This window comes from Artemia sp. Qi Xiang Cuo, chromosome 6 (genome assembly GCF_049724085.1).
Source record: "Artemia sp. Qi Xiang Cuo chromosome 6, ASM4972408v1, whole genome shotgun sequence".
NCBI classification, from domain to species: Eukaryota; Metazoa; Arthropoda; class Branchiopoda; order Anostraca; family Artemiidae; genus Artemia; species Artemia sp. Qi Xiang Cuo.
Window position 1 is genome coordinate 69,454,887 of NC_142799.1, and position 114,890 is coordinate 69,569,776.

General features: G+C 36.4%; 1 protein-coding gene across 1 annotated transcript; it reads right to left on the reverse strand.

Annotated features, from left to right (window-relative positions):
* Positions 1-11,770: 11,770 nt before the first annotated feature.
* Positions 11,771-82,542, reverse strand: LOC148951553 (uncharacterized). Its single transcript, XM_089090327.1, has 12 exons — positions 82,313-82,542; positions 71,742-71,788; positions 62,674-62,840; positions 57,919-58,002; positions 56,468-56,839; positions 49,325-49,971; positions 44,065-44,145; positions 34,888-34,984; positions 27,070-27,164; positions 23,586-23,777; positions 19,479-19,619; positions 11,771-11,997 (listed from the first exon to the last, which is right to left on the reverse strand). The coding sequence occupies exons 1-12, from the start codon at positions 82,433-82,435 to the stop codon at positions 11,857-11,859; spliced, it is 2,187 nt and encodes a 728-aa protein (XP_088946453.1). The 5' UTR covers positions 82,436-82,542; the 3' UTR covers positions 11,771-11,856.
* Positions 82,543-114,890: the final 32,348 nt, after the last annotated feature.

Here is a 114,890-nt window from a genome sequence, read left to right on the forward strand (position 1 = left end):
GGCCTTTGTGGTTCAGGGATTTGTGATTCGAAGGTTCGAATAAAATTTGAACTTAAGCGTAAAGAGCGAGGTATTGACTAGGGGCAAACTCCCTCATATACGTAATAATTTCTGTTTGTTTTAAGTTTTAATATTGATCCTTACTTTCAGTTGAAATTTTTTTTTATTTAATATATATTAGGGCCCGACCGATATTGATATTTTTCGAGCCTGATAACAATACCGATATATCGGTATCATACCGATACGGTACCGTTATAATTTTCCGATAAATTCCCTTCTGGAGAAAATTCTAAACCCCCCATTCTCTGCCCATATTCTAACTCAGATTTTCCTCCCTGGTCTATTACACACCAATGAACAGCCTCAATAATTCACTGTGGATTCCAAAAATTAGGCGATTTACAAGATTTGATTTTCATGACCTTTTCTGATCAGCAGCTTTTGAGCACATAAATGAAACGGCGAATATTTGCGGAAGTGACAAATAAGAAAAAAACTTCATCAAAGAAGGTGGTTTCGTTACGGAAGCATACATACGGGAAGATCTGATTGAAAGATTAAAAGATGTTTATTGAAATTGATTATCGAATACCAAAATTTCAATGGCTTGACTTTAAGTTTTAATCATTCACATATCAATGTGAAAACTTTACTTTACATTTATATGCTATGGTCTCTTACTAATGAATCCTTGATAGACACACTGGATACAGGGGGAAGTTAGAGTTTTAAATTTGGAGGAGGAATTCAAGGAATCTGGAAACAAAATCGTCCAGTATGCTGACAAAGCGGACACACAAGCTGAATTTTCCATGTAAATAGGTAAATTTTCAAGGTGTTGACATGCGGCGGCGACACATTGGAATTTCCCCTTTCCCTCCTTACAATAACCCCTCTCCCCTTAGCTGCGCCCCTGACTGGATATCATGGTTTTAGCAAACTGAATCTTGGATGTTTCACCCACGCAAAGTAACATTCATCGAACAGAAATGTATGGTTTATTGCATTCTTTTTAGTTGTTTTGTTAGAAGACGTACATTCTTGAAGTCACCATATCACCAAACATGTAGAACATTGCTGCACCAGGTGTGTATTGACAATTATTGACAACAAATATTCTTTGACTTCATTTGACTCACCTCTTCTGCCCTCTCTACCATTGTCAGACTTAGCTGGTGGCTCTGCCTCCAAGGTTTGGAGAAGCAAAAATTATCAAAGGAAATCTGGTGCCATCTTCTGGACAAGTTGCGCATTAAAAAAAATATATCGGCCAATAACGGATATTTTTTTTCCGATATCCGATAATGACATCGAGTCTCATATCGGCCCGATAATATCGGTCGACCGATATATCGGTCGCGCCCTAACACATATTTATCTATTGGCATATAATATTCCAATTTCTGTTAAACTTTTATATATAGCCCACTAATCTCTATTATCTTGGCACACTGCAAAAATCACACATCTTCTAAAGCAATAGCCGACAATCTACCACAATTCGTTCCATTTTCTACTTGGATAGCCGAAAGAAGAATATCCTTTCCTTGCTTTAATATTTTGCTTCATAGGCCACAATTCAAAACATATTTATTCAATCCCTATAGATTAGAAAATGCTATTTCTAGGGAACGAAGAGATGAAAAATCGCAAAGCTCTAGAGGTATCTCGATGGTTAAGCCACAATGCTTAAGCGGTATTAACTGAGTAAAGGGAACATAAATATGGCAAACTGAGGTGGATATTAAACATAAAAACAAGTTTTTGATAAATGAAAATAAAGAGCGACATAGAAACTTACAACAAACAGAAGTTATTTCGAGTATGAAGGGACTGCTGCCCCCCTCATCTCCCCGCTTAAAACTGCATATAAATTATTCTTCCTACGAGGGAGGCTAACACTCCCCTCTTAAAACTGTTTCGTACGCTAAGTTTAATTTTTTGCCCGCAGTAGTTTAAGAACATTTTAAACAACGGTAATTGAAATGGAGTAAAAAGCATTTTTTTTTTCAACAACAAGGATCAAAATGAATTAAAAACCAAAGTGAAAAAGAAGGAATTGTGGGGCTAGCAAAAAGAGTTTTGTGGTTTGAAAGTGGGGAGCTTTTAAGTTCGCTGGACTTACTGCAATCTGAAGCAGAAGACTCCCGCACTATGCGTAAAATGAGACATAAAAAACGGCGGCGTGGATGTAGAGCAGGCGTTAAAGCCAGAAGGTGAAGACCCTTTGATTGTCTACCAATATCTGTTATTATGACTGAGAGACACTCGCGCACAAACATCCGGTGCCCTTCGACCTACCGGAGCATTCTCTCGATTCGACTCACGGAGCTCCCACCTTTACTCCTTCCGGCAGCTGCTAGTTCACCTACCAACTGTACCTATTGACCACCTACAGTACTAAGACCTCAACCACCTTGTCTGAAGAGAGTAACGTCCAATATGTTACTCTGTAACACCCGATCCCTCTCTAACAAAATGGATGAACTTGAAACTGTCCTGCGGCAAAATAACATAGCTACTGCTGCAATTACCGAATGCTGGAATGTGACTGAACAAATTACTCTGTCGCTGGCGTAGCCACAAGTTTTGTAACAAGAGAAAACAGAGACATAAACCGCAACGGTGGAGACGTTGGTATTTTCTGCAGGAACGATATTCCCTATCGGTTCTTCGACATTCCACAAGATTCAGACAATAAGTCTCTATGGATTTACGCAAAGCCCAAGTCACTACCTTGCCATTTCTCTTGCATTATTTTAGTGGCAGTTTACTACCCTGAGAGCACCAGAAATCGTAAAGAACTGATTTTGCACCTCCAGAAAGGAGTAAACTATTGCCGCACAAACTTCAGTTGTCTGACCATCGTTGTGTGTGGCGATTTTAACCAAACTAACAAACAGTACTTGACTCACAGCCTCGGACTTAGACAAGTCGTAAAATCTCCAACCCCTATAGCCCGTGGAACATTGGACCTGATTCTAACTAATTCCGATGAGTTTTATAACGACCCGGTCTGTTTGAGTACACTAGGAAAATCTGATCACTTTACTGTTCTTTGGAAAGCAATAGCTCCGACAAAAAAACCGGAACGAACACAGTTTGTCGTGCGTCCCACCACTGAGTCAAATATTTGTTCTTTCGGACGCTGGATCAGCCAACATGATTTCTCAGAAATCATAAATGAGCAGAATCTTGACAAGAAGACTCAGTTTTTCAACTCCGTCTTGTACGAAAAATACAAGGAGCACTTTCCAACAAAAACAGTCTATAGATCTTATACTGACCGACCGTGGAACCCACCTGAGATTAAAGCCCTTATCAAACAGCGGGGCCAGTCGCATGATGCTCGATTGCGCAACAAAGTCGTTGCTCTTTGTCGCTAAGCCAAAAGAACTTACGCATCTAACCATGTTGATCCTACCCTATTCAGTAACAGCAAAAAATGGCATGATTCAGTGAGAAGGTTAACAGGTAAAATCCGTGATCCTCACTTAAAAATCCTGAAAGAAGACGACACTTACGTAACAGCAACTGTGGTTAATGGTTTTTTTGCTGGTATCTGCACCACTTACCCGAGTTTTGCACAAGAGGAACTAGCTGCAGTCCTTGACACTAGTGCACCTTGTGAACTTTCACAGCCGTCAGTTGAGCCCCATGAAGTTTGTACAGAACTACTAAAGCTCAAACCTCGTAGCTTCTCATGTCTTGGAGAAATCCCAGTGCGTCTCCTTCGTGAATTTGCGCCCTTCCTTGCTACCCCTCTCGCTAGTTTCATCAACCTTTGCATAACACTCGGAAAATTTCCCAACCCCTGGAAAAAATCCTGGAAAAATCATGATATGACTTAAGGCCTATCTCGCTGACTCCCTGCATGGCCAAAGTAACAGAGATCTTCGTTGCAAGACTGCTGATGAGTGATATAGAACCAAATATAGACCCTTTCCAGTATGGATACCTCAGTGGCTCCAACACGTCAGTGTACATAGTGCGTCTGTATGACGACTTTCTATCGTGGCTCGAGAAAGGGAAAAGCTTCGTAGACTTGGCCCTCGCTGATAACAGAAAAGCCTTCGATCTAATCAAACACATTATCGCTCTCAATAACCTAAGTGAAATGGGCGCCAAAAGTGGCTTGCTGCGTCTAGTCCCTGATTTTTTTTCCCAGCGGGAGCAGTTCGTTTTCGCTCTTAGCGAAGACGATTCAAATTCTACATTTCTCCCAATCACTTGCGGTGCCCCTCAGGGCACTAAACTAGCCGGAATTATTTTCCTCGATGTGATTAACTTCATCCTGCGTACTTTCAAGGACAAATATAAATTCGTTGATGATCCGTCATTCTTACTCAAATACCTAAATAGGGGATCAGCGAACCCCCTTTTTGATCCTAGTCTACACACGGTTTTTCAGAATGAATACGAGCGAGCTAGCCTTACCCTCAATGAGCAGAAGTGTAAGGTGTTGCGTCTCAAACCTCTCAAATCAGACTTTCAGGAGCCCCCTACCTTGTTTAAAACAGTTGGCAGTGAGAAAATTCTGGGAGTAACTTTCTCCGTTGATTGCAAGTTCAACAACCACGTAAGTGGCCTTATGCGAAAACGGCACGCAGCGCTGCAGTCACTGATTACCATGAAGCGGTTCGGGTTCAGTGTGAATTCCATGAAGCTTGCCTTCAAGACTTATATCCTACCCATCATCGAATATGCGTGCTCAGTTTGGGGCCCTAGTGTACAGTTGAGTGCTGGGATGTGTTAAGATATGAAAGCTATCCAAATACGGGCTTGTAAGATTATGCTGGGCCAGGCCTTCACTACTTATGACAGTGTACTTAAGGTTCTTGGCCTCGAGTCGCTTTTTAGCCGCCGTCAGACTTATTTGGCAGTTCGGCCATTTCCTGTTCCGTAGCAGCAAACACAGGACGATACTGCCCCCGTTAGCCCCCGTTACGTCCGTACCCGGAGACAATACAAGCTCAACCCAGTGACATGCCGTACGACTCGCTACCAACATTCCTTTGCCCCCTTTTTTACAGACATGGTCAACAAATCCTAAGAAAAGTAACATGGTTTTATTCATTTTTTGTTGTCGTATTTGTTATTTAACTTTGTCGTATTTGTAAAAACCCTTGGTATTAGTGTTTTTAGCGCTAAAAAGAGTAAGTTTAATAAAATATGTCTAAGTCTATGTCTAAAACCCACAAAGATGCCGTAAACTACGTAAGTGTTAATCATAAGTCATTGGGACCCTTCAACATAGCATATATTCATTATGGAACCTCTATTTTGCCGAGCAAAGAGTAGAAAGCAAAAGTAATTCATTTGAAAATCGCTGCTTCCATGGTCGAGTTGCATTGCCACCTTCACAATTTCCAAATGAATTGGTTTGCCTTTTTTAGGACGTCACTTGCTCTCTAAAGAGTTATACTAACCAATCTGACTTTTGAACTTATGTTTCAGTCCTGCTTCATTCAACGTATGCTATGATAGAGCCATTAATAGTCGTAATGGTTTTAGATTTGAAGTAGCTGGCCAAATTTATCACAAAATCAATTTAGCGGAACATCAATCACAAGCCACTGAATTGATTCTGAACCACCTTCATATGGCCAGATGTACTCTTGAGATCTAGATGAAGCTGCTGAAGAACGCCTCGCACATCCTTTAAATTATGGGATCCCTCGTAACCTAATGGATCTTTTGGAAGGAATATTGCGAGACACAAATAACTATTCTAAAGTTTAAGAGAAAATGCGAGAAATGGAGGATGATGTAAATCGACTTGCTGCTTCACTGGGACAATAGCCTTTAAACGTGCAGCTCATTTTCACTAGGCCAGATGGTGTCAATTATAGGCAATTCAACCCCCCTGCATGTAATGAAGTATACGTTGCGCTTACTCTTAATGCTGACCATAGTTTTCCGTCAATTGAAGTTGTTGTAAAACAGGTTGGCAATAATCTTCTCAATTAAAAAAAATACCGACCATCGTGTGGAGCCCTTTAACTACCTATTATTTTATCCAGCGGGAACGTCAGGATTGACAGTGGATATGCTAATTCAAATACCTTGTGCAAGTTGTCCCCATCTAACATGGCTTGTATTAGTGAGGTATCGTATCGCTTTTTGAAACGAATGGTCTTGAAACGAATGAAAAACCAGGAATTTCTCTATTGTTGGGAAATGCCTGAAGTGACATGAGAACCACGAATCCGTCGATTGCGTGTCATTGGTCAAATTCACAATGTAAATTTTGTAGCTCATCCCGAGTGCTTCATACGACCTTTGGCTTCAAAGTTCCGCTTTCCTTGGATTCTATTTCCGGCATAAAACCTGGTGGTAAATTTTTCACAGTTCATATTATTGACTTACGAACAAAGTGAACATACCGTTCGATGCCTTTTTATGCTCTTTACGAATATAATAATCACTTCTATCGGAAATTCAAATTTACCCACCCCAACCTCCCTAATATGCAAATATATACCCTGAATTGTAACCACACAAAGAAGTTATTAACACCAGTTAAGCTATTGACATGTGGTTAAAAGCATATAACTAGTTTATAAAGTGATTCAAAAGTAATTTATTCCAAAAATACTCATTTATAGCATTTGAAACATCATTTGTTGAACAACCGTCATATGCTAGGTTTTACAACTATTTTAAGTTTTTTAATAGCTATCGACAAAAATAGCGCTGAATTTTGTTATTCGAAACTTTGCCATCGACAATTCATGGTATATTCCAATTCAGAGCATATATTTGCATATTAGGGGATTGGGGGTGAGTAAATTTATATTTGCAATAGAAGTGATTATTATATTCGTAAAGAGCATAAAAAAGGCATCGAGTGGTATGTTCACTTTGTTCGTAAGTCAATAATATGAACTGCGAAAAATTTACCGACCTGGTTTTAGAATTAGACAAAGCTTTAGAATTAGCTCAAGTAGAACTTTTTCTACTCGATGAAGCACCGATATTACCCAAGTATGGCTTACAAATTATGGATCAGTTGCTACGATCCATTGCGAACCCAAACTGGCCATTTGGAGGAAAATTCTAGCACCAGGAGCCCATCGGATAATCCCCTGGGCCCCGTCGAGGCTACACGGCAGGCTTGTATATATTGATCATCATTGTCGATTGTCGTGACAATTCTTGATGTCATGGCGTCACCATAGGTTCAATACAACCTCCATGGGAAAAATAAAAATTCCTCCTTAAAGCTGTGACCTATTTAGATCGTTTGTGGCCAGAAATGTCAATACGCCAGTTAAAAAAAAACGACTATGTAGCCAATTTCGAGACCTGGCCCGGGACGGCTAAGCGGCAGGATTGTATATATTGATTTTCATTGTCGCTTGTCTTCTAACCGCAGACAATGTAAGCCTCTTCTTGATGTCACGGGCTGGGCCTCGGCACGACAGGCTTATATATATATTGATTCTCCTTGTCGCATGTTTTGCCTCTTCTTGAAGTCATAGGTTCACCATAAGTTCGATACAACCACCCTGGGACACATACATATTCTTTCTTAAAGTTCTAACCTATTTAGATCGTTTGTGGCCAGAAGTGTCAATATGGCAGTTTTAAGAAAAAAAAACAAAAACAACTATGTATCTGATTTCGAGGATGGGCCCAGCAATGCTACGCAGCAATCTTGTATGTATAGATTCTGATTTTTGCTTACCTTTTAGCCACAAACACTGTGAGCCTCTTCTTGATGTCATGGACTGGGTCCTGGTACGACTATGAGGCAGGCTTGTATATATACATCGATTCTCATTGTCGCTTCTCTTCTAACCTCAGACAATGTGAGCCTCTTCTTGATGTCATGGGCTGGACCAAGTGTATGCGTTTTTTGAGTTTTTTTTTGTGTAAAACCCCCCCGAAAATTTTTTCTGAGTAAAACCCCCTCCGAAAAAAAATACTGGGTACGGCTTGACGTTCTGCTACCACCTAAAAGCCCTCAAATTCTGCTACCATCTGAAACCCCTAACAACTGCCAACTAAACTTCTTATTGTTAGGATTATACATCTTTTTTAAAGTTAGTTAAAAGATTTATAATATTATATAATATATACATATGTATAATATATATATATATATATATATATATATATATATATATATATATAATAACATATTGAATACGGCAGGAATGTATATATAGATTATCCTTGTCACTTGTCTTGACTCTTCTTGATGCCATAGGGTCACCATAGGTTCGACACAACCACCCTCGGAGAAATACAAAGTCGTCCATAAAGTTGTGACCTATTTAGTTCGTTTGTGGACAAAAACGTTAATTTGCCAGTTTTAAGAGAAAAACTATGTAGCCGATTTCAAGGCTGGGCCACGGCACTCGGCATGAGGCAGGCTTGTGTATATTAACTCTCGTTGTAATTAACAACCTCCAAATGAATCACCTTTGTTTGCTAATCTTTCATCGGGAAAATGGTTCTCCACAAGGAATACATATAACGTTGAAGGGTTCCAATGACTTGTCACTTTCATTTTGACACGTTTTGATTCTCGCTGTGGTATATCTTTTAACCGCATATTTCTTTGTTCTACTCTTTCATTTTCAATTCGTTCTGCTTCTCGTTGTCGCATGTCTTGTACCCTCATATTTCATTCTTCTTCACTTTTATTTTTGACTCGTTTTAATTCGGCACTTCTCTTCTAACCGGGTGTTTATTTCTTCTTCACTTTTGTTTTCGAATCGTTGCAATTGTCGTTGACGCAAGTATTCTAGTTGCATATTTCTTTTTTCTTCATATTTCTTTTTGTTTAGCGTTACTTCAGACATTTTTTCAATTCCTGAAAGTTCCAACTAAATACTCTAAGTCATTCCCAACATACGCCCTTTTGACAACCCGCATGCACAAAGTGTTTTAATTTAGTTCAACACTCTGCTCAACATTCTCTGAAAGTTTCACCTAAATGTCCTTGGCCTATTTGGACACAAAAGGTCAAACATGCCCACCCTTTCCCGACAACAAATACTATGTGCAAATAACGAGCGAATTGTATAACTTACAGCCCATTGCCCTAAGGACTTTGGGGCGAAGGTTCTCATCCTCAGAGGCAAAGTTATTGGACCTCTCAACTATACTGAACAAAATGGTTATCTCAAAATTTTGATCAGATGACTTTGGGGGAAAAAGGTGCGTAGGAAGGGGACTGGTTGCCCATCGATCATTCTTGACTCTTATAAAGGGCACTAGAACTTCCAATATCAAATCGAATAAGCCCCTTCCGAAGTTTCTGCAACAAATCCTTCCATACGAAGTACCTCGGTGAAAAAAAATATATATCGTGCCCACTTCGCTCTTTACTTATGCAGCGCTATTAGACTGCTTATGACTCAGGGTCAAATATGTTCTTTTTTCCCAATAACCAACGTTATATATATAAAAACAACGGAAACTTGTACAGCTTACAATCCTTGTCCCAGGGGATGTGGGGGTATCTGTCATACCCACAGACATAGTTATTCGACCTTTAGACTATGTTGAACAGACGGCTGTTCCAAAATTTTGACTGGATGTCTTTGGGGGGAGAACAGCTAAACAAGGTACGGGAGGGGACTGGCAGCCCTCCGACCTTTTTCAACGTCCCCTCAACATGTCTTAAAAGTTTCAACTTGATACCCTCAGCCGTTCTCAAAATTTTTCAGATCCACCTTTTTGATAAACTGGACGCAAATAGTGTTCTCTGATTTAGTTTCACATACCCCTCAACATTCCCCAAAGTTTCACCTTAATACCCTTGGCCTTTTTGGTAACACCCAGAATCAAACATTTCTCCTTTTCCTAAAGATAAGTTCTGCATGCAAACAATGAGCAAATTGCGTGATTTACAATCCTTGCCCAGGACAAGGATTGTGGAGGATTGCAAAGTCTCTTTTTGACTAGTTTGAACTAGTTTTGAATCGTTATTTCAAAATTTTGATAAATGTTGAGGAGAGGGAGAACATAAAAAGAGCGAGGAGATGGGAGAGGGGCTGGTTGCCCTCCGATCACTCAACATCTTCCTTAACATACCCTTAAGTTTCAACTTAATATCTTCAACCGCTCCTTAGATATTGCTGATGCGCCCTTTGTACTGCCAGAATGCGCTTAGTGTAACCTTAATACCTAAGCCTTCTTGGTGTCCCAGGATCAAGCATGCCCCCCCGTCTAAACATGGAACCTTACATGTTAAAATTGGGCAACTTACCTAATTTACAGATCTTGCCCCGGGGGGCTGTGGGGGTTATGTCAGCCCCGAAGGTATAGTTATTTGGCATTTAGACTATTTTGGACAAAATGACTATCTTAAAATTTGATCAGATGTATTTGGGGTAAAAGGGCATGGGAGGGGGGCTGGTGGCCCTCCGATGACTTATGAATCTTATAAAAGCACTAGAACTTTCGATCTCCAATCGACTGAGCCCCCTCCGAAGTTCACACGACTGCCCCTTCCATATGAAGTGGCACTGGGAAAAAAAATTTAGTAAAACATGGCAGCCTCATAACTCTACTACAGGCAACGGTAGAGCGTTGCCTCTGATTTGCGCTAAACAATAGAACTTTCAGATCAAGTGTCTTGAAACACAACCGATAAATTACTCTTTTGGAAGTACTAGCATACCATACACGTTGCACTCTAAAATGCTTTCAATAAAGGAACCAATCAAACTATAACGGGAAGAGCGAGGGATTGTGTGAGGTGGCGTTAAGAGCTAGGGGTTGTGTGAGGCGGCGTGAAGAGCAAGGGGTTGTGTGAGGCGGTGTGAAGAGCGAGGGGTTGTATGAGGCGGCGTGAAGAGCAAGGGGTTGTGTGAGACGGCGTGAAGAGCGAGGGGCTGTGTGAGGCAGCGTGAAGAGCGAGGGATTGTGTGAGGCGGCGCGAAGAGCGAGGGGTTGTGTGAGGCGGCGTGAAGAGCAAGGGGTTGTGTGAGGTGGCGTGAAGAGCGAGGGGTTGTGTGAGGCGGCGCGAACAGCAAGTGGTTGTGTGAGACAGCGCGAACAGCAAGGGGTTGTGTGAGGCGGCGTGAAGAGCGAGGGGTTGTGTGAGGCCGCGTGAAGAGCGAGGGGTTGTGTGAGGCGGCATGAAGAGCGAGGGGTTGTGTGAGCCGGCGTGAAGAGCGAGGGGTTGTGTGAGGCGGCGTGAAGAGCGAGGGGTTGTGTGAGGCGGCGTGAAGAGCGAAGGGTTGTGTGAGGCGGCAGCCCACCTCATTAACAGGATAAACAGCTCAAGAATAGAGTGTGTTATTGATGCGCGTTTGTTCTAATCAATAGAATTCTCAGTTCAAATTCTTTTGAAGATATTCGGTGAATGAAACGCTTACCATTTGGCTATATTTGTTGTATTCTAATATGCTTTCAGTACAACAGGTATTGAGGCACTGTGAAAAAACCACAAGCTTTATTCGTTCATTCATTCTTGAAGCATTAAGGACAAATGCAAACTTTGGGGTAAAGAGCGCTGGTTCAAAGGGAGGGGTCTACCCTAATATAAACAACAATTTTTATCCGTTTTAGCTTTTAAGACACTCTTTACTTTCATTTAAAAACTCTAGACTATTTACTCCAATTCTGTAAAAATCAAAATGCAGCTTATTAAATAGGGCAAAAGATATCCCTCGTAACCTAATAAAGTGCAAATTTCTTACTAAACAACAGTGCAAACCCCTCAGTAGCGAACAGTAAATAACAGCGAACAGTAAATAAAATTCCTACCCCCTAGCTTTAATTGTAAGGAAGCAAACAATGATGAAAAGAAATATTTAATGCGAAGCCACAATATTTAAACAATCAGATATTAAAATGTCGACACAATATGCCTATGATCTACGCGTATTTTTACTTGAAACGAACAGTTACAATATGTCGGTCCAGCTTTTTGTTATTGAAGTTCGTCAGAAATCTAGAAGCACTTTCTTCATTTTCAAAAGTGACATCCGCTTCTACTGGACGACCAGGCTCTCGAAATATTAAACATGCCTAAAATTACAAATAGAACATATGAATAGAAGTGGAAAAGCATCAAAAAGTGTATCAAAATAAAGCTTCTGCAAAAAAAAAAAACATCATTGGCGATCAAACCCTAAAGCTGTGAATGCTCGGTTAATGTTTATTACCAGAAAAGTGTGTATACAACTGAATATGAGGACCACGCAATCAGGTCTTCAGGAGAAATGAACCACCGGCGAGGAGAACCCTCCAGGGCTTAGCCCCTCCCCCTTGCCTCCTTCCAAAAAATCCCGATATTTTCATAGCATTTCCTATTATTCTATACAAGAGCTCGTTTTTGCACTGGTTTATGACTAAACTCGTTCCGGAAGGAGTAAAAAACTTTGCTAGTGTTTATACTGAGATTGAAAATCTCATAATCTCAATCTCATATGATTAAATTAAAAAAAAACTGAAAGTGACTGAAGTTTTTTTTAACTGAAAGTGAGGAGCGACATTGAAACTTCAAACGAACAGAAATTATTCCGTATATGAAAGGGGCTGTCCCCTCCTCAACGCCTCGCTCTTTACGCTATTTTTATTGTTTTATCAAATAGAGTTTGTGAGAAAGTCAAACTTTAGCGTAAAGAGCGAGGCGTTGAGGAGGGGACAGCCCCTTTCATATACGGAATAATTTCGGTTCGTTTTAAGTTTTAACGTCGTTCCTTTCTTTCAGTTAAAAAACTTGTTCATTGTTTTATTTAATTTCTAGAGCGTTTTTGAATTAATACAGGTTTTTATTTTGGCTCACCGTATATGAATAATTAAAACGAAATTTGCATATTAATTTTACTTTTTCTTGGCTAAATGACTTTCTCGAAAGTTGTTTAATTTTATTTACGAACGTTTTTATTAATAGTAAATATACGTAACTTGCAAATCAACTTACGTTAGGAACTTCTATATTCGTATATTTTTATTATCTATATTAGGGGGTTCGCCCCCTAGTCAATACCTCACCCTATACGCTAAAGTTCGAATTATTTGCAAATTCTTTAAGAACGATCCCTTAATCACAAAGGTCGTTAATTAGAATAAATAGCTGTTATGAAAGTACTAAAAAAAACTTTAGCGTAAAGAGCGAGGTATTGACTAGGGGGCGAACCCAATCATATACGTAATATTTTCTGTTCGTTTTAAGTTATGATGTTGAAAAGTTTTTCAGTCGGAAACTTGTTTTTTTATTTAATTTCTGATCGTTTTTTTAAATAATGCTGGGAAATCCGGCGCTCCCTTCATAGCAATGTCCCTTTCCCCCTGGAAACTTCCTCCGTGGAAAGATCCTCCCACGTAACCCCCGACACCCCCCGTACCAGCAGAAAAAATCCACCCCCTGAAAACGTCTGTATACTTCCCAATAACCAATTCTATATGTAAACATCGGGCAAAGTTCATAACTTGCAGCCCTTCCCCGGGGACTTTGGGGGATTAATCATCCTCAAAGACATAGTTATTATATTTTTCGACCATGCCGAGCAAAATGGCTATCTCAAAATTTGGATCGGGTGACTTTGGGAAAAAAATTAGCGTGGGAGGGGGCCTATTTGCCCTCCATTTTTTTTGGTCGCTTAAAAAGGCCACTAAAACTTTTAATTTCCGTTCGATTGAGCCCTCCTGCGATTTTCTAGGACCACTGGGTCCATACGATCATCCCTGGAAAAAAAAAACAACAAAAAACAAATAAACACGCATTAATGATCTTTCTTCTGGCAAAAAATACAGAATTCCACATCTTTGCAGAATGGTATTTGACGCCAGCTTTTTGAGACTCTCCAATGCCCTAAAATTGATAGTGTGATTTTCATTAAGGTTCTGTGACTTATAGGGAATGTTACCCCTTTTTTCAAAAATAAGGCAAATTTTCTCTGGTGCATAACTTTTGATTGGTAAGATTAAACTTGATGGAACTTGCATATTTGAAATCAACATAAAAATCTGATTCTTTTGATGTATGTATTGGTATCAAAATTCCGTCTTTTAGTGTTTCGGTTACTATTGAGCCAGTTCGGTCCTTACTTACAGTTCGTTACCAAGAACTGTTTGATTTCGGTTCAAACAAGATCCAAAATGTCTACCTTTCTGCTGAAAACCTGACGGGGGGAGGGAGATTAGTGACCCATTGTACTTAAATCGTACAGATTTTAATTACTTGTATGATTCTGGGTTTAACGAGGTAAAACAAGACCACCTTATCTACAGATATGTATTTATAAAGAATGGGCCAATTGCATAGATTGCAACCCCTTATCCTTTGTGTTACGTGGTTTATGTTCCCCCTAAAATCCTTAAGTTAGAACTTAGTTCCTCCTGCGCCGGCGGAACCCCCCAAGGCCGTCAAGAAAAGAGCTGCCAGCCATCCCTCTTATATGCTGCTGTCCAAATGTCTTCTCATGGGTTGTACTACCATGTGGACGTAGCTCTACTCGGGTAGTACTGGGGTTGTACTACCAAGCTCTACTCGTCGGTGCAACGAGGTGGATTTTTTCAGTCTTCCTCTACTTTGGGTTCCCCTCAATACAATTTGCTTTTTTAATCTTCGATTATTCGGAACAGAATGGGCATCTAACTTTTTTTTCCGATGCTGTGGTAAGTTACCGGGTGCCCAGGGAGTTAAAAAAGTGCATTAGAGGAGGAATGGCTGCCATCCAACTACTTTGACCCCCACCACAAGGAAACCGAAAGTTTCAATTTAAAATAAGACGAGCCCTCTCCCAACCTTCCCAGCCACTATACGGAATGGTCGGAAAAATGCATGGAAGGTATATTGCTCTTTACTTAGTCAACGCTATTCCGTTCATTTTTATTTAGTTAGAGAAAACGAGGCGAGTCTTTTGAATAAACTATAGCTAATATGAAGAAAAGTTGATTAGTAATACCAAAATATCTAATTTATGAACAAAAAAATTTAATTTTTAGTTCAGAAGGCAGATATAGCATTCCTGCTTTCTTAGTCTCAAATCCAGTCAAATCCATAAAAAACATGAAATTGAAATGCGCGTAAAAATAGGCACGATTTACTCAAGTTGAAGTTAATAACCTTATATATATATCGATATATATATTATACATAGCGAACTACACACGATTTTTCCTCAACTAGAAGGACATAGTAGTTATACGATTATTTTAACAGTCGACTAAGCACGCTTGCCCCATTTCGCGTCCGTGCCATTTAAAATGATAGAATATTAAAAATAGGGGTTTAAAAATTTTCAAGGTTCTAATTTCATTACTCACAGAATACATATTAATTTAGCTTCACATGAATTCTTTAGAAACGAGAATTCTTTTTGAAATTCTTTTTAAAAGCACCATGGACAGTGACAGTGAAATCTGATTGTTTGAATTGATTAAGAGGAAAGTTACCGGATCATATCTTACAGAATTAGAAAAACTCAACATTTCAATTCTTAATAAAAGAAGGCCTCCATTTACAGCTTCTGGTAGTAGCAAGAACCCATTAAAAAAAAAAAAAAAAAAAAAAAAAAAAAAAAAAAAAGGTATCAATCAGCTTAAGAAGATATGGCTTTCTTCTGAAGACAGTTACCTTCGGGACCAACCAATTGTCCATGTTTGAATTCTTACAGACTGAAAATATCAAATTCATGTAATTAGTTTTGTTGATGTAGACCTGCTAAGGCTATTACAAAGCAAAGGATTTTTGCTTAATCATGTTGTTAAATTCTTTTTCATTGATTCCTACCTGGTTTTTATTTAGTGTCTGTTCTGTCGTTGTCGGGTAAACTTCGAAAGGTTAAGATTTTTTTTTTTTTTTTTTGCACTGAGAACGACTTGGTGGAGGTCCTTGTCGAAATATTTGCTTGTTCTTCGTCTTCATGTTTTGCCACTGGTTGACAAAATCCTCGTTTTCTCACCTTTTTTTATTTTATTTTTCATTTATTATTTTCTTTCCTCTCTTAGTTTCATGGCATGTATAGCCAGTGTGGTCTTAGAATATTTTTTTTGTTGCTCTTGTAATTTTTTATACTTCAGTTGAATAAAAGCTTTACAGCACATAGTTTTGTGCTGCAACAGAGCAACCCTACTCTGTTGCAGCAAAATACTACAACGACTAACTACTTAAAACAGCAACCTGCTATCTGAGGCCGACATAACTACGCACGATTCACGTCCATCCCCATATATTCAGAGCCTCCCTTTTTAGACCTTTCCACGAATGTCTCCTGTCCTGTAAATATTTGGTTATAACGTCTTACCACGCCAGACGGGGAAGACCTGGTTTCCGTTTAGCCCTAGATGGTTGGCGGAAAAGAACATTTTTTGGTAATTTGTCATTCTTCATCCGCACAACATGCCCTAACCACCTCAACCTTTCTTTCATTATAGCCCTAGAGAGCGGTATTGAACCACATTTTATGTATAGCTTACTGTTTGAAATACGGTCAGTCAGCCGGGTACCCAGAACAATCCTTAAGCAATTTCTCTGGAAAATATCTAGCAAATCTTCATCCGCTTTTCGGAGCGTCCATACTTCAGAGCCATATTTGACCACTGTTATCACTGTAGCTTCTAATATTCTAATCTTGGTTTGCAGACTTATCTTCCTATTTTTCCAGACCTTTTCTAACTGTGAAAAAACACCCTAAGCCTTGGCTATTCTACTTTTAATATCTTCACTGCTCCCACAATCTTTACTAATAATACTACCAAGGCAAGTGAAGCTGCACACCTGATCAATCTTTTCATTACCCAACGTGACCTTTTCATCTTCACTTATTCCTAGCCTTACTGACTTAGTCTTCTTAACATTAATTTTCAAACCAATTCTAGCACCCTGAACTCGCAAAACCTCTAAAAATTCATTCATTTTGCTCACACTTTCATCTAGGATGCTTAAATCATCAGCATAATCAAGTCCATGAGACTTTTTTTTCCCCATTTGATTCTGTGGTCTCCCATTGCCTTTCCTGTGCTCCTTAAAACAAAGTCCACCAAAATAATCCATACAAAGGGGGATAGAACAAAACCCTGCTTAACTCCTGATTTAATACAAAACGAGCTGCTAACCTCATTTCATACCTTAACCGCAGCAGTCTTATTTTCGTGTATTGCACAAATCACCTTAATGTCTTTGTTTGGTATACTATACAAGAATAAAACTTTTATGATAGGTCTTATATCAACAGAATCAAACGCTTGCTCATTATCTATAAAACTGAGGATCAAAGGTGTTTGACAACTCAGGCACTTCTCAATTATTAGCCTAAGAGTAAAAATTTGGTCGACACATCCTCTACCTTTTCTAAAACCGCACTGTTCTTTTCTTAAAACTTTGTCTACGGCATCTCTCAGTCTAAAAAGTATCATATTACTAAGTAATTTGCCACCTACAGAGACCAGACTAATGCCTCGATAACTACCACACTCACTTTTATCACCTTTCTTATAAAGTGGCTTAATTAAGGTTTTCATAAAATCATTAGGTACTTCCCCTTTTTCAAAAAATCATATTCATAATCTTCAATAACTTATTTCAAACCTCAGAGCCACCATATTTAAGAAACTCATTTACCACCCTATCAGCACCTGGAGCCTTATTATTCTTTAATCCTTTTAGTACTGTTGCTAATTCCTCCTCACAAAACAAATCTTCCTTCACATACAAAGTATCACAAAGTTTTTCATTTTCCTCTATATTTTTTCCTGCAATTCTATCTCGGTTAAGCAAGTTCTCAAAATGTTCGGCCCATCCCTCTTTAGTTTTTTCCTTATCGCTAACTGCGACCCCATTCCTATCTTTAACTGGGACAAGTCCGGATTGACTACTCCCTCTCAATTTGTTAACATGCCAGTACAATATTTTACTATTATGCCGTCTAGCTATAGAATCCTTCAGTTACAGTGGCAAGTATGGATTTTGGCCCAAAGTAAGTTCCAACGTGTTGCTAATGTAATTTTCTATGCGGTTGAAACTACAACCACAATTTTACTATTAGCCAGAGTTTTGTACTGTAATTTTTAATTTTTTTTTTTTATTTCGAGCATTCTTACTTCCAAAAAGAAAAGTATTCATCTTGCAATTTTTTTCGATTAATTTAGAAAAGTAATGAGATTTTTCATTTGCTATCAATTTTGATTGATAAACTATTGTTTTCCCTGTAAACAAAAAGAAAAAAAAGGAACAACCACAGTGCTAGAAAAAAAATCAAGCAAATTCAGCATAAAATGTTGCCTTTACACGTTTGAAGTTTCCATGAAATTGGTACGTAGACTAAACCACAACCATTCTACAGCCCTTGGTCTAGTACTATCTACCCCAGTGAAAAAAAAGACGCCTCAATTACTTCTCAGAGAATTACAAAAATTTCGTATTTTCGCAGACAAGGACTCAAAAGCTCCACTCTAGAGTTCTCAGTAATGTTGAATCTGATTGTGAAATTTCCACCAAGATACCCCCCCCCCCCCAGCACACCGCTATTTTTACTTTTGCTGATAACTTTCATCAGTATTTTTTACTCACTATTTCCTTTTTTTGTACTGATGACGCTTGAGCAGAGGTCTCGACCGTAATATATACATACTATTCTTCCTTTTTTAACTGGCTGGAATTATCCTCGTTTATTCTTTTTTACAATTTTCTTTTTCATTTTGTCATGCTTAGCCAGTGTCGTCTTAGAAATTATTTACAGATTCTCTAATGCCAATAAATATTATTGATAATTTTTGAAATAATTAATTTTACATATTTGGAATAAGCGTAAAAAACGGATTCTTTTGATGTAAACATTATTATTAAAATCTGATTTTTGATTTTTTTTTTTTTAGAGTTTCAGTTTCTGTAAAAAGAGGTTTTACCTTATCGTTCACTACCAAGGACGGGTTTCTTTAGAGGCTCAACCTTCTTTTGTTTGCTTTATGAGTATTTCAGTGCTTGTTTTTTTTATCGACTCTTACCTTGCTTATGTAATTTCACAGTTATTATTATCATTTATTATTTTTATTATTGCATTATTTATTATTACAGTCAGGGACGTACGCAGGAGGGAGGCCTCCGGGCCCGGCCCCCCCACCGAAATCTCACGATTTTTTTCATTTTCCCATAATTTTCAGATTTTTCTCACAGAATAATGGGTTTGAAGGATTTGGCGCCCCCCGAAGCAAATTGGGCCTCCCCCCCCCGAAACAAATTCCTGCGTACGTGCCTGATTACAGTTATTATCATTATTACGCCTATGTCATTATCTAAAAAAAAATTAAACTAAGACCTTTATTTTAAAGTTTGTTTTAAGTTTGTTAAAGGTCCTTTGCCTTCGCATATGTAGAGTTAATTTCCTATTATTTTTGTTAAAATATTCTACATCCATGTCAGTATCTAAAAATAAAGATTTTCAACTAAGATATTTCTAATAAGCACCCTTTCTATGAATGAGGTTACATCCAACTTTAATAACTGACAAAACACAAATAAACACATATAAACATATAAACACAAATCCTAGAGGGAAACTTACTCTAACTTTTCCAAAATGGCTGCAGGCATCTTCAATAATATCATCGGGAGTTGAAGAGCTGATTCCCGATATGACTATCTTTTTAGTGGCAATTGTTGAGCCTTCGATGGGCACAGGCGGTTGCGGTTCTCCATTGACAAACTAAAAGGAGAGTTGATACCCTTACACATCAAGCTACTCAGCCTCAGCCCTTTTTTTGGGAAAAATTCAAGAAAACGAAAAAAAAGTTGGAGAAGTTATGCATGGAAAAGCTTGGTGACGAGACAAGCACATGGATGACTTTTTCGATGTGACTATTTAGATTTTTCGCAAGGTAGTATTGGGATACAACGCTTCAGCCAATTTTTTCACTATTTTTCAGTTTCATTATTATTGTGCCACTATTTATTTGCTAAATATTTTTTTTTCTTTTTGTGCGTTGTTTTTATATTTGGTTGGCAAGATGATTGTAGCTCAATAAGCAATTATGTCTATGCATGACTTACATGTAATCATACCAGTGTTTTGCATGTATTCATAAAATAGGATATCGATGGTCTTGAACTAAGTTCACTTCAAAGGTAACAAAAACAATGAAGCAATCGAATTACAACCTAACGACAGAAAGAGACGATGAAGTTTAGCGCACGTTTAACCTGACCTTTAATACTATTTAATACGTTTAATGCATGTTTGACGCTTAATGCAATAATGACGTTTAATGCACGTTTAATACTGATTCAAAGAATTTTTTTTACTTATTTTCTCTTTCCTGTAGAAAAGAAAGAGGCGGACTAAAGACATTCATGCAAAATGGTGCGAAATTGAATAAAGAGGGAATTTAATCCCAAAACGTAAAAAGGAAAACAAAATTCTTCTAGCAAAACTCATTGTTCTGTTACGGATCATGGTATAACCCTTATGGTGAGCATCGGGATAACCATTTAAGTAACAGATAAACGGCGTTCCCCCTTTTTAAAACGGTAATACGGTTGGCTTACCACATTCTGCGGCAATTCTTAAATATTCACTTTAAATTCGAAAAAAATACATATCATGTAGTAATAGCTGCAAATATTCGTCTTAGCAAGAAATTTAGAAGCGTCGTTCCTACAAATAATTCTTGAAAAATTATAAGTCCTTGGCTCGTAATTTTGTTGAATGTGGCCCTATATGAGCTGAAACTCTAGGATTCCTTGTTGAATATGACCTTCTATAAGTTCTTGGCCGTCAATTTATTGAATATAACCCTCTCAAAGTTGACATTCTACAAGTCCTTGTTGACTATGACCTTCTATTAGTTCTTGGTCCGTCCTTTTGTTTAGAATATGGTCCTCTATAAGTTGACCCTCTAGAAGTTCTCGTTGAATATGACCCTCTTTAAGTCCTTGGCTCATCCTATGGTTGAATACAGCTAACTATAAGGTGACCCTCTATAAGGCCGCGTTGAGCTTGACCTTCTATAAGCCCTAGGCTCGTCCTATCCAAGAATGTGGCACCTCTCTTTGGAATCACATGAATAGCTTTGACCATTCACACATAATAAATCAAAGTTTTTGGTAAATCAGGTAAGAGTTTTTTCCTATTCAAAAGCAAGATTCATTTACTTCACAACATGAAAAAAATCCCAAGAAATAAAATACGTCTTTGCGCTAAGCATAGCAGAATAATCCACGGGGTAACACAAGCGGCAGGACAGATAAAATCCAGACAGAAAAAAGACAAACAATAAAGGTTCCAGACTGAATTCTCAGTTATTTTGAGTACCGTACCTCCTGACCGCTCGACAACAGGGTTGCCACCTGTAGCACGAAAGTGCTATTTTATCACTTTTACTATGTGTAGCACTGTAGCATGTGCTCAGGATTGTTAAATAAGTGCTAAAATAGCACAAAAGTGGTGATTTAGTATTATTACAGTTAATTTTTTTACTATACCACCGAATATAGCTGTGTAGCACGCAAATTTGGGCAATTGTTGCACTTAAAAACTGAGCATGGTGGGAAAGCTCACCCACAAGCCCAAAATCCAATAAAAAAAGCGAGTAAAAATTACTCTATCGAGCTAAGACTGACCATCTCTCCTATTTTAAGAAGTGGGTTATAGTAAGCATCATATTGAGAAAGAATATTCCAAGTAATCCACAAGGGCAGAAAGGTGTAAGTTACCGAGGTACAACGGTGTTGAGACCATCTTTTCGAAAGCTTAGACTGAGATGACATCTTTCGGTGATAACGATGCTAGAACAGGGATGTTCAATGATGATGCAAAGGAAAGAAAATTGTAAAAATAGATAACTTGAGTGTAATACTTTCAAGAGAAACTGGACATATAAACAATACCTTAAATTAACTTAAATATATATGATTTATTTATGGATTTTCGACCTCGCCACTGTTTTTCTCCTTTGTCATCAGTCTATATTTATTACTTGCTATCGCTGGTACCAAAAACTCAAAATATTGCAGCAAAACCATAACAGAGTTGTTATTTCTTCATACCTTTATAAGATTTGGCAGAATAACTCGAAACCAACTGAAAGTAAACTCTAAGTACAAGACAATAATGGCTAAATATGACGTACTAAATATGAAGAAAGAGAAAATAAAGGAAAAAAAACATTCGAGAATAACTTTCGGTCCTGAATAAAAAGAAAAAAGAAGCAGTTACTTCGGCAAAGAACATCGCTAAGCCGTCTTCAATACTTGAATAAGAATAAAAACATATAGGCGACATACAACATAAATATAAAATTAGTAAGGTGAGAAAAAAAAAAAAACATAATACAAGGTTACTTTTTGCATATTGTTATTTTTATTTTTTAAGCATCGAGGGTTAGCGGATATAGGTCATATATCGGATATAGCGGATAAAAAATATAGGCGAACAATTTGAGAATTTTATTTTTTTAATTTCTCAGAAAACAATTCTTTCTAGGTATATGGCCACTAAAAAAATTACAGAAGAATAGAGAGGTATCTGAAAATTTTGCTAACCAAAAAAAAAAAAAGTGTAAATTTTTTCCAAGGGTAAAATGTTTTTTTTTTCAATGACCGTGTTTCCAAGTATTAAATACTATCATTTGGTTACTGTAGTGTTTCATCTAAATGTTTTATGATGATCGCTGATCAAAGTTTATGTTATTTATGCCTTTCATTTATGTTATTTTACTCGTTCATGGCCGTATATTTGGCTTTAAAATACACTTATTTATCTATATATCTAATATGCAGAATAATCGTACCAAACACATTTTGCATGCAGACCCGCTATAATTACCCCCCCCCCCCCCTAATGTGTAAATATATAGCCCAAATTTATTTCTAAAGTAACGAAGAAACTAACGAAAAAACCAATGTATTCTCGAATTTTACACAGCGTAAACTTGAGTGAGTAGCGCATAATACATAAGTATCAAAATTCCTTCCCCGGAAATTAAAAAAACGGAAATTAAAAAAAAAAAACTCATCCGGGGGGAATTTTCCGGGAAGGTAAACCCCGGCCGCTGTTGTATATATGTGGATTTAGTATTATTACCATGTAGAATAATATAAAACAGTGTTTTGTACAACATCTAGAATAGAAGACTCCCCCCTGCTGCCAACAAGCCCTTAGAGATTTTATTAATAGGTGCAGCAAAAATTTTCTCTTTTTTTTTTTAAATAAAATTATCAATCTATTACATTAAAGTTCAAGTAAATTTAAGCTGAAAGATTATTGTGTCACCGAGTGGAGAGAAGGTGTGATTGTTTAAAATTAAAAAAGAAAACTTCTGTTTAGCCGTCCTTAATGCTAAAACAAGGATATAAATATATAGGTAACATATAACATAAATAATAAGTTAATAAGGTGAGAAATTACATAATACAAGGTTAGTTTTTATTGAATAGAATATACATACACATATTTTTTTTCTTTTTTTTTTGAGCTCTGAGAACGGCTTAGCGGAGGCTTTTGCAGAAACACCTACTTTACTTTTCGTTTTAATCCTTTCTACTTTGTTTTTCGTTGGCCAAAAATTATCCTTTTATGGCCTTGCCTTTTTATTCTCTTCATTTCCTTTCGCTTTTACTTTTTTTATACTTAAAATAGACTAAAAAAAAAGTTAGACTAATGGCGTATAAGTACCATGATAACTTCAACTTCGTTTCCTGCGTCGTCTAAGCGAATTTTTTTGATTATGTTCCCCTTTTTGTCCTTGACCACTTTCCACCGAACTTTCAATTTCTTGGTAGAGGCGGGAGTCACAATGCTGGTAACAGCTGAGGGTAACCAGCTCCTCGCTTTCTCGGACGAGCTCACAGTGTTGGTAAGGGCCACCTGTAGTAAAAACGATGGATAGTCCTTTGCTAGTATATTAAAATCGCCGAGCTTATTACAATAAAGAACACCTGAAGAAGTTGACAGTACTAAGAAATCAAAATAAAACATTTCTGATCCCCTGGGACCCATCTTAGGTCTATTCAGGGATGTACACCCCCCCCCCTATTTCATAAAAATTCCTAAATTTTTCTGGATTCTAAAGTACTTCTCTGTATTATAAAATAAACTTATTTTTTAACATTACCCCTCCCCCCCCTAAAAAAAAATTCCTACGTAAATCCCTAGGTTTACTCATATCTGAAAACAGATTTTTCGGTTAATCGTTTCATAATTATGAAATTTATGAAGTAATCATGAAGTGAATAGAAAAGCACTACATTTTCATAAGTGCCACCACGTTGACACATAAAAATAAATCAATAAAGCTAATTAGCTAAATTTGGCAACGCTTGTTGCCAGTAAAAATTCAAACATTAACAACCTTTTGATTTCCAAGACCATTAACAGAATCAATAACATCGCCTAACAAAGAATTGATAACCTCTGGAAAGTGGCAAGCAGCTTAAAAAAGAGAGCTAAAGAAATAACTGATCTAACTTTATTATAATTCCCTAGTTATTCACAGACCCAAGCAGGGGCGTAGCTACAACATTTTTATTGGGGGGGGGGAGGAGAGGGGATGCTATTGAAGAAAGTGCTATTCAAGCGGTAGGGAAGAAAAGTAGCGATTTAACAAGCACGCTACTTGGTAAATTTATAAACATGACGCAATAGATTATAAACAATAAACATACATTAAATAATCATAAATAACAGTGCTGGTGCTTGGCTTTTACTAATGTTGTCAGCAATGAGCTGCTGCAGACGACAGTAGTATAGCGTAAACAAGCTTTCGGGTGGGCGAAGGTGAATGTCGTATACACTTTGCTTTTTCAGCCAGATTCACCCCTAAGGCTGCAGTACACATTCCCCCACAACTTCCCCCAACCCCCACACTCAGCACATAATGCTCAATCTCATAATTGAACCAAGCTCTACTCTATTAGCCCCGGGTATAGTGCTTTTCATTTGCTCGTAATTTTGAATGGATTTTGAGCCTGTAAGATTTAATTTGTTGTACTAAACTTTTAATATGCGTGATTTACTGAAATATTATTTATGATTTTTTATTAAATTGATTTTCTTTTGGGTTCGCCAATTTATATCAATAAATAACATTGATATCAGCAGGCCACATAAAGTCGAAACAAAAATTATAGGCAGCGCAAAAGCGCTGTCCAAGTAAATATACAAGATAAGTCAAAGTATTACCACAGATTGTGTAACATTATTTTGTGACATATTCCGCACATTTAAATAGCGACTGTATTTCAAATTTGAAAGTATTCGAAAAATAAAATTAGAATTATTAACTTATCGGTTGGGCATTGTTTGACAAAAAATATCCAAAAAATCTGAATTATTCTTGGCATCATTGCGGCAGAAACCTTAAAGTAATTAAAAATTGCCACGGATGTCAATTGTGCAGGAAAATTGACTCCTACAATTTGAAAATCACCTCCTCTTTGTATCTTTGTTAAAAAAAGCGAATTCTATAAAAATTACACAAAAGTTTTTCTGTGTGAAAATCATTTATGTCAATTCTTTTTTTTGGGCTGGTTAAAAGAAATGTTTAGAAAAGCAAAAATAGCGAGAAGTCAACACGGTATTATACATAGAGGCAGTTCTACATTTATGGGTTAGTATGTGAATTCGAAACATAAGGAATAGGACGTTATCAGCACTTATTAGGTATTTTAATGGCAAATAATAGAATCGGAGTTTCAATTAAATACTGGAAACGAAAACTAAAACAATTAAATGATTCAAGGAGCGGATCGCACTTTGGCAAATTCCATGACCAGACTACAACCGATTTGACCTATCTAGTTGTAGTATGAAGATTATTATAAAAAGCCTTATTTTCTTTTTCATTCAAAAAATTATATTAACTTCTTCAATGTTATCATTGAACCATTTCTTCAACCTTTTTATTCTTCAAATGATTCCATTTCTGTCCTATTTGCAGATGTAGAGCGTGTATTCATTTCCACTTTTGAAATATCAATGAAATAGCAAATCGATAATTAATTTAAAAAGTAATTTGCTTTTTAAATATTTAGCACAGACACTCATCTTCAGCAAAATTTATAATAACTATTCGAAGCATTTGTGACGTCATTCGAAAGATGTTGGGACAATTTGACTATAAAAAAAATATTCAACTGAAAAAGTCGACTAATGTAAGGGTCAAGCCTCTGATATTCAGATTAGAAGTTTGATGTTATATCCTTTAGGCTTAGCAGGCTTGTATATGGTAACACAGGACATAAAAATTATAAGAAATGCATATGAATGTAACGTCGTTCACATGAAAAATGTTTATCAAAACTAAGGCTCAAAATGAATTTTACCTAAGTCGCGACGTCCTGACCCATCTTGTAAGTCGTTTTTCCTCACCAGGAAGCAAATAAAAACGTTACTCAACAGATTTTTTTTTTCCAATATGGCATGTCTGAACCTTTGGTTGCTATGGGCCGTGACTCGCTCTTTACTAGGTTGCTGCTATCAATGCAGCCATGATCTTCCCGCTTAACCGTTAATACATTCAAAGTCTTATGTTAACTAATAGAGATAACGTTATTACGCACAGAAAAAAAAACCTTAGCACATCAAACAAGGAACTTTTCGAACATCGATCTTTTGTGAGTTGGACATTTGGAACGTATTTGATCCCATGAAGTAATTATACAAGCTTTGTAACTAGTGTTGATGGTTGTCATACAACTACAACTCGGTTCACAAGAGCCATAGAATAATGGCTATACTACGGGAAATGGCTTATTCTCGAAAGATCAGTATCAACTAAACATCGGCTACATCAGCTTGGCTTTGGTTTTTTCAGCTTTTACCAATGCATCCAATTCTTATCATTAGTTGGTCTATTCAGCTTTTCAGACGTTTCTTTCAGCTTTTACTGGAAATATATGATACATCACATACTTCTCATCACTAATCGATCACATTGGATTCACAAAATTACTACCGAAATTAAATAGTTCAATTTTAGGCAGTTAAATCTGGGATCCTAATTTTCGAAAGTTAGATTAATGGACTCGGATCACTTTCTCACCGGGTTCTCAAACTTGCTTCAAACTATGAAGAACAAGACAGAAACTAGCGTCTTGGCGGGAAACTTTCTTCTGTACGAATCAATTTTATGTTAAGGTAACTTATCGAATAAACTTACTGATGTTGGCTTATTCTGTCCTTTTGCCAATATTTGAGCAGTTTCCTGTTCACTAGCCTCTGCTTTAATTTCATTTGGTTTTACCAGATCTGAAACTATAGAACAACGGTTAGTTAGAATAACTCAAGATATTATAATAAGCAGGATCTATAATAAGCAGCAGAGTTGCATGTATATGCAAGAAAGGTCTGAAATTTGCAATTTTATCTTTTATTTTATCCTGTTTTGTTTTGTACTTTCATTCTTCTTTTTGTCTATTCCTCATTCTCAATTACTATCCCTTCTACGTCAATCTATCTATTTCTCTAGTGGTATATTTAACGTATCATTCCGCTTTTTTCTTACTTCTCCTAATATATTTTAACCTAATTTAATATATTTTCATTCTTCCTAATAAAATTTGTTTATTTACTTTGTCTAGAGGTTCTTTCAGGGCGATTTGTATCAAAATGCCGTATTCAATGTCCCTGTCGTAAAATGTCTCAGGGTCGGTATGACCCGAGCATATCAGTGCCGAGGCTACAGAGGTTTCAGAATATCTTTCTATAGTGTTTCAGCTTTTTTTACATTCCTTGACTATACTAATAAAAACAAACTGAGAAACATAATTTAGGGGTAGATACATAATTTAGGGGGCTCCAGAGTCAAAAGTTTCAAAATTATTTCTATACTTTTCACACTCATACTGAACAAATTCGTGCCTTTCTTATCAAAATAAGCAAATAATGTCAACGATAGGGCCTCTTAATTCTACATTCTTTCTTGTACTTATGGAGAGCCATCTCAAACCCTGTAAGACTTTGAAATAGCACATGTTCGCGTTCCGACTTTCACATATTCACACTGGCACACCCTAGATAGATTTTCACGTCATTTACTGTAAGTCTTTTTTATAGTGAGAACTGAGTGGAAACACAAATATCTAATTAATCTAAGAGTTTTCCTTAATTAATAAATATTAATTACCAGAAAATAAATTTGTTAAAAATTGTGACTTTTGGGTCCTTAAATCCCCTTTTCTTATAGTGTCTTTCATCTAATACAACGATTAAGATTAATTATAAATGTTTATTTATCGTGTCAAATGGTAAAAAGTATTGAAAACATTATGTATATTAGCCTTTGAGAAAACCACTCTGATAAGGTCCGTAGTTAAATTTTTGTTAAGATTTTACTGTCGAAGCACTTTACCTACTCTTAAATTCATACAATTAATGCAATAGTGTTTAATGGAATTGTATTCGCTGGGACGCCAAATAGTTTTAGAGGTCAATTTAACCATGCCCAACTTATTAACATTCCCCATACTTCAATCAATTAAGAAAAACAAAAAAAAAAAAAAAAAAATCACGGATATTCTTCCCAATTCATTAAAAATATCATCAAAGTTCAATTGGAATTCATTAAAGATTCAAAGCTTAAGAACTTAATACCGATATATTAAAACGCATTTAATTTTTTTAATTTTCTCTACCGTTTGTTCTGTATATTTAGCCAAATCAGCCACTAAACAGCTTACACAAATATAGAAAATAGTTCTTGACTTCGATAAGACGTACTAAAATAAGTCGCAATAATGCTTGACTCGCTGTCTTATGAAGACACGTAAATCAGATGTCAATAATTTTTTGGGTATGTAGCATTCATCCTGGAACCCTTATTGTAACCTACCAGACTTAATTGAACTGGCGATGAGCAGGATGAAACCAAACAGGAAGTAACCTTATATTGGTACAGTGCTGCCAAGGAACTTGCTCATTTTCAGTGTAAATAGACGTTTCATTTGAAATTTGTCGACTTAACAAGTAGAGCAATGGCATACGGCATGAAGATGCGATTGATTTAACCAATCACATCTGGCTAACACTCCACTCGAGTCATGTTTCACTACTGTTATATCTTCTGACTTTCCAGTAGCATATGTTCATTCTATCATCCTTCGGAATGTTAAAAATATTTATCAACCAATTCCCATCAAGGTTTCCCTTTATTATGCTTACACAAGCACAATAGAGCTTACCTTAAGCTTACATAGACAGCATACTTACATAAGCTTACTTTAACTTACTTGTCGCGGTAAATTCTTAGAATATATTAATCAGCATGCTAATTTTCTACTAATCAGCATTGCCTATTAATCAACATCCTATATACTAAACACAACCTTAAGAGCATCACTCGTGAGCATACAGAATCGGGCAGTAATGCTAGGCTAGTGATGGGGGTATGAGTTATACCGGAGGAATAGGAGATAAGCTATACTGCGGTCTAGTTATATTGGGACTAGTTATATGGAAGTTTTATCCATCATCCCTAATTTATTTTCACACATTATTAAAAGCGAGGTATAATCCTTCCCCAACATCTGCTGTTTTTCAACTCTATATTTGCCGTTTTAGAAGCAGGGAGTCAAAATAATTAGCTGGAAAACTTATCTCCTATGGACCTTGTATAATTTCTAGAAATTCCCATTGCTTCGAAATAACTATACCTGGTATAACTAGTCCTAGTAAAACAAGAGCCCGGTACAACTTATTTGTTGTTGCTTTGGTATAATCAATACCCCCCCCCCCCTTACTATTGCTGTGATAGGAGTGGAAAATCGCATAGGCAGCCAGATTTTACGTCAATCGATGAGAAACATTTGGAGCAAAAAGAACAAGATAGATTATTTTCCTCTAATTCCGTTGCAAGGAGTTAGTTTAATTTTTTAAGTTTAAATTTTTTTTTAGTTAGTTTTAAGTTAGTTATTTTAGTTATTTAATTTTTTAAGTTAGTTTATTTTTTTTTGCGGCTGCGATGTAATCTAGTAACTAAGAATTTAAGATGTCTGGGGAGACACGGTTCAGGACTGAAAACGTGCTTGAAGCACGTTCTCTGTGCTTTGAAGCTTTGATGTAAGTGAATATTCAGTTCATTTCAGCTTTGATTTAAAGTTGAAACACTGAGCAGCCAGCAAAGCCACGCCTACAGCTAATAAAAGTTTCCTGTTAATAAATTTCTAAAATTCACTGCTAATATTCTTTTTCGGGGTCTTTTAAGAACTCTTCAAGGGAAATTTCACAGACTCGCATTCAATCAAACATACAAGCCAGAATTCCCACAGTTACATTGCTTGCCCCATTTTGTCTGAAACAATTTATCTTCGTTTTGAGTTTGGCATTATGGTTCATCGTACTTTTCGTTTTCAGTCCCATCACTTTATTCATAGTAAGTTCGGATAATTTTAAGTTCGAAACCTTAGATAAGATAGTTCATTCTGTTTTGAAATTTAAATTCATTCTTTGCTTTTAGGTCTTTACTCATACAATCTTTAATAATGCCTATCAGCTGAAATTAGGCCCGTTTTTCGACAACTGAGGCCTCAACTCTCTGGTAAAATAACATGATACATTCCTCCTTCTTTTCATAACAAAGCCCTCGCTTTAAAGTACGGAAGTGAAACCATCCAATGTCAGCTTAAAAATAAGTTAGGCTAGTATATTCTTCCATCAAAAGGAAAATAGAACAACGAGGACTTTGCTGATACTCCTGCTCAAGGCCATATCCAAGGGAGTGGATACCATGTTTGAATCACCCACAAATTTCTCGTCGGACTCGTAAATACGTAACAAAGATACATAATTACTTCAGAGTTCAAAGTGAATACATCTGGCTTGAATCGGATATTTTATGACATTATTCAATCAGTAAGCCCTTTTTACCTCAGAAACTGTGAAATATTTCAAAACTTGGCTCTAAGCCTGTTTTGAAAAAAAATCCGATCACTTTGGACTTGTAATTTGGATACCGTACGCTCCTCTCCTTGATTATTAGCGACGCTAAACTAGCCCGTCCACATATGTTTCTCTGGCCGTATAAAAAAAACCGGCCTTTGCCAAAGTACACCCAGAAGCCACGCCGAAATAAAATTCAGCGGCGGCGGATACAACTATGCCGGCGGCGGTGCGCTACCGGCTCTGCCGATTTTTGGCGCCGCATCGTCAATAAATTAACAGCGGCGCGCCGTCAATTTGGCGGCGTTTCTTCTATTTTTAGAGTTTTTTCGGCTACTTTAAAAAGTTTTGAAAACTAAATTGTTATCAGTCTTGTCAGAATTTTGTCTACAATTCCTTTTTAGCTCCGTTACCATGACCAAACTTCGGGCAAAATAAGGACGAGATATCAATCTTAGCTTCTCACAAATATTCTTTCAACCCAAATGATCGATAGCAAGGCCTTAAACTGCTTGATATTTGAATTAATCCGACAGAACAGGTAATTTAAAATTTAACTTAAATTAAGCTCTAAAACTTGAATTAAACAGATGTACTTGCACCGTAAATCCATGGTTAACTTATGAAACCTCGATGGAATCTGAAAATTATATCTTACTTTATGTCCGAATTTCTTGGTCTTGCAACCTGCATTCCACTTCTTTGACTACCCTACCCTTCATTCTCTACGCTACAGAAGCTATTATTTCTCATTGCTTCAAGATTGAATCCTCTCACTTAAAGAGTGATATAATAGAAGTTTAAAATTAAACGTTACAACGAACTCCTTTGAGAATGAAAGAGCTTATTTATTCTCCTTCCCATCTCAGCAATTAAGGTACTGCGGCTGTGGACGTACTTGAACATGGTGGATAAGCATATCAAACGATCAAAGTTTTACTTTAGCGTATAAGATTTAATATTTGATTTTTTTTTTCTTAAATTTCAGAAAATTTTCGGAAAATTTAGCACGTCATTCATAAGAACTATAAGAACATTTCGTTTCAGGTGTTAGAAGAAAAAGAGGCACCATTTTGTAAAGAAAAGCTTTAATATAAAAAGAGGCAACATGTTATAAAGAAAAGCATTATTATTAATTTGTTAATTCTGGCTTTAAATTTCAGAGTTTGATTTGCATTAGGTTTTAAATTCCCTATTTTGTCAATTCTCAGGCAGTTTAAGGAGTCAGAATAAAACATTCAAAATACTTAACTAGAAATAAATTATATTTTTAGCTAAGTTATCAAGCTTGTAGTTTCATGTATAAAAATAAGCTTGTTTACACAGTGTGGGGCCAACATAGAACTTAGCAGCAAAGAGCATAGAGCTTTGGAGCAATAATCAGTCATACACCCCTGAAAACCCTTAGTGCTGCGGCACTTGTTGTCGCCAACGATAGAACTTTTCTTGTCAAAGCTGCATTCATGGCCACTGAGTAAAATATCTTTTCCTGAAGGCGATGGTTATATTGATTGCACCAACTAGGGGTCTTTTCATCTCCAGGCATGGGCTGACAAGCCCCGATACAGATTTACTTGACGCCGAATCAAATCATCATTTTCATCCTGTTCTGCATTATCGTTCTGACACATTATTTGATCGAGCAGCCTTGTTTTTTTTCATTTATGATCATTAAGAGATTTAGAGTTGCTGCTCTTCTGAGAAAACCCACTAGCCATATTCAAACAACTGGTTGGAGTAGCTGATCCACTGACAGCACCAGAGATTACAGCCTCCTCTTCAAGCTGATCGAAGACCCTCTCCTGTTCGTACAAAAGAATTTCAACTGCAGTAAAATACTCACCACAAGTGGAAGTGGAGGGACCTGGAGTGCTGATTGGAAAAATACGGTTCACGGGTGATGCGATAAAGTACCTTATGTCACCCGCCAGCACTAGAGGCTTAACCATTTTGAACAAGAATTCCCTTCTTGTCAGTAAACCATCAAGAAGGCTTAGACACTCATCAATTTTATTTATCTTCAACATTTCGAAGTCCAAAAGTGCAGCTGTCACCATGAGATCATGCCTCTGGAAGCGAAAATCAAACTTGTTTTTCACATTTCTTTCAGAAGCAAAATATAGCTACTATCATTAGGCTGATCCTCAAGGTGACCTTTTAGGAGGCCCCACCAGAGTAGAGCAACATTTACGGGGGGGAAAAATCCTCTCCATAGCCTTGACTGTAGTAGAAAAATTTGGTAGTAGAGAGCAAAGTTCACGCATCAGTTCATATTCCTCATCCTGTAGAACATGGTCAGGTTTCCCAATATTACACAGAGCACTTGCCAGAGGGCCTTTCTACTGATAAATACTTTGCATCATACTATATGTTGCTGATTTGGTGATTTATTGTCCAATAGGTCTACTGTTCATTCTCACGATACAAGGGGTAGTGCGGACTTCTATGTACCTAGAGGTATTTCTTCCCGTTCATGTTTTCTGTTTTTTATAAAGGTATGCGGAAATGGAATAGTTTAAATAGTGATATTAAGATTATTGGAGACCCCAATATATTTAGAAAAACTATTAAGCAACTGCTTTTTGCTGAATATGAGTTTTAATTGATTGATTTATTTATTGTGATGTTTTGTTGATATGATGTCCCCGGAGGAAGTATAATATAATTATATCATTTTGTATTTATTGTTTAGTGTGGTGGTATTAGTGGTGTCGGTGGTCCAGTGTTCTTTTTGTTTGAAGGATTTTGTTTTATCTACCTCCGACAAGCTTTGCTTTTTGGGGGAAGTAGCAATAATCTTTTGTTTCTATGTTGTTTTTTTTTTCAATAAATCCTTCTCTCTCTCTCTCATTCCATCTTGTGGAGAAACCCCGTTCTAGGGACCTTTGTTGTTCATATCTTGATAATATAGGAGGCAGATCATCAGCAACCTGCACACTGGGCAACTGATTATCAGCATCAAGAGCCTCATCTAAATCACAAAATATTTCAAGGAATTCATTTCTATTTTAAATTTGCATTTTTTCGAGAAGGTTGTGAGGAAGACAAAAACTTGAAATATAAGTTTAGTTCTTCCACTTTGTACATTCTTCAATGTATATATGTAAAAACAAAATTGGGATGAGGGAGGGGGGAGGGGTTGATTATAAAAATTTTCCACCTTGCCTTCCGGCCTCTGTAGAATAGTTGCATTTTTGAATATGGTAAAACATTTATAAGTGAGGTATTCGAGGAATTTCATGGCTAGTCGAAGCTCATTTCAATTAGAAAATACTACATTGCAGCAAAGAAGAAAGAAACTAGTGAATGATAATATAAACTCCATAGTTGACGAGTAGATTCAAAATCTTTTTAGAGGATCCAAAATGTTTGCATGCACCGTTAGATACTAGATTTTGCATTATATTTGTCTTAAAATTTCCGGCGGCGACAGGCTATAAGATTTTCGGCGGCGTACCGCCTGTTTTTGGAGCGGCTTCGGGGACTATGCTAAAGATTGTCCTTTTCAGCCAACCGTCTAAGACTATACGAAAAGCTGGTCGTCCCCGGTTGGGGTGGGAGGGTGTAAAGAGGGAGGCTTTGAATAGACTGGGACGGAGGAGGAGCGAACATAGCTGTGCTGTCCTCAGGTGGCTTGGTGCCGCGGTAAGTTGTTAACAGTAGTAGTAATAACGACAAGGGCCTTTAAACTCGAAACCAAACCCTATGTACTTCTAACTGCAACGTCTGCACCTCACCTTCAACACAGAATTTCCTGCCATAATCATGGATTGTGTAGTAGTTGATGTAAGGATGTCAAAGGATGGCTCATCAAATTTTCCCTCCAGCCAAATGACCCTAGTTTGAGAGAGCTTACGGCACATTAGGAGAAAATGGCCATTCTTCACATTACAAGTCGGTAATTTTTCTTTGCTTCAGTACTTACCCTAAATTTCCAGTATTTGTATGCTTGAACTCCACAAATTTTCTTTTTATCTAAGATTGTCACTGAAAACACCATACTTGGTTTGAGACGAAATGAGCCTACATCTGCCTTCCAAAAAAAAATTATCTTTTGGAAATAGGATAAAGACAATCAACAGGTTGTCAATTAGATACTGACCTTTAATTCCCTTGGACTTCCTTTCCATTATTTCCTTGCGCAAGCGCTGTTGCTCTTTTAACTTCTCAAGATACTCAGAACCAAGGTTTAAATCCTCCTGAAATACAAAGAAATAACAACTTAGAATGATCTTTTTGAAACCTTAGGTACAATCTCAGTTAATGTCTCAAAAAGTACATTTTTATGCCTAAACTTTCCAAATTTCCATGAGATATCCTTTATATACTAATTTCTTCAATGGTTGTCCACTAGACTGTCCAAAAATATTACAGGAGACATATTTAAAATTTACAAAAATATTTTGAAACCTAGATTTGAGATTCCGATACTGAATATGGAAAGTTATCATTGTTTTATGAAGCCCAATGGCGAGCAAAGGCAAAAAGGAGATTGAGATTAAAACCGTTTCCCTTTGTTACCCATACCCACTATAGATATATTATGACAGTATAATCAAACTCAATAATTTTTGGCTACTACATTCTCGGCGCGTACAAATAGCTCCTCCCATTTAATCTACCATGAGCGGCCCAGTGTATATTTGTCAGTCACTGAATAATGTACAAATTTGTATTATTCATAATTGCGAAAGCAGAAAGAAATGTGGTGAGCCGGCGAAGTGGTTTGCTACAGTCCCATCTCACAGGTATGACTTAACTGAGTGGCCTATCTAGGATTTCTAAAAGAGGGGTTTGGATTAAATTTTAGCAAATACAGAAATTTCTAGTGCTAACTATTAATCAACACTGCAACAGAGAAACAGCCGGAATTTCATAAATAGTGGGAGAGGGATCCGCGGAGTGGTGGGAATATTTGAAATTTGCCACAAAATATTATACCACAGTTTTAGCACAGATTATCCATTAGGTTTCATAATATTCTGTGGTTTTAGATATTAGTATTGCACCATGGAGCGTCAAAACTTTTTTCTTCTTGGCAAGGAAAAAATATTCCCTTGAATTTTTCCTCTTTTATACTCTTTTTTCGGGCCATAAAAATGTCCTTCGAAATTTGACGTAGGATCTTTGTTTTTCTTCAAATAACTGGTGGAATAGCCATATCCAAGAAAATACTAAACGTCTGTTAAGAACTGTTTTTCGTGAAATTCTTAGTGAGTTTTCAGAAAATTGAAGGACATCAAAAGAATTGTATTTGTATTATAAGAAGAACACAAGTAATTCTTGTTATTATTATTGTTGTAAATATTCTGCCACGAACTTGCAAATTACGAAAAAGTATGAACTTTGTTCCTACTTCTCTACAATAATTTGATGTTTAAAAAGTCATACAGAAGACTATACCAATTTTCCATTTTTAAAGGAAACATAATATTTTTAACTTATTTCATTTTTATGTTCCTGGCCTCCCCCAGGCCATTCAGCGTGTCCTCATGTGGCGATAGGGGAATGCTCTACAGATATTTAGGGTACCTCCATAGGAATCACGGACCAAGGGGGGGGGGCCTTGTCCCTGGGGGTCCATAATAGAAACTGGGGCACGCTGGCCCAGGGTCATAAATACATGCGGAGGAGGAAGAAGGCCCCTCAAATGTACATTCAAAAGGACCCACTGGTTTGTCCACAAGTCCCATGAGTTAGGAACCTTCTCCCAGTAACGGGTTAAATTGCATGGTGATGCAGAACACCATCGCGGGAGGATCCTTTATAGGAAGACAACTGCGGCAGGGCGTAAGATCCAGGTCTATGGACAACGGCCTCTGCAAAGGGCTGCCTCGACCTTTTCGGGGTACCTGCAATACTGGGGACCTTGCGGTCAACTCTATTCCCACTTGAGGAGTGGCGCCCCTCGAGGAAATTGTAGCCTAGTAAACGACACAGCATTCGCACGGGATTCCGATTAATGGACAATTCTTCTGGGCTTGGTATGTTTTGACCGGCGTCTTCGGGCTGAAAAACCTCTTCCTAGCTGATTTATCTACTATGGGCTGCCTTCCCGTAGTAGCATAATATTTGTAGGCATGAATATACAATGAGTCGGAGGTAATAGGCTTGAGACTGTCTGTGCAGGATTTCGACACTTGTTGATAGAAGAGCATCGCCAAGTACTGAAAACCATGTTGTGACCAAGATGGGCCCAGAATTGCACAAAGCCTCCATTCATGGAGGTCCCAGGGACTTCTTGCTGTCTGGTTCTAAGTCGGCTTAAGCACTTCGGTGCAGACTTGAGAAGATATGTGATCCCCGTCCTGCACTGGTACACGGGATCATTGCTTTTCCTGGGACGAAAATAACTTCAATGATTTAAAGAACATGAAAATTGGAACTTTACGACGAATGTTACGACGTTGAAAAATGACCATCGTATCGACATTTTGACTGACGAATTCAGACGATTCGAACTAGGCTTATTAGGAGTTTCAGAAACTCATATCCCAGGGTTAGGAAGCATGAAATTAGGTGATATAGAATTTTGTTTACTCAGGCAGGAAGGATGGGGTACATAGTCAGGGAGTAGGGCTCGTGATGAATAAGGAAGCTGCTAAGGCTTGTTTAGGCTGGGAAGGTATTAATAATAGAATACTAATTGCTCATTTTATTACTAAAAAGTTCAGGGTATCAGTTATAGTAGCATACGCCCCTGTAGAACCAACTGACGGAGATACTAGCGACTCAGATGAATTTTACTTACTGTTACAGGAGTAAATCGACTGGGTCCTAGGTAGAAATATGATGTTTTTACTGGGAGATTTAAACGCCCAGGTCGGTAGAAATAGGGATAGATGGTATCCTAGCCTAGGTAAATTTGGTGTAGGAAAAGAAAACAGTAATGGAAACAGACTTTTGCAATTTTGTAGGTATAACAATCTAGTTATAACCAATACGGTGTTTGGTCATAAAATGGCTCATAAGTTAACATGGTACTCACGTGATGGTAATGCAGCAAACCTTATTGATTACGTTATAGTAAACTGAAGACTGGTAGGATCAATACAAGATACTAGGGTATATAGGAGTGCCGGTATTGATGTTAAAAGTAAAGATCAACATCTAGTAGTGTCAAGGGTTAATTTAAAGCTGAAATATCGGAAGGGCAACTACCTCCCGGGAAGTTATGATGTTAGTAGACTCCAGGATGAGAATTTGAGAGAAACTTTCCGGGAACAGTTGAATACTAAAATTGATAGTTTAAAATTTGATAATGTGGAAGATGGTTGGAATAATTTTAGAAAAATAATTTGTGAAGTTGCTGAAGGTGTCTTAGGGAAGAAAGCTAGGACTGCAGCTAATAATAGTAGTGAAAAAGCTTTATGTTTAATAGAAAGGAGAAAGGACTTGTACAAGAATTATCTGAGTTATAGATCATATGAAAACAAAAGGAATGTAAAGAAAGTGGAGAAAGTATTAAAATATGAACTAAGCAGGTGTGAAGTGGAGCCATGGATAATATTACCAAGGATCTGGAAGATGGAGCTAGACGGCATAATAGTAAAATATTGTACTTGCATGTTACCAATTTGAAGGAGTAGTCAATCCGGACTTGGCCCAGTTAAAGATAGGAATGGGGCCGCAATTAGCGATAAGGAAAAAACTAAAGAGAGATGGGCCGAACGTTTTGAAAATTTGCTTAACCGAGACAGAGTTGCAGGAAAAGATATAGATGAAAATGAAAAAGTTTGTGATACCTTGGATGTGAAGGAAGATCTGTTTTGTGAGGAGGAACTAGCAACAGTACTAAAAGGATTAAAAAAATAACAAGGCTCCAGGTGCTGATAGGGTGGTAAATGAGTTTCTTAAATATGGTGGCTCTGAGGTCAGAAATAAGCAATTGATGATTATGAACATGATTTTTGAAAAAGGATTAGTACCTAACGATTTTAGGAAAACCTTAATTAAGCCACTTTATAAGAAAGGTGATAATAGTGAGTGTGGTAATTATTGTGGCATTAGCATGGTCTCTGTAGGTAGTAAATTACTTAGTAATATGGTACTTTTTAGACTGAGAGATGCTGTAGACAAAGTTGTAAGAGAAGAACAGTGCAGTTTTAGAAAGGGTAGAGGATGTGTCGACCAAATTTTCACTCTTAGGCTAATAATTGAGAAGTGCCTGAGTTGTCAAACACCTTTGGCCCTCAGTTTTATAGATTATGAGCAAGCGTTCGATTCTGTTGATGAAGAGCTTTAGCAAAGGTTTTATCCTTGTTTGGTATACCAGACAAATACATGAAAGTGACTAGTGCTATGTACGAGAATATCACTGCTGCAGTTAAGGTAGGAAATGAGGTTAGCAGCTGGTTTTGTATTAAATCAGGAGTTAAGCAGGCTTGTGTTCTATCCCCCTTTATATGGACTATTTTGATGGACTTTGTTTTAAGGAGCACAGGAAAGGCAATCGGAGACCACGGAATCAAATGGGGAGGAAAAAGTCTCCTGGACTTGGATTATGCTGAAGATTTAAGCATCCTAGATGAAAGTGGGAGCAAAATGAATGAAGTTTTAGAGTTTTTGCGAGTTCAGGGTGTTAGTATTGGTTTGAAAATTAATGTTAGGAAGATTAAGTCAGTAAGGCTAGGAATAAGTGAAGACGAAAAGGTGACGTTGGGTAATGAAAAGATTGATCAGGTGGGCAGCTTCACTTACCTTGGTAGTATTATTAGTAAAGATGGTAGGAGCAGTGAAGATGTTGAAAGTAGAATAGCCAAGGCTCAGGGTGTTTTTTCATAATTAAAAAAAGTTTGGAAGAATAGGAAGATAAGTCTGCAAACCAAGATTAGAATATTAGAAGCTACAGTGATGACAGTGGTCAAATATGGTTCTGAAGCATGGATACTCCGAAAAGCCGATGAAGATTTGCTAGATGTTTTCCAGAGAAATTGCTTAAGGATTGTTCTGGGTACCCGGCTGACCGACCGTATTTCAAACAATAGGCTATACGAAAAATGTGGTTCAATACCGCTCTCTAGGGCTATAATGAAAGAAAGGTTGAGGTGGCTAGGGCACATTGTGCGGATGAAGGATGACAGATTGCCGAAGATTGTTCTTTTTGGTCAATCGTCTAGGGCTTAACGGAAAGAAGGTCGTCCCCGTCTGGGGTGGAAGGACGTCATAAAGAAAGATTTAAAGGAAATAGGAACTTCGCGGGCGGGTGTAAAAAGGGAGGCTTTTAATAGATTGAGGGTGGAGGAGGAGCGTGCGTAGCTGTGTTGGCATCAGGCGGCTTGGTGCTACGGTGAGTTGTTAGCTAGTAGTAGTAGTATTCTAGTTACCAAGTTACTTGTCAGTTACTAATGAAACTTTTTTTGTCCAGGGTACGTTTGGAGCCGAAGGGAGGGGGTATGGCTCCTCACTAGATCCATCAATGGCCTTACTTGCATAATATGTTTAATTATCATGCGGATTTCTAGAATTTTCTTTTTTGGAGAAAGGGAGGGGATTGAGTTTTTTTATTCTTTACATTCAGTTCTCGTTTTAGCTGTCTTGGCATAATTGGCTTCGCTTTCTAAGAAAATTGCCCTCGCTTAGGCTTTGAGCGGGGTCTGAAGACCCCCCCCCCCCGAAATGTTTGTCTGACTCGAAAAAACGTAACAAAAATGGATATAAACAAATTTTTATGCGTTTTTTGAATTTATTTTTGTGTACCCCCCCCCCCCCGAAAAAATCTTTGAGTAACCCCCCCCCCCTAAAATAAATCCTGGGTACGGCCTTGTATCAATATGCCACTTTTGTTGAAAATTGTGTGAATTTTTGTAGAAGGCTTTTTTTATGCTAAACGAAGAATAAAAAATTTAGACAAATTATTATTTTGCTGCTAAAATCTTTCATTCCTTGTGATTATTTGGAAAATTTTATATTCTATTCATAGGACAAAGAGTAACTGTTGAAAGGGGAAGGTTGGAACAAAGTAGTCAGTTTTTGAATTTCCTCAAAACCAAAAAAAGAACCAGTCAGGGGTCCTTGTTCATTTTATGTTCTATTACTTTTTTTACGTTGTTTTATAAATAGCTATATTTGATAATTTTCATCCTGAGGGGATAGTAATTTTTGATTAATTTTCCTTAACAATGTAATGCCATCTACCTACAATATATTAAATTATACCAACAGGTGTAATATGAAAAAGCGACTGGCTTCATCAAAACGCGAAATATAATTTATTGAGAAAACTAGCCTATCTTTCTGTAAAACCTGTTATCCAAAGAATATGAACCATATTTTTCAGCTTTCTCACTCGCCTATAATTTTTATAATGTTTAATATCTTTGTTAATCTGGTGAATATATTTATTTCTTTTAATAAAACCTTCTTCTTCTTTTTTCGAACTTCTTCTTCCTAATACCGTACCTTTTTTAGCGATACTGTTTTTACGATTTTACCTATTCATTTATGGGTACTAGTGCATTATGCGGGCACCGCTATAATAATATACTATATATGGAATGTCAAAAGGGAAATGCTACAGTCAAACGGAAGAGACAGATACCCGGTTATAATGGTTTATGAACAAAATAATAAGAATTACAAATTACAATTATGCGAGATTATAAGTTACACTTCACGGAAATAGTTATTCCAATCGACTACCGGATGTCTAAAAATTCCTAGTTCTTTTTCACACATGGCAATAGACGACCATTCTTTGGTCCAGAAATAAATGAAACGAGTAACAAATGGTATTTTACTATTAACAAACCATGTATTGACACGCAAACCGACTTTTTGCTTACATTGCTGTACACAACACCTCCAATATTGCCCAATAAGCTTCTCATACAAGTATAAAGTCATGGTGTGCTATATATATATATTTATATATATATATATATTTATATATATATTTATATATATACATATATATATATATATATATATATATATATATATATATATATATATATATATATATATATATATATATATATATATATATATATATATATATATATATATATATATATATATATATATATATATATATATATATATATATATATATATATATATATATATATATATATATATATATATATATATATATATATATATATATATATATATATATATATATCGTACTGGTGCATTATGCGGGCACCGCTATATACTATATGTGGAATGTCAAACGGGAAATGCTACAGTCAAACGGGAGTTATAATGGTTTATGAACAAAATAATAAGAAATACAAGTTACAATTACGCGCCCAGAACTGCAGTAAGAAATGTTATTTTACTATCAGCAAACCACGTATTGACACGCAAAGGGCAATAACCCCTTATCATAGGCAGCGCGCTAGCGCTACCTAAGCAACGAACGATGTGGGCACAATATGTTTTTTTTCCATTTCCGAGCACTTCGCATCGAAGGGGTTGACTTAGAAACTTCGAAAAGGAATCATTCGATTAGAAATTGAAGTGGATAGTGACCTTTTTAATAGTCAAAAGTGATTGGAGGGCAACCAGCCCCCCCCACCCCTAATTCCCCCAAACACATCCAATCAAAATTTTGAGATAGCCCTTTTGTTCAACGTAGTTGATTTCCAGATAGAAAATATGTTTTTGAGGAGGACACTGCCCCACAACCCTCGGGGGAAGGGCTTTAAGTTATGCCCTGAGGGCATATAAGAACGATGTTGGTTCAATGTACTATGTATTGTTTTTTTCCTTTAGAGCAGGGCACTTCATATGGAAGGGGTCGGGTCGTCGTAGAAACTTCAAAATGGGCTCATTCGATTGGAAATTGAGAGTTCGAGTACCCTTTTTAATAGTCGAAAGTGATTGGAGGGCAACTAGCCCCCCCCCCCCCCACAAATCAGCATCAATAAATAAATGAAACCCAAAACGAACAGAAATTACAATAAATAACTGAGTCAAACTCAAAACGAGCAGAAATTAACATAAGTTGGGCGCAAAATCCTTATGCCTTCCCAAGGCCAGAGCAAAATTTGCACTTTACTGAAAAAAGTACAAAAGAATGTGCATTGTCAGTTTAATATACATATACTGATATTTAGCAATCAAAATCTTAATATTATCTGATTTATTAAGGTTATAAAAGTAAAAACATTTATATTTTTTTCGGTAAAGTGCAAATTTTGTTCTGGCCTTGGGAAGGCATAGGGGTTTTGCGCCCAACTTATGTTAATTTGTGCTCGTTTTGAGTTTGACTCAGTTATTTATTGTAATTTCTGTTCGTTTTGGGTTTCATTTATTTATCGATGCTGATTTGTGGTAGTTTCACGCTCGGTAGAGTATTTGATTTAATTTTTGCTCATTTTTTGTTTAATGGAGTTCTTTACTTTTCTTTGAAAAACTTATTTTGTGGAAAAGGTTTTTTTAATTAATACTGTAAAAATTCAACTGCCTCTTTTTCTGTCTTAGGCAAATCCCAAATTGTAATTTTAACACTTGTATTAGATCAATTCCACTCTAACAACTGTTTTAGAACCGAGTATCTGTCTCTCCCGTTTGACATTCCACATATAGTATATAGCGGTGCCCACATGATCCACCAGTACCCATTTATGTTTGCCATGTAATTCGCTTGTGTTTGCTTTGCTCTTAGAGACTATTTTCAGCAGTCTGTATCTTGTTATTTTCAGCAGAAAATAACAAGAGAGTAAATTCGAGTGCGTCAGCGGGAAAAATAACAACACCATCTAGCTTTATGCCGCAAAATCACAGAGTTAGCAATAAAAACCTAAATATGAATATTATCTGTGGTTTATATCTTGTAGAAATCATTTTTTTTTCGAATTTGACCTCCAGGTTACATAATGGCAGACATTTATAAATTAAGTATATTAAATGAATTGCAGTAGATACAAAGCGAATAGCTAAATTTCGCAAGACAACAAACTTAAAGTTTGGTATGCTTTATCAGGAAATTACATCAACTGTTGGAACTTAAGATGTCTCAACTTTAGTCGAATTTAAAAAAAAAGGCCAATGGCCAGAGATATGCATCAATGTAAAGGGGAAATCCTTATAATCCTGAGATTTTGAGGGCATGTACTTAGCTCATAGGGTCGAAATAAAACGTAAAAAGGTATTCAGTGCGGAGAATTTCCCAGATATTTACAGAGGAGGATCGGATATGATGCTCGAAGAACAGCAAGTGACAAACGAATGCAGAAATCACCAAAAAAGAAGAAAAAAGGCTTACGCAGAATACTAATTCCAAAAAACTAAACAAAAAAAAAAAAAAAAGAAAAAGAAAAGGACTTACAGCCATTTTTTGTCGCCGCTTGGACTCTTCAGACTCAGTAACGACACTTATCAAATTAGGATTCCTGCCATCAGCCGTACGCTAAAGAAAATACAGAATTAAATCAAAACAGGAGAAAAAATGTCAGCTATCATAAGATCATGCCTTTATTCCTGTCACGTACCTAGTGTGGGGCCCCTCTGGCATGCACCACCATCCCCCCATAAACTTTGAAGGTTTCCATGGTTCGCTCTATATTTATGATTCATATTTTAGCCTCTCATATAATTTATTTCCCTCCAAAATGCTCTCGCCCCCCCCCCTTCCGAAGTAGCCTAAATTCCTATTTACGTGCCAGTACTATTGTACATTGATCTAAGGCTAATATTCATAGGGCATGTATAGCATTTTGGCCCTTCTGCACTACCTAACCTTAGTTTAAGACCAAAAGTAAGCTGAGTCGAGACAAAATAAATCACAGCACATTTATTAACAGCAATAATATCCTATTTACAGCTAAAATATAATGTAATACAACACTTTAATCTAGTCAAAATAGACAACATAATAAAAAAAGCAAAATAATAAAGAATCCAACACACAATCAGCTTGACCAATTTCAGAGGGGTCGTTGGAACTTCTTCCAAATTGGGATTGAAGGGAGCTCACAATTTGAACTGGTCAGCACGGACAGCGCAAATTTCATTATCTGACACAAGTAATCGCTCATGCTGAGAACAACGAGAACCTAGATGCATATCATTGAAGGTTGGAAAAGGAACCCGATCTGGTTAATTTGTGTGGTCTTTTAAAGAAACAAGTAGCTGCCCATACCAAGTGCTAAAAGCATATACCTGCTTCAACACCGAACTTGTTATGTGAGTAGGCACATTTACTATGCAATTTACTATGCATTTACTATGAATTTTATTTGGACAGATCAAAAAGACTTAATAGCTGCATCAAATACAGACCATATACAAAATCTTTTTCATTTTTTTCCAAGGAGTGATCGTATCGACCCAGTTGCCTCAGAACAGAACATTTATGGATCTAGATCGTCCAACGATCGTCCTTGTCAACCAACCATCTAGGGTCAAACAAAAAGAAGGTCAAGCCCAAATAAGGTGGGAGGTCGTAAGGAAAGACTTAAGGGAAATTGGAAATTCCTGGGATGTTTTGAATAGATTGAGACGTATGGGGAGTGTCCGTCGCTGTGTTGGCTTCAGGCGGTTTGGAGCTGCGGTGAATTGTCAGAAGTAGTACCTTTTTCAAGTGACAAAAGAGGTCGTGCGACATCAAGGCGTCGATTTCTGGTATTTCAACCCACCAGCAACTCATTTTAACCCAATCACAGCTGAAATGTAACAGAGAAGATACCCTGAGACGCCGATCAGCTCAGAATTTCTGGATCATCCTATTCAGATAAATATGATGAATACTAAACGAATACGGATTCAACTTCCGATTCCCCTTCATTCAGAAGAATAAACACAGGATGAAGCGTACAAAAAGGGTGCTGATAGTTGGGAAAGCTCCCTTCTTATTGCGAAGGGGATAGTTTTAACGGAATTAGTCATTATTCTTACAAAGGAGACTAAATTAAATAGAAAACAAGTTTTTATTTAAAATAGAAATGAAGAGTAACATTACACTTTAAAAAAGACCGAAATTATCCCGTATAGAAGGGATAAAGTAGGGTAGATATCTATGTAGCTCTCTTGGATGGGAGGGTAAATATGTACCCTCCCTCCTCCTAATCCTCCGCCCTGCACCTTAAAATCGATATTTGCTCTCAATCTTGAATTGAATTTTATTAGTGACCCGTCTTACAATCAGAAAGAAAAAACGGATCAGAAACAGGAAAAAGAATAAGAACAGTAATTACAAGCACGACCAACACTGGAAAACTACAAACAAAAACTGGTTGAGAAGGAGGAACCCCTCAAAGGGCGAATATTATAGTTTTTCTCATAGTTCAGACTGACCTACAATAGAAATCAACAATAGATCTCTAACGAAAGGTGGTGCTTGTAGCAGGGGCGGATCCAGGATTTTGTTTTAGGAGGGGGGGGCAAAATAGGTTGATCCGATAAACTTGCGTTAGGAGTAAGTTTAATTAACGCAAATTTGCGTTAATTGGGTAAATTACACTATTTTCGACTACCTTAGGGGGCGTGCACCCCTCTCGCCCCCTGGATCCGCCACTGACTTGTAGTAGATACCGTGCACACTTAAAAAAAATACTGTCCTCATATTTTTCTTATTATGGGTTCTCAAAACCTTCCAAAAGGGGGACAAAAACATTAAGTGAGGCAGGGCAACTCCACTATAGTCAGATACATGCAGCTTGAGCTTCTCCGCCTAGCAGAATATGACCAATCGATAGGCCAAGGTGCATGATATAATAGACGATGTTATATTAATTTCACCTAATCTCACCGTAGAAACCTCCTCTGGGCTATTGAAGAAACAAAACAGTAGCCATATCTACATTAAATTGTAGACCAAGAGTTGCATAGCCTCTTTCAAGCCAAATATATCAAGGACAAATGCTCTAACACAAGAACAATCGGATAAAAAGGCATGCTTTTTTTCTGGAATGCCTCAATACTGGATGGGTTTATTGATGCCATTTACTGTTAAACAGTACAATTTTCAAGTCAAAATATTTTGAAAAGCAGTCGGTAAATAAAACACTTGCAATTACCAACTGGCTATATCTGTTGTTCATTAAAAAATTCTTTCAGCAAGACTTTCATGAAGATGGTGGGAAGCTCCCTTAATATACAGGAAAATTTCTGTCCGTTACAAGTTCCAATCTCACTCTTTACTTTCATCTGGAAAAAAACTTTTTTTTTTGCTATTTTAAAAAAAAAAAAAAAAAAAAATGCCTAATTCATCCCCATTTTCTAAGATCTTAAGGTTCTTTTACGTCCACAGTCTGTCTTATGGTCACAGCTCTGCACTGAACGAACCTCATTGGTCGGAATTAAGTAAAATAACACTCTTTTATTAATCAAAATCAACTGTGCTGTAGGTCCATTGTTCTAATTCACAGCATATTACTTCGGAAAAAGCTGCGTTATAATTTTCATATTATCTGTTTCAACAATGAAAAATTGATGGGAATCAATTCAATCGGTGAGTATATTCTCATGGGAATTTGGTCTAAATTAAACAACCAAGTTTTGATTCTCAAATTTCAAGCTTTCCAATTTCATATTTTGTGCCTCAAAATTCAAATCCTGAAGGAATAGAGTTATTTTATAAGCATTGAAAGACGGTAGCTATTAACATAAAAACGTTAGGGTGAATGACCGCTTCATGCAGTTGTAGCTCTGTCGCAAAATTCCGTGTCTTTGGAAACATTTTCAGTAGATTTTTCTTCAAAAAAAAAAAAAAAAAAAAAAAAAAAAGCAAAAAAAAAAAGCAAATTTCAAAATTGTAATGCGATGAAACGACATTGCTAAATCTCAGCTATCGAAATGATATCTTAACGAATTTAGTGTTTAACCCCCCCCCCTCCCCCTAAGCCCAACCTCTATATTTTCCTAGAGACTAATGGAGTGTTACATAATTTGGAGTCTTAAAATACATTCTGTAAGGCGTCTACACCCCCCCCCCCCCGTCCCTTTTTCTTTTATGGACTAGATGATTTTTTTTAGAATGATTACACTACCATGCGGCATTACTTTCTCTGAAACTGGGAGTCTCAATATATAGTTTATAGATATTTTAAAATCAATTTGCTATCTCAGAATATTCAATCGATAGTGATTTGGTTATCTTTAGTGGAAAAAATTCAAAATTCCATAGCTTTATAGATTGAAAATTGAAACCTCTACAGTTATCTAATATGCTGAATTTGATGCAGTGATTTTCATTAAGATGGGCCGCTTAAAGCTGAGCGACTTTGCTTGAAAACGCCCACTCACAAGCTAAAGTGGCAAAGTTTACGTTCTCATTGAAAGCCTAAGAATAACACGGTCATTAGCTACATAAAACAGTGTTATGCTGCAGTAAGCACTGACCACAAAAGAGGCCCCTGGTACATCCCATACTGTTTTCCAAGTAGAGTTGGTCAACTTAGACAAAAACCCCTTTGCCAAACAGTAGATAGAAACGTCATTTCTGATTCTGGAAAAGCAAGAGAACCATGCACAGCCCTTACTGTTTCAAAGCTATAACTATACATCAGCTTAGTTGTATCAACTTAGACTGAACTCCTAAGCAAACTAGTAGCTATCATGTAATTTCCGATTCCAGAAAAGTAAAAGATGCCCCCTGGCACATACCTTACCATTTTCAAAATGTTTTTGATCAACTTAAACTAAACTCCCTTGCAAACTAGTAGCTACTAATGTAATTTCGGATTCCATAAAAGCCAAATAAGCCCCCTGGCACATACCTTACCGTTTTCAAAATGTTTTTTATAAACTTAAACTAAACTCCTTTACAAACTAATAGCTAGCAATGTAATTTCTTATTCCAGAAAAAATAGGCCCCTGGCACATCCCTTACCGTTTTCAAAATGTTGTTGATCAACTTAGACTAAACTCCCTTGCAAAGTAGTAGCTACGAATGTAATTTCCGATTCCAGAAAAGCAAAAGATGCCCCCTGGCCCATCCCTTACCATTTTCAGAATGTTGTTGATCAACTTAGACTAAACTCCTTTGCAAAGTAGTAGCTAACAATGTAATTTCCGATTCCAGAAAAGCAAAAGATGCCCCCTGGCACATCCCTTACCATTTTCAAAATGTTGTTGATCAACTTAGACTAAACTCATTCGCCAAACTAGTATCTAGCAATGTAATTTCCGATTCCAGAAAAGCAAAAAAGGCCCCTGGCACATCCCTTACCGTTTTCAAAATGTTGTTGATCAACTTAGGTTAAACTCCTTTGCAAACTAGTAGCTAAGAATGTAATTTCGGATTCCAGAAAAGCAAAAAAAACCCCTGGCACATCCCTTACCGTTTTCAAAATGTTGTTGATCAACTTAGACTAAACTCTCTCGCAAATTAGCATCTAGGAATGTAATTTTCGATTCCAGAAAAGCAAAAAATGTAGTTTTTCAAAATGTAGTTTGTTAACTTATAGAAAAACTCCTTAGTAAACTAGTAATATCCTATTACAAGTAATAAATTCAGAATCATCAATGAACAATCACACAAATGATAGAGTATTTTAACTTTTTTTCCGCTGCCATTTATATTGTTTGATTTTTTATGGTTTTTTTCTCCTTAGTCATTTTACCTTTCGTGTGGTTTTAAGTCTTACCTTCCTTGACAGGACGTTTCTCAGATCTGCATGGTTTTTCTTCCGCCTTTCTTCACTTTGAAAACCTAGTCGTTCATGAACTGGTCTACGTTCAATTTCCAGGGTTTCCTCAATTGACCTACGCTCAATTTCTGTGTTATTATAGCAATTCAAGTTTGCCATTCTTATTTCTTCTCGATGAACTATACTCATAGGACTTATCACAGTTCGGTATCTGTCTAATTGTGAATCACTAAAATTGCAAGACTGAACGTCAGATTTAAAACGGTGCAGTTCTTCATGAGGATGGTGTATAAAGGATGGAGGAGGCTGGTGAGTAGGAGGTTGATGAGTAGGAGGACCACTCCACGGAGGACGCACTAAGTCATTAGGAATTGTAAATCTCATTGCAGGTGGAGGTCTTGAGAAGTCTAATCTTGGTGGGGAAGTTCCAAAGCGAAACGGTTCAGGTCCAAGAGGAGGCCTCACAGCAGCAGGGGGTCGCATAGAAGGCGGTGGTCCTAAATTCGGAGGTGGCCCTACAGTAAGGGGCGGCCCTGTGGTCGTAGGGGGCGGCCCTCCGGTCGTAGGTGGTGGCCTGTTGAAGCTCATTGGGGGTGGCGTAAAAACAGGTGGTCCTGGTGGTGGGGCTGTTATCCTTGGTGGAGCTAAAAGAAAAAGAAGAAAAGTAAAAAAAAAAGCTTGATTTACTATAAATTAAGGATCAAGAAAATCAACTAGGTCTTCCGAAGAGTAATTAATGGACTTAAGAGACAAAGCATATCCTAATAGTATATAAATAAATCTAAGTTTGAATGAATTGCAACAAATTTAATCAAGATTTACAGTATTCAGTAAATATTTTATTTCAAGTAAAATTAATTCAAATCCTTGAATAATAGGAGAAAAAAAATATATTTTTAACTGAAGGTTACTCATCCTATACAGAATTTAAATCGTATACATAAACATGAGGAGATCAACGGTGTCATCAGCAAAAGTGATTTAAAAACCCGAATAATGATGACGAACTGAGAAGAAGAGAAAACGAAAAGAAAGAAAGAGACAGCAAAATAAGAAACAGAAAAACGTCGCTATGGAACATAATCTATTAAACGTATCTTTTTTTTAGCGAGTCTTCGCTCTTAGAGCGTGTTCCACGGACTTATTATCGTTACAACGTTGTTACTATTTGCGTTCCACGGTCGCAATACTGTAAAAATTTGGCTCCTTCTTCTTATTATTTGCGTTCCACGGGAGTTATTATCGTTACGATTTACTTATCAAGCTCGCAAGCAGTTATTGCTATTTTTCCGTTCCACGAGCGTTACTACTATCGAATAGCTCCTCCCCATAGCAGTGGTTATCATAATAACAAGTAATAACTTCTGTGGAACGAACCCTTAATATTGGATCTAGCAAGGGAGCAGTGTTGCCGTTATCCCGCTTCCTAGACTACGAAGATAAAAAAAATAAAATAAATCCTGGATTTGATTAGAACTAGAAGACATTTACCTCATCTATCCCCTACCAAACCTTCCAAATATTTGTAGTGAGATTTAAGGTAAATGCTTTTATTGTTCAGGGTATTGTCAAATATAAATGCTCAGAGTGTAACAGGAAACTGTGACGTGAGTTAAAACTGTTAGATGAACCAAATCCCTGAAAGATACATGCTACTTGAGTGATATAAAGTTGATTGATGCGGTCCAAAGTAGAGCAGCCAAGAGCACAGCTCAAATATAGCATCTTCCCTATTACGAAAGGCTACTAGTAGTAGCCTAACATTTTTCGTTTTAGACCAAAAACACCGTAACATACTTCTAATGACCCTACCTATAAGTACACCAGAGGCTTTTCGTATATTTCAAGAAACTTTGACAAAACCTAAGAAACTTGTAGCAGCAAAGCCACAATATTCCTACTAGGAAAAAATCTTTCTCAAGCTAAGTCATCAACAAGGAGAACCACCTTTCTTAGAATGCCGTGACTGCATATGACTTCTTTCAAGAGTCGTCTCTCCACAAGGAGCGAGAGAAGAGGCCGTTCAGCATCAGAAAGAATATTGCGAATATACGTTTAGCTTAAGCAGTGCTAAAGAATAGTACTTTAGATTACTTTAGCTCAAGTGACACTAAAGAATGTTTGAAATAAAACAGAGCTTGAAAGAATGTAAATTAACAGCCAAGGAAGAATACTGCTTTGGCTCCCAGATAATCCTCAAAGCTTGGTTGCGAATGGATTCCATCTCTTTGAGGTGAAATTCAAACGTCAATAGTAATAAAATACAGCAATACTGAAGCAATAACTCATTAAACCATTGTGTTCTAGGTGCAACCCTTTCATCCAAACTCTTCTCTCCAAGAAATAAAACTTAAAAAGAGGTATATTACAAAAACGTATACAGATAACACGCAAATTTAAACCTCGTTTAAAAATCAAGCAGTTCGTTGTAACGAACTGTAAGTAAGGAATGACCCGGCTCAATAGTAACCGAAACTCTAAAAAACTGAATCTTGATACCAATAGATACATAAAAAATCAGATTTTTATGCTGATTTCAAATGTATACGTTTCATCAATTTTAGTCTTACCCATTAAAATTAACGCGCCTGAGAAAATTTGCCTATTTTCGAAACTATATAAAAAAAAGTTTTTTTTAACTGAAATTAAGGAGCGATATTAAAACTTAAAACGAACAGAACATTATTCCGTATATGAAAGGGTCTGTCCCCTCCTCAACGCCTCGCTCTTTACGCTAAAGTTTTTTATCGTTTTAAAAAATGAAGTTGTGAGACAGAGTAAAACTTTAGCGTAAAGAGCGAGGCGTTGAGGAGGGAACAGCCCCTTTCAAATACCGATCAATTTCTGTTCGTTTTAAGTTTTAATGTCGCTCCTTACTTTCAGTTAAAAAAAAAACTTGTTTTTTTTTATTTAATCTACCATAAGAAGGCTATCAGAGAACAGCAGAAAAAAACGCTGGCCTTTGACAAGAAAAATACCGCCTTTATTGTGATTTGGACAACTAAGGCTAAAAGCAATTGTTTCTCAGCCGGAGGGCCGTGACGATAATACACAAGGGGTTGCAGTCGTTCAGAAGTTCAACGTTTATGCACGAAGCTTACATTTTGTCTAATAATTAAAATGTTTCAAACAAAAGCACACAAACATGTGGATAGAAATAGAAACATAAGGACTTATAAAAGTAAAGAAGCAGGTATCAATCAACAATTATATTCTGCTGATGAAATGATGACAAAGCTGTAGAGGCATATCAGCAGTTTATATTACATTTTATTTAAAGATATATATTACCTAAGCGTATACAGATAATACGCAAATTTAAACTCGTTTAAAAATCAACAACAGATCAGAGAACAACAGAAAAAAAAACGCTGACCGTTGACAAGAAAAATAGCATCTTTGATTGTGTCAACTACTCTGCTCCGAAAGTCTAGCGGGTTTTCAGAGCCATGTGGTGACTAAATGCTCTGCTCAAGATAAAAAACCAAATTTGTCCTCCAGACCCACAGATAAAATTAGCTGGTCCGTTGACAAATCTCTCAGCCTACTTCCCAAGGCCTGGAAGTCTCCCCACATCTCCTCTGTACTTAAACCGGATGGCACGGGCGAAACAGCCAATTCTGGTTTATATAGACCTATAAGCCTCATACATTATACATTGTGAGGTTTATAAGTACATTTCCAATAAAGTGTTTCACACACACCTGGACTAAATATCAAATATCAGGGACGGGTCCAGCTTATGTCTCTTAACATGACAAACGCTCTTTATAAAGTCGGGCATAGGGTCTTGTAGAAGAAAGTCCATTCACAAGGAGCTTAAATTTGTCTGCTCAAGATTCTTGGAGAGTATTATACGTAACTGCATTATTCTTGTCGGGTTTACCTCCCATAAGTTTCTATTAAAGAGATTCCAAAGGGTGGCGTCCTCGGACTTATTCTGTATAAACCGACGACTTAGGGGACGATCTTGTGAATCCCCTGTAACATTTTCCTAACGATACCATGGTTTATGCAATCATCCACAAACCTGAAGAATCAGTTCAAGGTTTCTCTTTCCCGATAAAGGGATATTCTGGAGATAGGACAATGATCTATTGGGTGGTTGATCAATTTTGGGTGGAGACATCAAAGACAAAGAATAATTCAGTCACCCAACTATAGATCCTGTGCTCTCATCCGACTTGGCCTTTAAAGGTTTATCCATCTAGAGAGTTGATAAGCGATGTCTTCTAAAAATGCGTTTCTCATCAGACATCTCATAGGGCACGCAACTTGACGGAGTCCATTCTTCCCGCAAGAGAGAGCTATGCCAAAATCTTTCGTTCAAAAATCTTATTACTATCCACCTTGAGGATCTCTTTCTGGAATTCTTGCTTAAATCATTCTGTTAAATGTGAATGCCCTCTTTTTGGGCAATCATATTTGATCTACTGCACCCAAGTAATCTAAATCCAGTACTCCGTGCTTACATGGCCACTCTATTAAATAGCCTGCACATGAAGCCCCGTTTTAATCGGTGTATTGGCTTATCTTAATTGGCAGCTGAAAATAGACCAAAAGCTTTTTTATTGGAATGACGTGAATTAGGCGAAAAGCAAAGAAAAGCTATAATAAAGCACCGTCCTATTGAATTTGTACATCTTAGTATTGAAGCATTAACCTGTTAAAAGTTAGAGATGGCTCTGGGTTCGGAGATCGTTATCTCCTCTAGGTTCAATATATATTTAAATAATTCCGACTAAATTTCGAAAACATGGACATATATTTTTTACTTTCATTATTGTTTTTTATCGAATTATGTTCTAGTAACATAGTTCTAGTTACTCATAATTATTTAGATATGCAAGACTTTGCACTAATTATACGGATTTAAAAATAGATGTCGAATTTTAAGCTACAAACTGATCTTGAGAGGTTTACCCGCGAATAAAATAACTTGCCAATTTAAAAATTTAGTTTTCAATATAATGAATTCTTAGTAAAAAACACCAAAAGCTATTACGTAATATTAAAGAAAATGTTAATTAAATTTATCTCACTTTTTAAAGGGGACGTTTTGTATAAATAGGATCCTTGCCAACTTGGAGGGCTTTTAAATTTTAATTGGTTCAAGAGATGAACAAACAGTTTATCTAACAACACACCCAGAATTTCTGGAACAAAGGATAGTTCAATTTTTTTTTCGGGTTCATTTGCGAGCTGAATTTTAACAATGATTACATTAATATATATGTATTTCATAAGCTTCACCTATCACAGGGATATCATAAAGAGCTTATGGTGGGCACACGACTTTGCCTGGGTCAGGAATTTAATGCCCTGAAACCCATATAGGGTAATAGTCCTAGGTCATTGGATGGGCGAGGCCTCGTTCAAGTCTTTTTCTTTCTCCACTTTGTCCATTTCAAGCCATTCTCCACTTTTTTTTACATTATTTTTGTTTTCGTATGATCTATCACTCAGATAATTCTGGTGCAAGTCCCTTCTACTCTCTATTAAATATAAAGCTTTTTCAATAATATTCCTAGCTGCGGTCCTAACTTTCCTCCCTAAGACAACATCAGCAACTTCACAATATGGTTTTCCTAAAGTTATTCCATCCATCTTCCACGTTGTCAAATTTTAAACTCTCTGATTTAATATTCAACTGTTCCTGGAAAGTTTCTTCCAAGAACTTGTTATAGCATCAATAATAGCACTTTTGCAATCCCTTATCTGTCTCAATTGATAAAGTACTAAAACATTTTTTTTCACAAAATAAATACCTTCAACACGTTTTAGGTTATTGAGTTGTTCGTTAATATGTTCAGAGCTCTGTGGCTTTCTCTGCAATAAGCATCTATTTATCTATGCGACGAGTACACGCAAGGACCGTGAGTTACTGCTTTTACTGTTTTGATCCCCAAAATTCCGTTGGAAAAAAAAACGCATAATCTCTTGTGAGTACCCTAGAACCCACTGACTGATCTGATCTCTCTCCAGGAAAACTCTTTTATTACCTGCTCTATACCATTTACTGTATCAGTTCAGCTTTCAAATTAGGTATTGGTTGGATCCATCTTACCGACACTGTCAATTACATATGGTAAATATTAAAACAAGGCCAGAATATTCAGCAACATAATGTAATCTTACAGATATTTTATCACTTAAATTCTCGAAGACAGAAACAACTGTTCCTACGAACGGCTCATTCAAGAACAAACTTAAAAACCTTTTACTCGTGGAACTTAAAAAAAAAATGTGTGATACATCCTTGAAGTTGCCACAGTGCAATGATAATAAGTTTCTCTTTATCTATCGGAGGATTCGAATTAAACCGAAGCTGTGGCAACGAGGTATAGTTGTTAGCAACTTTTTAAAGCCCCGCAAGCACAGAAACTATAACGATTCCACACTTTAAAAAAGCAAAAAGACTTGCAGCACAACCAGGATAGCGGCAGAGGATTAAGTAAAAAAATCATAGGATTTTACTGGGAAATTACAGTAGATGCTGTTTGTATATTTGTTAATACGTAGCCTAAAGTACCATTCACATGCAGCTGAGGCAAGTCTTAAATGTATAAAAATTAAATCCTGGCCATAGACTTACTTAAGCATAGAAGTTCAGACATACGTAAATGTCAACATCACTCTTGAGCGCAGACAACAAATAAGGAGACAAAGGAGATTAGTGATTGGTAGAATTTAGGATGACAGACATAAAGTTCTAGACCCTTGAATTGGGGGGCTTAGCAATAACCTGTTGCAACCAAGCACCAAGTTTTACATATGAATAGGAAGAGCCTGATGTAGGTGTCTGGATGTTGGTGTGTGACCAGATATTAGTCTAGAACTGTAAGTCTAACAAGGCACACCTGCAAATACTAATTGATTTTGCTTCTAATCTAAACAATTTTCCCTGCTCTCTGATTAACAGCAAAACAGTTTAAATCTTTCATTCTTTCCCATTTCTTGACCACAGTGGAACGATACTTAAATCGTTGTCACTGAAGATAGTGATATTTAAATTTGCTGCATTCAACTCATATAATTCCCCCTTCTTTTTCTTCGGTAATCTTATTTTACAATTACCACCTCCCAATGAATAAGTTTCGTACCTTATTTACCATTAAAGCATATATGAAACGTTCTTACCATGAATAATCCCTCCTTTATACTCCCTATTGATCAGTACTTTCTGCGGAGGAGGGATCCGGGGAGGTCCATGAAGAGACGGAGGTGGAATCAAAGCTTCAAGCGGCACCGGTGGTGGCCTCCCTGGTACCCCTGGAGGTGGTTCAAGGGGTGGGCGGAGGCCAACTCCTTGCGGAGGGTTATTATGTTCAATAAACATATTATGATGACGCAAAGATGGTTGAAAAGTTGGCAGTTGGTGATTTTGAATAAAATATGGATGTCGGTTACTAGCTGCTTGATCCGGGGCCCACGTCTGGAACTGCTTCTGGAAATCAGAACGAGCATGCTTGAGGATTCGTTCATGTCCTTTTCTTTGGCCAATCAGTTTTCCTAGAAAAAATTATATTTTACAACTTGGGTGGGTACGATGCAGCTTTTACTAGAACTTTTCTTTACAATTGAGAAGCAAAATTAAACACATTGAAAATTATATACAATCCTTAGAAAAGCAGTACACGTCCCAAATGATGTAACTTAATACAATTATTACTGCTTCAATTTTTTTTGGAAGAATAGCAACAAAAAAAAATTAGTAGCCGTTGCATTGGATTACGTGTATCTAGAAATAAGAAAGCCAAATCCACTAATGCTACTGCAACTAGCAACTCACCGCAGCACCAATCCGCCTGAGGCCAACACGTTTGGGGAAAAGAAGGTATCAGGGGGAGAGGGGCTAGTTGCCCTCCATCACTTTTGACTGTTCAAAGGGAACTAGAACTTCGAATTTCCAATCAAATTAGCCTTCTTTAAAGTTCACACAAACACACCTTCCATAAAAACCGTATATATTCCCGGGGCATAACTTAAAGCCCTTGCTACAGACTCTGGGGGGTTGTGTGAACCCTTAAGACCTTGTTATATTATCTTTGGATTGTTTTTGAACAAATGGCTATCTCAAAATTTCTATGGAACGCATTTGGGAAAAAAGCCGTGATGTGGGGAGGGGGGGGGTGGTAGTTGCCCTTCGATCACCTTGATTCTTAAAACGGGCACTAGAACTTCTGATTTCAAATCCAATAACTGCCCTCCGAAGTTTATACGACTACCATTTCCATATAAACCTTATATGCCCCCGGGCCATAATTTTGTTCAACTACTATGAACAAAATGGCTATCTCAAAATTTTCATTGGCTATATTTGGGAAAATGATGGGCGTGGGGGAAGGGGGGGGGGGTCGTTTCTCTCCAATCACTTTCGACTATTAAAAAGGGCACTAGACGTGTCAATTTCGAATCGAATGACCCCCTTTCAAAGTTTCTACGACTACTCCTTCTATATGAAGTGTCCTGCTCTAACACAAAAAAAAAACTAATAATAATGCATTGTGCCGACATCACTCTTTACTTCCACCCTGGAGGCATCGCTCTTATGGTGTTTGGACCATTATGAACAAAATCGCTATTCTTACCTCGACCAATTCCTCTTGCATTTCTTGAGTTTATTTTACGACGTTTATTGACAGTCACCTCGACTGGGACGGTATCTTCTGTGTCTAGAATTAAACAATATTGATATCAATAAAAACAATAACGAAGGATGCAAATAGACTCGGGGGACGCAAAAGGGGAAGGGGTCTTTCAAGTAAAGCTTTTCAATGATAACTTTCATTTCACACGTCCTTTCGATAAGTCGGTCAAAGCAGAAACCTTTTAACTGGGTATGATTAAGTGTAAAATCTAATAAATTTTAAATTATTCTACCTGCGCAGGAATATTTCTATTGGGAGTCTGCCAAGTGGCCATCTGCCAATTCTCAGAACATTTGACAATTTATGCAACAAGAGTGTTACTCCGAGAAAGCTTTTTTGTGCAACTACTATAGCTTTTTACACTAAATTCGAACGAGCAATTAAAATTTTTCAACTGATTTTGCATTTTTTTTTTCGCGAAAATGGGTGTTATGTTGTTTTTTTGTGGGGGGGGGGGGTGTCTTTCGTAGCTTCGTAAACTAAATTCAAAAGGTAATCACATTTCCTCTAATGCTTATAGTTTGTAAGCATCTTTTTTGAAGTTTTTTTGGTTGTTTTGAATATTTCAGAAAAAAAAATCCAAAATCTTTGTGCAAAAATTTTAATGACCAAGATAAATATACGATTACATTTTTTGTATTCACCATAAAAAAAACTTCTAGGAAACTTTTCAAAAAACCTAGTAAAACATAATTAAAAAACAATCAAATTTTCTAAAAATATTTAAAAAACAATAGCACAAGACAGTTGACAGAAAATTTCTGTATGCATATTCGAATTCAACTTAAAAGCTTTAACTAGAGTCATATCTTTCAATTCTCAACACTAACACAAGCTTAATAAAGTCAAGTCATCAGTACATAAAGGCAGATGGAAGGAATAAAAGATCTAAAGGCGAACTGGCCAGTTATAACAAAACAAAGAGAGAGAAATCTCAAAGTGAAGACCAAACAGCGTATCTACGTTGCTTTTGTGTGCCATGGAAGTCACTCATAATTGTTGATACAAATACTCTATGCACCCTCCCCCTGGAAAATTTTCTGCCGGCCCCCTTGATGGCATATATATATATATATATATATATATATATATATATATATATATATATATATATATATATATATATATATATATATATATATATATATATATATATATATATATATATATATATATATATATATAGAGAGAGAGAGAGAGAGAGAGATATATATATATATATTAGTTTGTTTCTTATTTTTTCATTGTTTTTAGTTTCAGATTTTTTTTTTTTTAGATTTTAAGATTATTTTAGATTTTATCTTTGCTCTTTAAATTAGTTTCTACTGACAGTACTAAAAGGATAAAAAAAAGGCTCCAGATGATGATAGTGTGGTAAATGAGTTTCTTAAATATGGTGGCTCTGAGGTTAGGATTAAGCTACTGAAGATTATGATATGATTTTGAAAAAGGGAAGTACCTAAAGATTTTAGAAAACCTTAATTAAACCACTGTATAAGAAAGGTGATAAGAGTGAGTGTGGTAATTATCTAGGCATTAGTCTGGTCTCTGTAGGTAATAAATTACTTAGTAATATGATAGTTTTTAGACTGAGAGGTGTTGTAGATAAAGTTTCAGGAGAATAACAGTGCGCTTTTCAATGGGGGAGAAGATGTATTAAGCAACTTTTCACTCTTAGGTTAACAATTGAGAAGTGGTTGAGTTATCAAACACCTTTGGTCCTCAGTTTTATAGATTATGAGCAAGCATTCGGTTCTGTTGATAGAAGAGCTTTAACGAAGATCTTATCCTTGTATTATATACCAAACAAATACATTGAAGTGATTAGTGCTATGTACGAGAATAACACTGCTCCGGTTAAGGTAGGAAATGAGGTTAGCAGCTGGTTTTGTATTAAATCAGGAGCTAAGCTGGGCTGTGTTCTATCCCACTTTATATGGATCATCTTGATGGACTTTGTCTTAAGGAGCAAAGGAAAGGCAATGGGAGGCCATGGAATCAAATAGGAAGGAAAGATTCTCCTGGACTTTGATTATGCTGATGATTTAAGCATCCTAGATGAAAGTGTGAGCAAAATGAACGAACTTTTAGAGGTTTTGCGAGTTCAGGATGGAGAAAAAAATTCTCCGGCTCGTGGCTTTTGATGGGTGACATCAAACTTTAAGAATTTTATATATTTGGAATCAGCGTAAAAATTCAATCCTTTTGATGTATTAACTGATACCAAAATGCCTTTTTTATGAGTTTAGGTTACAATTGGGCCGATTCGCTCCGATTGGGCAGATGTGCAATTGGGTAGAGTCTGTAAGGAAACCCATCGATGGGATCCCGTTTATTTGTGTATGTTAATTGAGCAAAGATATGAAGCCAAATATTGAGACTGGCTCAGATGTTACAGTATATGACTCCCGATCTCGATATCACCCTTGATTCTGATCTCAATATCTCGAGAACCCATGACTCGACAATGTGATTTTTTTTCTATGTTATGATACAACTTGGGAATTTTCATTCTTCACCATTTTCATTCATGTCATTTTACTGACGTCAAATTATTATCGTTTGTGATAATCAACTAAAACAGAGATTATTCTAAAATTCTCTAATGTACTCTGTAGATTTTCGAGCCTTGTATTTTTTCTTAAAGTACCTATCCTACCCTGTACAAAAAAATCGTTTATATATACTTGGCTACAGCCTATGCCTTCTGAGGTCTGTGGGTCTATTAAAAGTTTTTTTTTTGTGTATATTGATAGCCTAATAGATTCCATTACGTTACAGATTCACTAAATAAAGAACTGGACTTAAACAAAGCTTTGACTTAACTCTGGGAAGCCTAAAAACTGAAGCAGTTGCCTCTTTTTGCAACCCCATGCTTGAGATAGCAAGGCTTATTTGTGTTGTTCGAAGCTTGAGAAGGCCCTTTTTGACACATAAATCTTTAATTTATTGAACAAATGAATGTGTCTCTTTGAGCCTGGCCATGACAACAATTGCTAAGAAGGCCCTTTTTGACACATAAATCCTTAATTTATTGAACAAGTGGATGTGTCTCTTTGAGCCTGCAAATACTTCTATGTGTATATGCTTTAATACACACTATGGTGCAAAAGAAGGGAAAGCTGGGAAGCTTGGCCAAGACAACAATTGCTAAGAGTTCCAAGCTGATAGGGCAACCAAGACCAAGTATGATTGACTTTCCTGCTAAAACTTGTCTGTAAACATCGGGTTGTTTACAGAAGTCAGGTCCCTTGGCCTTGGGGCTGTGAGGGCAATGTTGACCCTGAAGGTGTGCTTATTAGACCTTCCAACATTTCTTAATTACTCCAACTTTGATTCTATTACTATGGGGGTTATGGAGGTCTACTTCCAAGCGGATGGGGGCCACCACCCAAATTTCTAATACCACCCCTTCCATACAAGGTGGTGATACAAGGTTGTCACGAATAAAGTATTCTGGCTCTTTTTTAACCCTTTTTCGATCCCCGTTTTCTCAGGGTAACAGAACTTCTTTTTTTTAATTTTTTTTTCTACATTGGGGTCCTTTAAGACCGAATCTTAAGGACACAAGTTTCAACCCCATCAGCCTGGGGCCCCCGTTTGGGGGGCCCACAGCCTCCAACCTAATTCGTTTGTATATTAGGTTTCACTTGACCCAAGGACTTACGGTCGTAAACTTCAAAGTACTCGGACACAACAAGTTTTTGGCCAATTTCTAGGTCTCCTAACGTTCTCACTCCCCCTACAGTACAAAGGATGATCCTCTTGACCCTGCAAGCAATCCTTGAAAGTTTTCAGCAAATCGCATACCCAGAATAAAAAAGGCCTTCCTTTTCCCATAATAACACCTATGCGTAAACAATCTACAATTGGCATAATTTAAAGCCATTGCCCAGGGGCTGTGGGGTTTATGTTATCCACGAAGGCATATCTAATGGACCTTTTGACTATTCTGATCAAAATGACAATATCAAAGTTTTGATCGGACTTCCTGGGAGGTTTATGAGGGGAGGGGGGCTTCTCTACTTACATTCGACTCTGACAATGGGAATTAGAAGTTTAAATTTCCAATCGAACAAGTCCCTTTCTAAGTTTTTACAACCCCATTCATTCCATACAAAAAGACCAGGGAGATAACAGGAAGAAAGTAATAATATGTTCCCTTTTACTCAGACAACGATATAGCTTAGCATTGCCTCAAATAGATTCAAAAACAATTCTACAGGTAAGCCTCAAAACACTGCTAAAAAACAACCTCTTCTAGTCATAGACCATCTTTTAATAGACAAAAAATCAAATTAAAATACTTCTAAGGAGGGGGAGAGAGAGTTAACAGAATATTTCTCCAAATAACATGAAACTGATAAAAGAAACGTAACCAATATACTTGAACGCAGGGAGAGATGAGGGGTCCCCCTAAAAAATAAATGAAAAGTATAGACTAGAAATTCAATTTTTCGGATCTAGACCTCCGCCAAAGGAAAAATACTATAACACTGTCTTGCCTTCTAAGTATCGAACATTTGTTCACATATCATCCCTAAACAAGATATTCTGTAATTTATTCTAAAAAAGGGCTCTCTGACAATCCTCAGAATGTGGAAGGGGGTCATTTACTTTGTTTATTGGGCCAAGTTAAATTTTTGATCCTTCTTTAATATCGTCTAAGTAAAGCCTTGCTTGAAAAAAACTTACATGCAGGAGGTAGAGGCCGACTGACGTCACCATTTTCAGGTTGGCTGATGGTTTGTGTTATAGTCACGACTGGTATGACTTGTGTATCAACCTGTTCTTCCTTTGTTTCAGGGGCGACTTCTGTTTCCTCTATTTCGTCTATTTCCTCAATTTCTTCTTTCTCTTCACTAGAAAAAAAATCGGATCCTTTCACTAATGTCCCTACTCCATAGTTGGAATAGGAGAGCAGAGGGAAGGGGGATCCACCTCATTCTTCACCCTTTAACCCTCTGCTTGCAGGTATTTTCAATATATATTTTCGCTATTTCTATCACTATTACTTGGCATAACAAGTAATAGTGTATAGCAAAATAAAAGGGAAAAAAAGTTCACTTTTAGGCAATAGTTTTTTTTTCTATTTGGACTGATCTGGAAGAGATGATTCTCCCCTGTGCACGAATTATGAAAATGCGTGCAATTTAAATAGTTTTCTATGTTGAAAACCACTTTTACTTATAACGCATTCATTAGATAAAAATCCCAACCCCTTTTAAATACAATGGCTCCATTTACACTAGTTTGCCAAACTTATTTTGCATGCCTGGTGGTTATGAATCGAAATCAGAAAAAAAAATATACAGCATGTCTAATTTTAGAATTCACCTAAAGGTTTCCGTCTGATTATCTTCATCCAGTCCTAATCCTGGATAAAGGAGGAGGTTGGACCGTGGACTTGCAACCTACTTCCGAGGCTTGAGGGGCAATCCTCAGGAGAAATACACCTTCAACTGAAATATCTGCAACAGCCTTGGATACATCACTTGTAGAATTTAACAAAACAGGATAGCTGCAAAACGGATTTTAGAGATAGGTTATTCGAATGCGAAAACAATGAACCAGATATGCAAGACAGAGCATGCTATTAAAGAGATACCTCACCGATATACTCCCTAGCAACGTAGGCTCAAAATGGATTAGAGAAGTTTGGTGACATAAATTCTATGACATTTTGTGGTCATCCTACCGTCCACCACGCTGGAATAGGACTTCTTATGCCACCACGTCTATATAGAGCCATAGCAAACTAGAACCCAATAAGCAAATGTATAATGATATCTCGATCGTCTTTAATCGTACAAAGATGACCATCATCGTCAGCTATGCTCCAACTAACGAAGCTGATGATGAGGAAAAAGATGCTTTCTACAACATACTTCACTCAGTCACTGAAGATCTCCCAAGACATGACATGCTCTATATGGTTGGCCATTGAAATGGTAAAGTTGGTGCAGATCACCAGTACTATCCGAAGTTCTGAGTCCACATGGCACGGGAGAGATGGACGAAAAGTGCTCTCATAACTGACTATACACTAAGCAACGACTTGACAATAGGCGGTATTATATTCGAAGATGAAACGATTTAGTAAATTTAACTTGTAAATGGACAGCGTACGTGCGGTACCCCGATGGGAGGCGTAAAAGAGTTTGACCAAGATTTGCCTTTCGGTGGCAGTATCACCAGAACTATAGATGTACAGAGCTGTCTCATCAACCACAGTTGAAAGATGCCACGGCTGCAGCTTAGCTCCAAGATGCTAGGTTTTATCGCCATTCTTGGATATGGAGGACCTCGGGCAAGGAGAGTTTCTTAGCTTAAATGAAATGCAGGAAAAGGAAAATCCCTCTAAAGATCCTGTCTGTACTTTAGATAATTTATTGATTTCATACCTTAACATTGGGGGACTCCCCTACAAACTAGTCAAAAGGAAGCCTGTCACTTGGAAAACTGTGGCCAAAAAATTGACTTTTCTGGCATGTACACCCCCCCTCCTGAAAAAAAAAAACAATGATTCCGGAGTAACCTTTAGAGCCATTCCAATCTAAATTAAATTCCAATCATAAACGTGATTTTTTTTTTCATTTTTTTACTTAATGATTTTTTTTTTTGGCACACCAACAAATAAAAGACCACAAAAGCGGTTTCTGGCCAATTACCATTGCCTACTTCTCATTATTTGTAACACCCAGACAAAACAAATCACCACTTTTATCTTATTCTGCTCTCGAGGAAGTCCTCGAGGAAGAAAAATAATATATTGCACAAAAGTGAGAAGGCCCAAGTGACTTCACGGTGGTTAAATGCTTTCTTTCCACCAAGGAAACTGTTGCAGAGTTTTCAAGCACAAAGCAAGCCCACATTTTTTTCTTGTTGCTGTGCCATGCTCAAACGCTCACTAAAGGCAATTCGTATCTTGCCACATTAAGATGCCACCCAATTCTACATTTGTGGATATACCTCTTTTTTCTAGCAACTCACAAATAAGAAAGCCAATAAGCTTTTGGGTAAACACATTTTATTAATGGGCAGCACCATTTTGCAAGTGACTACCCTTCATCAAAATAACATAATATTTATTCCAAAGAATCTATTACTAGCTCTAATAGAGCTGAATTGGCAACTTATGTCAAGTAAAGAAGAAAAAAGACAAAAAACAGAAACAGTAAACAACAACACACAAACCTTAATACTGAATAAAAAACGAAATATGTCCTTATCTAACTATAGACTACACCAATGGAATGTCAAACTCAGTAAAATAAATTTCACACAACAAATGGCAAGAGTAGGAGGAAGAAAACTGGAGGAGAATATCCACTTATTTATCATATCAATTATGAAGGGAAGAGATTTCTTCTGCATTTTTCGATGGGAAATTTTATTAGGTTAAAAATGTGGATTTTTGTTGAAGCAGAACAGGAGAGGTTAAGTTAGAGGGGGAGACTAGGTAAAATCGAATCTGTCCATGGTTTTGGAAAGAACTGTTGGGAAAACGTAAGGAGTTTTTTGCTCTCCTTACCTCAAGGGTAACCAAATCGACTCTACAAAGAAGGGCGATATGAGAAACTTCACCCTCATTAAACGTTAGCATCTTTTTTTTGGCTGTCTATTCTATCAGAAAATTTCTTGGAGATACCAGGATACGAAACTGGATAGGCGCATTCAAAGATTGGACACACAAAAGAGAGGAAAATTCTTGAATAATGTGATTGAGAACATCTGAACCTCTTTAAGGAGTTTATGGAGGGAGAATATAGTATTTTCGCATTGTAAAATATTGTAAATGTGGCAATTATATTCCACTGGGGATAGGACGAGTGGGAGAACAGGAGTCCTTAGGAAATGAGTTATTACTATTATTGACTTTGAAGAATGGATTTTCCTATCCATTAGCAACAATTTCATCTAATATCTACCCCAAGATATCAATCCGGCTACTTTTTGAATTTTTTAAACATATCTCAAGCAAAGTAAGATTATCAATAAATTTCCATATATCCAAAAAATCAAAACCAAGGTTGATTACAATTTCAAGGAATTAATTTGTCTCTTTAATTTGACTTAAATTTCCGATTTTCATTCACGCATCTTCACAAAGCACATTTTTTCCTCTGATGAAGCAGACAAATTATATCATTAGGTTTGGCTTTATAAAAAAAAAATAATTAAATAAATTAGCAAACATAAGACACGAGGAAGATGCAGACATTAAAGAATATCCCTCTTTTAAAGGGACAAGTATATAGCTTACTCCCTTTTTTGTTTAAATGAAAATAAATAAATAATCTTTAATAATACATCCAAGCAAACGTGCAATAAGAGAGAGGAGATAACCCCCCCTTTCTCAGATATTGGTCTGAAGGTACCTCGCAAAAAACTTTGAGAATGTTATTGCTGTTATTGATGTTAAAAGTAAAGATTACCATCTAGTAGTCTCTAGAGTTAATTTGAAACTTAAATTTCGACAGAGCAACTACCTTCCAGAAAGTTATGACGCTGGTAAACACCAGGATAAAAATTTGAGAGACGCTTCCCAGGAACACTTGAATGCCTAACTTGAGTGTTTCAAATTTGATATTGTGAAAGATGGTTGAAATCAATTTAGAAAAATTATTTGTGAAGTTGCTGAAGGCGTCTTAGGGAAGAAAGCTAGAACTGCAGCTAAGAATATTAGTGAAAATGCTTTATGTTTAACAGAAAGGAGAAAGCACTTGTAAAAGAATTATCTGATTGATAGATCGTATGAAAACGAAACAAATGTAAAGAAAGTGGAGAAAGCATTAAAATATGAACTAAGGAGGTGTGAAGTGGAGGCCATGGACAAAATTGCCGAGGATCTGGAAGATGCAGCTAGACGGCATAATAGTAAAATATTGTACTGGCACGTTAACAAATTGAGAGGGAGTAATCAATCCGGACTTGGCCCAGCTAAAGATAGCAATGGGGTCGCATTTAGCGATAAGGAAAAAACTAAAGAGAGATGGGCCGAACATTTTGAGAACTTGCTTAACCGAGATAGAGTTGCAGGAAAAAATATAGAGGAAAATGAAAAAGTTTGTGATACCTTGGATGTGAAGGAAGATTTGTTTTGTGAGGAGGAATTAGCAGCAGTACTAAAAGGATTAAAGAATAATAAGGCTCCAGGTGCTGATAGGGTGGTAAATGAGTTTCTTAAATATGGTGGCTCGGAGGTTAAAAATTAGTTCCTGAAGATTATGAATATGATTTTTGAAAAAGGGGAAGTACCTAACGATTTTAGGAAAACCTTAACTAAGCCACTTTATAAGAAAGGTGATAAAAGTGAGTGTGGTAATTATCGAAGCATTAGTCTGGTCTCTGTAGGTATTAAATTACTTAGTAATATGATACATTTTAGACTGAGAGATGCCATAGACAAAGTTTTAAGAGAAGAGCAGTGCGGTTTTAGAAAAGGTAGAGGATGTGTTGACCAAATTTTCACTCTTAGGCTAATAATTTAGAAGTGTCTGAGTTTGCAAAGATCTTTGGTCCTCAGTTTTATAGATTACGAGCAAGCGTTTGATTCTGTTGAAAGAATAACTTTAGTCAAGGTCTTATCCTTGTATGGTACATCAGATAAATACATTAAAGTGATTACTGCTATGTACGAGAATAACACTGCTGCGGTTAAGGAAGGACATGAGGTTACCAGCTGGTTTTTTATAAAATCAGGAGTTAAGCAGGGTTGTGTTCTATCCCCCTTTATATGGATTATTTTGATGGACTTTGTTTTAAGGAGCACAGGAAAGGCAATGGGAGACCACGGAATCAAATGGGGAGGAAAAAGTCTCCTGGACTTGGATTATGCTGATGATTTAAGTATCCTAGATGAAAGTGTGAGCAAAATGAATGAAGTTTTAGAGGTTTTGCGAGTTCAGGGTGCTAGAATTGGTTTGAAAATTAAAGTAAGGAAGAATAAGTCACTAAGGCTAGGAATGAGTGAAGATGAAAAGGTGACGTTGGGTAATGAAAAGATATATCAGGTGGGCAGCTTCACTTACCTTGGTAGTATTATTAGTAAAGATGGTGGGAGCAGTGAAGATGTTAAATATAGAATAGCCAAGGACCAGGGTGTTTTTCACAGTTAAAAAAAGTCTGGAAGAATAGGAAGATAAGTCTGCAAACCAAGATTAGAATATTAAAAGCTACAGTGATGACAGTGGTCAAATATGGCTCTGAAGCATGGACGCTCCGAAAAGCGGATGAAGATTTGCTAGATGTTTTCCAGAGAAATTGCTTAAGGATTGTTCTGGGTACCCGGCTGACTGGCCGTATTTCAAACAATAGGCTATACGAAAAATGTGGTTCAATACCGCTCTCTAGGGCTATAATGAAAGAAAGATTGAGGTGGCTAGGGCATGTTGTGCGGATGAAGGATGACAGATTGTCGAAGATTTTTCTTTTTGGCCAACCATCTAGGGCTAAACGGAAAGCAGGTCGTCCCCGTCTGGGGTGGGAGGACGTCATAAAGAAAGATTTAAAGGAAATGGGAACTTCGTGAGCGGGTGTAAAAAGGTAGGCTTTGAAAAGATTGGGGTGGAGGAGGAGGGTGCGTAACTGTGTTGGCCTCAGGCGGCTTGGTGCTGCGGTGAGTTGTTAGTAGTAGTAGTAATAGATGCAATTATTTGAAATTCATTCAAGAGCTTTCCAACTAACATATTATGGTTAATTGAATCAAAAGCTTTATGTAAGTCCAGTGCCATAAAATCGAGCCAGGTTTTAGATTAAGAACATTAAAACTTAAAACGAACAGAAATTATTATGTATATGGGGGGGTGTTGCCCCCTCCTCAATACCTTACTCTTTATGCAAGTTATTTTTTTAGAACTTCGTTCTTAAACAATTAGAACAAAACATTCCGAACTTTAGCGTAAAGAGCGAGGTATTGAGGAGGGGGGCTACCCCTCTCTTATACGTAATAATTTCTATTCGTTCTAAGTTTTAATGTTGCACCTGCATTCAGTTGAAAAAACTTGTTTTTAAAATTTAATTTCTGATCGGTTTTTAAATAATGCCGGGAAATTCAGCTCCCTCTCCATGGAAAATTTCTTCACCCCGTGCAAAATTCCTCAAACGTAATCAAAATTTATCCAGCTCGTAACTTTTGATGGTCAACATTAAACTTGATGAATTTTATATATTTTGAATAAGCATCAAAATTCAATTCTTATGACGTATCCACTAATATCAAGACACTGTTTCTTAGAGTTTCGGTTACTTTTGAGCTGCATCGCTCCTTATTTACAGTTCCTTACCACGAACTGTTTGATTTTCCAACTTAATTACATAGTGTCTCCCTGGAGTCAACAACACTGGGCTAGTGAATGTAAAACGTAAGTCTCCGAATTGCGAAAATTCAACATTTGGAGTCATCTTTACTTTCAACCACTCAACTTAAAAGTTTTCATATAATTCGGTTAAAGCAGGAGCAAGTGTAATGGGTCAAAATCCTGCTTGTTTCTTTACTTTTTTATAGGAACAATGAAAACTAATTTCCAACAATTTGGGAACTTGACAGTAGATTTAATTTCATTAAAAATTAAGGAGAGAGGTTCTAAAAGACTGTTGGTAAAGACTTTCACTAGTTCTATTGAAATATCTATTGACAAGTGCTGCATTTTTTTTTATGTTATTAAGTTTTGTCTTCACGTCTAAAGACTAAATAATTGGACAGTTGAGATATATTAAATAACAAGGAATGTCTAGAGAGAAGGGAGGGAGGCTCTGTACTATGGAGGAAAGAATTTCTTTCAGATTATGGTGTTTTTTATAGCTCATCTTGGAGATTGAAATCCATTATTTTTAGGGTTTTCCCACAAATTTCTTTTATTTTACTACAATATTATTTACTTTTAATCAATAGAAAACAAATTCCTTGCCTCCTTGTTTGCAACAAGAAGAAGCAGCTTTATGCATTTTTTGTTATATTTGTTTATGCAGTTAGTTACCTTTGGACGTTTTATACTGCTTAAGTAGATATTGGTATGATAATATCAAAACAGAGAAAATACCCACTATTTCACGCCATAAACAGATTCAGCTCCACAATAACAGTTTCATGTGATATAATATAATATTAAAACATTTTATATGGACTTGAATTATTGTGCGAAGTTCACAATATGCTTTGACCTCCAAACAATTTAGTCTAATGATTCCAGTCTACATAAATACATACATATAACAAACATATAGTACATATTACATGTTAACGAGCCCCTAGTGAACCCACAAAAAGTTCTAGCTGAACTTTTTAAGTAATCATTGAGCAATTGTGAAAAACCGACAAACTCAAGGGCTCAAAGGTTCTTAAATTTGATGTCTTAGTTCTTAAATTTGATGTCTTAGACCCCCTCCCCCAGTAATTTCGTCACTGTTACTTATCTATGCTGTGACTCATCTATCCACAAGTGAAATGAAATCATTTTTATAAAATCGTAAAAGGGCTTATTCCAGTTGCAAGAATCAAGCCATGGCTAAAGCCAAGACAGATAGTCCAAGTGAGATGAGAGACAAATATGGCATAAGCCTTTTTTAGGATTGTATAAAAATGATGTCATTTCACTTGTTGATAGTTAAGTCTATCATCCATCCGTCAATACGTCATTCCTAGGGCAGAAATGTCATATCTGCCATTTTCATGATCGGAGATAATTGTCAAAAACATTGTATTCAGTTGTCTGAAAGGAAGAATCAGTAGAGCAATGTAGGTCAGGAGGATCAAAATGTAACTTAGCATACACAGCCCTATTGATCCTCCAATTAGCAAATGATTTTTAGCAATTACATCACACATGGGAAATTATTAGACACAACCTACAAATATGACAGTAATCTTTTAGGTGTTATATAACATTAACCATATATAACACTAACTTTAACCATATATAACATTAACCATATATAACATTAAACCAATATACTTTGCAATATGGGTGCATGTCCCTTAGAGTCACAATCTGATCCTCACAAAATGTTTTGAAAGTTGTTTTGACTAATTTGATGGCTTCTAACGTCTAGGCAACAATTTTCCAGTTCTTTTTTCTTCTATTAAAACAAGACAGAAAACACCACTATTATCAGATACATCATGATAGTCAAGTTAGAGTGTCAAGATAGTTTTCATTAGAAAAGGGATTGAGCTAGTTTACAACAATTTTTCAAGCAAAAATTTAAAGACAAAAACAATCTTCGCCAGTACCTCTTTTTATCAGAGTTTTGAGATACTTGCCACCCACCACCTTTATCCAAAAACTCATTTTTTCTACAACAGTGACAACACAAACACAAAATTTTGATTTGTTTGCAATGGATTACAACAGCATACTGTTTTGCACTGTCAAAAAAAAAAACAGCCTACGTTTATGTATTTCTGTGAAACTCAGTACATTATTACACAAAAACGAAACCATACAGGAACCATCACTCTAAACCATTTTGAGAAATAATAGCAAACAAGACAAAAATACACAAATTTTTGGTGATTTTATTCTAAATAAGTAAAACCAGGGCAGCGTCATGACTCTATTACACTACCTGCCTACCCCAGTCATGCTGGTGTGATCAACAGCCTCCCAATAACCAACTTAGTTCACACTGATTATGAGTTTACGAACCAATATCTTGTCTTTGAACAGGCCTGTGTAAGCTACAAAAATACTATCCAAGTTCAAATTAACTTGGGATATTACTGTGAAGCCAGATTGGTTATAATTTGAACAATTACTCACCATTCTTGTTCCTGGCCTGAAGATTCTTGTGTTAATCCTTCAGAAGGCTGAAAAAGTAAATCTATATATCAATATGATAAATACACTACGGGCAAGGAGGAAAAGATGCTACCATTCTATACATATCTGTTCAAAAGTGTGCATCAATAAATAATTTTTAAGACCACACTGGCTAATGATAACAAAACGAAAAATCATAACGCAAAAAAAACGATGAAAAACACAGTCAGGAAAAAAATTTCACTGGTTGTCATTATTGTTGTTTTTTTGTTATGCCTGCATTAGTTCCATTAGTTCATCTTTATGATGTGAAACGGCACATTTTTTTTAGTCAACCTATTATTCCTTAAATAAATGTCAGAAAGGGAGGCTGCGTAACTTTGCTGTTTTACCTGCTGTTTGTGAGGTCAAATTTTGAACCAGTAAAAAGAACTTAAAACCTGGCTGGTTCTTTGGTATGAAATTTTAAGCAGTTAAAAAGATGAAAAATTTTCGAGTCACAGCCATTTTTACAAGTAAACCCTTTTTTACTGTGCTGTAGGCAACTTGCAAAATTACCTTTGCATATATCTCAAAAATGAAAATATACTTATTGCTGATTTCACAGACTGTGGACTGTGACACCTCATTGAAATCAGTCATGCAAAGATTTTAAATCTATATGCTTGAAGACCATGAGTGGAGTCCTATGAATGTCTTTGAATGTTTCCAGAAATTCTTATGTAGATCCAATTGGAGATAGATATATTTCAGCAATTATTACCTTTTCCTTAGCAATAATGGGGACTTCTATAAAAAGTGACTCAAATACCTGTTCATTATTTGTGCTTAAATCATGTCTTAGGATGGCATGTAAGTTATTTTGGACATAAAATCTGACCACATTTTTAAGCTGTCTTCTGATTCAGAAATATTTATGTATAACAAGGAATATCCAAAAGTACCTGATTCTTCTCACTCAAAAAATATTTCAAAACGGATGGTAATTACACAGCACAAATTCTAACATAATAATTGAATATCATCAAACAAAGATTCCAGTCCCTGGATATTAAGATGAATAACTAGAGGGACATAACACCACCAAGCTCCAGAGTCCCGAAATCCCAGCCCATAAACAGAGATACCTTGGCCACAAACTACATATGGACAATCTCTGGCAACAATGTGCTGAATATACCACAGATCTGCAAAATCTGAACTCCTCAATGCAGCCTGCCCTGGGTGTCTCTGGAGGCACAGGTTGATTTAAAGTCTAAAATAAGGGTAAAGGTATATTACAGGGTAGAAATCAGATAGGACTAAAAATTAGATCCCAAAAAATGACACCTTATTCCTTGAGTTTGTTGTTTGTAGAGCTAATATAAAAGAGCACCATTTGATTCAAAATCCAAATCTAAAGTGATGTTCCACAGTCATGTTTTGATTTATTTAGATAAAATCTAATAAATATTATAATTTATAACTATCATAATCCTGTAATTTTAGTCTTCAAAATGTTTTCATGGAATGATCCACTTAGAACATATTTTGAAGCCTTACCTCTATCCCCTACCCCTCAAAAGGGCACTGCCATTTTACAGTCTATGTTTTATAAAAGTAACACTTGAGAAATAGATGTACTATTCAAGTAAGGGCAAAATTCTAGACAAGCTATTTTTTGCTATTTTGGAAAGGGGTTAGGTTAGGAAAATGAAACTTTCAGGGATGGATCTTAATGTCCCAGGAAGGTATTTTTCAGTACCTACTTCCCCTCCTTCTCCGTCTAGAGGGCCCTGACCATTGATAGCCTTTAAAATTTTTGGGGTATAAAATGAAACCTTGCAAAAAAGATCTTCTGCTTAATGAAGTAAAAGAAATATTATATTAGCATTTCCTACACAGTTGGTAAAATTCTTGAAGGAATTGTGAATACCACAATTACAATACATTGATTTGACAACAAACTGCTCACAGACAGCCAACATGGCTTCAGATCTTGGTGCTCAGTTGAGACAAATCTTATAGATGTTATGACTATAACTAAGTTGCTAGATCTCAATACTCTAGTTGATGAGATCCTTTTAGATTTTGCCAAAGCATTTGATAAAGCCTGTCATTGCTGGCTCAAGATAAAACTAATAGCTATTGGTATCCATCTGGAGGTTGTAGCATTGGTGATGCAGTTCCTTTCAGGAAGAAATTTTATAGTTAAGGTATTTGGAGACAATGGGCAAGAATTCTTCTTAGAAGTTGCCAAGTTGATAGTGGTGTGCCTCAGGGAACAATCTGAGGTCCAACATTGTTCAATGTTTTACTTACTGATGCTCCAGAAGCTGTAAGAAATAAGTTGAGTCTTTATGCTGATGATTTAAAGTTTATTGGCTCTGCAGAGTCATCAGTTACAAGAGCTTCCATACAAGAAAACCTGAATTTGATTTCACTATGGGCCTGCAAATATAAACTTGAATTCAACATTTAGAAGTGCAAGTCAATGCACTTTGGGAGTAAAAACATAAGGTGGCAGTACCATATGATAGGAGGGAATGGTTCAAGACAGTTGATTGACCCTTAGGCAGAAAGGAGATATTTGGGAATTGTTGTTGATGAGGAACCAAAATTTAACAAATATACACAAATAGCAGTTGCCAAGGCATCCCAGACCCCTGGCATAATCAAGCATACTGTATGTAGCAGGTCATTCAAAGTTATGACCAAACTGTACAAGGATCTTGTGTGACCATTGCTAGAATTTGGGATGTGTGTTGCACCACCCCTGAACAAAGGTGATCAACAAAAATAAAATATATCCAAAGATGGGCAACAAAAGCTGGTGATGGATGCAAGAATCATGACTATCCATCTCAATTGAATAAGCTAAAGCTTCCAATACTTACATACAGGCATCAAAGAGGAGATGTCATAATGACTTATAAGCTTTTGAATGATGACTCCCCCTGTCAAAATCTATTCCAGATTGATGAATCTCCAACAGTGATTACCCATTGGTACATCTTCCTGATACTGTTGTAATTGCACCCTCCATTAATGTCTTTCAGATTGTTGTTGACAAGAGTTGGTCCATTAAACCATGGAAGACAGTGGGATGCCATTGAATCAATGGCTCCCCATCATGACTAGCCAGCAGCTCTACAAGATTTGTTTTCTTATTTTGCTGGACAATGCAATTTAAGATAATTTAAGGTAAGATAAGTATTTTCACCTTCACAACTTTACTCAATCCCAATTAATGAGGTTTCAAATATCTACAGATACATTCCCTATATATATCTACACAACAGCAACTGGGAGGTGTGAAAGTGAATAAAGGACTGTTGACCAAATTTGTGAGAAAGAACACTTATTTCTACCCATATTTTACCATATCTGCTTATATTTGATATTAAGTTTCATTTTTAAGAGGGTTTCCCTGGTGTTTCATTTTATTTACCTGCTTTTTTATGTTAGAAAATTTTTATTTTCTATTCCCAAGGGACTTGTCCTTTGTCTGCTAAAAAAACAGCTGTTTGTTTGTTTGTAAATAAGGCAGGGCTGAACTCAGTGTCCTTCTCCTTCTTTCGAATTTGCAGTTAGCAATAGAGGACAGTTGCCAAACACTAAAGAGTGAAAGCACCATTGATTACGATGGCTCGTATATTTTTGCGTTTTTTTGATGGATAATTTTTGACGAAGGAAGAAATAGAAAACAACCTAGAGGCCGAATTGGTAATCTCAAGATTTTGTTTCTTAAACTGCTGGGAATAGACGATTTGAATATTGCACTTCCTACATTCTGTCTAATTCAATAATTAGCAAGGCACTACATTTAGCAATCTAAGCATTAACAAAATATACACCTGTGAAGTTTGTTTGTAAACATTGATGTTCCAGAACATTTTTTACGTGATCCTGCTTTTTTAAATTTGGCGCCGATAGAGTGAAACCACAGTGCGCTATTCGTCCTATACTTGTAAAAATGCCGCCGAAACCGCACGTACAACCTCGCACGAGTCCGAAAAAAGGAACTGATCAGTGTGCAGCTTGTGGTTGTAATTTAGATGAAGAATCAAGTGCGATGAATTGTGATGGTTGCAATCGATGGCTTTGTATAGATTGTCTTGAAATGACTGAGCCGGAGTATGCTCTCTTAACAAAGATGACAAGGCATATCGGATGTAAGTGGCATTGTCCTATGTGTAAAGGTGACAAACAAGCAAGACGAAATGCATCGGATATGCAAAATGCTATTACCAAATCCCTTGAACTGCTTCAACCAGCCCAAATAGTCATTCAGTATCTTAATCTGAAAATTAAAGATGCCATCAAAATGTCTTTTAGTGAGTTTAAGCGTGAAGTGATCGAAGATATGGATCGTAGGTTTCAGGCCATTGAGACGCGGATAAATACCCTTGAGCAAACATCTGGCGCCACCGTCGACCAGGACTTGCTGAATAGTCTTGTAGTCTTGCAGGTACAGGCTTTAAAAAGCAATCTTGATGATAGCCACTTAGAGAACAAAATGAAGCAGTTAATAGTCGAAGATAGAGACAGACAGAGACGTAAACTGAACCTTATTGTGTTTGGAGTGCCGGCAAAACCAGACAACAGACAGTTTATCCCACAGTATTTGTCCCCAGAGTATAGCCTCCCATTTATATCCGTCATAAATCCCTGTCACTTAGCTAACCCGAATAACCAAACTAGCTCAAACTCACCTATCATTTTTTCCGTTGTCAACCTTGAAACAAAGAAACAAATTCTCCAGAAGTCGTATGAAAAGAGAGGAACTGGCAGAATTCAGTTCAGAAACAAAGTATCCAAAGCAGACCGGACTAAAAGAGCCAAGCTATATGAAGAGATCCAAGCTCGGTGAGCAAATGGAGAGATGGATATTGTGATTTGGGGTGGCAAAATCATATCAAAAAACTTGCTACCTCCAGCCCCTCCAACTCAGATGGAACTCTAAGTGAGCTGCCAAAACCTGTACATAGTTTCTCTTTTAGTGCATTATTAGATGTAAGTGATACTTTTGCTAGCGGGGAGTCAGACGATAGTTTTTACAGTGCTAGATCTGGACAAACCATTGATTTGCCGAGTTCTGAAAGATCATCAACTCCCTCTGATAGTGGAAGCTGTGGGAAGATTAGTGCCCTTAGTGTTATTTTCAGCAATGTTGACTGTCTAACTTCAAAGTTTCAAGAAATTAAGTGTGTTATTACATCAGGCGCTTCAGATATTTATGCCTTCTGTGAAGTGCTAACTATTCTAGCTAACTATTCACTTTACCAAGCTGTAAATTTTCCAACTAGGCACCGGGATGGCCACCCCCTGTCATTGCTGGACATCGAAATAGTAAACGACCATGAAGCGCTCTTAAACGTGGCCCCACTACCGCCCTTTGGTGCAAGCGATCACGCTGCCATTTGATGCTCCCTTAGACTGTATCCAGAAAAATCAGTTTTTACCAAACATGTGTATAGAGATTACCGTCTGATGAATCAAGAGTTGGTAGGGCAGGATTGGTCCTTTATCACTGAGAATGATGTTGATAAATCTTGGAATATGATGAAGAAAATACTGCTAGAGGTCTCAGAGAAAAATACTGCAGTAAGATGGGCTCGTAGACCCAAAACGCTACCATTTATGACCAAAGAATTAAAGAGAGCAAGAAACAAAAAGAAAAGGTATTGGAGACTATATAAACAGAATATACACAATAAGAAACACTACACAAAATATACCAAGACACGAAATCAAGTCAGAAATCTATCCAGAAAGTTATTTGAACAGCATGAGGAGGCTGTAGCAGCAGCAATCAAGTTAAATCCAAAACACGTTTGGAATAATGCCTCAGTCCGTAAACCTGGTAGACACTCTGTTACGCGACTTAAAGATAATGACCGTATAATAGATGACCCAATAGAAAGTCCCAATGCCGTAAATAGGCAGTTTACATCTGTATTTACTCCACCTGATAATGCCCCTCTTCCAGACCCCCCACCTATACCATCATAACCCCTATGCCCCCGATTACAGTCAATAGGGTAGATGTAGCGGCACACCTAAAAAAGTTGAATCCAAATAAGTTGGTGGGACCTGATGGTGTACACCCAAGGCTTCTTAAAAAATTGCATGTTGAACTATCAGGCCCGCTCACTTACCTTTTTTAGAAATCCCTTGATGAAATGTGTATCTCGCAGAATTGGTGCACGACCCAGATAACCCTCATGCATGAGGGTAAGGGCAGCAAAGAGGACACAAACAATTACTAGCCAATCAGTATTACCTCTGCAATTGGGTAGCTACTAGAAGCGATTGTTAATACTGCAATCCTGAAACACTTGACAACCAATAAACTATTCTCATCATGTCAGCATGGCTTTAGGTCTGGTTGGTCGGTTGAAACAAACTTGATTGATTCTTATAATTATATCACCAATCTTCTAGACCAGGGGCTCCCAGTTGACATCATACTACTTGATTTGGCAAAGTCTGCCATAAAAGACTTTGAATCAAGCTCCAAGCTATTGGGGTGAGTGGTGGTGTGGTTGAGTGGGTTATGCAGTTCTTAACAGATAGGAAACAGATGATTAAAGTATTTGGCAAGGATGGTAGGACGTTTTTCTCCGAGGTGGCTGCTGTTGGAAGTGGTGTCCCCCAGGGCACAGTTTTGGGTCCAACTTTATTTAATATATATATAAATGACGTGCCAAAAATCCTAAACAACAAAGTAAGCCTCTATGCTGATGACTCCAAACTTATTGGACGTGCAGACACAGCGGAGAATATTAAGTCGATCCAACTGGACCTCGATACATTCACTTACTGGACTAATATTTGGAGGCTTGAATTCAACGCATCAAAATGCAAGACTCTCCACCTTGGGAAGAAAAACCCACACACTCAGTACCATATGGATTGTAGGGATGGGTCCCAAAATGCCATTTCCAGCAGCCACGCGGAGAGAGATCTTGGTGTCCTGGTAGACGACGAATTGAAATTTCATATTCATGCACAAGCAACTATTGCGAAGGCTAATCAGACTCTTGGCTTAATCAAAAGAACGTTCACTAGCAGATCTCCAACTGTTATGACCAAGCTATACAAGGGTCTAGTTCAACCAGGGCTAGAGTTTGGAATGTGTATTGCATACCCAATCAACAAGACAGACTAAGCAGCTCTGAAATCAGTCCAGAGGAGGGCAACAAAATGTATTAAAACCTCTATGATGCCCATAATCCATCCCGTCTCCGTAAGCTTAGAATACCATCTCTAACATATCGTCGCAAATGAGGCAATGTGATAACAGCATACAAGCTTCTAAATGCTGAGGATACCATTCCTGGCCTTTTCCAACCAGACAATTCAAATAGAACTCGTGGTCATTCTCAAAAACTTTTCCGGAAACAAGCCAACACCAGACTAAGGAACAAGTTATTCTCAAATAGAGTTGCCAGCTTGTGGAACTCCCTTAGTGAAAAAACAGTAACCTCTACCAGCGTGGATGCGTTCAAGTCATCAGTGGATAGGGAGTGGCTCAACAAACCGTGGTGCACCATTTGGAACGCCACAGATGATGATTAACTATCATCACTGAAGCTGGCGGACACAGGATTCGTCTTATCGCTAGCAAGTGCAATTTAAGGTAAATATTTAGAAAAAAAACACTGATATGGCTTAAAATTCTATTGAAATAACAGGAATTGCATTTGCAAAACTGAAACTAGAGAAAAAGAAACTAAAAACTTAAAATTAAGGTATAATGTTGTTTTGTGTAGACCTGTCAAGTAGGCAAATTTCTAAGACTTGGAAATCAGAAGAAGGCTAACAGCAGCTTGGCAATGCCTTCCATGGGTATGTTTATGGCCCTGGATTCACTATCAAAAGTTTCATTTTCTTAACCTAACCTCATTCCAAGATATAAAAAAGTAGCTCATCTAGAATTTTAACCAACTAAGGCACAAGGAAATCTTTGAGATTCATATCTTTGCTTGATCCTGATTTAGAAGGATTTAAAGATTTATAGCCTAAATATGTTGAACAAGGCCTTGATATTCTTTAGAATCCTACTGAAACAATGGGAATTACCTTTTTAAAAACTGGAGCAAATGAAAAAGATATTGAAAACCCAAAATTAAGCTAAAATGCTTTTTTTCTATTAAAATTTAGATAGGTGGCCTAGCCTATAGATCAGGCTGGTAAATTTGGGGATATTTCCATTGCTGAGCTATAAATTAGATGAATATACCATTTGGTGCCTTTTTTAAATGCTTTTTCTGAATAGAATAATCATATTACTCAGAAATTCAATTTTAAGTCCATTAAGGACCCTTGGATGTACATAAGTATGTAGCAGTTCATATAATCAACCTACAAATAAAGCAAACATGCCAGTTGATGCCACTGTTTATGTTCTTTCTGAACATAATAATTGCTTTTCTTGAAAATTCAATTTTAAGCCTTTTTTGGATCCTTGAAAATAATAATTTTTTTCTATGGTTGTTGGGTATAAAAAGGGTTAAAGCATTAATTTCTAAGATATTACTTCATTATAAACCTATTTTGTTAGTTATACAATCCACAAGCATTGATTTGTCACAATTAAGTCAGAAAAATACTCATAACAGTTTCTTATTTTTCTATCTGCCAGCTTTGATATTTTTCAAAATATTGGTGAAGTGGCAATTTTTAAGTGGCCCAACAGAATAAGAAGAAAACATGCTGGTATTGTTTTGAATTTTTCTTTATTCAACTTAATCTTGGCATAGCCTGTCAATGTTTGTGAATTATGCCTATACAACTTTTACAAAATGAATATATAATGAAATAGTAAGTTTGAAAAAAAAATATTTTAACCCATTTTACAAGAAAAGTAGTTATTATATTCAGACAAGAGCATAAAAAATGGCATTGAGTGGTATGTTCACTTTATTCATAGATCAATTATATGTACAGTTCAATAGTTACCAAATATTACACAGTTTTCTGTATTTTTTGGCTATAGAAAAGAGTTAAAATATTGTTTAAAAACTTGCTATTTGATTCTAATTCCTCTTTTTAAAGTTATATAATTCCAAAGCATTGACTCATCATGGTCAATAGTATAAACTATTTAGGCATTTTCAAGCAAATTAATTATAATAGGCTATTTGGAAAAGGATAAAAAATAAAGAAATCAAGTAGCCTAATTTGTTCAACCTGTCCCTATTTCAGCCAAGGACTTTTATATATATTCATCACAAATATGGGTAAATGTCTAGGTGGCACTATAATTTAGCTAGGATGAAAGTGAAAACATCATTTAATGCCTTTTTTTGCTCTTTCATAATACAATAATCACTTCTGTTGCAAATCACATCTTGAGCCCTTAAAGGGGCCCCAAAGGTATTTAATATTGTAACCACACAAAGAAGTTATAACCTGACATACAAAATATGGTAATTTTTTTGCAGTTCATATTATTGACTTACAATAAAGTAAACATACCACTCAATGCCTTTTTGTATGCCCTTCCCAAATATAATGACCATTTTTGTCAGAAATAAATTTTACCCCCACCCAAATATAAACAAATTCAGGGTATATATTTGCACATTAGGAGAGGTGGGGATAAATTTTATTTCTGATGTAAATGAGAGGTAAGTTTAAACTTTGACCCCCCCCCCCAAAAAAAATGTGCAGATATATACCCTCAATTGCATGGGTGTAGGCAGCATTAGGCAGCATAATGTCTAGGGGGGGCAGTCGATAGTGTGATAGAGTTTTATCAACTGCTTTTTCCAAACCATCTGCTTTTTCAGCCATATTTAATGTAAATTTGAAGGTTTAGGGGGGGCAGCTGCCCCCCTCCCTACAGCCATGCTCAATCGGTATATATAGGGGTGGGGGTAAAATTCATTTCTGACAAAAATGATTATTATATTTGGAAAGAGCCTAAAAAAAGCCATTGAGTGGTATGTTTACTTTATTTGTAAGTCAATAATATGAACTGTGAAAAATATACCCAAAATACTTGATTTTCAATTCAAACCATTTTCCTACCATTTCAAGTTTTTCAAATGCCATTAACAAAAACAGCACTGAATTTTGTAATTTGGAACTTTGCTGTCAACAATTCAGGGTATATATTTGCACATTAGGGGGGAGGGTAAAGTTCAAGGTGAATTTGCAGTGGGCCATATAATTTAGCAAGGATCAAAGTGAAAACATCATGATGTTTTTTAGGCTCCTTCATAATTCACATAAAATACTTTTGGGCCCCTTTAAGAGCTCAAAATGCAATTTGCAACAGAAGCAATTATTGTATTAGCCTATGAAAGAGCATAAAAAAGGCATCAAATGCCATTTTCACTTTCATCCTGGCTAAATTATAGTGGCACCTAGAAATTTACCCAAATATCTTCCCATGGGATTATTGAGGCTCTGGATTCATTTCTGAGAGTTTTACTTGCCCCTTCCTCAACTAGGCCTACTTTCCAAGATAGACAAAAGCTCCTGATACAGAATTTTACCTTTCATCCTTATAACAAACTATTTTCAGAAATTGCAAAAAGGTCCTTATCTACAATCTTACCCCCTCATCCTTAACTTACCAATTCATCTGGATCTAAAACTGTTTCTCCTTCATCATTCAATAATTCATCTTCATTAATTTCAGTCATAAAATCTTCCTCTACATCATTGTCATAATCTAACAGTTCTTCACCCTCTGCCATGAAATCCTTGAACTTTTAAGGTGAAAACTGATGTCACGGACAATATTTTTATAGGCTATTCTATGGTTTTATTCTAAAACAGTTTAGTTTAACAGTTGAGGGTGAGTAGAAAGTTTTTGAGTGTATCTTGAACCATGACAGCTTCAGGCAGTGTTAACAGCTAGGTTTTTTCAGACATCAAAATAGCGTGTCATAATCTTTGCAGCTCGCGCTGTTTTCATGATGCTGATGAGGAATAGCATATAATTTCCAATTTAAGAAAATTTGACTTTTGTAAAACGGGATATTTTTAGCGTTAGTGTTTTATTATTTTTTTGTGAAAGCTTGACGTTATATTTTACGTATGCTTTGTTATTGTTGTAAAACTCTCAAATATATAAAAAGCAATTTACGGATAACGGACAAGAGCGTGTCATATTTCCTTCTTCTAGTATGATTACACTGGTGTAATTAAGATGTGTGATAAGGTTAATTTTTCTCTGAATAATGGATTTTAAATTGGCCTGAAATTTTCAAGTGGATAAAAAAAAATCTTGTAACTGTTCATTCCATGAAAACTTGCAACTAAATTATTCTCCCGAAATTAGCTATTTTCATCCCCTTAGTGCAGTCCTGTTGTAAGGTCCTCTTAGCCCAGTCTACTTACAATGAAAGTTCCAGGTGACCTGGAGAAAACTGATATTTGGCTTACTTTGGGGTGTCATGAAATGATAATGAGATCTGTTGCGAATCAATATCGAAATGTTTCCCCCTATGAGTTTGTATATTATTTAAATACTTTGTAAGAAAGAGCCAGTGGGAGGAAACAAAATCTTTTGTCAGTTTTAGGTTTTAAATATCGACATAACAAAGCTTCAAAATGTTTCCGGGATATTCTGAGACGAAACAATTTTTAGGGTTATTTCTGGGTGTCAAAAATCATTTCAATTCAGATGAAGCTGGTTTCAATTCTTCTTCTTCTAATTCACGGCAGGCGGGCTATTCAGTTGATACTATTTAGCCCTCTTCCTTTTGCTTCACTCTGTGGGTTACAGAGCTACTGTCTTGATTGTCTCTTGTTTATTAGATATTCTCAGATATCTTTCAGTAGATCTTTTGACTCAAGGAGTTCAAATATAAGATGATAGATATCGATTTCTGGGCTCTGTGTGCAGGTATAGTTGGCTAGGCTCTTGGCTTATATTGAGATTTTGTGCTGTTTGAAGCATTTTAACAGTTTACAAAGCAAGGTATGTTGTGCAGACGTCAGCATATTACATTCAAATAGGCAATGGTCAATTGTTTCATTATTCATATTACAATGCCTGCAAAAACGGGACAGGGGAATTGAAACACTTGAATTAGAAGACTTATATGAGAATGCAAAGAAATTTAGTCCATTTGTCCCAGACCGAATTCTATGATTAATTTTAGAAAGATACTTATTGGGAAAGGGGGAAAGGATATGATTAACTTTATTAAAATCAATATCCATCGGTAAATATCTCTAATTGGGATTGGTCTCCCACTTGGCTGGTCAATATTTATAGCATTTTTTGCTATTTCATCAGCCTGATGATTACCACTTATGCCAGAGTGGCTAGGAATGTACTGAAAATAAGTTTTTATGCCACTTGAAGCAAGATTATCAATAATACTGAGACAATGATAAGTGTCAATGTCCAACTTATATTGAGGAGCTGAGTCCAGCAGCTCAGGGCTTGATAGAGAGTCGGAATATAATATAATATTATTTGAATTTGCAATCAAAGGTTGGTTTTCTTTAAGGTGTTCTAATGCCATGATTATGGCATTTAACTCAGCAGACATTATAGATAAATTATTATATAATCTCTCACCCATTGCAATTTTCAGGTGAGGAAGGAAAACACCACTTGCTACCTTCTCATTCATTTTTGACCCGTCAACAAATATTTGGAAGTGATTTTTATAGGTAATTGTATTAAGTTCTGCAAATTTTTTCTGGACAAAAGTAATAGGGATTAAATCTTTATTCCACTTTGAGAACTCATTATTTATTATGGGACTTGACCAACTCCATGGGAGGGAACGGGGGAAAGTGGATGCAATAGACTTTGCTGGTATAGGGAAGTTCTTCTGGATATTGGCATACTCATCTTGCAATGCCTCTATACATGGCTGGATTTCTTAACCCAATATGTAGTGTGTGTGAGCTATTTGATTCAATTTTTATAAGATGTTTTGTCAAGAGAAAGTTACGTCTCTCCCTTATTGTTGTTAATCCATTCTCCATAAGCAGAAACTTTGTGCTTGTGGGTTTCCTGAGACCTAATATGAGCTTGGTTGTATCATTTTGTATTGTTTAAATTTTTTGCATTTGGGCGTTTGCAAAAACACCATAAACGACGACTGCATAGTCAATATGGGGTCTTATATAGTATTTATAAAATTGGGGTAAGGTTTTCCCCTTATAACCCCGGGAAGTGGAAAGAAGTCTTTTTAGTATATTTGCTTTCCTATAGCATTTTTTATTGTGTTTGAAATGTGGAGGCGGAAATTAAGTTTTTGGTCAAGCATGAGACCTAGGTAATTAATATGATTATCTTCTGGATAGTTGTTATATTTAGAGTTAGTTCTGCATTAACATGGTTTCACTTCCGGTGGAATTGGATTATTTTTGACTTGGTGGGTGCAATGGGTAAATCTGAATGTTGAGAGAATTTTTCAAACTGGAAAAGTGACTTTTGCAGATTTGACTGTGCTATCTGGAAGGTGTTGCCAGATGACCATAGCACTAGATCATCAGCAGATTGTAGATTCGTTTGGGTTAGGTTCATGTCCCACAGATATAGGACAAATAGGACGCAACTGAGGACTGCTCCCTGAGGTAGGCCTGTGGTTATTTTCTGTTGGAGTGAAGTGGCTGAACCAACATAAATGATGAAATTTTGCACTTCTATGAACGAATTAATAAAGGATACTAGCTTAGGGGGTACTCCAAGGTTTGCAAATTTGTTTAAAAGGATTTGGTGGTTCGCATTGTCATATGCCCCTTCAAAAATCTAGGAAAGCTGCAACTAGGACATTATTTTTTGAGAAAGATTCATTTATTGCATTTGTTAGCAAAATGAAAGCATCTGTTGAGGAGTGGTGTTTCCTGAATCCAGTTTGAGTGTGAGGGATCATATTATTTATTTCAACAAACCAGAGGAGTCTGTGATAGATCATTTTCTCCATTATTTTCCCCATCACAGGAGTAATCATTATCGGCCTATAAGACTCAGGGTTATCTTTTGGTTTATTTTTCTTTAGGATTGGTAGGAGGGACGAACATTTCCATATATTTGGGAACCTAGAAGATGCCCAAGCGTGATTATAACAATTTAGCAATTCTTATTTGTATGAAGGTGTGAGATTCTTTATCCATGTAGGGTGTATATTGTCATAGCTGCCGCTAGTTTTGGTTCTAATATGATGTATTGCATTATTCAATTCCTGGATTGAAAATAGATTAGTTATGTACTCGGATCCTGGGCGTGGTTGGTAGGAACTTGGGTTCATAGGAATTGTGGACAGTTTGCTTTGATTATTTGATGTTAGCTTATTAACAAAAAGAGTTGCAAATAGGTTAGCTTTTCCATTATCATTGTCATAATGGGTATTATTATGTATAAGCTCATACAGGAGTGGGTTGGGGGAAGTCTTTTTCCCACAGATGTGGCTTATGACTTTATGTATAATTGGCTCATGTGTGTCTCTGGAGAGATTATTTGCAAAATTATTCCAGTATTTATATTTAGCATCTATTATAGTCCTTTTAGATTAGATTCTGCTTGTAATTTTTTTTAATATGTAGTAGGTGATGGTTTTTTTTATGAAAGCTGTCATAGCTTGCCATTTTTATCCTTCGTTTATTTAGGCACTCATTTGTCCACCATGCTTTAGGAATTTTTTTAGGGAATGTTTTATTAGGTGTTGTCCTGGGGATAGCATGATTAGCTGTATTTATTAGTAAAGATGTCAAGGCTTCAGCATGTGTGTCAACTGCTGTGTTAGAAATGCATGAACTTAGGGTGAAACTTGTAATTTCATCATATAGCTTATTTTGGAACATAGACCAATTTGCTTTAGTGTTGATATACTTGGAGGCATGAGATAATGTTTCAGCAGGTTCATTTAGGGAGCAAACTATAGCAAAGTGGTCAGTACATAGACTATCAATTTTATTTATGTAAATTTTGTTCAAAAAATTTAATGACACAATTTGCAGGTCAATTGTGGAGAATCTGCCACTTTTGGGGTTGAAATATGTATTCAGGTTTGGAGGGGTAGCAACAGCTAATTCATAAATTATTTGAAGTCATATGCTCAATGAATTTACCAGCTTTATTTGCTGGTTTATTCCCCCACAAAAGGCTGTGGGCATTGAAATCACCACAAATAATGATATTTTTTAACATATTAGAATTATTTATATAATTAAAGAAATCCTTGGCATCTGTAGTTTGGCCATTAGGGTTACAAAAGCTTATTGTGTAGGTTTTTAAATTATTCAGCCAAACACTGATACCAATTACATCAACATCATTTGCAAAATCTGGAAAATTGATGCCACAAAATTTTATATTATTATTAACTAATAAAGCTACCCCACCTCCTTTTCTTTCTGAAGATCTATCCTTTTCTCAGGATAGTATATCCCAGAGACTTAATTTGTTGATTTTGGGTTAAATGAGTTTCCTGGAGGCAAGCAATATTAATGGAATTATTATTCATGAATGATATTAGTTCATTTAGCTTATTTTCTGTGAGTGATCTTACATTCCATTGGAGCATTGATAAATTTTGTGTTGTTGATTTATTCTTCATATGACTGTGTCAATGTTCAGCTTTGTTAAAAGTAAAGCAAGATCTTTTTTTGCTTGAATGAGCATATCATCTGGGATGTAGATTTTTGCCAATTCTGCAATAATTTTTATTTTCTGTAGTTGATGCATGTTCATGGCCTGAACTGCATTACAGTTTAGAATGAATAAGCATATATTTGGGGATTGTATTTTTGGTTGTGCATCCTGTTTGTTGGTTAAGGGATTGATTCCTGGTAGTGAGAAGCGTTTTGTCCCAGTTTCTGGCGTCAAGCTTTGATACGAAACATTTTTCTTTAAATTGTTTGTGTTCATTAAGGTTTTGTTGGTCCCGTCCACATGTGACAGTAGGGCCAATCAGGAAATTATTTACCAGATACTCAAAATATGCTTTCAGGCAAAGACAAATTTTAGCCTTATTTAGGGCCCCGTTTTTCCCAACACTTTTTTCAAGCTACAAATATCACTACTATTACTACTGCTACTACTACTACTGAACTGACTCAATAGAGTTTAAGTGCATCCAGGTTGTCAAATGGAACAGATGAAATATCGCAGGAATGGAATAGGGTTCTAAGCTGAAAATTTCAGGGAAAATTCAGGGGATTTAAAACTAAGTCAAAAAATTTATAAGTATCCAGATTGTCAGATTGGTAACATCCCGAACAATATCCCAAGAACCCCTGAGGAAATTAATCCTAAATTATCAAGGAATATTGAGTGAGGAACTAAATTAAATCAAACTGCACTTTTTGCATCCAAGGTTGTAAAGTTGATGATCAAGTACCTACACCGATTCTTCATTTATCAATGGTGAAATTCCTTCGAAACTTGCCTTGGCTTTTGTAAAAAGTGCCAGTGCCATAGGATCGTGAACAAGTTCACCACATGAATTTGAATTATTTGGAATTTCCTCTCTTGTGTGTAAAGTAAATGGAATTCATCTCTACAATTTGTCCTTTGATAAATACTATAGGACCCTATATGAATTGACAATGCAATCCCTAGATCGAGATTCTCAACTATATGAAAATGGTGTAACTGATTCAATGTTCGCAAAAAGTCATGGTATCATTGTTTTGGACCTATCTGGTACTCAAGATATGAGTATTGTCCGAACGGGTACTGTACGTTTAGAATCTACCTTTGACAAACCATTTACAGAGAGTGTAACATTAATATCACTCAATCAATTTGAAACCTATTGGGAAATTACCCCCGACGGTAGTGTTCTATTAGACTTGGCACCATGAACACCAATCAAATAATCGATGTATTTAACATGGATCCTTTCATGTCCAAATACAAATCCTATTGTATGCCCTCAGATTTCCTTGATTATATTCATACTGTTAACAAAACCATTATCATTGTTAATAGTAGTTCATCGACTGCACAGACGGGTCATAGGCTATGCATCTTTCAAACAGCGAAGAATGTATAATTTTTTGATCCTCTTGGTCTACCATGTGCATTCTACACACCACACAACAAAAACTACCTTGAAGGAAGTGGGAACACATTTATTCAAAATCGGATGCAAGTACAAGATTTATCAACCAAAAGCTGTGGTTTTCATGCATTACTATATTTCATTTTTCGATGTCGTGACTATACTTTCAGTGAATTCCTTAACATTCATGTACACAGTCTACGTTTAAATGACTTTCTAGTAGAAAATACCCTCTCAGACTTGTATAATATTGATTTCAGTGCCCTAAGAATAAAGTGTTTTTAAAATGTATGTGAATTTGTTTATTAATAAAATATATATGCACTATAAAAAAAGTCTTTTGTCTTCATTGTTTAGATTTTTTCTTCTTCATAGTAATTTAGATCGTCATCGTAGTTGTCATCGACAACGATTAGTGGTGGCAGATCATTGGGATTCAACTTGTAGTGATCCTGGCGTGCAAAGTCAGGGTCACATTTTCCACAATATATTGCAAATTCATTTTTATTTTCTCCTAGTGAAGTCAATGATACTATTACGATTCATATTGTAAAATTCACCTGTTTCTACCTGATTATTTGAAGTAATGTCACACACAATATTCTCATATGATGAATGACTTTATGTAACAGCCAAATAAAAATCACTAGGTTTATAATCATTACTAGTATTGTCCTCACAACGATGACACAGGAACCATACTCTCTTAATGTTTTTACAATTGAAACGTGCTCAAAATTCTTCTTCCCAATACAATTTAAATCCACGACGACACCAATCCCTTAGAAGTAAACTGAAGTCACGTTTATGGTTTTTCCCAATCATGCCAGGGTAAGTATTTTCCCATTGGTCACACTTATCAAAATGACAATTGGAGCATAGATATCCATTAGGATGAGGGTCACAAGTCTCTTCAAGACAGGTTTTACAGTCCTTTATTTGTACAGCATATCCTTTATGTAATTTACACGGATTGCACAATCTACACTTTTCTTTATAGTCATCAACTGTAGTACAGTTCTCACATGATGACCAGCTGCCCAATGCATATAAACATAATGAACATGTATGATACATTTTTTCGATGTTGTCCGTCTCATTGCTAAAAAGAAACTGACTCAAAATCAATAAAAAAACATTGTCTTCTACGAGGAGGAGAAGTAATCGAGTATCGTCACAAAAACTTATTTCCTATTGTTTTAAAGAATGAATTTCTAGGTAGTAGTTAAAAGCAGAATCACAATGTCATTTTGCTTCGTTTCAATTAATATATCAATAAATTGAGTAAATGCATTTGATTCACAACGCATAAGCTTCATACAAAAGTCCAAAGATGGGGAATCAGTTCCCATTATACTGTTAAGCATTTCTAGAGAAAATATTTTCCGTTGAAGAGATAATTCCAGAAAGTCATCATCTAACACTAAACATTTTTCCAGTTTTACTAGATTCCGTAAGATCTTCTGTTTCTCAAATCCAATCATTTTCGTTCTTGATACTCCCACTATCAACTATAGACTAAAATAAAAATTGCTAGTTTCCACTTTGTTCACAATCTCGATACCTCTTGGTCACCCCCCCCCCCCACTATAGAGAGACCAAGTGAAGTAAACGATCATCTAGATTGTCTAATAAAAAAAAAGTATTATAAAAAACATTTTTATAGACAGAAATGTAATAAAAGAATATATTTTCACTCTCTTTGCGTTAGGTGAGACAATCCATTTTCATCAATGTGCTTCATAATAGCATTCTACCCATGCTGTAGTCGTGATAAATACATTATATTCAATTTTGCGGCAAAGCATAATTGTTCATCTGACTTAAATTTACTCAGTGATATAACGTATCTGCCAAACATCTCATCCCACTCAAATGTTAGTCGGAAATCCTTTTCAATTTCAACTGCTACATTGGGGGCCCTTGTCTTCACAACATCACTGTCAGCTCCTTCGAGGTGTAATAGTGTGAAAATACTCATTTTCACAATATTTGAATGTTTATTTCTCCAATTTGAAACAATATAAACTTATCAAATTCAACTTATTGACTGAGATACTAACTCAGTATCAGGCTTTTTATGTCCACGTTCAATGTCAGAGTAAAAGCGTCAAGGCCTATAATCATACTACAATGAAGAATCATGTCTAACATTAAAACATCCACAACAGCCCGAAAAACTATTCAAAACCATATATTCATACAATTAAACATCCATACAAAAAAACATTAAATAAAACACCAACCATATAACAATACGTATAATCAATCATAAAGTAACACACATATTCAACCATATATCAAAAACAATCCCTGCAGTAACAATCAGACTCCCTTACAATAAAAAATCAAATATATCACCAATACAATGAACAATAAAAATCAATAAACATAAAACATCCATATACCTGTCTTCTCTCTTAGATTGAAACAGTAATCTCCTATATGTCTTCTCTCTTAGATTGACACTGTAATGTCCTATCTGTCTTCCCTCTTTAATTGACACTGTAATGTAATATATGTCTTCCCTCTTTAATTGAGAGTGTAATGTCCTATCTGTCTTCCCTCTTTAATTGAAACTGTAATGTCCTATCCGTCTTCCCTCTTTAATTGATGCATCACTACTGTTGTTTAGACCAGGGCACTTCGTATCGAAGGAGTTGTCGTGGGAACTTCAAAAGGGGCTCATTCGATTGAAAATAGAAAGGGCTGATGCCCTTTTTAATAGTCGAAAGTGGTTGGAGGGCAACTAATCCCCCTTCCACTCCCACCCTCCCACGCCAACCCTATCATTTGCCCATTATGTTTAAAAACTAAATGTTGCCTTAAGATTAAATCAAAATGCACTGTGATAATGCTAATTCCCAATAAGGCATCTCAACAGTATCCGAAGAACAACTGAGGGTAATATGTTCAAACTTTCAGGGCTACTTCTGCTCTTGAAATTTAACCAAATCAAAATAGCGTAAATGTATCCAAGCTATCAAAAAAAGTAAACAGTTTTTTTTGCCAATGGTGTCAAGTTTTCCATTTCAGGTCAACTAGAGGAGGTATGAAACTAAATTAAACAGTACAATTTGTGTCCAGATTTTTAAAAGGGTGTATGTTGTTTAAAATTGCTGAGAATTTTTCTCCAGCATACAAATAGCAGGCCAAACTATAAAGTCTTAAAAAAAGAAAAGATTTAAAGTGTTATTTTCTTTTTCCCTGAAAAAGCTATGTCCCTGAGAAAGCTATGTAAATATAAAACGAACATAAATTAATTTAAAAAAAACTTTTTCCACAAAATAAGTTTTTCAAAGAAAAGTAAAGAACTCCATTAAACAAAAAATGAGCAAAAATAAAATCAAATAATCTACCAAGCGTGAAACTACCACAAATAAGCATTGATAAATAAATGAAACCCAAAACGAACAGAAATTACAATAAATAACCGAGACAAACTCAAAACGAGCAGAAAGTAACATAAGTTGGGTGCAAAACCCCTATGCCTTCCGAAGGCCAGAACAAAATTTGCACTTCACTGAAAAAATACAAATGAATGCGCATTGTCAGTTTAATATACATATACAGATATTTAGTAATTAAAATGTTAATATTATTTGATTTATTGTCCACATAAACTGTCCACATAGACTGCTCCCTAGTAGTAAGGCATGTATTGATTGAAACCATACATTCAACCATACATTCACGCCTTCATGAATATGCAGTACAGTTTCATATGCACATTGCAAAAAAGCGAGCAATGCTTTACCTATAAAGTGGTCAAACACGTTTTGGAAGCATGGTTGTGATTGTATGACACAACCAGACTGATTATTGTTATATATTTCAACTATACAAAGATTTGCACAAGAATATACACTACAGTTTCACGTGGACATTTTAAAAAGCTGGCAAACCTATAAAGTGTTCAAACACGTTTTGAGAGTATAATTAGGATTATATAATGCAATCAGACTGGTTATTGTTATATATTTCAACCATACATGGAATTGCACAAGAATGTGGAACACATTTTCACATGCACATTTTAAAAAGGCTGGCACACCTATAAAGTGGTCAAATATATTTTGAGAGTATACTTGAGATTGTATAAGACAACCAGACTGGTTTTTGAGGCAACATCCGTTTTTTAGGGCCAATCAGTGAGAGTGGAGGTTGCTCCATATACGATAACTTGATTGGTAATTGGATTCAAATAAAAGGAGTGATTTTCATTCGTCCTGGAGATTTTGTATATAATGATCATGCATTACGATTAAATCTTCATAATGTTTTAACATACCATGGATAATACATTTAATATTATTGAATTTAAAGCTATGGCTACTTTGATTTATAATGTGAGTACAGTTTAGTAACTTTTCTTAATTTATTTCCAAATAAAATAATTTGACCATCCCTCCAGTAAATTCAAATTTCAGGGGGCCAAGCCCTCCCCCCAACAATACAGACTCTACGATATGATGATTATAGTCGCTAGAAAACGTAAAATACGCTCTTTTTTCCATTACATAAACCCCATCTCCCCCCCCTCTGTTTCCAAGTTTAATTCATTCATTAGAAATAGTTCTTTCGTTCAAAAAATGTCATTTTCCCGTTCATGCTTTTAAAATGTGTTTTCTTTATCGGCTTAAATAAAACCACCTGTGTTTATAATCCTGTTACAGAAAAAGGGTCGGTTTTAGAGGCAGACTGTACGCGCTTGTGTTATCGCATGGATTAATGACACATGTACTTGGGTAATTCAAGACAATTTGAAAGAGAGTTTTTGGCCAAATTAAACGAGATACTCTATTTTCAATTGTATTTGATGAAAGCAAATGGATTTCATATATGATTAAGAGGCTTTTATAAATATATAAGGCGGGGAAGGGGGGCAATGTATCAATTCTAACACCTTCGTTGTAATGTGAAAAACAAACTATTTCTTCGCATGAAAAGTAAGGGGAGGGGGATTCCTTGTGCAGACACGTATATCCTTTGACAAGAAAACTAATGTGCTCGTTCCGACACGCAACACTGAAGTTTATTGTTTGGTTAGCTTTTAATTATACCATATTTATGGCTGACTATTTTTAGATTTATATTTTAAATCATTGTATTGGATTTGATGCAGCGGGGGTACTAATTTTTCTTCTGTAAAAAGGGGAATCGTTCTTCCATACTAAATTTTTTCTTCTTTTTAAGGACAATTTTGAAGAATGCGTGCCTCCCCCTCAAAAGAGAGCTAAGGCTAATGGCGCTACACCAATGCAACAACTGGAGATAGCTGGCCCATCGAGAGCCACCCACATCCCTTCCAGCCGGCGCTGCCTGGCAAAGCCCCATCCGTGCCAGCCCCTATGCAGCCATGTAGAAAGCTGAAAAGAGAGTGGATGGCTGCTCACATGTTGATGAGCCCCGCTGCTCCAACCCCCCAAGCCAGTGACATCGCAGCCACGGCCACATCTATGCAAGAAACGGATGTCACCGTCCCATCTATCCCCCATCATGCTTTGCCAGGACCATCCGGCACTCAACTGCAGTCTGAATTTGGAAATGTGAGCATTTTACCTCTACCTTCTACCTGATTATAGAAATATCTACCTATTTCTTTCCAACTTTCTTTTTTTAGCCTTTTCTTCTCACCATTTTTTTTTCAACACTCTAAGAGTGTGTGTGTGTCAGATATATTAAAATATTAACCCCCCGCTCCAACCATTGTTTTAAATTTCTCTGCTCCCTCCGAGATATATAAATATAATGTAATTTTTTTTTGATTGTCAAAGAAAGCACTCTTTTGCTTCTTTCTGAACTTTCTTGGGGTGGGGGTGGAGGCAAGTATTTACTTAAATAAAGCTAGGAGGGGGGAATTAAGTTTTGAGGGAGGTGTGAAAAATGACACTTATACAATATCAGGGTAAACATACGACTAGAAATGCTTCAGCATAAATAGGGTATTGCGTCTTTCTGAACTTTTTGGGGTGGGGGGGGGCAAGTATTTAGTTAAAATAATGATAGGAGGGGAAATTAAGTTTTGAGGGTGGGTGAAAAATGAACATGGTTTTTTAAACTTTCTAAAATAATGGTTATTTCACATAGAAAAATAAACTTTTTTTCTATAGATTAATGAATCGATGAAAAGTCGGACGCAGTTTTTTTTTATATGAATTCTCTCTACCCATCGGCAATGTCTCACTACTATTTGCCGTATGGAAATTATAAATGGCTTGACAATCCGTGTTCTTCGAATTTCCCCGACATTGCTAGTGTTGAGGAGAATGGGGCACAGGGATGGTTTTTTTAAATTGACGGTGAAATACCCATGGAAGTACATGACTCAGTAAAAGACTTTGTTTTTCCGTGCATAAATAGACTGGTGGGTAGGGACTCTCTGAGCCCCTACAATTTATCTTTAGTAGAGGATGGGAGTATGCACTGGGTCCCTTCAAAACAAAAACTAATTGTCGACCTCAACCCGAAACAGAATATCGTTGTTCATCACGTGCTATTGAAATGGATGGTGTCCAATGGTTTCAAAGTCACGAAGATTCATAGAGCCCTCCAATTTGATCAAAAGCCTTACATTAAAACGTTTATTGACACCTTTGTCAGTAAGCGTTCACAAGCGAAAACGAAGGTTGAAAAAGAAGTCTATAAACTCATTTTGAACTCAGCTTTCGGTAAAATGTGCGAGAGCGTACGAAATGGGAGTCGATGTGACGTTGTAACCAATCCCAAGGATTGTGCTTGAATCATTGCGGATCCAAGCTTCACGTCGTTCACAATCATAGACTCTATGGGGCTCCTACATCGCAAGAAAAGAAACATTGTTTTAAATAAAAATATTGCAGGCGGGAGTGCAATAACTGAAATATCTAAGAAACTCATGTTGTCATTTTATTACAATGTCTGCAAGGTGCAGTGACCGATTGAGGGACAAGTTCAAATGTACTACATAGAAACTCAACTCCTTCGGATACGCTTTAAAAGAGAAAACTTTTTGAATGATATGGAAAACATCAACTACATTATATGACGAAGGGACAGCTCTCTCTATTACAAAGCTCGCTATCCACGCTAACTGAAATGCCAAGTTTCATGTCTATTGTTAATTCTAGAATAAGAAACAGGTAGTTATCTGATATCCAGTGATATGCTTCTTTAACCACAGATATACTATGATGAAACATACAACAAGGATATCACACAATTTTGCAAGGGGGTACCTACACACTTTATAAAAAATAATTTCGACATGAGTGTGTATAGAAACTGTTTGGAACGTAGTTTAGTCCCAAGAGCGAAATTCATGGCGATTCGCTCTTTACAGTTTAAAAAATACACAGTTAGAGTTGAGAAAAACGCCATGTCGACCATATCAGACAAAATTTATGTACTTGAGGATGGTGTGAAGGTACTACCACACGGTCACTATTTAATATCAGACAAAGTTGAATGTGTAGAGTACATACAACAAATTGATCTACGAAAATTAACTTAATCACTATAAAAAAAAGTAAAAATACAATGGGACTGTTTTTTTGGGTTATCGGTGTTTTTTTAAATTCTTTTTTTTTCTTTATCACAAACAATTTTCAATGTTTGTGCAAGGCAGAGCAATTTCCACATAAATTCCACTGTTTAATGCCCCTCTCCGGCCCGCCCCCGGCCCGCCGCAGCAGGCCCCGCGGTGCTTCCCGGCCCGCGGTGCTTCCCGGCCCTCCGCAGCGGGCCCCGCGGCGGGGACCCCATTTCAAATTTAAAATGTTGTAAATAAAAAAAAATGTGATATTATTTTAAGTGTGTGTGTGTGTGTGCATATTCTAATAAATTTTGTATTTTTTATAAATAAATTAAAAAAGTATATTTATTAAAGTGCTATTTTCTAGTGCATTTTTTAAATAAATGTTTTTTTATTATAGATAAATTAAAAAAAATCTTAAGTGTATAATTCTTTGTTTTCATGTAGTAAAGTGCTGTTTTTATAATACAAGAAATATGATTCTTTATTGATTTTGTTCTTCTTCTCATTATTCTTGAACGGACTAGTGCTAAGGAAATTATTTAGTCATTAGACAGCTATGGCCTACAGTTAGTTTTACTAGTGAACTATTGAAGGAAACATTTATTAATTTAAAACGCAATTCAGATCGTTTCTGTATTGGCCCTAAATATCGGGCGAAATAACGCACTTAGCTAAAATATTTAAAAATTGCGACAAAATATTTGTGGAAAAGCCGAAAAAAATATACTATTGTTATAGAATTTGGCAGGAGTCATACAATAAATTAAAAGCAATTGGCACGGCAGGGTTAACGCAGATACAATTTATACAGGGACTTGATGTTTTCAACATTATTGAACCAAACTCTTGGTTGATTATTGACGATATGGCTGAATCTATTGAACCATGGTCCCAGGAAATGCTGTAATTGTTTACTGTTCGCTCTCATCATGAACAGATTTCCATTACTCTGGTTCTACACAACCTCTTTCATCAGAGCAAATGCATGCGAACACTTGCATTGAACTGCACCTACTATATCATCTACAGAATTGATCGTGATTCTAGCTCGCTAATAACTCTCAATAAACAAATATACCCTGGGGCACCTAAATTTCTGCTCTCAGCATACAATCAGGCAACTATTAAACCCTACGGCTACATCCTGTTGGATCTTAATCAAAATAAACCCGAAGCTTTACGTGTGGTCACAGATATTTTTGACAATGAAATTACAGTATATCTCCCGTCAACAGTAAAAAGACCTAGTAGTTGCTATCATGACACTGAAGAAACTACATGAAAATAGACATTTATTTTCAGTTCTAAGCACTCCAAAACCCTCGCTTAGTAATCTTATATTCGAGCATAGTCCAAATGCTACCGAATATAAAGTTCAACTGCCAGAGGCTGTTTAGAGGCAAGCAATAAAACATCATACTGGTGCACGCATTTGGACTTCTTAAAAAGAAAGAAAACAATTTTAAAAGGAAACGTCTTCTTCAGGTGGGCGGTAGCTTTTTCACACTTTTACTACCAATAATTGCAGGACTTGTAAACAGTTTTCTCTAGAAAATGGCCAAACTCCATAAATTGACTCCAATAGATCTCGCTCTCTCACCCGTGGAAAACTTCGAGGACAATCTGAGTAAATTCATTGACAATGAGAATATCGAGGATCAAAAAAAACTGTTTTTACTTCAGGATGCACTTCGACGAGTTGAGAAATATAAACCCTATCTTGCGAAGGCCAGTGGTATTGATCACAAGAAAGAATCATCTCCTCGGGATTCTGCTTCTGCTCCTGTTTGTAATATTTTCCTTTTTGTTTTCTGGGTTGCAGTGGTAGCTAGCAACCTATATCCGGGTTTTCTGGGTTGCAGCGGTAGCTAGCAACCTAGTAAGAGACGAGCACATCCAATGTTAAGAAATATAAAAACCCATAGATCCTAAAAAAGGAGTCAGATCAAATTCAAAATTACAATATGGAACGAACTGAACCCATAGTAACTTAAGTATTAAATCAAACAGTTCGGGGTCATAATAAAGAGCTGTGTATCCGGGTTGCAGCGGTAGCTAGCCACCTAGTAAGAGACGATCACGTCCAATGTTAAGAAATCAAAAACCCCTAACTCCTAAAAAAAGAGTCAGATCAAAACAAAAAGTACACCATTAGAACCGCCTTGTCCGAAACCCCTATAAAGGAAACTTACCGCCCTTTGGCTTGAATAACAAAGAAAATATATTTGCTTGAAAATCATGAAAATTAACTTCAACCACGTTATTCTCCACAAACGGGATATTTTTTTTTCTTTCTTTCTTCTTTTCCACTGATACCTTGGCACTGGAATATCGTAGAGAGTTGGTCAATGGCTCATTTTAAAGGAAATCTCTAGATCTAGCGCCTTTTGCACTTAATTTTTTTTTTACAATAAGGAACGAACTGAACCCATAGTAACTTAAGTATTAAATAAAACAGTTCAGGGTCATAATAAAGAGCTGTGTATCCGGGTTGCAGTGGTAGCTAGTAACCTAGTAAGAGACGATCACGTCCAATGTTCAGAAATATAAAAACCCATAACTCCTAAAAAAAGAGTCAGATCAAAACAAAAAGTACACCATTAGAACCGCCTTGTCCGAAAACCTTATAAAGAAAACTTACCACCCTTTGGCTTGAATAACAAAGAAAATATATTTGCTTGAAAATCATGAAAATTGACTTCAACCACGTTATTCTCCACAAACGGGATATTTTTTTTCTTTCTTTCTTCTTTTCCACTGATACCTTGGCACTGGAACATCGTAGAGAGTTGTTCAATGGCTCATTTTAAAGGAAATCTCTAGATCTAGCGCCTTTTGCACTTAATTTTTTTTTTACAATAAGGAACGAACTGAACCCATAGTAACTTAAGTATTAAATAAAACAGTTCAGGGTCATAATAAAGAGCTGTGTATCTGGGTTGCAGCGGTTGCAGCTCAATTTACAAAGATCAGCCTGTGCGGTCTTTGCAGTTTGTGTAAACTGAAAAATCCGGGTTGCAGTGGTAGCTAGCAACCTAGTAAGAGACGATCACGTCCAATGTTAACAAATATAAAAACCCATAGTTCCTAAAAAAGGAGTCAGATCAAAACAAAAGTACACCATTAGAACCGCCTTGTCCGAAAACCCTGTATAGTAAACTTTCTGTCCCTTGGCTTGAACAGCAAGGGAAATATATTGGCTTGAAAATCAAGAAAATTGGCAGCTACTACAACATTCTGCCTAAACGGGATATTTTTTTTTCTTTTGTATCCAAAGATAGCTTGGTACTGGAACATTGTAGATAGTTGTTCAATGGCTCATTTTAAAGGAAATTAATTGGGTTAAAAATCTATAGTAACCAAAATAAATTATTTCTAAAAGAGAATAAATTTTTCCACCAAAAACTGCATTTTTTTTTGTCTTTTCACACTGCAGTCTTTCAAACATAATCGTATACCAGCGGTAAGATTTGAACCCACGCCTCCGAAGAGACTGGTGGCTAACACCAGTGCCTTGGACCTCTCGGCCAGGCTGCCTCTCATAAATAAATATATATGTGAATTTGGGTTGCAGGAGTAGCTAGCAACCTAGTAAGAGACGATCAGTCCAATGCTAAGAAATATAAAAACCCAAAACTCCTAAAAATAGAGTCAGATCAAAACAAAAGTACTTCATTAGAACTACCTTGTCTGAAACTCTAGTAGATAAATAATGATTATAATAAAGAACGATCTATTTCCTATATTAAATAAACCTATACTAATTAATGATATAGTGATGATATGATTTTATTGATAGCCGAATGAAAAATTAAAGAAAATGATCCCGGTTGGCTTGAACCACCATCCTTTTGGTTAAAGGCCGATCGTGCTCGCCACTTGGACTATGACGTCATTAACAAAAGTTTAAAAATTAAAAATATGTTACACATGATACTTTTATCAATTGTCTTTTCATATTGCAGTCTTCTCAAATCCAGGTTGCAGCGGTAGCTAGCAACCTAGTAAGAGACGATCACGTCCAATGTTAAGAAATATAAAAACCCATAGTTCCTAAAAAAAAGAGTCAGATCAAATTCAAAAGTACACCATTAGAACTGCCTTGTCCGAAACCCCTGTATAGTAAACTTTCTGTCCCTTGGCTTGAACAGCAAGGGAAATAATATATTGGCTTGAAAATCAAGAAAAATGGCAGCTACTACAACATTCTGCCTAAACGGGATATTTCTTTTTTTCTTTTTTTCTTTTGTATCCAGAGATAGCTTGGCACTGGAACATCGTAGAGAGTAGTTCAATGGCTCATTTTAAAGGAAATTAACTAGGTTAAAAATCTATAGTAACTAAAATAAATTATTTCTAGAAGAGAATAAATTTTTCCACCAAAAACTGCATTTTTGATGTCTTTTCACACTGCAGTCTTACAAACATAATCGTATACCAGCGGTAAGATTTGAACCCAAGCCTCCGAAGAGACTGGTGGCTAACACAAGTGCCTTGGACCGCTCGGCCAGGCTGCCTCTCATAAATAATATATATGTGAATCTGGGTTGTCCGGGTTGCAGCGGTAGCTAGCAACCTAGTAAGAGACGATCACGTCCAATGTTAAGAAATATAAAAACCCATAGTTCCTAAAAAAAAGAGTCAGATCAAATTCAAAAGTACACCATTAGAACCGCCTTGTCTGAAACCCCTGTATAGTAAACTTTTTGTCCCTTGGCTTGAACAGCATGGGAAATATATTGGCTTGAAAATCAAGAAAAGTGGCAGCTACTACAACATTCTGCCTAAAAGGGATATTTTTTTTTTCTTTTTTTCTTTTGTTCTTTTGTATCCAGAGATAGCTTGGCACTGGAACATCGTAGAGAGTTGTTCAATGGCTCATTTTAAAGGAAATTAATTGGGTTAAAAATCTATAGTAATTAAAATAAATTATTTCTAAAAGAGAATAAATTTTTCCACCAAAAACTGCATTTTTGATGTCTTTTCACACTGCAGTCTTTCAAACATAATCGTATTCCAGCGGTAAGATTTGAACCCACACCTCCGAAGAGACTGGTGGCTAACACCAGTGCCTTGGACCGCTCGGCCAGGCTGCCTCTCATAAATAATATATATGTGAATCTGGGTTGCATTTCCGGGTTGCAGCGGTAGCTAGCAACCTAGTAAGAGACGATCACGTCCAATGTTAAGAAATATAAAAACCCATAGTTCCTAACAGAGGAGTCAGATCAAAACAAAAAGTACACCATTAGAACCGCCTTGTCCGAAACCCCTGTATAGGAAACTTTCTGTCCCTTGGCTTGAACAGCAAGGGAAATATATTGGCTCGAAAATCAAGAAAAGTGGCAGCTACTACAACATTCTGCCTAAATGGGATACTTTTTTCTTTTTTTCTCTTTTCTTTCTTTTCCACAGATAGCTTGGCACTGGAACATCGTAGAGGGTTGTTCAATAGCTCATTTTAAAGGAAATTAATTGGGTTAAAAATCTATAGTTACAGTAAAGAATGATCTTTCTTCCATAGTAACTGATATACGGTGGTTCCAGGGGTAGTTATAACAAAGAACGACCTCTTGCCTATACTAAATTTTATACACCACTTAATTATAGTATAGTTTAGTAATTCAACAGATAGCTTGTTACTAGAACATTGTAGAGAGTTGTTCAATGGCTCATTTTAAAGAAAATTAATGGGGTTAAAAACTTCTTGTAATTAAAATAAATTATTTTTATTACATTATCCGGGTTGCATTATCCGGTAACTCCTAAAAAAAAATAGTCAGATCAAAACAAAAAGTACACCATTAGAACCACTTTGTCTGAATTTTTACATTAAAGAACGAACTTTAGTCCATAGTATATATTAAAGGACGATCATTAGAAAAGCACACCATTGCATATATTGGACTGAGTTAGTTTTTCAGTTTAGAATCGCTAAAGTTATTATGTAAACATCAAAAATATTCATGGTGTCTGAACAATAATTTTAATTTTTTAATTCAAGCTAACAAAATACCTGAAAATTTGAAAATTAGTTTTACTTTTTGTTAGGTTATGGATACTCGATACGAGTCATAAGAAGTGTTAATTAGATGAAAATATTATTTCTTGTTTTGTAATAAGATGCCTTCTAAGCGAGTTATTATACGTAATTTAAAAAAACAGTACTATACAAAAAAAGAGACAACATCTTGAAAAGAAAAAAAGCAAAGGTATTCAACCGACCAGGCGTAGCCTGGTCGGTTGAATACCGCAGCAGTAGCTAGCAACCTTGTAAGAGACGATCGAGTCCAATGTTAAGAAATATAAAAACCCATAGTTCCTAAAAAGGAGTCAGATCAAAACAAAAAGTACACCATTAGAACCGCCTTGTCCGAAACCTCTGTATAGTAAACTTTCTGTCCCTTGGCTTGAACAGCAAGGGAAATATATTGGCCTGATCCGGGTTGCAGGGGTAGCTAGCATCTGGGTTGCAGCGGTAGCTAGCAACCTAGTAAGAGACGATCACGTCCAATGTTAAGAAATATAAAAACCCATAGTTCCTAAAAAAGGAGTCAGATCAAATTCTAAAGTACACCATTAGAACCGCCTTGTCCGAAACCCCTGTATAGTAAACTTTCTGTCCCTTGGCTTGAACAGCAAGGGAAATATATTGGCTTGAAAATCAAGAAAAGTGGCAGCTACTACAACATTCTGCCTAAACGGGATATTTTTTTTTTTTTTTGTATCCAGAGATAGCTTGGCACTGGAACATCGTAGAGCGTTGTTCAATAGCTCATTTTAAAGGAAATTAATTGGGTTAAAAATCTATAGAAACTAAAATAAATTATTTCTAAAAGAGAATAAATTTTTCCACCAAAAACTGAATTTTTGGTGTCTTTTCACACTGCAGTCTTTCAAACATAATCGTATACCAGCGGTAAGATTTGAACCCACGCCTCCAAAGAGACTGGTGGCTAACACCAGTACCTTAGACCACTCGGCCAGGCTGCCTCTCATAATTTGGGTTGCAGCAGCAGCTAGCAACCTAGCAAGGGACGATCAGTCCAATGCTAAGAAATATAAAAACCCAAAACTCCTAAAAATACAGTCAGATCAAAACAAAAGTACATCATTAGAACTACCTTGTCTGAAACCCTACTAGATAAATTAGAGCTATTACGTGAATAGAAATACACTAAATTATATTGTTGTTTCTGAAGAGGTCATGAAATAATACCATTGCGCCATGACGTCATGAAATAAAATCATTACGCCGTGACGTCATAATTACTATATAAGAAGCCTCAGAACTGTAAATGTTCTCATTCATAATTAGATAATGGTTAGATCAAAGCAAGCTATACGCAAGTTAAAAAAACAGTACTACACAAACAACAGAGATTGATCTTTTCTCGAAAAGAAAAAAGCAAAGGTATTCAACCGACCAGGCGTATCGAGAAGTAATAATTGAGAGAGCAAAACAAAACAGCAAGATGCGTTATCACAATGATGAAGATTATAGACATGCAAAAATTGAGACAGCCAAACAAAAGATCAAGGAACGGTATGGTAATGATGAAGATTACAGAGAAGCAACAATTGAGCAGGCTAGAAAAAAGAGCAAGGAGCGTTATCACAATGATGAAGATTACAGAGAACCAAGAATTGAGCAGGCTAGACAAAAGATCAAGGAGCGTTATCACAATGATGAAGATTACCGAAAAATATATAAGATAAAAGTTGCTACCAGAATAATGGGTAGATACTGGGGTGACAAAAGCTATAATGAAAAAATTAAATTCTCTGCGAGGTTGTACCGAAGAACGCATAAGGACAAAGGGAAAAATTACATTCAGAAATACAAGAAGATGGCAAAAATTTTACATTAAAAGACGATCACTGAAATAACAAACCATTCCATACATTGGACTTAGTTAGCTACTTGATTGTTTGAGTTTCGTCTCTTACTATTTAAAAGAACAAAAAGCCGTAGGCTTTTTCCTGTTTGTATTTATAGTTAAAAAACGAACTCAAGTCCAAAGAAACTTATAGTATAGGGTAGTAATTCTAAGGTATTTTTCTAGCTTGAATTGAAGGAGTAAAGCTATTGCTCGGATACCATGGATATTTTTGCAGTTTACAGAAGATGCAAAGAACGCATAAGGACGAAATTAACAGTAAAGAACGAACTCTAGCCCATAGTAATTTATATATGATATTTCTAAGGGTAGCTGCAAACTAGTAAGAGATAAGAACGTCTCGTAGTCACGGTTACCCAAGTTGCAGTGATAGGTAGCAACCTAGTATATCCAGATTGCAGCAGTAGCTAGCAAGTTAGCAAGAGACGATAACGTACAATACTAAGTTATTTAATAGCTAAAAACTCCAGTAAATAGCTTAATTCAAATTTATGGTAAAATACGATCCTTAGAAGTTTACAAAAGGCTCGATACTATAAATAGGAATTTTGTAAGTATTTACATTAAAAGACGATCATTGGAATAACAAATCACTGTATACATTTGATTTAGTTATCGACTTGATTGTTTGATCCGGGTTCCAGCGGTAGCTAGCAACCTAGTAAGAGATAATCACATCCAATGTGAACAAATATAAAAACCCTTAAATCCTAGAAAAATTACCATAAAGAACGAACTCTTGCCTATACAAACTTGTATAGTGGGACATAAGGATCGATCATAAATTTACAATAAAGAACGATCTCTCCCCCATATAATTGCCTATATTAAACTTTGTAGGCCACTTAACTGTAGTATAGGTTAGTAAAGTCCAGAATGCAGTGGTAGCTAGCACCATCATCTGGGTTGCAGCGGTAGCTAGCAACATAGTAAGAGACGATCAAACCCCATAGTAGAAAGTAATGTAACCGATAACTCCTGAAAAAAGATTCAGATCAAAACAAAAAGTACACTTTTAGAACCGCCTTTTCCAAAACTTCTATATAGCAAACTTTCCGTCCTTTGGCTTGAATAACGAAGAAATTATATTGGCTTGAAAATCAAGAAAATTGACTTTAATCACGATATCCTCCACAAAGAGCATCTTTTTTTCTTTCCGCTTTTTTTTATTCCTCAGCTAGATGGACACTGCAAAATCAGAGAGAGCTGTATAATGGCTCATTTTAAAGGAAATTACTACATCTAGTCACTTTTGTAATTAAAAATAAAATAGTTCTTAAGTAGAATCAATTTTGTAAAAAAAAACTGCATTATTGATGTATTTTCATACTGAAGTCTTTTCAAAGATATTTGTATTTTGAAGCAATCAAACAGTTCATGGCAATGAACTCTATAGTAATAATAACTACTTGTCTCAATAGTAACCGAAACTCTAAAGAACGAAATTTTGATACCAGCAGATGCATCAAAGCAAACTGTTCATGATAACGTACTGTATCCAGGTTGCATCCGGGTTGCAGCGGTAGCTAGCAACCTAGTAAGAGACGATCACGTCCAATGTTAAGAAATATAAAAACTCATAGTTCCTAAAATCCAGGTTGCAGCGGTAGCTAGCAACCTAGTAAGAGACGATCACGTCCAATGTTAAGAAATATAAAAACCCATAGTTCCTAACAAAGGAGTCAGATCAAAACAAAAAGTACACCATTAGAACCGCCTTGTCCGAAACCCCTGTATAGGAAACTTTCTGTCCCTTGGCTTGAACAGCAAGGGAAATATATTGGCTTGACAATCAAGAAAATTGACTTTAACCACGTTATTCTCCCCAAACGGGATATTTTTTTCTTTTTTTTTCTTTTTCTTTTCCACAGATAGCTTGGCACTGGAACATCGTCGAGGGTTGTTCAATAGCTCATTTTAAAGGAAATTAATTGGGTTAAAAATCTATAGTAACTAAAATAAATTATTTCTAAAAGAGAATAAATTTTTCCACCAAAAACTGCATTTTGATGTCTTTTCACACTGCAGTCTTTCAAACATAATCGTATACCAGCGGTAAGATTTGAACCCACGCCTCCGAAGAGACTGGTGGTTAACACCAGTGTCTTGGACCACTCGGCCAGGCTGCCTCTCATAAATAAATATATATGTGAATTTGGGTTGCAGCAGTAGCTAGCAACCTAGTAAGAGACGATCAGTCCCATGCTAAGAAATATAACAAAAGTCCTAAAAATAGAGTAAGATCAAAACAAAAGTACATCATTAGAACTACCTTGTCTGAAACCCTACTAGATAAATAATGAATGTCGTAGCTTTATATTAGAGCTATGAAGTGAATAGAAAAACACGAAATTATATTGTTGTTTCTGATGACGTCATGAAATAATATCATTGCGCCTTGACGTCAATTAAATCATTACGCCGTGACGTCATAATTACTACTAAAGAACGACACAGATGTAAATTCTCTCATTCTTGATTAGAATAATGGTTAGATCGAAGCAAGCTATACGCAATTTGAAAAAACAGTACTACACAAACAACAGAGATAGTATCTTGAAAAGAGAAAAGCAAAGGTATTCAACCGACCAGGCGCATCGAGAAGTAAAAATTGAGAGAGCAAAACAAAGGTATTCAACCGACCAGGCGTATCGAGAAGTAATAATTGAGAGAGCAAAATAAAGGTATTCAACCGACCAGGCGCATCGAGAAGTAAAAATTGAGAGAGCAAAACAAAGGTATTCAACCGACCAGGCGTATCGAGAAGTAATAATTGAGAGAGCAAAACAAAGGTATTCAACCGACCAGGCGTATCGAGAAGTAATAATTGAGAGAGCAAAACAAAACAGCAAGATGTGTTATCACAATGATGAAGATTATAGACATGCAAAAATTGAGACAGCCAAACAAAAGATCAAGGAGCGTTACTGGGGTGACAAAATCTATAATGAAAAAATTAAATTCTCTGCGAGGTTGTACCGAAGAACGCATAAGGACAAAGGGAAAAATTACATTCAGAAATACAAGAAGATGGCAAAAATGCAGGCTGATCTTTGTAAATTGAGAAACATTTTACGCATTTTTTATCGGGATCACAAAAAGTATTCAAAATTACAGATTAAAGTTCTCTTTGAAAGAGCGGATGCTGTTGAAAAGTCGGCTAGAAATTCCTTGGCAAAGCTTCATAGTAATATCCAAAAGAAATGTTGTCAGTTTAACGAAAAGCTTCCAAGGTATGGATTGGCAACTGCGGAACAGTTTATAGATGCAATGGAAAATGCTCGACAACACAGTGAATATACGGAGGCGTACTTCTTAGAAAATTCTTATATTAATTTTGGAAGGAGCAATTGCAGTTTATGTAGCAGCAATAAAAATATATATACAAGCATACCTATCAACAGCAAAGGAAAAGCAATGTTTTTCAATTATGGCGAAAACGAGCCTGTTAGGGTTATTAGTAAATGTGTTTGTAAGACTAATTATTTAGAACAAATTCCTGGAACACCGACTCAAGAAAAAAGCATTTCTAACTGTGTTTTAAACAGTTCGTTTAGTTCTACTGAATATTTGGCAAAAAATTCTCTGTGTAGTAGAACAAACTGTCCTGAAAAGTACGAGACAACTATTGAAAAATGCTCTAAAACTAGATCTGACAAGGAAATTATGATGGCTGAATACAGTAAAGAACGATCTCTCTCCCATACTAACTGATTATATGGTGATTCCAGGTGTAGTTACATCCGGGTTGCAGTGGTAGCTAGCAACCTAGTAAGAGACGATCAAGTCCAATGTTAAGAAATATATAACCCCCTAACACCTAAAAAGAAGAGCCAGATCAAAACAAAAAGTACACCATTAGAACCGCCTTGTTCGATACCCCTATAAAGGAAACTTAACGCCCTTTGGCTTGATTAACAAAGAAAATATATTGGCTTGAAAATCAAGAAAATTGACTTTAACCAAGTTATCCGGGTTGCAGCGGTAGCTAGCAACCTAGTAAGAGACGATCACGTCCAATGTTAAGAATTATAAAAACCCATAGCTCCTAAAAAAGGAGTCAGATCAAAACAAAAAGTACACCATTAGAACCGCCTTGTCCGAAACCCCTGTTTAGGAAACTTTCTGTCCCTTGACTTGAACAGCAAGGGATATATATTGGCTTGAAAATCAAGAAAATTGACTTTAACCACGTTAGTCTCCCCAAACGGGATATTTGTTTTTTCTTTTTTTGTATCCAGAGAGAGCTTGGCACTGGAACATCGTAGAGGGTTGTTCAATAGCTCCTTTTAAAGGAAATTAATTGGGTTAAAAATCTATAGTAACTAAAATAAATTATTTCTAAAAGAGAATAAATTTTTCCAATAAAAACTGTATTTTTGATGCAGTGACGTCATTACTATATAAGAAGCGTCAGAACTGTAAATGTTCTCATTCATAATTACATAATGGTTTCAATCAAGCAAGCTATACGCAAGTTGAAAAAATAGTACTACACAAACAACAGAGATAGTAACTTGAAAAGAAAAAAGCAAAGGTATTCAACCGACCAGGCGCACGAGAATTAATAATTGAGAGAGCAAAACAAAACAGCAAGATGTGTTATCTCAATGATGAAGATTATAGACATGAAAAAATTGAGACAGCCAAACAAAAGTTCAAGAATAGTTTATAATATAGAACGACCTCTTGCCTATACTAAATTATATACGCCACTTAATTATAGTATAGGTTAGTAATTCAACAGATAGCTAGGCACTGGAACATCGTAAAGAGTTGTTAAATTGCTCATTTTAAAGGAAATTAATGGGGTTAAAAACCTTTTGTAATTAAAACAAATTATTTTTATTACATTAAGAAATTTTAATTATATTCCTTAAGAAATAATCATAAGTAAGAATTTCCCATACGGAATTTGAACTCAAGCCAACTGTTACAATAAAGAACGACACCTAGCCCATATTAACTGAAACATAAATAGGGATTATGTAATTTCCCTCAGTATCATGGCTGTAGAGATGGCTGAAAACTAGTCTGGGTTGTAGCGGTAGCTAGCAACCTAGTAAGATACATTGAACTTAGTTAGCTACTGGATGTGTTAAGATTCGTCTCTTACTATTTCAAAGAAGAAAAAGCCGTAGGCTTTTTCCTGTTTGTAATATGGTTTATTTTGTTAATTAAAGGAAATCCTGTGTAAGGCTATCGGACAAGGCGGTTCTAAAAGTAAACTTTTTGTACCGTGAGTAATATCTAATATGTACTTAAAATATAAAAAACTTATTTCCTTCTAATCCGGGTTGCAGCGGTAGCTAGCAGCCTAGTAAGAGACAATCACGTCCAATGTTAAGAAATATAAAAACCCATAGTTCCTAAAAAAGGTACAGTAAGGACCGAAGTATATTCGTAGCATTGATCCGGGTTGCAGTGGTAGTTATCCGGGTTGCAGCGGTAGCTAGCAACCTAGTAAGAGACGATCACGTCCAATGTTCAGAAATATAAACACCCATAGTTCCTAACAGAGGAGTCAGATCAAAACAAAAAGTGCACCATTAGAATCGCCTTGTCCGAAACCTCTATAAAGGAAACTTACCTATCGACAGTGTCGAAGGCAGATCGAAAATTGACATAGCAAAGAGCTTTCCAGGAACTGAGAGTAAAGTTATGCCACGATAATTGCTACATTTTGCTTTGCTCCCCTTCCTCTTGTAGATTGGTACAAGTAGGCCCTTCTTCCGGTCTGAGGGGATTTTTTCAGAGTGCCACACAAGGTTAAACAGCATTTGTAGCCAGAGGATCATGGCTGGACCCCCATTTTTAAGGAATTCCGATGTTAGGCTACATATTCCTGGCGCTTTGTTATTCTTTAGCCTGCGGGTGGCAGTTTTTATCTCCTCAGCTGTAAATTCAGGACCACCAAGAGCAAGCATGGTAGTAGCCGCAGCAGCCGCTAGCTCGTGGTCCGTCTGGTCTGGTAGATCTGAGTTGAGCAGTTTCTCAAAGTGGTACTGCCACTGGCGGAGGCATTGTGATCGGTCGTAGATATTCTCACCGCTAGCGCTTCGAAGGTATGACGTAGTTTGAGTGAGCTGACCTGACAGCTCACGAAGAATCTTGTAGGTGGCTCCACTGTCCTTTTTCTTGGTGGCCTCTTGTAGTTCGGATGCCTTGCTGTCAATAAAAGCCTTGTGGTCTCTATGCAGCATGGAATTGCGCTCTTTGTTTAGCAGTCTGTGTGTAGCCATGTCCCTGCCAAGACGTGCTTCTCGCCTGAGCTCTATGATGGAAAAGGAGTGATTACTGATCCAGTCCTTTTTCTTCCGTTGCCTCATTCCAACAACGTCAGTTGCTGCCGCAATAGTGTTTTTCTCTTTGAAGGACTTCCATGCAACTTCACTATCATCGCATTGGCCGAGGACCTCAAATCTGTTGGATATCTCCACATGGTACCGCTCAGCCAGGGCGGGGTCCTATTGGATGCGACCGGCATCAATTTTCCAAGAAGACTGGCTGTTCTTCATAGCTTTGAGGCGGAGCTTAATTTTGGCTGCTACCAGTCGGCGGTCGGTGTTCCCGAGCTCAGCGCCACGGTAGGTGCGGCAATTCTGGACAGACGACAGCCATCGTTGACGTACGATGATGTAGTCGAGCATCTTCTTTGTTGATCCATCATTGCTATACCAGGTGTACTTGGCTATATTTTGTCTATGGAACCATGTGTTCGCAATCGTTAGATTACGGGCCAGACAACAATTCAGCAGCCTCTCTCCATTATCGTTTAGGCTATCCATTGTAACAGGTCCAACAGTGAGATCCCACAGGCCTGATTCGTTTGAAACACTTGCATTCAAGTCTCCTAGGAGGAGGAGGTAGTCATGGCGAGGTACAGAAGATAGTTCAGTACTAAGCAGGCTATAGAAATCGTGAAATCTGCAATTAAAGTAAATCTGCAATTAAAACGTACAAAGATGTGACTTTATTGAACTGAGAAACAGTTTTAAAAAATGGAATAGGAGATATTTTCACATCCCTTGCACAGATAGACTATTTACAAGAATCGTGATTTATGTTGGATCGAAGTGAAGCGTTTTGAATTTTTTTTATTTTGGTTTTATCTTCCATATTGGACAAAAAACGATTTTTTTGAGACTAATTGAGGTGTTCCCGGTGTAATTTCAAAAATATATATGCGACATAGAAAACCCTCAGGTCTGGCTTTTGTGTGCTTATTTCCACCATCGTCTTATCGGATTTGTAGTTGAGTATGTACTTTCTTTTATGTTTTGTTTTATACTAATCCGTCTTAATGTTATTTTTGCATGTTTGGGTTCTAAAGATATGAACAAAGTCATATCCAGGGGGGTAAGGGGTTTGACCTTCCCCCCAAATATTTGTTTGACTTGTAAAAACGCAAAAAAATGGATATAAACATTTTTTGTATATATTTTTGAGGTTTTATTGTGTACCCCCCCTGAACAATTTTGGTGTAAACCCCCCTCCCTCACAAAAAAAATAAACAAAAAATGGATACGCCCCTCGTTATGAGCATTAGAATATCTTATTAAAAATCAAAATTGCAATACAAACGAAAAGTAGACTCGGCAAAACAACAAATCAATTTCCTTTTACAGCCATTCCAATGATCGTATTCCTGTTCTGGGTTCCAAATGACCTTTCATGGACAGTACTGCCATTTCCTTATTCCGTCCTGCCATGGCTCCACATTTCTGCAACCATTAGTTCCTGGGTTGGCTCATCTGTCTACCATTTATTTATGTGCCATAATTCAGGAATTGTGACATACCGTAAACTGTTGCAAGTTGATATGGGAATCTGGGTCACCCAAACTTTTGGTAAGTTTCAATTTTTTCATATGCTTAAATTAAATATCTGACCTAAAAGTTATTAATTGGTACAAAAAAATAGGTTATATAATTGGTAATTAATGAAAAATAAATTACATTCATGTTTCGATACGAATTCGCAGAAAAGAGTCAAAGAGAAAAACTTAAGATATAAAAGAAGGGGAATAAAATATATGACATAAAAGTTAAAAATTGTGGGAAAATTGGAATAAAAACCCATTACATACATTTGATTTAGTTACCTATTTGATTGCTTAAGGCTAGTCTCTTACTATTTCAATTACAGTAAAGAACGAACTTCAGTCCATAGTAACTAAAACAAGATTATAATTAGCTTTGGTATAAAATACTGTCAGCAGTGGGATTCGATCCCATGCCTCCGAATTGAAGAGTGGCTAATTTATATTAAAGAACGAGCTATAGCCTATAATAATTGAACTACAAAGCACACCATTAGAGTAATCAATCAATCAATCAATATTTATTACCCACCACTAACAAAAAGTAGTACAAGTGGAGTACACAATAATAAAAAAGAAAAACAAAAAACAAAAAAAACTCAACAAACACTAGCAATTAAATTAAACTACGAAAAGAACTGTAAAACAAGAATGGATCTAGTTAATTATAGATCGGAATTATGCTAAATCGGTATCAAGGCAGTAGAGATGAGATGGCTGAATCCGGGTTGCAGCGGTAGCTAGCAACCTAGTAAGAGACGATCACGTCCAATGTTAAGAAATATAAAAACCCATAGTTCCTAAAAAACGAGTCAGATCAAAACAAAAAGTACACCATTAGAACCGCCTTGTCTGAAACACCTGTATAGGAAACTTTCTGTCCCTTGGCTTGAACAGCAAGGGAAATATATTGGCTTGAAAATCAAGAAAATTGACTTTAACCACGTTATTCTCCCCAAACGGGATATTTTTTTCTCTTTTCTTTTTTTTGTATCCAGAGATAGCTTGTCATTGGAACATCGTAGAGGGTTGTTCAATAGCTCGTTTTAAAGGAAATTAATTGGGTTAAAAACCTTTTGTAACTAAAATAAATTATTTCTAAAAGAGAATAAATTTTTCCACTAAAAACTGCATTTTCGATGTCTTTTCACACTGCAGTCTTTCAAACATAATCGTATACCAGCGGTAAGATTTGAACCCACGCCTCCGAAGAGACTGGTGGCTAACACCAGTGCCTTGGACCACTCGGCCAGGCTGCCTCTCATAAATATATATATATGTGAATTTGGGTTGCAGCAGTAGCTAGCAACCTAGTAAGAGACGATCAGTCCAATGCTAAGAAATATAACAAAACTCCTAAAAATAGAGTCAGATCAAGACAAAAGTACATCATTAGAATTACCTTGTCTGAAACCCTACTAGATAAATAATGAATCTCATCATAGTTTTATATTAGAGCTATGACGTGAGTAGAAAAACACGAAATTATATTGTTGTTTCTGAAGACGTCATGAAATAATATCACTGCGCTATGACGTCAATAAAATCATTACGCCGTGACGTCATAATTATTATATAAGAAGCCTCAGAACTTTAAATGTTCTCATTCATAATTACATAATGGTTTCAATCAAGCAAGCTGCACGCAAGTTGAAAAAACAGTACTACACAAACAACAGAGATAGTATCTTGAAAAGAAAAAAGCAAAGGTATTCAACCGACCAGGGGTATCGAGAAGTAATAATTGAGAGTGCAAAACAAAGGTATTCAACCGACCAGGCGTATCGAGAAGTAATAATTGAGATTACATTAAGGAACCATCTGTAGTCCATAGTAACCAAAGTGTCATAAAGAATCATTATATATAAGATAATGCAAAACATATTTATTTTTAAAAAATTCAATCCGGGTTGCAGCGGTAGCTAGCAACCTAGTAAAAGACGATAACGTCTCATAATAAAAATGAAAAGGTCAATAATAATTGAATTTTTATGCTGATTTTGAATATGTTGGTTTCATCAAGTTTAGTTATACCCATCAAAAGTTACGAGCCTGAGAATATTTACCCATATTTTCGAAAAAAGGGAAAAAAACTAAAATCATAGAAACTTAATGAAAATCAAACCATCAGATTCTGCGTATTACAGAACCCTACTGTAGAAGTTTCAAGCTCCTATCTGCAAAAACGTGTAATTTTGTATTTTTTTTGTCAGAAGAAAGATCACGGATTCGTGTTTATTTGCCTTTCTTTATTTTACATTAAAAGACGATCATTGGAATAACAAACCATTGCATACATTGAACTTAGTCAGCTACTTTATTGTTTGAGGTTTGTTTCTTAATATTTCAAAGAATAAAAAGCCGTTGGCTTTATCCTGTTTTTAATCATATATCAAACATTTCGTGGTAATTAACTGTATAGTAAGAGCGACTGGTCTCGATAGTAACAGAAACTCTAAAAAACTGAATTATGATACCAATAGTTACATCAAAAGAATTGGATTTTTATGCTTATTTTAAATATGTTACATTAAAGAACGAACTGTAGCCGATAACAACTGAAGGAATAACAGGAATTATTATATAGATGATTATTTTAATCATTTTCCTTAAGTAATCATTTGTAAAATTTTTCCGTACCGGGAATCAAACTCCAGCCAACTGGGTGAGAGCCAGTTATCCTAATCGCTAGCCCATGTAGAATAAAATAAGATATTTGATTAATGAAGTTTATCTTAAATTACTTTATTCTCTTGAGACCATAATATATTTATAGCTATGTTTGCTCACACCTCCTTAGATTATCACGTTTTGAGTAGTAAGAACCTATCGAAAATACTAATTCATTTTGAAATTTTCAGGCATTTTTCTAGTTTTAATTAAAGAATAAAAATCCTTGCTCAGACACCATATATACTTTTGCATTTTACATAATAA

Bases quoted from the DNA above. Each gene is read 5' to 3' on its own strand.
- LOC148951553 (XM_089090327.1), bottom strand. From the start codon at position 82,435: ATGGCAGAGGGTGAAGAACTGTTAGATTATGACAATGATGTAGAGGAA. The intron at 44,146-49,324 runs GTAAGACTTAAA...TATTTTCTTTAG, and splicing joins GAAACGTCCTGTCAAGGAAG to CGTACGGCTGATGGCAGGAA. The intron at 23,778-27,069 runs GTAAGTTTATTC...TTTTTACTACAG, and splicing joins GACAGAATAAGCCAACATCA to GTGGCCCTTACCAACACTGT.